The 121,896-nt window shown below is 43.6% G+C and overlaps 1 protein-coding gene across 3 annotated transcripts; it reads right to left on the bottom strand.

The window, feature by feature from the left end:
- Window positions 1-5,586: 5,586 nt before the first annotated feature.
- On the bottom strand, window positions 5,587-79,241 carry VIT (vitrin; the record flags this gene model as incomplete). Of its 3 annotated transcripts, XM_084235846.1 has the most annotated exons (13): window positions 79,034-79,241; window positions 73,128-73,193; window positions 61,393-61,549; window positions 55,514-55,647; window positions 51,291-51,380; window positions 45,493-45,681; window positions 39,565-39,621; window positions 30,638-30,748; window positions 25,645-25,792; window positions 11,633-11,736; window positions 8,190-8,416; window positions 6,443-6,956; window positions 5,587-5,765 (listed from the first exon to the last, which is right to left on the bottom strand). In XM_084235846.1, the coding sequence occupies exons 1-13, from the start codon at window positions 79,131-79,133 to the stop codon at window positions 5,587-5,589; spliced, it is 2,076 nt and encodes a 691-aa protein (XP_084091972.1). In that variant the 5' UTR covers window positions 79,134-79,241. The 3 variants fall into 3 exon arrangements, with proteins under 3 accessions (XP_084091972.1, XP_084091974.1, XP_084091973.1); XM_084235848.1 differs by lacking the exon at window positions 39,565-39,621 and having other exon boundaries at window positions 30,638-30,753; window positions 45,489-45,658; window positions 51,262-51,380; XM_084235847.1 differs by lacking the exon at window positions 39,565-39,621 and having other exon boundaries at window positions 30,638-30,759; window positions 45,489-45,681.
- Between the last annotated feature and the right edge of the window lie 42,655 nt (window positions 79,242-121,896).

Below are 121,896 nucleotides of genomic sequence, written 5' to 3'. Positions count from 1 at the left end.
GCGTCCCAGGCCTGGCCCTGCCTCTCTCCCCAGCTCCACTTCCTGACAGCCCTGGCCCATGGTTATTCTCCCTGTGCTTCGTGCCTCCTTACTTTTGCTCTTGTCATTCCCTCTACTAGGATGCTTTTGCTATCATTTTTCTTCTGGTTAAAATAGACACTCCCCAGAAAATCTAGCCCAAGAGGCCTTCCCACGCTTGCCTGTCACCTATCACACTCATCAGAGGATATGTGGTTATTCATGTGTCTCCCTCACCAGCCCGAAGTTCCTCAGGCAGGGACCAGCTTTCACTCATCTTTGTACCCCAGTGCTTAACACAACACCTAGCAAAAGACTAACAATAAAATAAGCTAGCAATAATAGGTGCTTAAATCATATTTGCTGAATGAAACTCTGGAAGGTAAACAGAAAAAGGAGTTTTCATTTCTACAGAGCAATGAGAGCAGAAGGTGAAGAATAAAGTTACCCTGTGGGTAGATGCCTGAAGAAGATTCTGGTTCTAGAAAAACTGACTGTCACATAATGTAATGAACCTTAGAAAGGCATCCAAAAGAGTAGTGCAATCTGGAAGAAATTTGACGCTCTGTTTCTCTTGCCATCATATCCTATTTCTCTCTTTTGTCTCCCCTCCTTCCCGCGCCTTCGTATTAGGGATTGGCACTGTCAAATTGACCTAGATTCGAAGTTCTCATCCCCTTTAGTCCTTGTCCTTGATGTGCATTCCCCCCTCGGGAAAAGGGACTAAGGAGGACCCTGAAAAACAGGTGGGTCATGATTGTGTATCCAGAGAGCTTGTCCATGTGAGTAGGTCAGGGAGGGCTCCAAAGAGGAAATGACATTCGGATGGAGGCTGGAAGGATGAATAGGAGTTTAACAAGAGGATGGACAGCCCAGGAACTGTGGACTCTAGATTAAAATCATCCATTCTAAGTGAGGGCAGAGAGAGTCAGCAGCAGTGAAAGGGCGAAGTGCAGTTTTCATTGGACATTTAACAGACTCTTCACTTTACACACTTAATAGATCCTCAGAGTATACTTTGCAGAATTATATGTGTATTTTAAATTGTCAAGCTTACTAGAGAACCCCCGATGCAGCCCTTTGATCATCTCATGTGCTACTATTATAAGAAGCAGAGGTTAAGTACACAGACCCTGGGGTCCGATTGCCTGGGTTTAATAGGCATCGCCATGCCCTGATTGCATGATCTGTAAAATGAGAACACGAATAATACTTCTCTTAGAAAATCATAGAGATAAGTGAGTTGATGCATGTGAAGCAGCAAATACTGTTAGATGCTATTACCTTTTCATTTCTCAAGAGGTTGTTTGCAAGCTGCTGTCATGCTCGGTACGCATAATCCCATGATAGTAATTATACCATTTTAACTGTTCATTTGTGTGTGGTTTCCCGTAAGACTGTGAATTCCTTAAAGGCATTAGCTGAATAAATGCCTCTTCCCAAAATAAATGAATTCATGCTTTCAAGCATATTTCCTACTCACTACATTAATATATTGGTAACATAGAGGGCGAACTTTTCTTAGGTTGTAACTTGAAAATAACATTATTATTTAGAAAGGCCATGGATAGAGATATGTTGTCTTCCTTATAAAAGTCATGCCAGGGCCTCCCCGGTGGCGCAGTAGTTGAGCGCTGGGCTGCGAAGCTGCCCGCAGCCTCTGCAGCGCCTGTTCGATCCCCGGCCGCTCCCCGGCCACCAGAGGAGGGTCCCACATGGCGCGCAGACCTCTCCTGCCGCCCGCTGCTCCCCTCAGCAGTGTCCTTCGGTCCTTCTGCCTGTTCTGCTCCCCGCTCTGGCTCTGGTGAATTCTCTCACCCTCCCGTGCTTCTGACTGTACCCAGTGCTTGTAGAAATAAATAAAAATAAATCTTCAATAAATAAATAAATAAATAAATAAATAAAAGTCATTTCTAAGTAAAAAAATAAAATAAAATAAAATAAAAAATAAAAGTCATGCCAGCCTCCTAAGATGGCTGGGAAACTTACTTCATAAATGATTGGTTCTGCTCAAAAGGGTTTAAAGAGTCCAGAGAAAAAAAGAAATATTTGAATTTTGTCAGCTCTGCTGGAAATTTTTAGCAGAGTCTTGATACAAAACTTTAGCAAAGAAACTCTTTCAAGGGTTCTACCTCCTGAGAGATGGGAAAATTAAGTAGAGTTTAGACACATGTTTATTCAGAAGAGCTGATCTGATGCTCCTTGTCTGCTTGTTTTGGTTGGAAGAAAAAGGACATGGAAGACCTTTCTGCTGAGACTGTGGAATGAGAGAGAATGGCTTTTGGATGTAGGTGCTGGAGTTTGCGGGACCCAGAGAGCTCTGCAAAGGCTGGAGTGGAGTCCCCCTCCTTCCATCTGTAGCCGCAGGTATGCATGTGGGGGGGGGGAGCTCTGTTCCTTTGTATCTGCACAAATGTCTTCTGGCCTGACTTTGCATTTGGCAGGTTTGACATGGTCTGTCTCTAAGCCTCCATTTCCAGTGTGAAGATTTTAGCTCTACCTGGTGGCGTTGGGCACAAGTTAAGTTAAACAAAGTTGCATTTATATCCATGTCTCCCATGTTCCCCTCATCACCAGGACACTTTTCTCCAAACTGTTCTGGACAAATCCTGGTCTAACCCAGTCCCACATGGGGAGTTCCTCTCTGTTGTCATGACCTCCCAAGAGCCCCCACTTGCCTCAAACCCAGTTGTCTTGTGCAACCTCCTGAGTGGAGGCTGTCTGTGCTCTGTCACCCATGTATTCACACCTGGAATGGGGAGAGGTCTACTCTTCCCTCGTCGACTTTCCAAACCTTCCTCCTTCCTCCAACAAGCCCCCAGCCTTGGCCCTCCAACCCTGTCCCTGCTATCTTCTCACCCCAGTTACCTTCCCTCACCCGAACATACCAGAACAAGCTCACCGTTTCTCCCGCCATCGTGACTCCTGACACCAGCTCTGGCGACTTGAGCAGCCACAGACAATTCTGATGAGCTGGAGTACCTGCACCACCTCGATTCTGATGATCTTTTCTTTTCTTTTTTTTTTTTTTCTTTTTTCTTTTTTTTTTAAATAATAAATTTTATTTTTATATTCCCCATACAATTGCAACCCCCCCCATTCTGACCCCAATCCCTCCCCTCCCGCTCCCCACCCCCCAAAAAGTGTCTCTGGTTCATAGTTTTTTGTTGATTTTGATTTTCACTTTCTTATAGTTATTCATTTTCCTGGTCCCTTATTTAAGTTTTCTAGATTCCTGCTATGAGTGAGACCATCCGGTATTTTTCTTTTTCTTTCTGGCTTATTTCGCTGAGCATGATCCCTTCCAGCGCCATCCACTTTGCTGCAAATTGCATGTGTTTATCTTTTTTGAAGGCTGAGTAATATTTCCTGGTGTATATGTACCACATCTTCTTGATCCAGTCATCTGATGATCTTTTTTCCCACAAGGTCTGCACTCAAATATTTATTGACTACACGTAAATAAGGGAACAGTTCAAAGAAGTTCCATTCATCTTCAAAACTGTAATACCTATAACTAAGATAAACATAGAGTTTGTTTCCCAAACTGGGACAAATTTGTGAATGAAAGAGAGCACCAAAGTATTTAAATTATACTGTCTTTAGGAATATTTACTGACTGATGACAAATTTGTTTTTAAGACCCCATACTATAGTTACATGCAAAAACTGTTTTCCAAAATAACTTTTTCTTCAAAAAAATTAAAATAACTTGTATGTGCACATTGATTATAACATTGGAAGGAAAAAAAAACCTTCATGTCAATTATCCTCACATTCAAAAACAGAATTTTTAGCTGAGGCACTAACAGTGCATCACTGATAATTTTATGTGGCACTTCCTTTTTAAGATGATTTTTGTATTTTTTAAAAAAAGATTTATTTATTTAGGCATACAAGGACTGGGGTATAGGCCAGAGGTGCAGGGGATGGGGTGAGAGGATTCACCAGAGACAGGGTGGGGAGCAGAACAGGTAGATCTACTGAAATACACTGCTGAGGGGAGCAGCGGGCAAGACAGAAGTCTGCTGTGCCATGTGAGTCAGCTCCCTAGCCGGGAATAGAACTCATGCTGCAGTGGCCGGCAGTAGCTTGATAGCACTGTATTTAGTCCCTGTGCCACCAGGGAGGCCCCAGACGATTTATGTATTTTGAGGATTTTGAACAAATAGTTTCGCAAGTGGCTTCAAAGTAAAATTTATGGTTAATAAATTTGAAATTGCTGACACCTTTAATTGATTCTTCTCCTTAGGCCTCAATATTTCTAATAGCAATACACTCTCCAGGTACTGAGCATAATAAATTCAGTGTAAATTCTGTAAAATGAATGATATAATCAATTCAAATTTTGTTACCAAGTTAAGTGCAATTCAAATATTTTATGTGAATATTTCGTCCCAAGTATTGACAAGGTACCCTCTTTTTGCTTCCATTCAGAGTAGCATTCTTCAACACGCATTTTTTACAAAACAATTTAAAGAAGTCATCTCTATGATTCTTTTTTACCTTTCCCCACTTCACATGTATTTCACATCCTAATAGATGAGTCCTTATTGGCAGAAGTGGAGTTCCACCAAATCCCATCGTGGTTTACTTTAAAGCAAATACTAATAATGAGTTAACAAATGAAGAATCCAGGACAAATGCTAAACTAGATGTTACTCAGGCGTAACTGGGGACTCTCCCTGGAAGCAGCTCTAATGGGGACCCCGCAGAGGCAGCCCAGTTGTTCTCAATCCTGGCAGCGAAGCAGTATGACCTGCAGGCTCCATTCCCAGCGACTCTGATGTTACTGGCAGGGAGCGGGACCTGGAAACCAGCATTTTAATCTCCCAAGGATTTTGCTATGCGGCTTGGACTGAAAGTGTCTGCACCAGCCTAACTCAGTACTTTACATAAGATGCAGGCCCCCAAGGCCATGCCAACCTCTCTGAAATCTCTGTTGCAGGTGCAAGGGGTTCAGATAACAGTGAAAAGAGAGCAAATCTGGAGCTGCTGTGGCTGCTTTGCTTTCTCAGCGCCCCTGTGGGTGGTGTGTGGGCACCTCAGAGCAGAGGCAGGTGCACAGCAGGTGCTGGGGGATGGAGCAGAGCAGAGGGTGGCCTTGCCACAAACCCTGTCCTTGACCCAGCCCCAGGGCTGCACGCGGTCCTTTTTAACCTCTCACTCAGCAACTCCTACATTATCACGACAAAAGTACATGTTGAGGATTATAGAATTTTAATGAGAAGTAAAAAAAAAATCTTAAAAACCTCAGAAAAGCCCTCATCAAGCCTGTGATAAGTGCTGCCCCCTATCAGAACATTTGTTTTGAAAATAATTCTCAAACTGTAAAACCATAGCACCCTCCAAATGAATGTATCATTTTGGTGCATTTTACAAAAGTATGGGCATTTTCTACTCCACATTTTGAAGTACACAGAACCCCACTGGCAAAAAGTCATAACAATGCATCTGCTTTCCATGCCCGCATGCTTTGCTGCCCTGGGTGGCCCTGTGAAGCACTGCAGAGGGGTCCCGGAGCTGGCCGGGAAGGCAGCCCTTGCCGGTGCTTTGCTTGCTCTGAATTCAGTTCTGAGGCTGGGAATTGTACTCTGTACAAATGTTCCGGAGGATCTGGGGGACAGATTTGTGGAGGTTGTCAAACTCGTCCACGAAGAAGGAGTGGTCCCTGGCAGGGTGGGTGGCGATGACTTCCAGCTCGTCCGGTGCAGCCCAGGCCACACCGATGGCGTAGGTGATGACTCCTGCGGGGACAAAGGTGAGAGGAACAGATGTCCCCAGGAACGGGCCCTGCCAATGTATCTGGCCCTCCTGTTGCTGGATTACATTATTGTTGGCCTTTTGGAAGGGTCCTTGTTCTTTAAAGCTGCCAGAATATAGTTACAGATATAGGCCCTGATAGTTACAGATCCTATCCATGCAACCAGGACACGAGAGCCCACTGCCCTGTTCATTTCTGCTCCTTAAAGAGTCCTGTGGTGTTTAACTACACCCCTAATACACTGTCTATAGTTTTTTTTTTAATTTATTTTATTTATTTATGCATACAAGAGCTAGGGTATAGGCCAGAGGTGTGGGGGGGTGAGAGGACTCATCAGGGACAGAGTGGGGAGCAGAACAGGCAGATCTACTGCAATACACTGCTGAGGGGAGCAGCGGGCGAGACAGGAGAGGTCTGCTGCACCATGTAGTTCACCTCCCTGGCCAGCTGGGGATTGAACTTGTGCTGCAGTGGCTGCCAATAACTTAATAGTGCTGAGACTCAACCCCTTGCGCCACCAGGGAGGCCCCTCTCCCTACAGTTTTGAACCTTTTATTAAGTGATAGACAAAACCAAATGCATAAAAAGATTCTCCCTTCCTTGGACCCATCAAACCACAATGAGAGGCTCACCCCACACTGGCCAGAGAGACCCGCTTACCCTTGTTGTGGGCAGCCATGGCTGGGATTCGCACATTGTCATAAGACCTCCCGTCGGTGATGAGGATCATTAACTTCCTCTTGTTGGGCTTGGACTTCTTGAAGAGCTGTTCCAGGGCATAGTTGATGGCTGCCCCCGTGCTGGTGCCCCCACTCCAGTACCCCACCCTCTTGATGGCGTTGAGGATGTCGGCCTTGGTGCTATACTCGTCGAACCCAAACTCCAGCCGCTGCTCATAGGTGTACTGCACGGCCCCGATCCGCGTGTCTGTCTCCGAAATCTCAAATTCTTTGCTGAGGTTGGCCACGAACTGGAGAACGGTGCGGAAGTTGCCCGTCCCCACGCTGCTGGAGCCGTCGATGACAAAGCCGATGTCGGCGGAGTTGAAGCAGGTCTTGCTGCAGGCCAGTCGGTCAGTATCACACACCCGCTTCACCAGGGGCTGCAGGGTCTTGTGGAGGCTGAACCAGCTCGGCACGTTGAGCGAGTAGAAGCTGTTTGTTCTGCACACAGCCTGGAAGACAGAGGAGAGGGACACTCGCCACGTCAGGGGTCAAGTCTTCCAGCCTGTCTCCAGGGGAGGTAACGAAACAAGCGGACCCTTGTTTTCTGGACTAGTCCTCCTGACTCCCTTTCCCATCTCTGGTCACCCCTTCACAGTCAAGGGGCAAAGACCCCCACCAGTGAGCTCTGGCCTCACCCCCAGTCTCTGCGTTAGTGGAGACCCGCTGGTTAGGCAAATCCACAGCCAGAGGTGAATCTCTGTTTTCAGTTTCTGTTTCTGGCTCTCTGCACTCAGTTCACTGCACTGGCAGCCACCACGAGATCGTCGTTGGCCACCAACACGTCAGAGGATGAAAGCCAGCTGTTGCTCTGATTGGGAAAACAAGACAATGACTCAAGAAATGAGAAGTGAGTCAAGAAATCTTTCCAGAGCCGCCTTGTGCCCAGAGAGACGGGGTCCCTTGAATGAGTCAGGGAATGTACTAGAAACTTTTGCAGGGAGTCACTTAATAAACCCCCACTGTAAACCCTCATGGTGAAACTATGACCCCCCTTGTCAGGAAGGAATAAACTGAGGCCAGCAGCAAAGGGACACCCCTGAGTCCTGGAACACTTGCCTTTAAAACCCAAACTCTGTCCTCCAGAAAACCCTGCCTCCAGGCAAGTGAATATTTATTTATTTGCACCCACACTTGTTCCAGAAGAAGTTCAAGGCAGTGGCAAGTAAACACTGAGCAACCTGGCTGGTGTGGTCCTGGAAGGGAGCGGGCCAGAATGCCCCGTGCGTGCCCTGCTTGCCTCTGCTTCTGTGGGGCCCACAGGGCTGGAAGATTCTTCACAGGCATGAGGTGGCCTTCACTGTGAAACCCAAACTAAACTGGGGCGATCCGCGAAGGAGACAGACAAAGTGAATCATGTGTGTCGGTGTGAGCCCGTGCGCTGAGCTGCCTGATGCGAGTCTCGTGGGGCTCTGCATGGACCCAGGAGAGCCGCCAGATGGGACCTTAGGGACCCTGCTCTCCATCTCCTCCCAGGGCAGTGATGCTGGCCCTCGCACCTGTGGGGGTTGCTTTGAGAAGGTAATTCCAGGTTCCAGCCTCACTAGTCCCTTGTTGGAGGCCCTTCTGCCTAGAGGTGAGCTAACACCCATTTGAAGGAAGGAGAAAACCAGTGGGATGGCTGGGCCAGCTTTGCAAAGTGCAGGAAATCCTTCTGTTGGGTGTGTCTCCGGGCAGTTCCATACCTTGTTGGAAAAGTTGGGCTCCATCACGAACTGCTTCTCACTTTCCACAGCACCTTCAACGGTGATGAAGAAAATGTTGATTCCTGACTCTCTGGCGAGCTGGGACGCCTCCTCCACCTTGTCTGTGGGCCAGCCGTCCACCACGACCACGGCCACGTTGGGAGCACTGCCTCTATTTCCGTTGGCCTTGGAGAAGAAGCTCTTGGTCACAAAGTTAATGGCCCGGCCTGGAAGAAAAGAAAACTCATGCTTGGAGTGATCGTACTTATCATAAACACAGGAACAGATCACAGACGCACAGTCCAAAACCACACTCAACCCTCCCTCCCTGCCTTCCTTCTACTACATTGACTGTTTCAGGTGTGCAGTTCACGGGTGTTAAGTACATCCACAATGCTGGACAACCATCACCATTTTCCATTTCCCTCTCGAGTTTCATTTTAAGCCTCTACTGTCTAATTCTCTCAGTAAAAAATAGCTTTAGGGATCAGCAAGGGAGAAAGACTCTTGGGAACAAAAAAGCCCCTTCTTGCCAGTCACTGGAACCGCACCCAGCCCCTAAGCCAGCCCCTCCTGTGTCTGGGAGCCTAGGCTGGGAGGGGTTGGCTTTGAGAGACAGAGACTCTTTCTGGCCTCCCGGGGGAGCACATTGCTCTGGGAGCGCTTGTGCATGAAGCACATCTTCTGGGCTCAGTGATGTCTGTGCTGAGCTTCCCGGCTCCGGTCTAGCTGGCCAGGATAGCACTGCATCATTAACTGAGGGACTGTGCTCAGCCCTGGCCGTGCCACCTACTGGTTGTGTGGCCTAGGGCAGGACACTTGATGTCTCTGGGCCTAGATTTCCATCACCACAATCTGCTTTTGCTGCGTGTAATAGTGATGAGACGTCATGAAGACATTCCACTTGCCCATATACATACCTCGCACATTCTAAGACCACAGGAAATTTTCAGTTAAGCAGGGAGACCCACTGTCCCAGTTTTCTAGAACTTTCTCAGTTTTGCCACTGAAAGTGCCCATATTCTCCTGGGCAAACTGGGATGGTTGGCAAGTCAGGACTGAGTCAGGATAGATGCATATGGTAAGGCCAGGCTCTCATCTGGGTCTGCGGCCCCTGGTGGCACTGGGAATGTGTATACACAGATGCTCTTCAATTGTGCATAGTATTTTGTATGTTAAGGCATATATTTGGGTAGGAGGGCCGTAGTGCTTAAGAGATTCTCAAAGGGATCCCTCACTTAAGTAAGTTAAGAACCACTCTTTTAAAACTTTAGGACTAATGTTGTTACACTCAGTGCTTTTCTGGTTTCTGCCAGCATCCTGGCTCCTCTGGAAAGCATAACCATTCTTGCCAAATAAAAGGCCAGTTGGTTAAATAAACAGGTGCTGGGAAAGTGTCTTGGAGAACCCACATGAGCAGACTACATAGAACACTGTCGCTTAGGGAAAACCTTGCCTGATGAGAACTGCTTTCATAGCTAAGGGAAAATTTCCCTCAAGGGCTAAAGCATCCAGTATGCCCAGGAGAATATGGGCACTTTCACTGGCAAAACTTAGAAAGTTCCAGAACACTGAGACAATGGGTCCCTCCGCTTGACTGAAAATTTCCTGTGGCCTTAGAATGTGTGAAATATTAATGTCAGGGGACTGCAGGCATCAATAGAAGATCCTCTTAATCTCACACTGCCTTAAATTTGGAGGATGTGGTCAGGTAGTGCTCAACTCCCATTCCATCCACCTTCAGTAAGCCTTGAAAATAAGGGGCTGTAAATGTGAAAATGACTTCGTTGAGACTCCTTTGAGCTAAAGCTCTGGCTTTGTTTTAGTTTCATGAACTGATGTGCTCACATGAGATTTAGAGAGGAAAGTGAGGCAGAGATTGGACTTGTGTTTCTGCTCTTTCTGCGGACAGTGGGGTATCTGACTTCTCTGGGGCAGGGTTAGCATGGGTGGCTGTGTTTGGTCACTAGCGTGGCATTGAGGTGGTGGGGTGCAGACCATCAGTAGATTTAGAGGGGGTAGACAAGGTGTGGTTCTGGAGCTCACAGCTGTAGCAGAAGCTTCCTGATGGTGGCGGTGTCCTGGCTGAAGCAGATGCCCGAAGAGGCTGTGGCGGCAGAATTCAGAAGGTCGTGTCCTGGCCTTGGAAGAGGCAAAGCCGTGTCCTGGTCTTGGAAGAGGCAAGAACCTTGCAGAGCCTAGGAGTCCTGGCTCTCTAGGAAGCTTTAGAAGTTGCCACTGAGAGCTCATCCTAGAGTTCATCTCCTTAGCTCTTCCAATAATTCTCAAAACCATTTACTGCTCTGACATAAATCCCTTTCTGCTTGAAACAGGTGGATCGGATTCTGTTCTCTGAACCCAAACCCTAATCAACGCAGGGCAGAGTTAGAATATGTCATACTAAGACAACTCTCTAATCCCATGAAGTAAATAATGTGTCTTCTGAAGTTTTACTTCATGAGATATTATTGGAATTTCATTTATCTAAGTTTTAAAGTGAAAACAAATCAGAATTCAGCTCTATCATGCTTGTCTCTGAGATAATATTGATCTGGGATCCTGGATAGCAGTGACTTCGCCAGTATTTATGTAGCTTGTTCCAAGATCCAAGGTTCTGTATTGCTAATATACTGGTCTACAGAGATGTACACTGTGGTGAGGAAGGAAGTAATGAATCAAATTTGCTGTCACTGCAAAAATGCTTTCTCAAAGATGGTTCTAGTGCTGGTGTGGGATCCATGCAAAGTAACTGTACCTCACTTTTCTATCTCCTTGGACATTGATGATCGGAGCAGTTTCCCAGGGAAGAGGACAGTCACCCCTCCCATTGCCTCCAGAGCCAGACCACCATTTACAAATGAATGCACTGTCCCGGGCTCACTGGTAGCCTCTGGGTTAGTGCAAAACTGTTTACTAATGTTGGGCACTGCCAGGTGAACTGATGAAATGGAGTTTCTGGACCTGACTGGCTGAGGACTAGACCATGGACTTCTGGTGACTGCCCCCTCCTGCCCCTCCCCTCCCTGCGGCCAAAGCACAGACATCATAGCAGACTCAGCTAGAAACAAGGAAACTGTACAGTTAATACTATTTAACAGCAGCGGATTAGAACAAGATTTTCAAGATTTTGTGGTTTCCTGAATGGGACAGGTTACAAAACTTAACATTGAGGAGTGGCCCTCTACACCAATCAGGAAACAGTCATAACGGCTGGTCCTGAGGAAGTGGCCACGGCCAGCTCTAGGCAGGCTGAACCTCTGTAGCGTGTGTGAAGATTTTTGGCCCCTGAATCCATGATAACACTTAAAGAAGATATAGATGTTAGGAGTCACTTTTTGATGGACTGTTACTATTTTTTCTTCCCACATAGACTATTAGAAGACAACCTTGCATGAAGAGAACCACAGCAGCAAGCTGGCATCTTCTGCACCTGGATCACATACCTATGTTCGAAAGCCCTCCTTTGTGGGTAATTTTCTCTATGGCTGTCTTCAGATTTTGGGAATTCATGTGGGTCCTGAGGTTAAACTGGGTAGCAGGATTGTCTCTGAAGAGTCAGAATAGGAAAATAAAAATTAGCTGGAAATTGTTCAGCTTTGGAGGCAAGCAGAAAGCAGTCGATTCTTTTATATACGCAGAATAGAAGCGGGTGTTTGAGAACTCAAGGAGTGGATTTTAGTTTTGATGGTACCATTTCCTTACTGTGTGACCTCAAGAACTCATGAAACTTCTCTGGGCTTTAGTTCCTTATCTAGATAAAAACGAAGATCATAACATCCATATAGCTAAAGAGCAGGACTGTGGTCAAGTGGGATTTGTAACTGCAAGGATGTCCCAGACCTCTCCACACCCTCCTCCTCAGGAAGAAAACCCCAGCTGCAGGCGCCCCCTGGGGTAACCCTAGTGTTATAGAGCAGCCCCTATACCAGGTGCCTGACTGTGGGTGCTCACCCGCGCGCTTAAAAGGACTTATCAATGCTCTACTGCAGGCACACGCGAAGGTTAATAAAAGGTTTATTTACAAGGGAAGGGGAAATGAGGAAATGTACAGCTCTGGGAGAAAAGTGGGAGACAAAGTTTTAAACGCGTCCTACCCGATCCGCCAATCAGGAATCCCAAATGGCACTCTGAGAGCTGCCGCGAGCCAGGAGCTGTGAAGCCGGGAGGCCAGCGACAGCGAGCCAGCCCAAGGCCCACATGTTTGGTTTTTATACCCACCTGGCTGCTTAACTCCACCCTCAGGTCCCAGCCACCTTTTCATTGGTGGTGATGGGATTTGTCTTTTTTAATGTCTTGATGGCTTTAGTCTGGAGTAGAAGTGGAGTCCACAAAACCTGTATGGGATTAGCTCAGGACATTATTTTCCCCTAACCCTAGCACTGCTGCTTCATGGGGGTGTCAAGGAAAGGACATCCCTTCACCTTTTTCATTTTGCGGCTCCTGTGACTGGGAGAAAATATTCAAATCTCACCCAGAGGGCCTCCCCGGTGGCGCAGTGGTTGAGCGCTGGGTTGCGAAGCTGCCCGCGGCCTCTGCGGCGCCGGTTCGATCCCCGGCTGCTCCCCGGCCACCGGAGGAGGGTCCCACATGGCGCGCAGAGCTCTCCTGCCGCCCGCTGCTCCCCTCAGCAGTGTACTTCGGTCCTTCTGCCTGCTCTGCTCCCCGCTCTGGCTCCGGTGAATTCTCTCACCCTCCCGCGCTTCTGACTATACCCAGTGCTTGTATAAACAAAACAAACAAACAAACCAGCAAACAAATAAATAAAGCATGCCTCTATAAAAATAAAAAAAAAAATGCTCCAAATCTCACCCAGAAGGTCAATATCTTCTATATCAAAGGCTAAAAAGATCAGCTGGAAAGAAGCTGGAGTGAATTGAGTGGAGGAAGTCTGAGAATCCTTCTCTAGCGGTGGCTCCCTGGGAAAGTTGTGTGAACAGTTGGGAAGCTGCTGAGCAGAGAATATGGAAAACGTCTGTGAGCAGGTGGAAGGTGAGCTGGGAGGGACACGGGCTCTGTGGGGTAAAACGTGAGCCCACACACAGGAGGTGGGGATGCATAGCAAAGTCATACCTCGTGCAGCACTGACAGCCCTGGTGGGCGGGGTGACCTCCGGGCACCCTGGGCCAAGATCCATCAGGGCCTGTGCCTGGTTCAGTGCTTTGCTGCCACCGCTTGAAATTCTTAATAATTATTGAAAATGGAGCCCTGCAAATGATGTAGCTGGTCGTGGCTGCAAGTTACTGCCTTTAAGGAGAGGGAGGAGACTTCTAAAAGCAATTTTTTCACAAAATCAAGGAGTAGGGGCCTCCCTAGTGGTGCAAGGGGTTAAGTCTCAGTACTGTGAAGCTATCCACAGCCACTGCAACACGAATTCGATCCCGGGCTAGGGAGCTGACCCACAGGGTGCAGCAGACCTCTCCTGTCTGGCCCGCTGCTCCCCTCAGAGCAGGACTGTGGGGAGCAGTCAGTCTGCTCCCTACTCTGTCTCTGGTGAAACCTCTAACCTGAACCCCACCCACCACCTCTGGCCTACACCCCAGCTCTTCATGCATAAATAAACAAATCTTTAAAAAAAAACAACAACAAGGAGTAGATGCAGGAAGAAACAGTTTCTGGCAGTTGCAGGGAATTTCAAGGGACCTTAGGCAGATTCTTAGTGAGTCCTTTGGAGCCTGTCACAGAGCCGGGAGCTCAGGGTCTGAGAGGAGACATTCTCTGCCTCCTTCTCCCCCACTTACCCTTTTACGACCTTCCTGGGTCTCTCAGGGTGAGAATTTACAAACTGGCAGGAAGCTTGCCCCTAGGCCCTCCGTCTGATTAGTGAAGGAGACTGGCACCTTCTGGTTCTTAAACAAAAGCAAAGCGGAGGGCCCAGAAGGCCCGGAAGGTGTGCTTATGTAAATGAGGAGTGATGCGGAACTGGGATGACAGATTACTTTCAGGGAATAGGAAATAAAGAAAAGTTTCAAACAAGCTCTACCCAGGAAGGCCAGGGGACAAGCCCCACCCAGTGAACTGCTACTAGGCGAAAACCAAGTTCTGGTTTAAGATGAAGCAAAAACAGTCAACCAACAAAGCAAACTGCAGAATGGAGAAATGTGGGTGTTTCAGCTGAGCTCCACCTCACTTTCACCCCACAGAGCCAAGACCCCTGATCTGAGGCTGTAGAAACACCCACCACAGCCCTGGGAGGAGGGGGGTGCAGTGAAGAGCTCCACCACGCCCAAGGTCATGGCCCTCTTTCCTTGTCTCAAGGGCACCTGGATTTTCATTCTCACAGATCAGCTTTTGCAAATACTACGCCTGCTTCTTAGTCATCCAGGCTCAAAACCTGGACTCTATATTTATTTCCTCAGTCCTAGAATTCATCAGACCTGTCAGTCAATTCCCATAAATTCTTCCACTTGATTTTATTTTCTCTTTCTTCCTCCAAGTTCAGGCACCTTACTTCATGCTGGTTCTATTGTGAGAGTTTCTACCTTGATCTCTGCAATGTCAGCTGCATGCATATCTGCTAGAGAATTCTTCCTTTTGTTCAGCTCTGACTATAAATTTCTTCTGTTCAAAAATCGTCACAGGCACCCATTGTTAAACTTCATATTTTTGGCTTTCAAAACCATCTATAATTTAATTCTAACCTATTGTGTTCTCCCTCTCCTTCCTGGTCGCCCCTCCTCCCCCCACCTAGTGTCAGAATGAGGGGCTATTTTCTGTTTTTCTAGCTTTGTTTCATAACCCATCTTTCCCTCTGCTGGAAAATCCGAATTGTCCCCACCTGCTCCAGCTACCTCTGTCCCTTAGCCCTGGTTCCACTGACACACTGTGTGCCTGACTCAGCCTTCTCTGATGCACAGCTCCTCTCGCCATATGTGGCTTCCGCAGGCACTCAGCTGACACCATTGAGGAAACAAGTATCTCTACATTTTTCTTCTGTGAATCTCAGACGCTGCTGTTCCCCAGGTGCGACCTCCATCATGCACCCCTTCTCAGTTCATGCACTTCCTGGGAGATCTCATCAACTACAGCAATTTGGGGTCAGCAACATTTCATGTGTCAATATGCTCCCTGGAGCCCCAGATAGACATAAAACGACTTCCATACATTTCCATCTGGGATGTGCTCTGTGGTACCTGGGGGTGCTCTGCAGGCACCCCGGGTTTGATATTGCTCCAGGCAGTAATTTATCTTCCAAACCTGTTCCACTCAACCACAAACATCCCTCTGTCTTCCCTCTTCTCTTTAAAATTAATTTTCTTACATCATTTTGATTTCTCCACTCATGTATAGTCCCCATAATTCTGCCACCACCAGAGCACCCGTGACTGTCACCATAGTCCCTTGTGCTCTTCCCTCCATTTTGATCCCTCTCCTCCCGCTCTCCTGCCAGAGGCCTCAGATCTATGGTTTGTCTGATCTTTTTTTTTTTTCAACATCACTTATATTCAGGGAAATGCAAATCAAAACCACAGTGAGATACCACCTCACATGGGGAGAATGGCCCATGTTAAAAAACTGCCTTCCCTCTTCTGACTCACAGAGTCACCCTTGCAGAAGCCTTCTTTTTGTTAGGGGGAAAAGGATGTCCTAAAGCTAATTCCATACAGGCTTTGTGGACTCCACCCCCACCCCAGGCCAAAGCCAAAGACACTGGGAACTCCAAATCCCATCACCACCAAAGGGAAGGTGGCTGGGACCTGAGGGTGGGGTTAAGCAGCCAGGTTTGGCATAAAACCAGACACGTGGGCTTTGGAGGGGTCCCCCATTTTGGCTCTCCGCCAGCTCGCAGCATCTGGCCAGCTCTGAGAGTGCCTTTGGGTTTCCAGGTCGGCGGATCGGGTAGGACGCATTAAAGACTTTATTTCCCTATTTTCTCCCTGAGTTGTACATTTTCCTTATTTCCTTTTCCCTTGTAAATAAACCTTTTATTAACCTTTTGTGTGTGCCTGTAGTGGAGTATTAATAAGTCCCTTGTAAGCGCGCGGGTGAGGACCCACAGCCAGGAACCCGTTCAATATCGGGGCTGCTCTATAACATTTTGACATCTTCATCACATCCACGTCCTGCTAGACCTACCTCTTAAACATCTCTGGCCTCTCTTCCATCCTTTCCATCCTCAAATTTGGACTTTCAGTTTCTCTCTCCTGATCTATTGCTAAAACGATGATTAGTAGTGAAACCACAGAGCTCATCCACTAAGTGACTTAGACAGATAATCCAACCAGTCAGAGGAATTTTACATCCGTATCCTGCAAATGGCACAGTGCTGAGCACATGGCCGACTCTTAATAACTCCTTGCTAATTGTAATGTAATTAAGCCCTAGGAGGCAATGATAAGTAGACTGTGACTGCTCTTGATGCCAGAGCACATGGGATGTGTCCTATATTAATGGAAAAATATATTATTGAGCAAATGAATATAATAAAGATTCCTACAGAACTTGCAGCCCAGGTGCAATGAACACTCCACTAAACAGGATTTGACTGGTGGCCCAGCCTGGTGCCTTTTCAGAGATTAAGACTATTTAAAAAATCCGAACAGCAGGAATTTAGAAAACCTAAGTAAGGGACGAAGAAAAGGACTAATAATAATAATGTAAAAATCAAAATCAACAAGTAACTATAAACCAGAGACACTACAGGGGGGGAGAAGGGAGTAGGATCAAAACAAGGGTGGTGGGAATTGTATGGGGACTATAACCAAGATGAAAATGCATACATTGCGCAAAAATGATGTAAAAATATAGAAAATAAAATAAAAAAATCTGTTGCCTAGAAGAGTACTAGTAGACTATAAGTAATCCAGTAAATAATTCTCATGGAATTACTATAAAAAAAAGTAAAAGTAAAAATAGAAACACGAAAACTCACAGAATATATGTGCCCACATTATTATATAAATTGATAAAATTATTCTGTTTTGATCACAATTTGGATAATTGATTAATAATGGCAATTATTCAAAAGAAAAATGTCTAAGTGGTTGTTTTTTTAATTGAAGTATTAATTATATAATAAAGTATTTCTGAATGCAAAAAAAAAAAAGTCCAAACAGGTAAGTCACTCTATCTTTACATAAGTAACCTTCTCTGTTTGTAATTTTATTACAAGATTTCATTATAGGGAAACAGGAAACACATTTTTTTTCTTAGCAATATCAAAGATTTCCTTTGAAAATAAGAAAAGGAAATACAGAGCTTTAAAATAAAAATCATTTGGAAGCTGAATTTGCGCATAGAAAGGAATAATTTGTGCAATAGGGAATGACTGCCCTGTAAGTGTTTCAGAAGAAAGAGCACGGGTCAGAAATGGACACAGGTGATTCCTAGGGAGGCTGGAGGCTTGGGGGGAGGGCGTGGGGTGGATGGCCCGCGCCTTCAGTTCCCTGATGACAAGACTCACCTGAAGCCCTTGTTAAATTCTATCAGTCTCCTCCTGGAAGAAACTCCACTCTAGATCTGGGCTGTGTGTGGGACTTGGCTAAATAAGGGATTCAGGTGATTCTTATTCTCAGGAATGCTTGGGAGGTGTTGGGTTCTAGAAGACTTCAAAGGCCCTTTCAGCCCCAGAGTCTTTCTTTGCTTTACCTCACAATACTTTCGGTCACATGCAGCGAGTCTCTGAAATGAATTTTTTTTTTTTTTTTTTTTTTTTTATTTATTTGTTTGCTGGTTTGTTTGTTTGTTTTGTTTATACATGCACTGGGTACAGTCAGAAGCCTGGGAGGGTGAGAGAATTCACCAGAGCCAGAGCGGGGAGCAGAGCAGGCAGAAGGACCGAAGTACACTGCTGAGGGGAGCAGCGGGCGGCAGGAGAGGTCTGCGCGCCATGTGGGACCCTCCTCCGGTGGCCAGGGAGCAGCCGGGGATCGAACCCGCGCCGCAGAGGCCGCGGGCAGCTTCGCAACCCAGCGCTCAACCGCTGCGCCAACGGGGAGGCCCTGAAATGAATTTTTATGCCAGTGGAGCCATACTAACTAATCTAATCTTCCCTACAACAAGAACCTTTTAAACTATTCCAACAAGGTATCAACTTAAGGCTACGATAAAACAATTTGACTTTATTTAGTCTTTTAATTATTTTCCCCAGCATCCCAAGTCCTTTAATAACAAGACAGGATGCAGGGTTAGTTTTCTGTAGCTGCAATTGTCTGGTTGACCTGTGGGAGCTCCACTTTCCAGAGCTTAAAGACACATGGTGTGGGGGCAGGAATGGACACAGTGCAGGTTTTCTGATCCCATGCAGACCGGGTAAAGGAGGAGTCAGAGTCCTCAGTGGTTTTTGCAGGTTTTTATTGGGATTCAGCGGGTACGTGGCAGGCAGGGGTGCTGGGGGCTGGGGGGGGGGGGGCTGGCAGTTCTCCCAGCCCCCAGCAAATCTTCACTCTATCTGGGCTCTCTGGCATTCTCTGCTTCTTTCTATGGCTCTGCTTCTCTCTCAGCTTCTCTTTCGGCTTCTGCTGCGGCTTTCTCGGCTTTTGGCGTCCCTGTGATGCCGCCCTTAAAAGCACAGTCTTAGCGCAGGTGTACCCAGTTCAGGTGCCCGCCATCAGGCATGCACCCAGGATCACAGGGTTCCCTCATCCTGATGGCGGGAGGGCAGAAAAGCCTGATACCTTTTACCTTACCCTACACATGGGCATGGGTGGCAGAGTGGGGGAGGGCTGCTGAAATGCCTGTGCCCCCTGTCAGTCAGATGGGAGAGCAGATTTGGGCCACAGCCCCCGGGGGGCCAGCTATTCGAAGGGGAGGGTCTTGCCCCCACTGCCTTGAGGAGCTGCCTGCCCTCAAGGCACACACCTTCAGTTCCGGCTCCTCCCAGCCACGCACATTATCTGTTAGTCTTAACAGCCAGGGCTGTTTTGCCTTCCCGACCAAAGAGCTTCATCTTCGGGATCATCGGTGAGAGACAGAAGTAGCCTTTTGGTTCCATTCATCATCAAACTTCTCAGCATTACGTGGTTGAAGGTGGAGTTGGTTCACCTGGCCAGAAACCTGCTCAGCTTGACCAACAGCCTCAGGTAAAAGTCCTGGCTTTTGGGCTCCTTGCCTGGAACCTTTCTTCTAGCCTTGTGGCAGATGTCAACACCCAGGATGGTGCATCCGGCTCAGCCAGGTTCAAAAAGAGAGAACCTTTTAATTTTCTTAATGACTATAATGGGATGATTTGTGGACATAGTCGCCGAGATGAGCCGTGCCTGTAACCCCCACGTTCTAGGTGACTCCATCCCCGGTTGCTGAGGACACATGGCAGCTACAGGTTTGGTGGCGACTCATCCCTTGAGAGCATTGCCTGTCTGAGAATGAAAAGGCCTCTGCCCCTAGTCCCCCTGAGGGCCCAGCAGCTAATGGCCAACCTGCTGTCCTGAGTCAACTTATTGAAGGACTTTGTGCAAAGAACTCCTTTAGAAAGGACAGATTTCTCATATTTCCTAGGATCAGAGACCAGGCATCAGGCCCTTAAAATAAAATTACCCTTTTTAGATCATGCTTTATAATTATTATCAATAATTTATTGGTTTTATAATTAACATCAATAATTCTGCCCATAAGCCAAAAAGTAGCAAGTTAAGCTGCATGCCTCTCCCTGCCGGGATGGACCAGCAGCCTGCCGATCCTGTTGCTCTCAGGCACCAGGGCTTCCCCGGTCACTGGGCTGCATAAGAGCAGGTCCCCCTTCCCCAGGCTCTCCAAACTCAGACATGCGTCGGCGCACCTGGCATCTTGTTTATAATGTGGATTCTGATTCTGTAGTGGGGTCTGAGGTTCTGATTTCTAGCCACCTCCCAGATGATACTGTGGATCATGCTTTGAGTAGCAATGTTTTAGAGGATGCTCCAAGAATTGGAAAAAAAAAAAATGGCAGAGGGACTGCCAGAGATGAGAGGAGGAAGGAGAGTAAATAAGAAGTCTGGAGAAGTGAAGAGAAAGGCTGAGAAATGACAGGGGTTGGCGGGGAGATGGGACTGGAGGACACAAGATTCACCAAAGGACCGCACAGGCCATGGGAATATCAGTGCCTTCACTCTCTGCTTGCACAGAAGAGTCACCGAGGAGCTCTAAACATTACTGATGCCCGGGTCCCACACTCAGATTCTGGTTTAATTGGTCTGAGGTTTGATCTGGGCACTGGGAGTTTCAGAAGTTCCCCAGGTGTTTCCAATATATCTAGGGTGACAATGTGCTTCTCTGGCAGAATAATCTAGGGAGCTAGCGAGTGTGGTTTCAGAGAGAGCCCAGGATAAACCCAGTCAAAGTGTGATGGGAGTTTAAAGGGAATCACTGAGTAGAAACTGCGGAAGTCAAGTGTAGACCCAGTTTTATCTGCACTTCTTGGGGGAAATCATGGTAGGACATAGTAAAAGCCTCAGGTTCTTGTGCAAACTGTATTCACGGCTCCTCAGCCTTGAGACTGTGTCCCTAAAGACTGGTGCAGGCACTCAGTGGCTTGTCTCCCAGAGAGGACAAGTGGCACAGTGGGGTCTTTGCAAGTGCCAGTAGGACCTGGAGAGGCCTCCTGGGCAGCTGAGTGCAGCTGTTCTGGGGTCCTGTGGCTCCTGTGAAGGCAATACCCACTGAGGGGTGAAAAGTGCGTGGGCAGGAGTGGAGACTCTATGTCTCTGAAGGTCTTGCCACTCTACCTGGGAAGCCCTGCTGTCCCATCCCATCTCGGGGAGTTGGTGATTCTCAACCCTGACTACAGATTGGAATTACAGAATAAGGCACCAAATTCCTGGAATCTGCCAGGTTCTGGTCTAATAGTTCTGGGGTGAGGCCCGGGCATTAGCATTTTTCAAAGCTTTCCTGGTAACACCAGTGTGAAGTCAGGTCCCTGCAGCCCCTTCAGAGTCCTCTGGTGCTGCGATTCACATCGCCTGGGCTCCATCTGGGTCTGTCTTGTGCCCCAGTCCCCCCTCACTTTGCTAAGACTCAAGAGGATGTGACAGAGTGAAGAGAGTCATTGCTGAAAGGTTAATGGAATGAAGGGGTAGGAGCCTTGGCATGTGCAGGGGTGAGGGACCATGGGCAAGATGACCACAGCGGATGAGGACCCTCTCCCTGCCTGGACCAGAAGCAGGAACAGCCCGTGCAAGGAGCAGAAGCCAAGAGCCTAAGAAGGTGGTCTCGGTCTGCTGACGGGACAATGAAACAAACGGACAAGGCAAGAGACATAGCAATGAGGGGGAGGCAGGGAATGACCACAGAATTGTCAGACCTGTGATGTAAACCCGCTTCACCTGGCTCCCAGGACTGGTTTTGTTTCTTACACCCAACAGATTTGTTTAAGTTACTTGGGAATCAGGATGCAGAATGAGCTCCGCATCTTGTAAACAAGACAACTTTCATACTTCTCGTGCTTTTATTTCCTATTTGCTTTTTATTGTGAGTGGTCTTTAAATTCTAAAATTGAAAGTCTAAATTCTGATGCATTTCTCTTAAGGAAAATGAAGGTAAAGGAAGGGACCTTCAGGGGAGCGGGCTGGACCAGCGGCAGTTGTGATGGAGATGGAGGCCCGAGAGGAGGCGCCCTCTGGCATCCTCCAGTGTGGGGGTGCTGCTTCCCGACCTCAGCCTTGCTTCCCAGTGCTGTCTCACCAGGGTGGTTATTCCCTTTAGTGCTCATTTTCTCATGCACATGGGAGGAGGCGTCCAGGTGCTTTCTAGGGCCCAGGTGGCTGTGATTCCAGATCGTTCCCTGTGCTCCCAAAGTGAGCCTCAGACTGTGGGGAGAACCGGAAACCACTCAGGGAATCAGGTTCCTAAATGGCCCTCTGGCTTTCCCTTTGCAGACACAGCTCCCTCGGCCTCCTTACTCTCTCCTGTCCCACTTGCTCCCTCTTCTTTAATCCATATGCACTGACGCCACTTGGTAAAGGCAGGATTAAAGCAGCCACCCAACCAAGGAAGCCAGGCGACTGGAATCAAAAGCAATTTCAGCTTGGGACATGGATTTCCCCTTCGGCCTCATCACACATTCCTAATGCCGTGCTCCAATTGACTTGCTTCCTGCAGCAGTGGCTGTATCACCTCAGTCAACCCAATGATTTCATTATTGATCATCCCAGCTAATCAGAACCCGAGGCTGGAAGGACGGGAGAGGTGGCTCATCTGGTCTGTTAGCCCAACCTTCATTTATTGGATATCTTTGCAGCACGAAACGAGCCACTGAATTACAGGACATCAGGGCTGGCAGAGCTCTAATAAATCATCCGGCCCGCTTCTCACCCTTTCTAGATGGCAGCATTTACACGGAGAGGTTAAGTGACTTGCTTAAGGTCACACAGCAAAGCTAAAGCCTGAACTCAAGGTATTCTGTCACCAGTTCATTGTGCTTTCTACTCCACCCTGTGCCCAGCGAGGGTGAGGATGATGGATTAGCTTGCACGAGCACACGGTACAGGGAAACAGACACACATTTCCCTTACGTGCTCCAAATTAGTGAGGATCCTGAGTGGAAAAAAAGACGAAAAGCAAAGGCATTTTCAGAAAGTGAAATTGGAAGTCATGGAGGTGAATCCCTTACTGCAAAAGGTGATCACATGAGGAAAATGTGTGGGAAGTGATTTTCGAAGGGGACGGAGTCTTTATTGGATTTTTTTCCTTCCTTGCTACATTTTTGTTATCCACATACTCATCAGCACACAGCTCTATACTCCTGCCGTTTTTCTTTTTTTCTGACATATTAATCACCCTGTGTTCAAATTATATTATAAAGCTTGGTATACACAGCTTTTAAAGCAGCTATTTTTTAGAGCTTTTTTTTTTAAAAGATTTATTTATTTATGCATACAAGAGCTGGCGTACAGACCAGAGATATGCGGGGGCAGAGGGTGGGGTGACAGGATTCACCAGAGACAGAGCAGGGAGCAGAACAGGCAGATTGACTGAAATACACTGCTGAGGGGAGCAGCAGGTGCTGCAGGAGAGGTCTGCTGCACCATCTGGGTTGCTCCCTGGTGGGCCAGGTTCGAACTTGTGCTGCAGAAGCTGAGGATTGCTTCCTAGTGTGGTGCTTAACCCGTTATGCCACCAGGGAGGCCCTAAAGCAGCTATTTTTAATGCAAGATGACATACCAAGCTTTGAACTCCCCAATAAAATGGACAGGGGACATCTGGCACTAGAAAGCTTATATATCCTCTGTGGATGGGGCCTGTTATCTATCTGCAATCTTTAAAAAGTAACAGTGGAATGAAGACAGGTTGGCATTTTGAAAACAAGGAAGCAATTGCCAAAATAAATTATTTTCCTATTTTAAGTTAAAATCCTTCGATCATTTGACACTGGGGGCTGGCACCAGCAGCAACTGTTTGTTTTCATATATTGGACTCTGACTACATAGAAGAGGCAGTTAACTCATCTGCTGATTTTCCTTTATGGGAATAGTTGTCCTAAATGTGTTATGGAATTTAATGCTAAAAATAAAAATGTTGTATGTTCTTATGAACATAAAGCATTTTTGATTATTTCTTTTGACAGCTCAAAAATATCCTAGTGTCTTCGATATGCAACTTCAGTTAAAATGCTGCTCCAGGAGGTCTTGGGAAATGTTCGAAGGATCTAGAGAACTCGCTGGATGTTGGCAGGTATGAACGTTTTTACTTTCCAGGAGGGGCAATAAGCTTTGACTGTGGCTTCTGAGAGAGAAGCACCCAGGTCTGTGTTGTTGCTCCATTTCCAGGGCTAAGCTGCAGAGCTGCACTGCAGGAAGAGTCATGTATCTGAAGGTCCTTTGTGGAAAGAGAGAAAATTATCCTGCCCTGTATGGCTTTTGGTCAAAATTCCACCTATTTTTCAAGATTTGTGCTTGCTTGCTTCTTTGATAGCTGTCAGTAGGGAGAAACCTATTCATAATTGCAATAAGATTGATTTATTTAACCAAATAAAAGAAGATACAGATTGGATGTCAACATGAGCCCTTAATTTCTACCTTTAGTAAAATAATGAAACAGTCTGGGACAGCACCTGGGAGTGCAGCTGACTGATGCCTTCCACTCCCACTATCTCCATTGACTGATGACCTTTTTTAGTACCTGTGCAGAGGCCTAAGGTAATCCAGAGGAAAGAGAAAGTTCAGCCTAAACCACTGCATTCTCCAGGTGTCTTCCCCATAGAAGAATAGGAGGGAGCACAGGATGCTCCTCTAACAAATGCTCATTAAGATGTCAGAGGTAAAAGGGACCTGCCTTTTTTAATATTTTTATTTATTTTTATACAAGAGCTTGGGTACAGGCCAGAGGCGCAGGAGGGTGAGAGGATTCACCAGAGACAGAGCGGGGAGCAGAACAGGCAGACTGATGAAATACACTGCTGAGGGGAGCAGCAAGCGTGACAGGAGAGGTCTGCTGTGCCATGTGGGAATCTCCCTGGCCGGCAGGGAATCGAACTGCGCTGCAGAGGCTGAGGACAGCTTCACAGCGTTACGTTCAACCCACTGTGCCACCAGGGAGGCCTAAAGGGATGTGCCTTTTAAAAAAAAATTTTAAATCATGATGACATTCTCCCCCCTCCCCAATATTATTTTCATTGAAGTAACACTGGTTTATAATATACAGATTAAAAATTTACATAATTATAAATCAACATATATATACTACATTAGATTCATCACTAAAATTCTAATTCCATCCTTAACCATACAATTTATTCTTTTCACCTGATAAGTCCTCCCTAATCTTCTCCCTTCTGATACTACTAATTTGGGATTATAGTTTATCAAAATTTCAATGACATTCTTCACAGCAATAGAACAAAAAAAATCTAGGTTTTAATTGCAATTATAAAAGAACAAGAGCAACCAAAACAATCCTGAGAAGAAAAAAAAGAACAAAAATGGAGGTACCACACTCCTGACTTCAAGCTATATTACAAAGTGTCAGTACTCAAAACTGTGTGGTATTGGACTAAAACACACATCAATGAGATAGAATTGAGGTCCCAGAAATAAGCCCACACATATATGAACAATTAATTTATGACTAAGGAGCTAAGAACATACAATGGAATAAGGAAAGTCTTCAATTAATGATGCTGGGAAAACTGGACAGCCACATGCAAAAGGATGAAACTAGACCGTTGTCTAACACCTTACACAAAAATTAACCTACCTTCTTGATCTACAAATGAGGAAGCCAACAAGGAGCAAGGTGAAGGCCTGACCCAAGGTCACATAGCTCATAGTGACTAAGTTTAGACTTGAATCCAGCTCTCCTAATCACTAAATATTTTCTTTACAAATCATGAATGTAAATGCCATTTACTTGCAAGATTTTATTAACCTTTCTTTCCTTCTGGAAGGCTCAGATTTCTTCAATGGCATCTGGACTGCTTCAGTTTCTTTCATTTATATTGGTAATAAAAAAAAGAATGCCCTTGTGCTCTAAGATACATTAGTTTTATTTGTGGTGCAAAACTAAGAGTGTGACATCACTTGGTTTCTGGATTCAGGACAGCACTTACCCATACTGAACCACACCCATCAGTGGGCCTGCAGGGCCGATGTCCAGAGCTTGGGCAACATCTACCAGAAACTGCTTCTGGATTCGGAACCGACGTTTGCCAATGCTTGAGCTCCCATCAATTAAAAATGACAGGTCAACTTTACAGTCTGAGAAATGGAAAAGAACTCTGTTATTCTGGTTATCTCTCCTTGTATTCACCTAAGAGCCCCCTGAGATACCAATGAAAAGAAAGTAAGAGGAAGTAGCAAGATGCAGGGTATATTCACTTATTTATATCCATAATGGATTTTCATTGGGCACTGAGGTCCTGAGCACCTGAGCAATTACTTACCTCCAGAGCTATTTTATTACTCCTGTATCAGCCACAACTGTGGGCTTCAGAGGCAGTGACCTCCCGGTCTGTTTGGGAAAGCCCTCAGATCATAGAAGTGCAGACTTCAGATGGGGGAATCCACTAAGATCAAATCTTAAGAATTTGGGGTCTTTTACTCTCATCATAACTATTTAGACTTATGTATTGGTTCTTTGTACATATGTGAAAGAATTGGAAAAGCCTGTGCTGTGGGGAGGACATAATTGTGGAATGAGAAATTGATATCAATCTTCTTCGCTTCCCTGTTGAGGCAACCAAAGAAATGGTCCACTTATCTCTACAGGATATAAAGGTTTGTTTGAAGCTATCTGAGATTTTCCCCTTTCTTTTACTTATGGGCAAAATCTAGGACTATCTAGTTGTTCTGATTAGGATCTCTGGAGCTGTAACTATAGGAAAGTTATGATGGATTTGGGGGAATAGGATGGTATGGCAAGTTATTACCAACCTTTCAAATGTTATTGGTAATTGGTGGAAAGCCACATAGGCTAATAGAAGTTAATACTCTTTGCTCTAGACTGAAATTAATATCATCTCAATGTGATAAAACTGATTATTCAATGCTGATCAGAAGTTCTTATTGGAAGGTATATACTCCTTTGATGAATCAAAAATGAGGAATGAATTATTGAACAACTGCAAGGACAAAAATATTTCAAAACACAGTTGCATGAAAAAAAAAAAAGAGAGAGACAGTAAAGTTAGGAATTTCTGGAGCACCCAGAGAAGATGAGGGTCAGTGGCTGCCCTTGGTGGGTGGGGTACAACTGCCCAGACAAGCCTGGATTGCTCTAAACTGCCATGATTGCCCCAGAGATGGCTGGCTGGCATCTGTTCTCCACATTGCCTGCTGTGTTGCCTCCGCATGACTAGAATATTAGAATATTTCAATTGTCAGGAGAAGCTCTGTAGGCAGGAAGGGATTTGCTTTTAGGTGAAAGCAAGAAATAGACATGAGTTGGCACAGTTTTAAGCTGGAGAATTATTAAAGGCTGATAATGCAGAACTGGAAGATTAAGGAGAAAAGTCAGCTTTAAGTATGTGTTTTATGATCTTGTAGCAGGGCATGGCTCTGGGAACCAGAGTAGAAGTAGGTGAGGACAGGGCCTTCCCTGGACTGGGCTGTCTGTTCCATTTGGAATTAGGGTACTGGTTTGTGCTTTGGCTCATTAGTGGGTCTTGCAAGCAATTATCTCTGGTCTGGTTAGACATTCAGTGCTTGCCAACTCTCCCTGCTCAGTTGGTTTCCCTCTTATTTGCTGCCCCCAAACTGCCTATGTCCGAGGATGATCCTTGAGATGAAGATTGGAAGGCACAAGTAAAATCAAGTGTGGTTTAGAGATGCCACTAAAAGCTGGAATAAATCAAGAGAGATGCAGAATTTTCCTATGTCTTGTCATGTTGCGCGCCAAACAGGGCCAACTTCTTTCCTAGGTCTGGGCTTGCAATATGTATTGTTGACAGCAGGTGGCAGTAGTGTTCTTTAGGGCTTGCGGCCCACAGGTATCTACATATTTGCTAGAAATGCCGACTCCCAGGCTTCACCCACACCTGTAGTATCAGATCCACCTTTCACAAGATCTTCAGGTGACTCCTGTGCACACTGAAGTTTGAGAAACCATTCCTGAAGAGGGCTTTTCCTTCTAGATGACAGTAGATTCATTCAATATAATATGACTTTTAGATTAATTGGGGGGAAAATAACTCTTCATTGGAATAACGGCCAAAGAAGATTTTCTTTATGAATGAATAAAGTACATGGCTTTTGTAGCCTCACTTTTGGCTCTTTATAGACTTTGTTTTTCTCATTTCTTCTATCTCAAACTGGATTGATGTGTTACTTTCATAGTTAGGTTTTTTTTTTTTTTAAGATTGATTGATTGATTGATTGATTGATTGATTTATACAAGCACTGGGTACAGTCAGAAGCACGGGAGGGTGAGAGAATTCACCAGAGCCAGAGCAGGGAGCAGAGCAGGCAGAAGGACCGAATTACACTGCTGAGGGGAGCAGCGAGCAGCAGGAGAGGTCTGTGCGCCATGTGGGACCCTCCTCTGGTGGCCGGGGAACAGCTGGGGATCGAACCAGCACTGCAGAGGCCGCGGGCAGCTTCGCAACCCGGTGCTCAACCACTGCACCACCGGGGAGGCCCCATAGTTAGGTTTTAAGAGGGTAAGATGTTTCTCTATTTGCTTAGTTGTTTTCACTCAGCCTGATGGCTGATATCTGGGCCATTTTTGCTCTTGCTTTACCCCAGAATGTTTTTTTTTTTTTTAATAAATTTTATTTTTATATTCCCCATACAATTGCAATCCCCTTATTTTGACCCCAATCCCTCCCCTCCCCACCCCCTACCCCCCATAGAGTGTCTCTTGTTCATAGTTGTTTGTTGATTTTGATATTTTCTTTCTTATAGTTATTCTTTTTCCTGGTCCCTTATTTAGGTTTTCTAGATTCCTGCTATGAGTGAGACCATCCGGTATTTTCCTTTTTCTTTCTGGCTTATTTCGCTGAGCATGATCCCTTCTAGCACCATCCATGTTGCTGCAAATTGCATGTGTTTATCTTTTTTGATTGCTGAGTAATATTCCATGGTGTATATGTACCACATCTTCTTGATCCAGTCATCTATTTTTGGGCATTTGGGTTGTTTCCAAAGCTTAGCTATTGTAAATAGTGCTGCTATAAACATAGGGTGCAGGTGCTCTTTGGAATTGATGTTTCTGTGTCCATTGGGTAAATACCTAGGAGTGGAATTGCTGGGTCATATGGAAGCTCTATGTTTAGTAGGTCCAGAAATCTCCACACAGCTCTCCATAGTGGTTGGACCAGTTTGCACTCCCACCAGCAGTGCAGGAGAGTTCCTTTTTCTCCACAACCTCGCCAACATTTGTTGTTGCTAGTTTTTTTTTTTTTTAAGATTTATTTATGCATGCAAGAGCTGGGGTACAGGCCAGAGATGCGGGGGGTGAGAGGATCCACCAGAGACAGAGTGGGAAGCAGAACAGGCAGACTGACTGAAATACACAGCTGAGGGGAGCAGCAGACAAGGCAGGAGAGGTCTGCCTCGCCATGTGGGTTTCTCCCCGGCCGGCTGGGGATTGAACTCGTGCTGCAGAGGCTGCGGATTGCTTCACAATGCAGTGCTTAACCCCTTGCGCCACCAGGGAGGCCCTCCCTAGAATGTTTTAATGACAATGGTTCTGGCTCAAGACATGTGCTCAGTGAGATCTAGTGACTTTCATTTGAGATGAAAACATCAATATTGAAGAATAGAACTGGGTAATGAAATGTTCAGCATGAGCGACTTATGTTCACAGAGAATGGAAGTTGGAGGATGAGGAAGAAAAGGTGCGATATAGTGTCTACTGTACCATTTTACCACTTTTCATAATTGTTTTGGTTTTCTTCAACATGGTACAGTTTTATAGAGTAATGCTTTGTTTTGTCCAGGATCCAAGAGTAACTGGACATATATCACAGTTGCTTATGCAGTGTCAACAAATAAAGATGCCTGGGAATCACTCCAGGCTGTGCTTTCATGTGTTAATATACAAAAGCATCACTTGATTCTGTGGGGCAGGGGTGAGATTCTGTGGGGCAGGGGTGAGAGTCTGTGGGGCAGGGGTGAGATTCTGCATTTCTAACACACTCTCAGATAATGCTGAGATAATGCTGATGTCGCTGGACCTCATAATGCACTTTGAGTAGCAAGATCCAGGGAGGGCCATGCAGTGGATATGAGGCAGGAACTGCCAACTTTAATAAAAAAGAATCTCTTCAGATGACCCTCACATACTGGGTTGAGACTCACAGCCGGTGGTGACTGACGTAGAGGGATGTTGGCTTGTAGCACACAACTCCCTCCTGGTTATTCTCTATTTCTTTGGTCCTCCTTTCTGGTATCCTCAGGGGATTTCCCCTCTACCTCGGAGGGTTGAAGCTCTTCAAGTATATGTCCTCTGTTTCTTCTTATTCTGTCCTGCTCTGTAGGTCACATTTCCTGGTAGCTTTGGTTTCCAACCATACCTCATCATCTTCTGATTCTAAATTTTCAGCTGGCTGCTTCTTCTGAATGTTCATACTCTGGATAATCAACTCTCCAGTAGTGTTTTACAGAATATGATAGACATAAACACTCTCCCTGTCCCAACCTGCTCCATCACCATTTATCCAACTGTTCAAGTCATCTTTTAAGTACTTCCTCCCACACACCTGTGCCACCAACTTTCCAGATTCTTCCTTTTCTATCTCTTGAACCATTTTTCTCCATTTCTATGTCCAACTCTGAGCTCAATTTATCATCCTCTCTACCGGCTCACTGTCCCTGCCGGCCAACTTGTCTCTTTTCATCCACCTTCTCTCCCCATTACATCCCATTCTTCACCCTGTTGCCATAGTGATGTTTTAAAAATCAGATCCTCTCCCCCTCATGAACAAAGACAGTTTAAATCCTTCAAAAGCTTCCCCTTTCCCTTAGACAAAGTGACAGTAGAGAGGAGATAAATAGATTCCGGGTAGAAGAGAGGCGGATTTGGGTAGGAGTGAGTGGGTAGAGAGGAGAGAGAGCAGATCAGATGTCAAAGTCTCCAGGGATTCTAGTTGTCAATTAACTTACTTGGGTCTCCCTGGGATACTGGCTCCAAAGACTCTGTGCTTAATTCTTCTTTTGGAACAAATCCTGGAAAGAGCAGTAAAACTTTTGGTGACTTAGAAGAACAGGAAGCATCTGGCCTTACCCTAGGGATGGGAACATAATGGATCTTCACACCTAGTTCAGGGGACTTGGCTTACTGTTAACTCGCCTCTTCTCCACACCACCCCCATATGAAGAAAATAAGAATAAATTAATATTTACTGATAGCTTAGTAAAGGCACAGACTCTGCTGGGGATCCAGGGAGATTTGAAGTCAAAAGAGCTGGGTTCTGTCCACTACTGTCTGTTAATTTATTCCACCTGTGCCTTATTTTCCTAATCTGGAAGTATTAAGCATTTTGCAGGGTAAATTATCCCTCTGTAAAATTGGGAAAGTCTTGAGGTCAGGGCATGTGTCTAGATCCTCATAAAAATCCTCACTATGCCCAGCGCAGGCAGGTTCTCAGTCCGTGGTGATGGAGTCTATGAACAAAGACCAACGAGACCAGGGACAATGTAATGGGAGCTGCCTGTAGACCCCAGAAGAAGAGATAGGCACAGTAGCCACAAGACTGTTTAGGAACACAGCCCCTCGCCTCTGGCAGTCTGGGACTAGAGGCAACGATGCAAAGAGTTTTGTTTTTTTGAGAGGTTGTATGCGTGTGCACTGCCTCGTTACACCCGTTCTACATGGAAGCTGAATTCACAAACACATCATTAAAGGAAATAAAGGTAACAAATAAAAAATCCTTTTACATTTGATAAGGCCAGTGAGCATCAAAGGCAGAGCTACACTGGCAGCACTGGAAGTGAATCTCAGGCCTGCAGAAGGCCTAAAAGTGGGCTCCCCACATTTAGGAGGGTGCCCCCAGCCCAGCGCTCTTGGCTGCCGTGAGCTTTCTCCTGGTTCATTCGTTTTTCCAATTTGCAAAACACATGATTTCATCTTCCCACTAAAGGCCAGCTTGCTCATCCCACTTCCTCACATCGTTTAGAAGATTCACTTTGGGTGTTGGAGGGCATTTCACAGCCAGAGAACTCGGGAGGGGAAGGAATTCCAGGCCAGAGGTCTCTCAACCACCAGTAAAATCTGTCCTCAGGCCAAGAACCAAAAACCGCCTTTGTTGTTGGAGTTTCAAAGACTTAATGCAGTAAACAGACACCAAGACTCATCATGTGCTGGGAAGACCCTAACACCACTTTGCAGAAGGAAGGGGAGTAGAAGGAAGTCAAAAGTCTGGTGCCACATGGGATAAGAGTCTGAGCCCATTTTTGGAGCTGGGGTATCTCACTCTAGGCTCTCTGTTTCTCTCCCCCTCCCTTCCTTCTCGTTACCCAGTGTTGTCCTATACTGCCCTGCGGAAGTTTCATTGTTCCCTTTGCCTGGTCACCAGGCCCTAAAGTCTGAGGTGACTGGTTAGAAAGGCCTTGGTGCCACCAGCTAGGTTGTTAGGCGCTGCTGGTTCTGCCAACCTGTTACTGCAATCTAGTTACTGCAGGAGCTCAATCTAGTTACTGCAGGAGCTCAGGCTTTACAATCTCCCACATCTAAAAAGATTCCATCCAGGTTTCCACAAGCCCAGCTCCCCTGATTTTCAAAATTAAAAAGAAACAAATTTGTTACTTAAACGAAACCCAGTGAACCACCAGAAAGTTTTCCCAGTCCTGGCTGAGTTTCAGTAAAGGAGCTCGGACCAGATTGGGAAGTAGAAAACCTGAAATTAGTGCAATTTTCTCATTTAAAGAACATAAATGAAAATGCAAAAAGAGGGCCTCCCTGTTGGTGCAAGGGGTTAAGCATCGCACTCTGAAGCAATCTGCAGCCTCTGCAGCATGAGTTCGATCCCCAGCCGGCCAGGGAGCAACCCACATGGTGCAGCAGACCTCTCCTGTCTTACCCGCTGCTCCCCTCAGCAGTGTATTTCAGTCAGTCTGCCTGTGCTGTTCCCCACTCTGTCTCTGGTGAATCCGCTCACCCTCCACATCTCTGGCCTGTACCCCAGCTCTTGTATGCATAAATAAATAAACCTTTAAAAAATGCAAAAACATCTTTGCCCCTTTCTCTCTTTCACTATGTACCCAAGAACCATGGAATAGTTGGAATCCTGGGATTCAAAGAGACCCCAAATCTCATTCAATCCAAACCAATCCCCCTGCATACTTCTCAGCATCCTGAGCAAGTGAAGACCTTGCTGGGTTGGTGCTTGAATACCTCCAGGTATAGGGAACTCACTACATAACCAACAAGAGTAGTGCATTCTTCTGGGACCACTGAGACTGTGAGAACAAATTCATTGTATTGATCTGAAATCTCCCTCCATCCATCTGTCCACCTGTCCATCTGTCTATCCATCTGTCTGTCCATCCATCCATCCCTCCCTCCCTCCATCCACACTTAATAAGCACCCACTAAATTTCCAATATCTTTCTAGGTACATTTATCTCACCCATCAGTTTGCCTTGTCTTCCTTAAAATACCACAGAACACATTTGGCCCCTTGCGGGTGCAGGCAGTGCTCTTACCTTCTGAGGCTCCGCTTTTTACTACATGCTTTAAGCAGAATCAAACAAAGTGGCACCTAGTACTCTACATGCAGCAAATGTTTAGTGCCCTCCACTGGCTCAGGTAAGAGCAGAAGGGGTAATCAGGAAGGGGAGACTCTTGCCCCGTAGTCCCTGACCTCTTTTGGGGAATCATGTGGGCTGGGCCTCACAGGCAGCACCAACCTGTTGGGAGGCCTCAGAAGGATGCCAGAATGGCTCTTCTCCTGCCTGCATTCTTCTCCTTCCTGCCCCAGCACACAAGGATGAGAGTTAAGGGTATAATCAACTAGATCATTTCTTTAAAAGCCATCATCTCTGCAGCATGCTGGAATGAATAGTGCAGTCCAAAGAAATTATTATTTTTTTCACATGATTAAAATGCCAGGTGATTTTAAAAGGCAGTCTGTGCTCTTGTCCACTCTGATTTAATGCTGAGATCTGAGCTCCATTCGGCTCAGCCATGAACCAGGTGTGTGACCTTGAACACGTCAAGCACCCTCTGTGAACCTTAATTCTTTGTGAATAATATTAGGAGATTGGGTGAGAGTTGCTCCAAGTTGAAAACATTTATGCTTTGTGTGCTTAAACATTCTGCGCCGTTCGCCTTATTACTCTGTCGCCACCTCCTGGTAAAAATATGCACTTTGCCCTGTCCCTAAAAAATGTGCCCTGGTGACATTTCTATTTTTGCCCAAGACCTTCACCCTTGAATGTTACAAAGAATTAGAGCGCTAGACTCTCCATTCCCTTCGCAGGAGGTAAGAGTTCCTTAACACCGGGGCTTTCCACGTCTCTTACTTGCATCCTGGAAGCCTGTCCTCCTACTTTTCATTTTGTTTGGGACAAGTTTGAACCAAATCACTTTCATCCAAAAGCCCAGGACTGAAAAATATTTGGACAGCTGAGACTTGGTGTTTTTTTGGATTGGTAATAAAGTACACTTGTGAGAACACTTGTACTCCGGTGTTGAGGATTACAGCGTAGTGTGTGGAAAAAAGAAGTCAGGGAACCTGTCCTGGGTTTACCAAACACAAGCAGGGAGCGTGGGGGGCTCACCTACTTTCTGTGATCCTCAGTTTTCTCCTGTGTAAAGCTGAGCTATGAGGACTTGACCCGCTAACCTGACAAGGAGGTAAATGTGTATGGAGTCACTTTGGAGAGTGACAGGGGGATTTTTTAAAAAATTAAATGTCAGTTATTTACATGTCTATATAACTTTAGGGTTACATTTAAAAAAAAAAGATTTATTTATTTATGCATACAAGAGCTGGGGTACAGGCCAGAGGTGTGGGGGGTGAGATTCACCAGAGACAGAGTGGGGAGCAGAACAGGTGGACTGACTGAAATACACTGCTAAGGGGAGCAGTAGGCGAGTCAGGAGAGGTCTGCTGCACCCTGTGGGTAGCTCCCTGGCCAGCTGGGGGCTCAAACTCTTGCTGCAGAGGCTGCGGACACCTTCATAGGTTGTGTCTTAACCCCTTGCGCCACCAGGGAGGCCCTAGGGTTACTTTTTTGCCCCTGATATGCACATGCTTGACTCACCCTCCAGCAAACTTCCTGGGCCGATGCTCTGTCCCCATTCTTCATCTATCCCCTGCTCCCTCCTCTGTCCCTGCTGGTAACCAGTAAATTTTCACTTAAGTCTAAGATTTGCTTTTTCTGTAGTTTTCCAGTATTTGGTTTTTGGCTATTTGTATTTCTCAGGTGACACTATCCCACATCTGTCTTTCACCTTCTGATTTATTTCCTATTAACACCTTAGCATAAGCACATCAAGGTTCGTGCATTTTGTCCCAAAAGGAACTATTTCATTTTTTTTAAATAGCTGAGTAGTATTTCATTGAGTATATATTCCACAGTTTCTTTAAGTTGGATCCATCATTTGGCAAATGTGGACAGTGGTGCTGTGAACATAGGAGTACAAAAGTACTCCTATGTATTAGAGTTCTTGTATTCTTTGGGTAAATACCTACCAGAGGTACTACTGGATCACCTGGGATTTCCTCTTTTTTTTTCCTTAGGAAATCTCCATACTGTTTTCTTTCCCTTTTTTTTTTTTTTTTTTTGCATAAAAGAACTGGGGTGTAGGCCATAGGTGTGGGGTGGGGGTGAGAGGATTCACCAGAGATATAATGGGGAGCAGGAACAGACAGATATACTGAAATATACTGCTGAGGGGAACAGCAGGTGAGACAGGAGAGGCCTGCTGTGCTATGTGGGTAGCTCCCTGGCCAGGGATCGAACTCAGGCTGTAGTAGTGACAGTGCTAAGGCTTAACCCCTAGGCCACGAGGGAGGCCCTCTCCATTCCGTTTTCCATAGAGGCTCTTGCATTCCCACCTCTTGCATTCCCACCAGCAGCAGAAGAGAGATTTCTTTTGTCCATATCCCTGCCAACATTTGTTGTTTCCAGTGTTTTTAAAAAATACATCTAGGCCATTCTCATAGGGGTGAGGTGGTATTTCATTGTGGTTTTGATCTGCATCCCTTTATAATAAATGACATTGAACAGCGTTTCATGTGTCTGTAGACCATCTGGATATCTTCTTTAGAAAAAGTCTATTTAGGTCTTTTGTCCATTTTTGATTGGGTCGTCTGTTTATTTTATTTTATTTACTTTTATTTATTTTTTAATATTTACTTTTTTATTTTTTACATCATTTTTCATTTTTAAATAATATTTGCTTCCCCCCACCCCCTCAGGTGTCGTCCCTATAGCGTTTCCTTCCCCAAGGCACCCGTGCACCATCACCTCAGTCCCCTGTGCTCCTCCCTCCCTCTGATCCCTCTCTCTCCTCCTCCCTGGCTGTTGTTGGATTTTAAAATCCCTGTTGTTGGATTTTATAAGTCCTTTACATATGTTGGAAATTAGCCCCTTGTCAGATGTGTGATGCGCAATCTTCTTGCAGCCTATGGGTTGCCTTTTTGTTTTTGTGACGGTTTCTTTTGCAGTACAAAAACTTTCAATTTGATGTCGCCCCACTAGTTCGTTTTTGCTTTTCTTTCCCTTGCCCTTCAAGTTGCATCCCCAAATATCTGAGGTTGATATCCACGGGTGTATCGCCTATGATTTCTTTTAAGTACTTTATGGTTTCGGGTCTCTCATAGCCAAGTCTTTAATGCATGTAGTTTAATGTATGTAGTTAATCATGGATCTAGTTTCGTTTTCTTGCATGTGGCCATCCAGGGCCATTTGTTAGGAGGCTTTCCTTTATTGTATGGTTGTGGCTCATATGTCAAAGATTGACTGTCCATATTTGTGTGGGCGTAGTAATCTATGGGCTTTCTATTCTATTCCATTGGTCTGTATTTCTGTTTTTTCCATTACCAACCTTTTTTTTTTTAATTTTTAAAAAAGATTTATTTATTTATTTATACAAGCACTGGGTACAGTCAGAAGCACGGGAGGGTGAGAGAATTCACCAGAGCCAGAGCGGGGAACAGAACAGGCAGACTGATGAAATACATTACTGAGGGGAGTAGTGGGCGAGGCAGGAGAGGTCTACGCACCATGTGGGACCCTCGCGCCAGTGGCGGGGGATCGAACCAGTGCTGCAGAGGCTGCAGGCAGCTTTGTAGCCCAGCACTCAACTGCTGCGCCTCCAGGGGAGGCCCACCAAGCTGTTTTTGATTCCTCTGTAGTATAGTTTGAAGTCAGGAGTGTGATACCTCTGTATCTCTTCTTTTCTTTCAGCATTGCTTTAACTACTCAGGGCCTTTTGTGGCTCCATACAAAATTTTGTAACCGTTCAATTTCCTTGAAAAAGTCATGGGATATTGACAGGTATTGCATGCATGAGATGATTTAGTTAATATGGCATTTTAATGCTGTTTCTTCTTGCAATACATGAACACGGGATGTCTTTCCATTTCTTTGTGTCTCTGTGTTTGTGTACTTGCTTGATTCTTTCCAAGGGAGTGGCCAAATCTTTCTCACTAGTTCTTCTCTCTGCTATTGGGCTCTCCACCAAGCTCCACAAGGTTCTGTCTGAAGATTCCTTGTTCTCTAAGCTCAAGGAGGGGGATGATCAATTTCCTGGTCAGTTTGGGCCTTCGACCTTGCAGTAACAGGAGCCAGATCCAGGCCCAAGCACATGACTACACTCCCTGTCTGCAAAATTTTTGGTCAAATCCGCTGTGCTCTGCACACCCGCCCTGGCTGTGGATGACCTATCCCCAGCCTGTTTGCCACCTGGGTTGTCTGTTTTCCTGGCCAAGCTCCCATGTACCCCTTCTCTCTCTTCCTCTGTAGCAAACCACCAAAATTAGTGAAAGTCCTCCCTGGGAAAGTCCTGGGCCTCCCTCAGGGGATGTGCGCTCTTCCTTTGAACAAATACTATTTTTTGATAGCAGTTCTTAGGGGAGAAGGTGATCCCCAAACCTCTCCATTCCTCCATGATGTGGATCAGGGAATTATTTTTGTAATAATCTTTTCTTGATCATGTATCTACAAGATAATGTCAGTGATAAGAGAAGTATTGATTCTGAAAGATCTCAAGGTAAACATTTAGAAACCACTGACCAAGCATTGATAAGCACTAAGGCCTGATAACCTGTGCATAAGGTACAACTATGACCCCATTTCACAGGTGCAGAAACTGATGCTGAGACCTTGCTGAGTTGGGCTTGAAGCCCAGGTGCAAGTCTGCCCTTAACTACCATCTGTTTATCACCCATGGGGAGTCATTGTTACTTCAGCATCTCAGAGAACTCGGTTAAGCCACTGAGGAGTTGAGCTTGGCACTGTCCTGTAACTCACACTAACTCGAGCCCCAAACCTCCCTGCCCTGAGACTTGGTGGTGACCCCTTCACTGGCTGCAGCGCCTTCTGCCTCCTGCTCATCTGGATGTCACCAGCTCAGGGCCCCAGCAGGAGCTACATGTGGTCCTCAGGACTCCAGTGCTTTATGAGGTGGAGGCACAGGGGGAAAAAGAGAACATAGGAGCCACTTTCATATGTTTAAAAGATTCTCACACTCAAGAGACCCTCAAAGAGTTTCAGCCTCTTCGTAACATTAAAAATGATGGAAGACTCCAAAGACTTTTTCTTTGGGGGGGCTATATCTGCTGATTTCTATCATAGTAGAAATTAAAATGGTGTGTTCTCTTATTTGAAACAGAATGGTAACTATCAATTTATTCTACTCTTTATTCATTTTAAAATAACAATAAATCTATGACAGACATGTGCTACCTGGCAGGCTCCTGGAAGGCTGCTCCTGAAGAGCGCTGCCTCTGGCTACCTGAAGGGTTTACACAGGGTCAGCGGATTTACCTGCAACCAACAAACCTGCTCCCTTCTCTTCCTTTTGCCCTGATGGAGCACCTCTATTTCTGATTTTCCTTGGGAGTCAGCCAAGCTCTCTGTGGTTGCCTGTACTATGGGGGTCAGCAGAAGAGGCAAAAATCCTGCCAAGGGGACAAGGGGAGGGACAGGGCCTTGGGGCCCTCGTCCTGCTCACAGATCTGATTATTAAGCTCTTTGTCTAGGACAACAGTGGGTACTTTGGCAAAGGTGCAACTGTGAAGTTCATGGACGATGCTAGGCCTGTCCAGGGACCCCTCCACGAGTCCTGCTCTGCTCCAGTATCAAAGCAAAACAGAAACTACAACCTCTAGGAAAGGCCTGAACTCACCTCCTCCCAAGGGCCAGAGGCGATGCTAGAACTCCTCGCCTGCACAGAGAATTGTGTCCTTCAAGACCTTTTATCAATTCTTGGACTAGACCCTGAGTAGTGTTTGTGGACAGCATTTAACCCTCCTCGGTTTTTCTTTCTAATCTCTGCAAGTCTCAACAGCATCTCAAAAGCAAAAACTTGCCTCATTGCACTACAAGTTCCAGTTCTGGGGGAAAACTTTTCCGGATGCATACAGAAGTAATTAAAGGGGAGTCAAGGAGTATCTTAATTTAGAGGAGAATTCCTGGAGGAGAGAGAAGGTATTTCTATCCCCTTTATCACTGAAGTATCTGAGTGAAAATTGGCTCTGCCCTTTCCTGGGAAATGATAAAAAAAATTCCTCTTTTTCTTTTACCCTAGATTCTCAAGCAGAAACCCCAGAGAATATTCATTTTCAGGTTTATAAAAGCCTCATTACTTAATACTTAGGAATTTCTAGCACAATCTCCATAAAATTGTCTCAAAGGACTGGTAGTGGGTAAAGGCTTTGCTTAGTTAATGGGCTCTATAATCTTTCTTACTAGTTTCCTTACCAATTGGGACTTTGAGCAGTTTCTTGTGTTGACAAAACTGGTTTAGTGTTCTCTGTCCAAATCTCAATCAAATGGCAAGGATTTGGAATGACAGACCCCATGTAAACAAGTTTAACTTTCATCAGCAGCTAACAAAGGTGAGTTCAGTTTCTTACCTGGACTGGGGTGCGGCTTGTTCTGGCGGCTTGTGTAGGTGATGGTGGGCCAGGGATCTGTAACAACATTTGACCGGTCAGAGCATGCATTTTAATCTAACTGTCCTCATTCTTTCCATGTTCTAACCTAACAAGACATTACCAAGGCCAGAACCAAGGTAAAGCTTTGTCCCGGGGCGGTCTGAACCTGCCTAGGAAGGGCATTGAAATGGGGAAAGAAAAAAAAAAAAGGATTTAACTCAAATCACCAGCTGAAAATTCCAGGAAATAACCCTTGTATTTCACAATTGTCAAAGTAAGTGTCTTTTACTAAAGTGCCATATTTCTTTGCATGCCATTATTCTTACAATAATTCTCCTTAGCTGTGCCACTCCTGAGGAGGTTAAAGTAATCCTTCAATAGAAATGTCACTTAACATTTAGCAATTTGCTTCAACTGCGTTAACATGGCATTGATGCAAATAGCATTAGCTTTCAGTCACTTTTGAAGATACACAATGGGTTACCTTAATTACTCTATGAGGGAATCAAATACACTACAGCATCCATTAGGTATTGGTCAATGTCTCTGAAGCAAAGTTTTGAAAGGGAGGAGGGAGTTGGGAGAATCTGTAAAGAGAGAAGCAGAATTCCTTTTTGGGAAAAGAAGGCCATGGGAAAAGCAGCTAAGAAAAAAAGAAACAATTTCCATGGAGGGAAGAGGGAAGAGGTATGGAAAATATCAGTTTCTCTTACAACCACATCTCTCCACAATCAACTTTCACTCCCTTTGTCTTTGTTCCAATCATTTGAGCACAAAAATCAAAGAGCTTTCCCTCTCCTTATAGCACACACACTCTCACTGTTAAAATATATACTATAGATAACAAGAAATCATCCACGGTCCCTGTGTCCTGCAGATACTGGCATACGATTTTGGTAGGTAGTGTTGTTTTCCTTTTCTTTCTTTCTTTTTTTTTAAGATTTATTTATTTATGCATTCATGAACTGGGGTACAGGCCAGAGATGCGGGAGTGGGGGGTGAGAGGATTCACCAGAGACAGAGTGGGGAACAGAACAGGCAGACTGACTGAAATACACTGCTGAGGGGAGCAGCGGGTGAGACAGGAGGTCTGCTGCGCTATGTGGGTTTCTCCCTGGTTGGCTGGGGATTGAACTCGTGCTGCAGAGGCTGCGTTTTTGCTTCATAGTGCAGTGCTTCACCCCTTGCGCCACCAGGGAGGCCCTGTTTTCCTTTTTTATGTACATATTCTCACACACAACACACAATTACAAAGAAGAGATTTCTACCCATGCTTCTTTGCTACAACAACCTGCTACAGGCCATTCTCTTGTCAGAAAATTCACATATTCATCAAAATTTTAATAGCTGCTGTATAGTAACTTCTTGATCCATTCTTATGACAGACAATTACATTGTCCCTATTTATTTTTCTACTATGAACAACATCTACGCCCAGTCTTCTTTCTGCTCTCAAGACATATTTCTCTAAGTGTAAATTCTGGGTACTTTTTTCACACTCTTGTCAAAACTGTGTATCATCAATTTCCAATGTGAATTGGTGAAAAATGACATTGTGTTGGCTAGTTTGCATTTATTTGATTCCTGGTGAGGGTGAACATCTTTTGTTATATTTATTGACCCTTTATAGTTCTTCTACTATGGCTTGCTTGGCGTGACCTTCATCCATTTTTCTTTTAGTTGTTACTATAAAAAAAGCTATGGATTTCTGTATATTAACTTTGTAAGCTGCCACTCTGCTGTATTCATCATTGTTTCTAGTAACTTTTGAATGGAGTCTTTGGGATCTATATAGATCATATTGTCTGTTAACAGTGAATCATTTCACTTCTGTTTTGTCTTGGTGTTCCTTTATTTCCTGTTTTTGTCTGATAGCTTTGGCCAAAATACTAAATTAAACAGAAGTGGTGACAATGGGCATCATTGTTCTTCATTCTGTTTGGGCATCTTTGTCTTTTTCTTACTCTCTATAAGACTGAATTTTAAGAAATACTCTCCAGACACTTTAAGGAAAATAAACTTTCAGAGATGAGCTATATATTGGTGAGAGGGGAAACTGCATATGGAGGGGATGGTCGGTTAGAGACTGGTCTTCCTCCTGTCCCAAGTTTCCCCCCTTAACTCTGCTTTCAGCTCTGGGGTCAGAGGTGAAGAGTAGAGACACCTGAGTCCAGCCATCACCAGCCTTGCCGCTAGGCGGCACTCTGCTCCCCTCCTTGGTCTGTGCTTTCTAGTGGACACATTTAATCTGCTAAATCAGCTGAGACAACCATGGCAAGTCTTGAAATGACCCTGGCCAGGAAAATAATGCTGGGCAAAGCCACTCCACCTTTTTTAAGCCTGTGGTAGATTCAGCTGGTTTTGCAACTGGGCCTGGATTTTTCCAGATTTTCGAGGACTCTTTCCTCAGCATTATCTATGGATCTGGTCCTCCAGGCTACCCTCTCTGGCCCTGGAAGGGAACCCTGTGCCCTGGCTCCTGTGAGTGCCATTGTAATCAGATCTTGGTCCCCCGTGAGAAGTCTCTAGTGCTCCCACTCTTGACTGGCTCTTGCTTATGCCCCGCCTGGGCTAGTTCCCCTCTGTCTTCTTAGGTTTGCACACTCATAGGTCAGTTAAGGGGCCATGATTTGGCCGTGGTGTCTAGCACTGTCTTCCTCCGCCACTCTTCATGGGCTGGGAGAGCCCCTGTCTTTCCCTGCTATGAAGTTGCTGCTCTCTACCTGATGCCTTCCAGGTTCCCTCCAGTATGAGAGGCAGCTCTTTACCTTATTGTAGAGCAAGAAGGACTCATGGACCTCAGATACAGGTCACCCCTGTTCCAGCTGCACACTTCTCAGGTACCTTAAGCTGAAGTGACCTGCTGCAGGGGTCTTGGTGGGATGTGTTCACTGAGGTTAGCCCCCAAATCCTAGAGCAGTACCTAGTGCAGAAGAGGCACTTGAGCCAATATTTATTGAATAGATAAATAAATCAGATTTTGCTTGAAGGCAAAAAAGTGTAATAAATTCAATAACAGCAACCCACTTGCCTATTAGAGTAGGAGACCACTCTCTTATATTTGGCAAAATATTTGCCACTCATCCCAGGAAATAAAGGTGTCATCTGTATACTACATATTATTTAATACAGTAGGACTAAGCTGTCAAGTAAATACTTATGGGTGTGTAAGATTCCTAGGACTGGGGTAGGGGGTATAGGAGACATGATGAGTGACTGTTAATGGGTATGGGGTTTCTTTTTGGGTGATGAAAATGTTCTAGAATTGATTGTGGTAATAGTTGCACACCTCAATGAATAAACCAGAAACCATTGGATTGTGCACTTTAAATGGGTAAGTTGTACATTATGAGAAAAGACTCTCAATAAAGTTGTTATTAAAAGAAGACATGGACATTCAAACATCAGTTTTCACTCAGACAGAGAATCCTTTGGGTAGGCAATACAAGTTTTCAAAGTCCTGCCTCTCTTCCTTCCTCCCCCTCTTGGCTCCTCTCTAGCTGTGGCAGGGCAGGCTGCATGGAGGGCTACTCTGGGGGTCTGTCCAGTGTTCTGTGGGTCAGCTTAGACGGGGTGCTGGACTTGGATGAAGAAAGTGCGCTGAGGGGCTTAGAGGCTGCTGTCCAACACCTTTGTCCCCAGGCCAGGAATAATGAAGCTTTGCCAGGTTGGAAGCCACTACTTGCTTGAGGTTTTCCACAAACACAGGCCCAACTTGTAACAGGATTTCCAAGCTTCCAGGTAGCCCAACAAATGTGCCACATGTTTAATTATATGTGTTATGTAAAAACTGAAGCGCTGTCAGGAGACATCAGGAGCAAGCACCATACTCAACTGCTCAGAAATCCCTGAAAGAATCAAGGGCTCTAACGCCTGACAAGAAGGAGGAGGAAACCATTGCCGTGGGCCCCCGGTGCCCGGTCTACTTTCTGATTTTCTCCTGCTGTCAGCTGGTGTGTGCCCGGTCCCTATCACTCTCAGTTAAACAAAGGTAGGGTGGTCATGGTGGTGGGGATTAGCTAATGTACTTCACAAATTATTTTAATGGCACTGGGGACTCTATCTCCTATCTCCTTCCATGAGTTCATGATTGACCAGAATAATCATAGTCCCTATGTCATAAAGCTGCAGAGAAGATTAAACCCAATAATGCGTGCAGTGGGCCTGCATGGGGAAGGTATGGATCGTGAGCATCCTGTTATCATTTTTTTTAAGATTTTATTTTATTTTTATACAAGAACCGGGGTACAGGCCAGATGTGCGGGCGGGTGAGAGGATTCACCAGAGACAGAGTGGGGAACAGAACAGGCAGACTGACGAAATACACTGCTGAGGGGAGCAGTGGGCAAACAGGAGAGGTCTGCTGTGCCATGTGGGATTCTTGCTGGCTGGCCAGGATCGAACCTGTGCTGCAGAGGCTGCAGACAGCTTCACAGTATGGTGCTCAACTGCCTGCGCCACCAGGGAGGCCCAATCATTTATTGTTAACCATAGCCGGAGTTGGTTGTGTCTAAGACCTCTGTCTTGCCACACCACCCCATCAAGCTGCATCAGGCCCCTGTAGGGGTGATGCTTCATGAGCACTGCTGGGAGTGGGGGGGAGGGGGTTGTTTCTGGCAGAGGTGCCTCCTGCAAAGGGGAGTCACAGGAGGGTCCGGCTATGGGGTTTGCCTCTGGTCTCTATTACTCCCCAGCACTGGGGCCTGGCCAGTTTCCTCATCATCCTTGTTTTCCTCGTCAGGACAGTGGGTACATTCTACTTTGTTGTTCTGAGGATTCTGGGGCTAATATTTGTAAGTGTTTAGCACATTGGAAGTGCCCATTTGTTAAACAAAAGGTGGGCTCTGCTACGGAGGGGGAGGGCAGTACTGTGCAGTCATGTTTAGAAGGTGGAGGTGAGGCTGAAGAGAACAGGTTCTGGGCATTTTCTCTCAGAAGGAAAAAGTGACACAAGGTGGAAAATATTTAAGAAGAAACCTGTTGAGACAATCGTGCAATTCAGTGGTGGAATTTTCCATCCCCTTGTCAGAAGACTTTTAGAAATGAGATAGACACTACAGATGGCGTACACGCGGCCTATGTGGAAACTGGAGACTGGGTTATCGTATGAATCTTAAGGTTGTGTTTGATGTAATACCAAGATCAGTTGTATGACCTGGACTTTGGTAAAACCTAAAACATGAATCAAGACAGGGAGACAAGTGCTAAGACAAAAGCAATCCAAAGGAGAATACAAATTTTTTTGCTATCTGGCTTCTCCTAAAGGGGTCTTTTGGTTTGTTTGCTTCAAGTATTTGGAAACCTCCAGGGGAATACAGGTCGTCACTTCAAACAAAACCAAATCCAGTGGTATTTACAATAGAAACCTACTGTACTATTATTCTGGTCAATCATGAACTCATGGAAGGAGAGAGGAGATAGAGTCCCCAGTGCCATTAAAATAATTTGTGAGGTACATTAGCTAATCCCCCCCACCATGACCACCCTACCCTTGTTTAACTGAGAGTGATAGGGTCACGGGCACACACCGGCTGACAGCAGAGAGAATCAGAAAGTCCCCTCCTCTTTGCTTTTGGAGAAATGGAACTATTGCATTGGGAAAGTTTCATTTGATATCCTGCCTTCCAATTATGAGACCAGAAGGCCTATTTTTGAATCTAGATTAAACTCCTTCTACGCAGTTTACTTCGCTCTTAGCTCTTAGTCCAGTCCTGAATTATTATTGGGCTCCAGTTTACCCCTTGATTCTGGGAGGAGAAACCACAGATGCCTCCACAGATCTCAGATGCCCCAGGCTCATCCAGCCCAGAAGAGGGTGAGGGTACCACACAGACCCTTTGACTGTTCTTACTCTGAAAACCCAGTCTCCCACGTTTCTAGCACATGCAACACCGCCTGCCTACTGACCTGGCTCCCGGCTCCTTTGGCCCACGGGCTGTGGTCTGGGGCTGCTGGTGGTCAAGCCTGCAGAGGCGGGTGGTCTTGGCAAGGTGGTGCTGGTGGCCTCAGCTGCCATGGTTCCTGGTACCTGTGTCAGGGTGGCAGTCTGTGCAGTTGCCCCTGGACTTGATTTCTGATAGGCCTTTGTGGTCTCATCTACAAGAAAATGAAATATCACTGGTGCTTACAAAATAGCCAGTATGCTCTTCAGGACCAATACAATAAATGTTTATTGAACATTAACTGTGCAAAGACCTGTGCTAGCCACTCTGGAGGGTGAGACCCACCTGCTCTAAAGAAATATACAATCTGGATGGTGCAATAAGGCAGTACACAAACTCAAGGTTAAATAATAATACAATGTTTAAGTGACAACTCAAAACAATAGCAACAAAGATTAATGTGCCAGACACCATGGACCTTTTTTGTTTGTTTCAATTAGCTTTAGCTTGGAGATAGAAGGTATTTTGGGGGCTTTCATTTTGACTTGCTAGATGTGTTCTAGTTTAGGTTGTTTCAGGACTAGTCAACTAATTCCTCTGGGCCTTAGTTTCCTCACCTGTCAAATGAGCAAGGGAACTACCTAGATGGTGAGGCCATCAGATTCTATTTCTAAGGGTCCTCTGCATCACGTGTGATGGCTAGACAGCTCCCCAATAATGAAGGCGTCTCAGTTTGCTGGGCCCTGGGAATATCTCTGGAGGTGAGGACAGAGAGACACATGCCCACCCAGTGGTCATTGCTGGTTCTCTTGAGAACTGTGGGTCCACGCCAGTTGGAGACATGAAGTGGCCACAAAGTGGACATCACACTGGCCCTGGGAGGGAACAGTGGCTAGTTGTATGGCCTGCCAGACCCCATGTGGGGGAGGGTGTCAGGGTAGGGTGAGGGCACCCCAGGTGCCGCTATCCCTGTGCATCTGTAATAGTCTCCTGGGGCTGCTATGACAAATGACCACAAGTCTGATGGGCTTAAAACAACAGGGATTTATTCTCTTACACTTCTGGATGCCAAAAGATCAAAATCAGTATCACTGATCACTGGGTGACTTGCTGGGGAAACTGTCAGAACCAGGGCCCGGGGCCCTCCCTGCAGACAGATGAGGGGCAGGGGTGCCCACCCATTGCCCAGGCACTGGCAGCAGGTCACTTCCCTGACCCCATCATCAAGTGTGGGAACTGCTGCACTGACCCGGGAGAGCAGGTCAGCGAACAGCCCCTGGAACTGGCTGGAGCTTGGTCATTCCGTGTGCGTGGCAGGCCTTAGCCCGTCAGGGCAGGAGGGAAATGCCTCATTTACTCTGTTTCTAGCTTGCAGTTGGTGGCCTTTAAATCTGCCTGTAGACGGTGCCAGACAAATTGCTAAAGAGCTGGCAGGGGCCTCGGTGGTTCAGCCAGTCTTCACGCCATCCTTGGACAAAACTGAACCTTCGTGATTTATGACATTTCCATTACTTGAAAGGAACTGAGCTTTCATGACAAGTCCTAGGGAAGTCTCTAATTTCTCTAAAGTACTCTTCTGTCTCACCCTCTGGTAAACGCTACCAGGCATTAATGTCTCTTTAGGGAGATACAGACCCCCATCCTACCTACTTTAAAAAGCAAAAAACCATTTATATATTGTGAAATAGAATATGATTATTAATTTGGAGAAAATATATAAATGACCATACATTTTACTGCAAATGATTAATTAAACTGCAATTAAACTAAAATATGAAACTTTTACTTGCAAATCAAAGGAAAAAACATTTCTGTCACTTTAACTTTATAGACATTGAAAATATGAATGATCTTCTTGCTGACACTGGTGGCTAACTCTGAGGCTTCTGAAATGCCCCCTCTCCTCTGCTTTTGCTCATATTGATTTGCCACAGAGCAGATTAAATATCCTGAGGGCGGCCATTTGTGTTACTTGCATGGAACACAGATGCTTTTGAGTTTGTCATAAATTCAGCCAATAGAGCCGTCTCTCTGGTCTTTCATGAGCTATTGCTTCTGCCTGCTCTCATTTACAGATTAAAACTTTAAGGGGAGACAGAGAAAATATTCCTTTGCCTAGCTGCTCCCAAATCCTTACTGAACACAGTGTCCTTGATATGACCCAAAGTCTATAGGGGACCACGAATTCTTCACAGGACAGGCATTTTTTGGAGCCATTTGAAATAGATCAGGAAAATAATTTCTTTATATAATCTCAGATACAGGGAAGTTTGATCTCTTTTCAAGGGAAAACTTACCAAAACTCCCCTTAGGCTCTTAACATAGTGCTCTTTGGACAAGGTTAGGAACAGTTCTAGACAAGCCCCTTCTCAACAGCTGCAGGAGGTGCTCGGTGCTCCCTCCACCTGGCTCATCACTAGGATCACCGTGGAGGTGTTGACATGCAGATTCCAGCCCCTACACATGAGATTCTGATGCACTGGCTCTGGGGTGACCCTTGGAACTTTGAGGTGAGAACCATAGTCCGGTCAGGCTGAACTCCTGGCCCCAGCCCTCAGCAGTCTGGCCACTAAAGCTTTCTGCATCTGGTTTCCTTTGTTGCGAAATGGGGTGGACAGATCTATTTGGCCAGGTGGTTGTCATGGAGGTTGTGTCTGTAAGGGACCCACACAGGGCTTGGCACATGGTAGGCATTTGATGAGTGACAGTAGGTGACTCTAGTCACCATCAGATGCTTCCCCTTTCCCAGTGAAAAGCAGTGCTTTCAGTAGGTGTCAAATTTCCTCCATGTAACAAGGTGACTTGGAGCAGATACTGAAGCCAGTGTAGCAGCAATGCCTACAGTCAGGGCGATGGGGGGAGATTTGACTTTTTCCACCATTAATTCATTATATGCTTTAGAGTTATAGATGAGGGCAGGAAATCTATTCCTGGAGTGTCCATAGAGGCCTGGACATGGCCTCTTTTAAATAAGCATTTCTGTTCATCACAGTCCTGGAAGTTGGTCCAAGTATTCCTACTTTTAAGAAAAGGAATAGACTTTCCAAAAGGCCAAGAAACATTACTAAGCTCAAACGGACAATAGATAGCAGAGCCAGAATTTAGGCCCACATTAATTTGATTCCAAATTCCATGCCATTTTGCACAGGAAGCAAAGTGGAAGGCTACCATCCAAAACTTCAAGATTCCTGATTGTGGGTCCCAACAGGGCTGGCCCGAAGTATCTAGAGCTCTGAAAGAAGCAGTATTATTCTCAAGAGAGGAAGAAGGGCTGACTTGGTGGGTACTGGCAGTAAGGGCAGGGGTGTCTTGGGATGTCAAACTCATCACAATAAATGTTGGCTTGATTTCTTCTGGGAGAGGATGGAGCAAATGGTCTAAGGGACCATGGGTGGGTTTTCCTGACACTCAGCAGCCTCCAACCAGGATTTATGTTTCTTTCTCTTGCTGTAGGGACAACGAGGTGCCTCCACATTTTTTGGTGAACTACAGAGCAACACTTTACATGTTTTTATTTAGCTCAGAATAGCTTGAGGAGGTAGCTAAATAACAGTTGCCTGTTGGTGGTTGCTAACTGCCTGGAGGGACAGAATTTAAATCTCAGGAATGTCTGTCCTCAGCAGGAACTGCACCAGCAAATCAAGATGCTTTCTATTTTTTGAGTGAGATAATTTCCCATGGAAGAAGGTTGTTCTGCCTTTGGGGGTCATCCTAGCCTGATTTACCTGTTAACTTGCATTCCTGGAGAGATTAGGAAGCATTTTATCGGGGCATGCTGGGACACTAGAAACTGCTGGTCCTCATCTCCATCTCTTCTGCTTCCTCCAACTTCTAAAAGAATATTATCATTTGAGAAAGAGTAATAATGAAGGGGCTACCCTTCTATGGTTCTCACTGGGAATTTTTATTTGCATTGGTAAAAGCTTACTCCATGGGGGGATTATAACTTTGAAAGAGAAGTTCCTCTCTCTTGAAACTGGGCAAGTTTAGCTCAGAATCTGGTACATGGAAGGTGCTCAATATATGTTTGTTGAATGAATGAATGAATGAATGAATAGGCACGTGAATGACTAAACAGTTTTTTAGACTCTGACACTATGGATGATCTTGTAATAACAGAAGGCTGCTAGTGCTACCCAGTGATGGTATCACCAAAGATTGATATTTGTAATAAATGATGCTTGTATCACCTGATATTTAAACTACAGTATTTGCAAAAATTAAATTTATGTGTCAACAAAAATGTCAAAAAGGTGCCCTGGCTCCCTGGCAGCTCCCTGAGGTCAGAGAGTCAGGAATACGGAACAAGTGCTAGCTGGGGGTGGTTATAGAAAGTGGGGTCACAGTGCTTGGGGTAGACAGAGAATTTTAGAATTGACCTCTACCGTGGAGGACTTAGAAACCAAATAGATTTCCTTTCCTCCAACTTCAGCTGCTTTGAGGGCAAACAGGGTCTGAGCAGGGCAGGGATTAGAAAGGTGTCCTCGGGAGAGATACTGCACCTTCACAAGGGTCAGCTTCCTTACCTGAAAATGGGAATGGCAAGTACTCAGCCTTGGAGCTAGTCCAGGTGTCTGACCCAGAGAAGACACTTCCTATTTGATAGCTATGATCACAGGAGATTGTGGGGGGCCCTGCCTGTTGTCTGGGTTCTGGCTGAGCCCAATGCCAGAGTCAGAGGCCCCCAAGTACCTCTGCTGTAAATGAGGAGAGGAGTCACTGAGTTTCCACAGGTGGGCCATTGCATAGAACTTTCCCAATCACATATTGGACTAATTAAGAAGTCATTAAAGATCTATTGGAGCAATAACTGGGAGAAAAAATGAGAAACTTTTCCTATTTGTATGTCAAGGCTCTCAAATCAGGACACTTTACATTCACTGTATTAACATCAGAAAGGATAGATAATGGTGTAGAGAGGGGAGGCTAGAGCCAGACTGAGTTTGAGTCTCAGGTCTGCTACTTGCTAGCTGTGTGGCAAAGGGCAAGTCACTAAACTTCTCTGTGCTGCATCTTCCTCAAACTGTAAAGTAGAGCTAATAATATACATCGTGGTACTGGGGTGATTAAATACAATAGTCAGGTAGAGCTTTTAGAACAATACCTAGAATACAGCAATGATAACTTCTATAAATGCTAACTTATACTGCTCTTCTTAAACTATGTTCATTTTAGATGCATGACCAAGTCAGCTATTCCATCAAGTGTCTGGAAGCATTGCAAAATCCCATTATAAAGCAATTTTCAGCTTGTCTTTCTATGTCTAAAGACAATAATGCATAGTTCTTACTTTAAAACAGATAAAGGCATAGTTTTTCCTGGCTTGAGGTCTACCTGTACTCCTTTTGAAGACTGTATGAAGCTGGGCTGGCACAATCTCACAGGCAGTGTATTTTTGGCATAGGCTATTGAGATTAGTCACTTGCTGTTGCCACATAAACCACATCATCCTCTTTGCTTCCCTTTATTTCACACCTAAGTAGAGACAGCCTTTCCCCTTCAACTTTCAGGGCACATTTCCAGACAGAATGTCAGGTCAGCTTCTAAAGTAATAATATAACAGAAATTCAAGACACCAGTAATTGTGAATAAAAATGATAGAAACACAGAGACAGTCTTAGAATTGTGAAAACAAAAACTAAAGGCCTACTCTTCAGCCCCAGCCGTCTGATTCCACTGATAGCTGTGCCCTCATTTCTGGCATCTGTTAAAATATTACCGGGCTCAGTGGAGCCTGTCCGGTTAAGATGTTAATTTCAGCTCTGTCTCCTAAAACAGAATATTGCATATTTACAAACTCAGAAGCTTTTGATGAAATCACACATGAACACTTGCCTGCTTTGGCAGCTGTACTCTTAGATGATGAATATGTAAGAACCGATGGATAGGTTGCACCCTTTTGGGATTTACCTTCTGCAAGAAAAGAAAAAAAAAAAGATTTCTTGAGAGTTCTAGAGTTTTTAGATGGTTATGCACTGATTAGTAGATTTCCTTCACCCAATTTATTTTTCTTGAGTTTAAGAAGATCAGTCTTCCTGCATGCGGAATTGTTGATTGCAGTGAGAAAGTGAAATGGCATTTTGTTTTTCTGTATAGTCTAAGTTTTATTAATATTAGAAAGGAAGCAATAAAATTTCCATGACTTGGAGTTAACATTAGCAACCCTGATTTTGCCCATGAAGATGTGAGGTGTAAGCTAAGGTTTCAGAGAAGTGGCTTTGAATGTTTAATTAGGTCAGTAGATGAATGTCAAACACTGCTGTGTGCTCCTTGTGGATGCTGGAGAGGCTTGTCACAGGCAGGGCAGGCAAGGTGGCCACCTCCCACCTTCCAGACCCTGCAGGGAAGGGACGCCTGAAATGCCACATAGGAGTAGGAACTTTGCTCTGCAATGGGAAGGGATGTGCCACTGAAATATAGAAGTCCCCTGGGGTACTCTAGGAACAATGCTTGGAACAGTGTCTAGCATGTAGGAGATGCTCAAAAGTATTTGGTAAAGGAACGTCGTTATACTTGGGTAGCTGTTAGTATTCAAAAACCCTTCAGAAATCTCACCTGCTATCCAATATTTACATCTAATCATGAAAGCATTTAAACTCTCAACCTAGGGAATCTTTTCATAGGGATGTGGCTTATGGAATGGAAAGCCCACAGCAAAATTTAGTGCATGGTTTTGCCAAAGATCCTGTTGGCACAGGAACTGTAGAGTCATGAATTAGAGTAACAGGATCTCAGGAGGGGCCAGAAGTAGGAGTGGGGACAATGTAGGTTTCTATTTCTACTTTGATGTTAGTTAACTACCTTACTGTATAAGATTCATTGTTTTTCTTTTTTCTTTTTAAAGCTTTATTTATTTGTACAAGAACTGGGGTACAGTCAAAGGCACAGGAAGGTGAGAGAATTCACAAGAGACAGCAGGGAACAGAACAGGCAGACTGACTGAAGACACTGCTGAGGGGAGCAGTGGGCGAGACAGGAGAGGTCTGCCGCGCCATGTGGGTTTCTCCCTGGCCAGCTGGGATTTGAACCCATGCTGTAGAGGCTGCAGACAGCTTCACAGCATGGCACTCAATCTTCTATGCCACTGGGGAGGCCCTAAGATTCATTGTTTTTCATTCAGAAAATGGGCCTAGTGGTATCTGATGGCCTAGGGGTTGTCTCAGCGCTATCACCACCGTGGCCTGAGTTTGATCCCTATCCAGGGAGCAGCAGATCTCTCCTGTCTCACTCACTACTCCCCTCAACAGTATATTTCAGTAGATCCACCTGTTCTTCTCCCCTTTTGTCTCTGGGGAATCCTCTCAGCCCCTGCACCTCTAGCCTATACCCCAGTTCTTCTATGCGTAAATAAATAAATAAATCTTAAAAAAAGATGATATGATCTCCTTTAAAAAATACAGATAATGATATGGACCAATTTACTACACAAAGTTGTAGGATCTAAGGGGGGAAAAGTTAAAATGTTTGGCATAGAGGAGCAAAAATGTTGTATTACTACAAATGCCACTCAAAGTGGGCATGAGGCAAAATGTTTGGGGTTACTCAAATTGCTTCATCTAGAAAGAGACATTGGCAGCTCCAGGTCTTCTGCCCTTGTCCAGGCCTGCTCCAAATAGTGGCCGAGGCATCAGAATGCCACAGACCTCTCCCCACTTCCTAGTCTCACATCTAAAATCCTCCTGTTCTTTTTGTTTCTATTCAAAATGAAAAGGAGCATGAGCTCAGTTTCCTGAAATGTGAATCAATGAACAAGCAGGCAGAATTAGGAGGTCTCCCCCTGACCTTTCTGATCCAGGCTGTAGGAAGATTGAGCTAATAAAAATGCACATCCCCCTTGGTACCCCCTCCAGCTTGCCCAAGTGAATTAATTAAAAAAGCACAGTGACTTATGGAAATTAGAAGTAAAAGAACCCGAGGAAAGGTCACAAAGACAGCGCTCTGAGCCTTCAGGGAGGATTTGGCCATGCTCTCTGGAAAAGTGCTGGCTTCTGGCTTCTGAAGAGTGGGGTGTGTACCTGGGTGGCCAGTCAGGGGATGGGCTCGTGGGGCAGTGTGCTCTCCTAGCTCCTCCATCTGAGGGAGACGCCTCACCAGTGCAGAGACATGGCTGTTTATGGTTGTTGGCAAAAAGTGTTCCCAGGTGGAATAAAGGGACATAGAAGTTGAGATTTTTGGGAAATCATCTCAACAGATTGATTTTCATTAAAAAAAAAATCATCTCTCCTCTCATGGACTTAATTTTTCTTTTAAACCTCTGTTGGGAGTCTTGGATTATAGGCTAAGTACTTTAGATTGAAACACTCTTGGTAGACACCTAAGTGGAGGTTGTATTTCTCTCCATGCTGGACAAATGTGTATCCTAAACATCAGGATTTTTCATATGGTCCTTATTCTGGATTCTTCGTTACAAGGCAAGCCTCTCAGTCCTGTGGTTAGGGACCTCCCTCTATCTGGCCTGGAAATTGGTCTAATTTGAACCCTAAGTGTATGGAACTTTTCAAGAAGACGAAGCAGGGATGGCTCAAGTTGGGAAGGTCCCTAAAACATCTGTATTCTTACTATCAAGAATCAAGGGATGGGGCCTCCCCTGGTGGCACAGTGGTTGAGCGCTGGGCTGTGAAGCTGCCCACGGCCTCTGCAGCACTGGTTTGATCCCCAGCTGCCGGCGAGGGTCCCACATGGCGCGCAGACCTCTCCTGCTGCACTCGCTGCTCCCCTCAGCAGTGTACTTTGTCAGTCTGCCTGTTCTGTTCCCTGCTCTGGCTCTGGTGAATTCTCTCACCCTCATGTGCTTCTGACTGTACCCAGTGCTTTTATAAATAAATAACTAGATCTTTAAAAAAAAAATTAAGGGATGATAGTAGGATTGGGGCCTACAAGTGCCAAAACACTACCCAGGTTGGAGGCCTCCTGTTATGAGACTTTTCTCTCTTCCTTGCCATTCTTGGTCTTCCAGAGGTGCTGCCTTCTTAGGAGAGTTGCATGGCTCCTGATCCTAATGGGATGTCAGGAAAGTTTACTAGAATCTAGCTTAAAATCCTATGGAGCTTCCTTGCCCTGCTCCCCGCTCTGGCTCTGGTGAATTCTCTCACCCTCCCGCGCTTCTGACTGTACCCAGTGCATGTGTAAACAGAACAAACAAACAAAACAAATAAAGAAAGAAATAAACATGCCTCTATAAAAAAAAAAAAATCCTATGGAGCTTCTTTAGGTAAAATGGAAGATTTGAGGTCTGGAGCAGGGTAAGTATAAGGTGAGGAGGGAACTTTGTGTAATGTTCAGTACACTGAGCACATGTTCAAAGCTTGAAGGGCTCCCGCTAGTCAAATTTGGAAAATCTGACCACTAAAAAGGGTAATGATGAGAATAGATTATAATAGACAGTGTTTTTAAAATTGATCTAAAATTGAAAAAGCTGTGGAGAGGGGAAAGGAATACTTTCCTTTAAGAATACTAGAAGCAATGGAAGAATTGGAACAATTATAATCTGGCAATTACTAATTCAGTTCTTTCTACAGAAATATTAATGGATGTTAAAGTCTTTGGCTGAATAAGTTTCACACTGTTTTGCAGATTGCTTATTGATTACAGGAATCTTTATTATGGAGAGAGATTGCAAAGTATCTAATGTTTTGATGCTAATCGAATTTAACATAACCAATAATTGGTGATATTGACATTTGTGCCTCCTGAGAAGACCAATATGATATGACATGATGATAAGCTATGATTCTACCTACATAGCGTTCTCGCTACAATACTTAGCCTGGATTCAATCATGAGGACGCTGCAGTGTTTAAAATGAGCAATTGGAACCATTTAATATTTCCAGACTTTGTAGCAATTTTTCACTGTAATTATCATTCATTGTTTCATGATCCTATTTATCAAAAGAATGAATGCTTCCGATTTTTATGAAATAAGTTGGGCCATAAAATAAAACTAACAGCACATTGAAAAGAGCACATTTCATCCAAGGAGGTCACTTAACACAAACACCCCAGGAACAATAGTGTTCCCACCCCCAACCCCGAGGGTGGGCGTACCCGAGACAACGAAAGATTCTCTCCACCGTGGCAGGGACAACGACTGGACTCCATTGGAATAACTGCCTTTGTAGCCAGACTGTCCAGCAACTTTCTGAACAAGTATTTTTCCTCCAGAATTACTGAGCACACCACTACAAAGAGAGGAAAAATAATTTTTGAAGGAAAAAACATGTTTGATGTCATCAGAAGATTACATTACCAGCCCGCATCTTTATTTAGAGATAGGAGAGCAAGGAGGTTAAGAAGAGGTTTACCTTGATCTTAATCTCAACCCCCCAACCCCCCAAAATGGCACCTCTATGGCATTGCCAGGTACCTGATTTCCCAGGAAGACTGTCCTTTTTTTATTTTTAATTTAAATTAAATTCAATTAATTTTTTTCTCCAAACTTATTTCCTTGCATCATCGTTCATTTTGTACAGTAATTGGCTTCTCCCCTCAGGTGTAGTCCCTGAAGCTCTCCCACCACCAGAGGCCCTTGTGTGCTTCCCTCCCCGGTTTTGACCCCTCCCTCTCTCTTCCTGTTCTTCTCTTATTACTGACCAGATTGTTCATTCTGTCAGAGAGTCCAGAGTTTTCTCTTTACCTCCATGCTTCCAATTTCTTTTCCTTGGTTTTCTCATTCCCATTAGTTCTTTTAGGTAAAACCTCTTTCCTGGGCCTCCCCGGTGGCGCAGCGGTTGAGCGCTGGGTTGCGAAGCTGCCCACAGCCTCTGCAGCACCGGTTCAATCCCCGGCTGCTCCCCGGCCACCAGAGGAGGGTCCCACATGGCGCGCAGACCTCTCCTGCCGCCCGCTGCTCCCCTCAGCAGTGTACTTCGGTCCTTCTGCCTGCTCTGCTCCCCGCTCTGGCTCTGGTGAATTTTCTCACCCTCCCGCGCTTCTGACTGTACCCAGTGCTTGTATAAATAAACAAATAAAAATAAAATCTTTGAAAAAAAAAATAAAACCTCTTTCCTGACAATTCCTAATTGGGTTTGTAACCTCACGGGATGACTCCAGTTATTTCAAAAGGTGATATGGAATTTGGAAAAGGAAATCATACCTTTTATTGGGGCAAGAGAAGGAAGCTATGCAACTAAATTAATTATAAAGAATTCCCCCAAACTGGAAATAGTTTCTTTAATTTCTAGGAATCAAATCATGATGAGACAGTAACTCACATAGCCACTTCTTTCCTTCTATGTACTAGAGACAAGGGCTCCATTCTACCCTACACATCACTTTCACATTGTCATTTTCTTTACCCCAGAGCCCTAAAAATGGCTCCTTTGGGTAGCTGTGATTTACGATACAGGGGAGCTAAAAAAGTGCTTAGACTTATTCCGATCAACACCTTTCCTTCCCTGTAGGAATGAGAGTTGCTGTTTCCTGGCCCCCACCTTCATGGCCAGTCAACATCTTTCAACACTTGACTTTCCAATGACCCACAAGGCCAGAAATTGATAATAATACATGACATGTAAAGCACTTAATTGCTTTAAAATCATTCCCACATACAGAATCTCATTGGATCCTCCAAGCTCGGCTGAGATGTAGAGTGGAGGGAAAACTGCTATTCCCATTTCATAGAATCAGGCTTAGACAGGTTGAGTGACATTGTTGTAGAGCAACTCCGATACAAAACGGGGTGCCTGACTGTGGGTCCTCACCCGCGCGCTTAAAAGGACTTATCAATGCTCTACTGCAGGCACACGCGAAGGTTAATAAAGGTTTATTTACAAGGGAAGGGGAAATGAGGAAATGTACAGCTCTGGGAGAAAAGTGGGAGACAAAGTTTTAAATGAGTCCTACCCGATCCGCCGATCAGGAATCCCAAAATGGCGCTCTGAGAGCTGGCCGCCAGCCAGGAGCCGTGAAGCCAGGAGGCGAGCGATAGCGAGCCCCCCAAGGCCCACGTGTTTGGTTTTTATACCCAACCTGGCTGCCCAACTCCATCCTCAGGTCCCAGCCACCCTCCCTTGGTGGTGATGGGATTTGTCTTTCCCAGTGTCTTGATGGCTTTAGTCTGGAGTGGGAGTGGGGTCCACAAAGCCTGTATGGGATTAGCTCAGGACATCATTTCTCCCTAACAACATCAGATTTTGTAACTAATAAATTGAAAGGCAGGAAGGTGAGCCCAGGAATCTTGGGTTTGTCCCACTTGGGCACAGATGCCACTAGGTTTCAAAACACAGGTACCTTATAACATTGGTTCCTCATTACTCGCTCATGTCTTTGTGTGCCTACCTTCTCTTCTTTCAGAACCTCTCCTAATGGGGTTACCTCACTTCCAGCTGCAGCTCTCAGCTCCCCTGACAGAGATTTCCACCCACACATTTCTTTTCCTATTGCTTTGTCCCTCTGGAGAGCCCAGAGTCCTTCTACTTCTGCCAGACTAGGCTTTGCTCCGTCCCTAATGCTTCCTTTTCCACAGAGATTCTGAACAGCCTACAACGCCCCTTTCTACCCCTTCTAATGTCTTAGCATCTTATCTCACGACAGGGACTGATTTTAATTGATCTTTTGATTTCCTAAAATTTTTTTGAGTTAATTTTGTCTCCCAACTAGACTGGAAATGCTCATTATGGAAAAGGACACTAATTTATGCTTCTGTATTGGAAGGTCTGTCACTGGTGTCAAAGCACAACTTATTCTGATTTTCAAAAGCCATTTGTTACTCTCAGGATTGCATAAGTTCATTTCACAGTGGGAGTGTGAAATCAGCCATGGTGTGAGTATTTACACCACAGGAATTGGCAAGCCATTTCCCTCCACCCCACCCCCCATTTGTAGAGTTGGTTGTTAAACACGAACATACTACTGGTATAGGCTGAGAATTCTAATTACTAAAAAAAATTAATCCTGTGGTGCCTTTATTTATAATTAATGGGGAGAATAGAAATCACTCTTACCATTTTCTTTTCCCTCAGAAATTGTTCTGCCTTGGATTTGTATTCCATTGTATTGAGGAAACATTGTGTGCACATACCTGCTCCTTTGTGAGAGTCAAGCACTGGCAGCTGCTACCCCAGTCAAGGGAAGGGGACCTCTGCTGAGCTCTGTCAGGCTCCTTAGGGGGAACAGGAGGACCAGGGGGGTCTCAAGCTGGACTGGACTGCTTATTTCACTACTGAGAGATTTGTAAGACTGGAAACCCAGACTTTGGGGAAGCTCCGGATGCAGAAATGTTGAAAATATCTTATGAGATTTTCCTGTTGGAGACAAGGGTGAAGCCTCACCCTTGTAGGTGGCTATGGCTGGAGGACCTGGATATTTCTAGACATTTCTAGAGGAGGATAGATCCTGGGAGGTGCGTGGTCTATAAACTACAGGAGGTGACAGTAGTTCATGGAGGTGGATATACAGGAGACTTGACCACCATAGGAGATTCCGAAGGTGGGGCAGAGCCTGAAATAGGCTGTGACTCATTTTTTTTTTAAGATTTATTTTTATTTATTTATGCACACAAGAGCTGGGGTGTAGGCCAGAGGTGGGGGGTGGTGAAAGGATTCACCAGAGACAGAGTGGGGAACAGAACAGGCGGATCTACTAAAATACACTGGTGAGGGGAGCAGCGGGCGAGACAGGAGAGGTCTGCTGCGCCATGTGGGTCAGCTCCCTGGCCAGGGATCGAACTCGTGCTGCAGTGGCTGAGCTAGCTTCATAATGCTGAGACTTAATTCCTTGCACTACCAGGGAGGCCCTTGTGTCTTCACTTATTTGACAATGCGGGTTCAGAGCTACAAATAATTTGGAGAATATGTAAATGTGATCTCATTTTTATCTTCACTCAAGGTTAGGAACTTGATATATATTTCTTAAAGAGCAAAACCAGCTCAATTTCTGTGCTTTCTCCTATGCCCTAGATGAAGCTGGATGTGGCCGTGAGGTTCACCTCCTTCCTAGTCCTGGCACCAGGGTACTGGGATTAGCTAAACTCAGCTTCTTGGCCATAGAGAAGGGACTGCTCACTGCAAGGCCAGGTTTGGACTGGCAGCTATTCTACTGGTGGGCATCTGCTCAAAAATCAGTGTGAAGCATACTCCGCAGGGAGAAGACCCCTCACAGAGAAATCGCCCCTTTTGCCCAGTGCTTGGTTCCATTTTAAATACAGTAGTTAGTTCAGGACATGCCAGAGTCAAAATATGATGCCTCAAATCTCAAATATGTTCATGATCCCTTTGGTTTGAGAGAATCAAGGGATTCACTCATAAAAAATAACATCTAAGCATGATATAGTGTATGAATATTAAATCTTTTAAGCTAAATATGAATTTCTAAGCCAAAGCGTGGTCTCTCTGGCTTCCCAGGTCTGACTGTGGAGGACTCTGGCGGTGACAGGCGGTCCCTCGAGCACTTTCTATTCATGTCTCTGTATTAAATCCTGCCTCCTGAAAACAGACTGTTTGTGAAAAATGAAACTGATAGTATCCATTTTCCCTTAAGACCTCTATTCATCCTCCCCATGGATAATACTTTTTTCCTAATAGAGTTTCCCACTAGATCAGTCACTGGGCCAGGAAGCTACACTGGCACTCAGAAACTCAAGTAGCAAATCTGTTTTTTTTGAAACATTTAAGCTCTTCTCTGTCCCTCTTTCTCCATTTATATTCTTTGCAGCAAGTTCCTACACTCCAATCCACACTGGGATTGCTCTCCTTGCCCTTCTGACTTTCTCCCAGAGCTCTGTCTGTTCTTCTTATAGCCTTCCCCAGCGCTAACTGCTCCAAAGCATACACCACCCCCCACTCCTCGCTTTGTACCCTAAGCAGAGCTGGACCTTTCCTATCCCCTCTCCCCCCACCAGTTCTTAAGTAAAAGTGTCACCTGGGCTGTGGGCTGGAAGTCAGGGACACAAATTCTGATCCTGGACAAGCATGGAAGGAGCCATTTAATTAACTTCCTATGCCTCAGTTTTTCGTCTAACAAATGGGTATGCTAACAGCAGCCTCATAGGGTTAAGATGATGCTAGAAGGAGAGAATCATAGTGTGAGGATATAGGATTACTGTCATTATGTTGACATCTATGGGGAGTCAAAATTTGGTTCTCTACCTCATAGGAAAGGCAAGAGAGAGCCAGCAGGCCCAACAATCTCAGATCACGACAGAAAAAACACGAGTAGCCTTAAAACCTGTCAGCTTCTGTTGCAGATGCCAGTGTCTACATAGACACAGACTGGAAAATGCTGATGGTGTTAGTGTATTGTAGAGGCATGCACATATATGTGTGATTCATGAATATGTGTATTCATGTATGTGAGCATGAATATGCATGTTCAGGAACAAGCAGAAGGTGTGCATGTGTGTGCAAGCACAAGCTACATGGAACCATGCATGCACATGAGCAAGCAATTTTGTGGGACATGCACACGTGTATTTGTGCACGTGGGTGTAGATTTGTGTATGTCCTTTTTGCATGAAGTTAACTTCTGGGTGAAAGCAAAATATTTTTATTTCGTGGTACAGACTTAAAAAACAGCATTTTTCTCCTGTCCTCTTTCCCGACTCCCAAATCAGCTGACCAAGCAGTACCACCTGTCTTCCTCCTTGTTTTTCCTGTTGGCATTTGTTTCCAGACCATCAGCTTAGCTGTGAGATTTCTTCTGCAAACTTTTGTACCTTCCTTAATCTTATTATTTCCTTGCTTCATAATACAGTAAGAACAAAAGGCTTTATATCACCAGGAACTTTGGTTTCCGTCATGAACATGAAAGAGTAGAACTCTCTAGAGAAGTCAGAACACATAGGGTTGCATAATCCCATGGGGTAGGGTGGCTGGATGAAATACAGGGTGCTCAGTTAAATTTGTACATTTTTGCTTGCTCAATGAGGGGAAACTTGTACCAGGCTCCCCATGCGCGCCCTACTTGCTAGTGATTAAGTAGCTACCCACCTATGGATCGCGGCGCCACACACACTGGAATAGGATGCGTAGATATTAGTGCCGTAAACGTGGTATTTGGGGTCTTGGCATCCCGCTGGACATTTCACAACAAACTCGGGATTGATGATCTTTCCAGCTTTGACATCACAACTGATCTGAGGCACAGCTGGGAATGCAAAAAGAGGTGAAAATTTTACCTTGTGCTAGCAGCTTATATATGAGATGACTCTAAGTCTTAGCTGTTCATTTACTTGATCTCTAAAAGCCAGCATCTGGGCTGATGCTGGGCCTCTCCACAAAATGAAAACAAAGATGTGATTGGGATGTTCCTCAGACCAAAAGAACGACAATGACCATCCATTGCATTTAACCTGCAGAGAGCAAAAATAAGAGACTTATTCTAGGCTTGTTTGGACAATCAATTAATGGAAGAAGTAAGATCTGGGAAAAGACTTCCTCCAGTGGCCAGAAACGCTGCCTTGAGTCCATGGGGGAGAGTGTTGGCTTTTCAGAAGCCCCGGGTTAGCCCAGAAAAAGACAACCTTAGAGGAGGAGAAGATGTTCCAGGAAGGCACATGCAGGAGCATGGGCCTTGGGGTCAGGACAAGGTGGGCAGGCTCGGGAGCCTGTAGGGACCCCGGGGGTAGGCAGAACTGGATCAGGTCAGGTGAGGGAGGTTTGAGAGCTTATGTTCTGTGAAGGACGTGGAATTCGATGGAACATTTTTGGACAAGCTGCATAGATCAGTTCAAGAGTATCTTCCTGTCCTAGATCCAGTCTCAAGAGGCAAGGATTTTTATCCCAGTCACATGAACACATGGTAGAGAACTGGGAACTCCCCTGCTGAGCTCATTCACTCTCTCCTCCCACCTCTTCAGCATTGTTACTCCATGGTGAGACAGGCCCCAGCCAGGAGGCAAGTCTCTGGAGCTGAAAGCATGCCTGGCAATGAGCTGAAGTAGGTGTTCTCATCACTCTACCTAGAAGGGGGTGGTGTGATTAATCTGCCTGGAAAATTTCCCTCAAAAACTCTCGAAAGAAAAGGTCTTGTGATGACACTGTAATGGTGCCCTTTGGGCTGGGAAGGTACTCCCTGCTGGAACCCGTCCTTTAGAAGGGAGGTGGAAACATGAACACGGTTTGAAGAGTAAGCACCTCAGGAGGGTCTAGAGACTAGCATATCTCTAGTGAGCAATGGTTGGCAGAAATGGGTTGTTTGGCTCTAAGCGGTAAGAATACAGCGCAGGGGATGGTTGTCTTTCTGAATAAGGCTGTTGTCTGCTAGGACACCAGAAAGCTGAGCTGTAACTGAACAGAAGACTTTCTATGAGAGGCAAATGTTGCCTAGAAGAACTTTCTAGCAATTGAAGTTGCCTTAGAAGTGATAGGCTGCCTCCTGAGCCTCAAAGGGCCTGGAAGTGTGCAGCAGAAACTGAACCGATGCCAAGGAGAGTTTTACAGGGGGTGGGAGGTAGAAGTCAAGCCCCGCCCAGTGCTGGGAGTCTGTGATTACACACAGATTCAGGATCCAGGCCAGGCCACCCACCCGCTAACTGGGTTACTGAGCTGTGTTAATGGCTTCCAGCTGTAGCCAAGCGCACACTTTTTATTTTTTAACTATTCCATACCTGAATGGAGCAGAGTTGCATTTCATTCAGACTGGAGAGAGAACTGAAGTTAGAACTCCTGCTCTTTTTTTAAACACCCCTCCCAGGCCATCTCTGCCATTCAGGCTGGGCCAGCAAGGAAGTCCTTCTCCTGGGAATCCAGGGGCTGAGTTTGATCACAGGCTAAAACAATTTGTGGTCTACATTAAGAAGTGGAACACTGTGCTGAAAACAGTTTTGTGGTTTCTTCCTCCCCACTGCAGATTCCCTCCCTGCCAAAGTTATTTTCTTTTTATCTTTCATTCTTTCAAACCCTGATACCCAAGCCTCTTCTTACTATTTTGAGTCTCAGAGTATTTTTTTTTTAAAGGCAATTTTGGCGCTGAAGATGCCAGTGTAGCCTCCCCTTAAATTAGTTAATTGTTTGATCCCTGGGTGTAACTGAATGTGTTCAGCTTTTCTCTTGCCACAAATCACTTCCCATCCCAAAGGCTTCTCATCCCTTAGATATACAGAAAATGAAAGCATTCCTTCTTAGTTCTTAGTTATTTCAAATAGGAGGTGACAGCTCTATAAACCGGGATTCAATTTGAATGTAAATTTGGCACCCTAAGATTTTGGATCTCCTGGCAGACCAACCCAAATGGATTTTCCATCAAAGAATTAACATTAAAAGATAAGGAGAAAAAAGTTACATGGGAAAATTTTTAAGATTTATCTTCATTTACGCACACAAGAACTGGGGTATAGGCCAGAGGTGCAGGGGGGGTGAGAGGATCCACCAGAGACAGAGTGGGGAACAGAACAGGCAGATGTACTGAAATACACTGCTGAGGGGAGCAGTGGGTGAGACTGGAGAGGTCTGTTGTGCCATGCAGGTCTCCTCCCTAGCTGGAGAATTGAACTCATGCTGCGGTGGTTAGCAATAGCTTGATAGTGCTGAGACTTTAATTCCTGAGCCACCAGAGAAGCCTTACATGGTAATATATATATTTTTTTTAATAGAGGCATGTTTTATTTATTTATTTGTTTGTTTGTTTATACATGCACTGGGTATAGTCAGAAGCGCAGGAGGGTGAGAGAATCCACCAGAACCAGAGCGGGGAGCAGAGCAGGCAGAAGGACCAAAGTACACTGCTGAGGGGAGCAGTGGGCGGCAGGAGAGGTCTGCGCGCCATGTGGGACCCTCCTCTGGTGGCCGGGGAGCAGCCGGGGATCGAACTGGCGCCGCAGAGGCCGCAGGCAGCCTCACAACCCAGCACTCAACCGCTGCGCCACCGGGGAGGCCCCCTACATGGTAATATTTTACTTTCTGATAATTAGTTCTCCTCATCCTTCCTTGAAGGGGCATTTTTCTTGTTTGCTTGTTTGTTTGGTCTTGTTTTTAGAAGGTCTGAGAAGTATCTTCAGTAATATCTGCTTTATGCTCATCCAACTGGATTAGCAAAATTGCTAGATTTTTCCAGCAATTTCTAGCAACTCTTACCATGCACGGGAAAGTGAAATCAAAGAAATGCATATGCATTTTGGGAAGACAGGATGCAATGGTAAAGTGTGGGGAAAGGTCAAATATTTGTTAAATTTGTATAAAAAATTAAAATGGAAAGAGTGAGTTATTGAACAATTTCAGAGTAAATGTGCCAAATCACTGGAAAGTATAAGTGCTAAATCCAGGCAGGAGGAAGCAGCCATTTGCATCCCGCTGGCAGCTCTTCCTTGAGAATGTGGAAACCTAGTTTATTTCTTTCCAATATTCTCCCAGTTATTTGGGAAGTCATCTTTTTCTTGCAACCATCCAAGAATCTCCAAATGAAATGATTTATCTTTGCATTTCCTTTGGATTCATTTTTTAAAAGATTTATTTCTTTATGCATACAAGAACTGGGGTAGAGGCCAGAGGTGTAGGGGTGAGAGGATTCACCAGAGACAGTGGGGAACAGAACAGACAGATTAACTGAAATACACTGCTGAGGGGAGCAGTGGGCAAGTCAGGAGAGGTCTGCTGTCCCACAGATATTTATCAGATGCCTAAGCAGAGAGTTGGGAGGAGGTTTGCATCTCCACTATTAACCTCAGGCGAGAACTTATTTAGAAGTCCTAAAATGGTTTGTTCCTAGTAACACTTGGAGAAAGCAAGAAGAGAGACTCTTCCATTCATTCCATTGTGGACAGTTGTTGATGGCAAAAGGAAACCTTGGCTAAAGCCACAGAGATCTGGGAGAGCCCAGATCTACTTCAGTGGGACCTTGGCAGAGAAATCTGCACTTGGCCCTGCTCTGCTTCTTCCTTGTGTGATTCCTTAAGTCACTATCACTTTCATGACTGAGGCCTCATTAGAGCATCTCAAATCTGCCAAGGATTCCTTCCCAGAGGCCCTCGCACCAGCCACAGAGAAAAGAGAACCATTTGTAACCCAGATGGTTAGAACTGTGGCACGACTTCTGTTGCTGACCACTGGGGTCATATGTCAGTTATATGGATCTCAGAGGGGTCCTGGGAAAAATTAGCATAGTATGGGCCATTGCTTTCATGCAACATTGGAATTTTAAAGTTAGAAGAGCAAATGTTCTGCCCCGGATTGGGTCTCCTGCCTGGTCTAGTAATAGAGTGATTATTGGATGATGTTACATGCAATAAATTGATATGCAGCAGGTCAAATCAAACTATATACTCTACTTCCTGTGTTGCCATTCATCTTTTCAATGATCTCAGACAAGTCACATGCTTCTGGAAAATAAATTTCCTAATCAATTAGAGAAGCATTGTAAGCTTGCCTCCTGGCTGTAAATGAGGAAGAATTGTTATAGCATAAAAGCACCTATGCATAAATAGTTTTGATATTTATAATATTCAACTAGAGTAAAACCCTATTTTAGAGAGAATTATTCAAGAAAGAGTAGTTTAAAGAAAGAAAAATGACATCTGACACCTGAAAAATGACATCTGATCAGTTCCTATTGATTTTTCCTTTGCAAGTGACCTCTTTTGCAAAACAATCTTTTGTTTCTTTAAATGGTCTTTAATCACATTGCATCTTTAGTTAAAAACCATCAATAGCTTTTTGCTGCCTTGAGGAAAAATTCGCAAAACCCCAAAGTCTTTCCACAGTCCTTTCCATGGAACTTCTGGACTTGCCAGTGCTGTGCCTGGTAGTATAATTTTTAACTTTTCCACTGTAATTTTCCTTGCATTGTTTTCCTATTATTTCTGAGAATTGCCATGGTAGGGTTTATTCAACTAAAACTCTGAATACAGAGAAAGTCTGCTTGCCTTCTCAGCAGTACATAAGGAGGAGGGGTAGAAACCTAATCTTTTTTCATGGATGAGAAAGGGCACACAAACCAATGTGTGTGGAGGACACACTTGTGTTAGCACCAGGTGTCTATGAAGCAGGTGAGCCACAGGGATGGCTGACAAGTTGGCATAGCTAACAACATGTAAACCTACCCAGGAAGCCATGTGCATGTTACACCAAAATCCCACAACCACTGTATCTCTCTCCATCAGTGTCCAACACAGCAAATAACCAAGTCCTAGAACAAGGACCTCTTCATCCCATCATCCCTGAGGCACCTCATGGAATTATCCATCCTTTCAAGGTTGATTGCAAAACTCTTTCCACACCTTGTACACTATGAAGGTTAACTTATTGGAGAGAACGAAGTGAATTAAAGGTCATACATTTCACCCCATGTTAAGAGTATTTCAACAGACTCCAATGTAATGGAAATATTTCAGAATGTATCTTCACAGCTTGTGGAAAAATCTTGCTGTTATTTATCTTGCTGATTGTTGTCTTCATCATCTAGATGTCCTGCTCAGAAAACTCTCACCAGTCCTTACCCTCCAAATGGTGGTGAAGAACAAAGCTTCTCAGTCTGTCTTGTTCTTTACCCCCTTCAGCTGCATCCTATGATGCCTTGACATTCAGACCAACCTCACTACTCACGGTTCCCTGATCTCATGCTGCACTTGCGCCTGTGTTGCTTGGACCTTGTGCACCTAGAAAGTCCTTGCACCTACCTCTGTCTGTAAATTTCTACTAATTTTTCATATCCTACCTTGAATGCTTTTTAGGGGAAACCAGTATGAGTCCTATTGTAGACTCATTATTCTTATGTAGCATCTGTCACATTTTGCTCTATGTATAGTGATTTTGGGGGGGGGGGGGCTGCTGTTGCTGTTCATTTGTCCATCCATCCGGTGACTACCTCATGAACACTAATGATGGCTTCAGGGTGCTTTTGGTCTAGCTGGGGAGACAGACTATAAAGTTCGTATAAAACATGTGGTAAGTACACGGTAAAGGAGATGTAGCTCTCACTAGAGCCATCTGAGCTAGTTTTGCGTGTATGTCGGCAATGTCAGGTAGGTCCACGAAGGCCATCCTGTGTGAACATTTATTTGCTATGAGCTTGAAGGCTCACGGAAGGCAGATGTTGCCGGGTGCACGGCCAGAGACCTGTTGCTTGGCACTAAGGTCATGGCTCGCCCTGTGTGGTGCTGTCTCTTCTGACTTTGGATTAAGGTCATTGCTTCAGAGGCTCTTCAGAGGCTCTTCTGGGGCTTGCTTACCTGTAGAAAAACTATTGTGATTTTACAACTTAAAAACTTTTGAAACCTATCTCTTTTGCAACAAGACAACTTATCTCTCTTAAACTTAAGACAAAGTTTAAGACACTTTGCCAGGCATGGGTCATTCCCTGGAGCATGCAATTTATGTGGAAACATAGGACAGGAGGCTGAGAGCCCCATGAGTTGAAGAACAGGCTTTTTAAAAATGTGTTAATGTAAACAAACATAAAATTCATCCTTAAAATTCGTAAGGTATCATGACTGTCTTGGGAGAAGAGTGCTGTGGCTACACACAAATCTTCCCATCATTTGTAGCCTTTGCTAATCAAGACAAACATGCAGCCCCATTTTGGTAATTTGTTAGAAGCTGTTTGACTAGGTTCATGCTGATTGAATCTACCACTGAAGTGCCTCTGGGTAAGTCAGAATGATGACTCCAAAACATATCAGGAGAACAAGGGTCATCTCTAAAAGTGAATCAGATAACATTCATTTCATGCAGTAGGGCAAGTTTACCTTGGACTTAGAATGCTGCAAGTTAATTTATTAACATATTAACATATATTCATTCTCTTGGATCTTTCTAAGATTTTTGTTCCTAACTTCTGGAGCTCAGGATGGCAGGAGAGAGGGCTGGGTAGCCTGAAGACAACTCTCCCTCAGGGTCAGGGGTTTGGTCTCCTCCAATCCCCCTTGTTTGTGGGCACTGGACTTGGTGACCCAAAGAGTGATAGAGAGGAAATGATCTTCCAAGACTGGGAATGTGGGAGTGGAATGGGTGTGGATTCCAGTAAGGATATGCCCCTGTTCCTAGCAATTGCTGTAGAGGAGTATCACATCTGAGCAGAACCTGGCATTGTGCCCCTTGGGGTGAAATCCTAGGTATGAGATTTCCTCACCTTTGCTAAGATACCATCAACCAAGAGAAAATGGAGAAGTCCAACTTCTAAGGCTAACAAGGGCAGGACAGTGAGCAGAGCAGGCAAACTCCCTGAACATTCTAGATTGCACCAGCCTTCCAGGGTCTGGGCAGGCAGGGAGCAAATTCCTCTAATGATGGCATTTGAATTTCCCAACTTTTTGGCAACTGGCAGTTTGCAGTTACTTGATGGGTTGTGATAAGCCAAATATGGGGGGGGGGTAAATTGTACCCACTACAACTGTGTACAGGAAAGCAAATGATGGTCATTATGAGTGGAATGAGTAGAGCCAAATGGACTTGTCCCACTTCTTTCTGTCATCCTTTCTTCCTCCTTGGTAAGCCCCCATGCTGGATTATTTTCGACATATACTAACTTTTTGGGGGAGGGGGATCCCAAAGGAGTTAAACAATGTCTGTGAGGGCCACTAGGGCCTATGGACAGACCAAAGAGATGGAAAGAAGGAAAAGGAGATGAGAGGAAAAAGAAAAGAAAGAATGTAACAGGAGAGAATATGACAGTTCCCTAAAGCAACAGGACCCCCGTGTGTGCACAGACTAGATCCTCCAATATGCCACATGGTCTCAGGCCAAGCCAAAGGAAGTTCATGCTGTTTTTCCTTTTCCTGTTTTCTCTCTGTCTTTACACTTTCCCTATATTCAGTCAGCCCTTGATCCTCTAACACCTTCATGTGTCTCCAGATGACACATACTTCATTTATTAGTCTTGCCTCGTTTGGGAAGAGGCCACTAAGAAAGCCTCTGGTATTGAACTTTACACAGAGTTTCAAATTTGGCTCTGCCAACTCCTGTCAACATGTCTTGGGCACTAGTTCTTCCAGAGTCAGGAGCAGTGCCACATGCATAGCCAGGGTCAGTAAACTGTCCACTGGTCAGTCACCTCCTCATAGTGGTTTTGTGTTCAGTGCCCTGGGTGGTAGACGTTGAGTCTTGGCCAGAAGGAAGGTTAGCGGCCATGGAAGAGAGGCTTCAGTTCAGACTTGCACCTGTGCGTCGTCTGGTATCTTTCTAGTCATTAGATCTCAGGTTTTACCAGGCCTCCAAATCACCATGGGAAATGTGTTGAACACAGATTGCCAGACCCTACGCATAGATTTCATGATTCCGTGGGCCTGGGGTGGGTAGGGCAAACGGTCTCTGCAATGCAAACGCTCGGGAACACGCTTTGAGGACCCCTGATCTAGTCCAGTGTCATATCGGGTCAAAGTGATTTTGAAGACCTGTTTTTATGGTTTCACTTTTCTGCTGAAAACTTTTCAGTGTAATTTGATATATTTTCTATAATCAGATATATTTTAAGGTGTTAACTGACAGCAAAACAGTTAAGCTTTCTTTGGACATCCTCTTCTGTTAAAGGGTCTCCCTGAAAATATAAGAGGCCAGTAAAAAGCCAATCTTCTGATTTTACAATGCAAGATCTCTAGCCTTCTGACCCTTGGTTCCATAAACTCAGCTCCAGGAGCACAGAATTCTCCAGGTATGCAAGAGATTGTCACGAGGAACATGCATTTATCTCTTCATGAGATAAGAAAAGTAGTCATTGTTGTTTTCCACTTTATAAATTTCTGTGCAATTCTGTCCAGACTTGCTACTGAATCCTACCTTTACATGTATGTAAATCCATAATGTTTACTCACTAACAAATAGTCTGTGCTCTCCCCTCCCTTCATATATCCATATGAAGTGGTTTTGCTGGCTGGATTGTTTTATTTCCCTAACACTACAGAATTACTTTTCTCCGGGACCCACCCTGACAGCTTGGCTGATGCAACTGTCTTCTCTCTCCCAGGAATTTGGGATCAGGACTGAGAGACACGGTCTGTAGAGAAAGAGGGAGACAATGAGGCAGAATCACAGAGAAAAGCAGAGGTGCCGATCCTTGGGGTCTTTCCTTTGCAGTTCAGCTGCTCTTCCTGGCCCAAGAGCTACCCCGTGTCTGGCCTAAGTCCCCTTCTTCATTTCAGCAAATCAACCTTGCATTTCTGCTAATTGCAACCAAAATAATCTAAACTGAGATACTCCCCTCTGCCCTTATGATGAGGACCAGATTCCTGGAGAGGAAAATACAGCTCCCCATCAACTGGCGCCAGCTTCCTCCCATCTCTCATCTCAACACACTACCTGCTACTCTGTATTTCAGCCATATGAAACTACCTTTAACTCTTTCTGCTCTTCAGGCCTTGGGCATGATGCTATGTCCTACCTGAGTATATATACCTTTTCCCTTTGTTCGGCCAGTCCCTGTTTGGCCTTCAGAGATCAGCATTGGTGTCACTTCCCCAGATACATAGCTTCTCCATATACTTTGGGGCACCGTGAACTCTTCCATCCTAGCTTCTACATAAGTGATCATGATTGCCTTATGATTTCCAAGATTGTGAACTCTGTGAGGAGAGAGACTGAGACTTGATTGTGGCTGTATCTTGGTATGTAAGATAATACCCACTAAATACTTGTCAGATGAATGAATGATGTGCCTCAGTTACATCACTCACCTACCGCAGCAGCAGACTGCAATGCTGAATATAAAAAAAAAAGAAAATTGCTATGGACTATGATTTAGAAAAACCCTGAGGTCAAGAATCCGATATTACCATGTTCTGGGAATATCCTATTACCTTCATTGTATATCCCTCTCCCCTTACTTAATAATTGTGCCAGAGTTTCTAATTAGAGGAAAGTCTCATGCATTTATTGATTCAAATGTGCTGCATCACTAGGGAGATTTGAGAATAAGAATAGAATTCAGCATATCAGAAATTCAATCCATTTGAGATCTCTCAAAGAGGTTTGCCCTTGGGTTGTTTAGCATAGTCTTTCATAATCACTGGAAACTGTTGTCATGGAAATCATGGAACCTTTCATGATTTTTGTGTATGAGTTAATGAAGATACTGGAAACAGCCCAGAGGAATTCATACTTGGGTGTGCGTTTGTCTCCACATTAACCCAATGATTGTTTTGAACACACATCTGCCCCTTGGCAGATTCTCTTGGCTCTTGGTCCTGACAAGAATAAATAAACAACTGATTTCTATTTAGTATTTCAGCCTAGTAGGCTATGGATGGCTGCCCTTTAGTTTCATTTCAACAGGAAATCCCACATGGAGGGTTTAAAGGAGCAGAAGAAACAAAGAGTGGGATATGAAGCAAATCTTTATCTTTCATCCCAAATTACTAATTTTTCTATTCCAAGGCACCTAATTGAATGCCTATGAGGAAGTTTCAGTTGGGAGACCACAGAGCATTCACTATATTTAAGACTTTTCCTTTATGGTCCTTTATAAATAAGTACTTTGTTGTTAATTATAATTAATAGTATCTCATAAATGAGATCTTATTTCAAAGGTCCCGCAAGTCTGTAAATTTAGATCCAGATATCTCAGTATGCTAACAGCATTTAAGTGAGATTTCTCATCTATGTCCTGTCTGCCAGTTATTTTCCAATATCCATTTTCCCTGCTTTCATAGTAACAGAGCTCATTAGCTTTAGCTAGGCATGTAGCTGCTTGATATCAAGACATTTTGCATTCTCCCTTACTCTGCTGATCAATGGCATTTAAATAGAAGTGGAATATTTGACTTTTTGGATTTATCTCTATATGTTCTTTTCCTCCCTTCCTACTGACGGGGATGTGGAAATGATGGGTGGAGCTGGGGCAGCCATTTTGGATAATGAATTTGGAGCCACTTAAGAAAAGCAGAATGACAAGACAGAAGGACCCTGGTTCCCTGAAAATTGTGAAACCTTCATAAAAATCTGGTCTAACTATGTTTACAGGAGAGGGAAAGAACATCAGTCTTGTTTAAACAACAGTTGCTTTGGATTTTCTGTCATTTAATCTTTTTTCTTTAAAGATTTATTTATTTATTTATATAAGCACTGGGGTACAGTCAGAAGCACGGGAGGGTGAGAGAATTCACCAGAGCCAGAGAGGAGAGCAGAACAGGCAGACTGACGAGGTACACTGCTGAGGGGAGCAGTGGGCAGCAGGAGAGGTCTGCACGCCATGTTGGACCTTCACCTGGCAGCTGGGCATTGAACCGGGGCACTGCAGAGGCTGCGGGCAGCTTTGCAACCCAGTGCTCAACCGCTGTGCCACCAGGCAGGCCCTGTCATTTAATCTTAACTGATAAACTACCTGAAGTCAAAACTTACTTTTTTTCTTTACACTGACTGAGTGTGAAACCTCCTGAGCTTTTTTTGGTGAAATTTACCTTCTGATCCCAGGTTATGCTAGGAGACTGGCAGTCATTGCATTAGCCACACTGAATTTTCTGATATGGGGAGTTGAGACAGCATTTCAACGGTAGAAAAATACCTACTTACCATCTTAACCAAAGAAACATAGCGTTGCCTGGTTTTCATATATGCATTATGAAATTTTCTAACATCTTTTACCTTATAACCAGGACTCCTGTATCAAAGACTTTTTGAAATGAGATAAATGATAAATATGACTCATGACTATTTAGTCTAAGTGCAAAGTAGTTAAGACCAAAACACACACACAAAAACCAAAAACCAAAAACCCAACACCTTCCAAAATATCTGAAACAAGTCTTCCACCTGGGAGACACGAGCCTTCTAGGAGAGGGGATCGAAATTGCAATTTTACTTACTGAACTTCGGCCTTTTACTCTTCTTTGTCATTTCCTTGTTTGAATGTACTCCAGTCACCAGCAAAACTGCATGAAGAAAATTTAAAAAATCTAATCAACATTATTTCACTAAATTCTTTTGAGCCTTATATTTCAAGCACACATTAACATATTCTCATCTGTGGAACTCATTTCCTCTAATATTAAGTTTGGGGAAATACTAGGTCCTTGTGTGGTTTCCTTAGTGTCTACTTTCAGGGCCTTTCCAAATCACTTTTTGGATCCCCGTCCTCTGTTTCACACTTCTCAAATGTCATCTCACCAACCCTGACATCTCTATTTTCCAAGGAAGGAATGTAGACCTGGGAAAACCCACTGAATTGCTTGGTCCCAGGAATAAATGACAGGTAGCCTGAGACGCATGCCCTCCTCCTGCTCGTCCCTCTGTGTCACACTAAATATCCAGTAGCCAATTTCTGATGACCAGGGAAATGCAGGTGTGTCTGTGTGTATGAGTGTGCACATGTGTGTGCATCTGAGTGTGACAGAGCGAGGGTTGAAAGGAAGAGATACAGAAAAATCTCAGAGAGGGGTGTCTGGGGAAGAAAGACAAGGAGAAAGGAACCTGGGAAGAAGAGAGACTTGTCACGAGGTGTGAGGGGTGACCCGAGGGTCTGCTCTAGCAGCACGTGGTTCTGCTCATTGAGGAGGCCAGCTGCAGCCAATGGCGCCTCCTTCTCAGAAACAGGAGCAGAACTTCCAACAGCATTTGGTTATTGCAAGTACACCAACAGGGGGCAGAAAGGAGCTCTATTCTTTTTAATTTAAAGTCACATTACTGTTTGAATCTTGTGTTTTTAAAAACACTGGTTGAAGTGATAAATGTTCCTAGTAGAAAACACAAAAGTACAAGAAATTTGAATGAACACAAAAGAATATTTTCAGTCTTTTTCTATATGATACATATATTCATATAGATGCTTTTACTCAAATATTTGGTGTTCTCATACTGCTTATAACGTTTGTTTCATAATTTATTTCTACATAATCATATATGCAAACATTTTTCCTTGTTATTAAATGTTCCTCATAATAATTTTAACTGTAAAGTATTGCACTGTACAGATATATTATAATTTAGCTAATTCCCAATTGAATACAAATAGCTTCATCTTTGTATCGATCCATCATTTTCTTAAAATACATTTCCAAATAGAATTTTTGTCAGAAAGATATGCCCACTTAAAATATATATCCTTTATGTATATAAATACATATTATATATAAAATATATTAAAATATCACAAAAATTTTCCATGGCTTTTTTTTTTTTATTAGCAATGTCTGATAAAGCTCACATCTCTGCAACTACACTAATTCTACTTTAGACAGAAAAGCAGTTTTTGTTTCAAATATCTTGTCAATTCTTTATCCTTCCTCTCTAGGATATTTTCCACCAACAAATGGTGACACACTTTGGTTTATCTTTATCTTAGTCACTTTTCTAAGAAACCCCCTTTCTGGATGTGAACATGAGACCATGAGACAATGAAACAACTAGAATAGACATTTTGCTCCCCAGTTTATGTGTTCGTTAATTAACAGAACAAAGTGCTTCATTTAGTCATTAATGGATTTAGGAATTCTTGAATAAACAACTGTCTTTGAAGGAAAAAGTGGCAATGTTGTTACGTGTTAAGAAAACTTCAAACTATGATTAGCTAATCTGTGCCAACAATGCAGCTATTGAATGATCTTCAGTTTTGACTATTAGCATTAGTTGAGTCCTGGATCATTGATACCATGTCCTGCAAGAAAAGAAACATAAAAGAAAAGCGAAAGTGAGGACAGGACCATAAGTCTAGCCAGGTAGATGAGGCAGACTGATTTTAGGTGTTATTTACTTCTGGGGTTTGAGTGGGTGCAACTGTCCCGGAGGTCTAATTTCTATAGCAATCTGTGTCATAAACTTTGTGCAAAGACCACATCTTTATATTAGAGACAAAAATAAATAACTAGAATTCTAGAATACTTTGAAAAATCAAGTACAACATAAATATATAGAAAAAATTACCTTATGTAGAGGGGGAAGTTAAATAATAATAAATTGGGTATCAATTCTTATGGAAACTAAATACTGTTCTTGGCCTGTGTTCTGTGGCAAGTGGTTTGTAAGTCTTAGTACCATTAGGATTATAAATATTTCGGTAAGACCACCCCATCACTCACATTTGCTCACTCAAGACCCTCCAGGTGGAAAACACACAGAGCTGGGCTCAGTTTTACAGCAGTGGTTAATAAAGTCATCATCTTTAATGGATACAGAGGCTCTCCCTGTCTTAGATGCTTGTTAATTAAAGCTCCCCAGAAACCACTCCCAAAGAGAAGGGCTGTCAATAAGCCTTCACGTGTGCTCATACCCAGGAGCAGGCCCTCATTCCTCAACAGCAAGACCTCTCTTACTGTATTGGAAATGGTGAATTGCTCCTGGAGCTTGAGCGAGACAGAAAATCAGACTTGTGTGCTTTTCCTTAGGAAGTCAGGCAGATCCCCGAGATGGAGGATTGATGCTCACTTCAAAATAAAAAATACAAAATACATCAAAGTACACAGCTCTCCTGCCCACCTGCAACTCTGCAGGTGTCTCTTTTTCCCTCCTTTTCCTAATAAACCTGTCCTTCTAAAAATGTAAAAACAAAACAAACAAACAAAGCGAAATATAGATCTGAAAGTCAGTCTCTTCTGTGGGAATAGTTAGGTATCTGGCTACTGCGGCCACTGGGTCTAGAAGCTTTGAGGAATTGTCTACAACCCAAAGTTCCAAGGCAATCACAATTTACCAACTCTGTAGCAACGCACTCAACCAAAAAAAAAAAATTCAATCTTCAAGTTTTGGAAGGCATCTATGCTCACCGCTTTACCACTAACACACACTCAAGATTTGTAGTTGAAAAGTTCTTACTTTTCACTAGGAGTGGTTGAAATTTTCAAACAAATCAAGTGCTTAAGTGACAAAGTTTCCTCCAGTTTCTCTCCAGTACATTTAAGAGAAGTGAAGCATAAAGGTTTTAAAATCCAATAAATAAAAAAATTATAAGCATAGAAGATACAAATGAATAAACTTGAAACAATGTTCAACCTTATTAAAAAAATGCAAGCTAAAACAGTGATGTAAATGTACAGTGATGTAAAAAATAAAAAAATTAAAAAAACGCAAGCTTAAACAAAATGATGGGGTATTTTTCCATGTCATGTCTGTAAATATTGAACACAAGAGTATACTTTATCTTGGCATGAATATGGGGTTAGGGCATTCCAGTATATTATTGGGAGAGTCTAGTTAGGTGGAGTCATTCTGGAAAGTCATTTGATAATATATATCAATAGTCTGAAAAATACTAGTAACCTTTGTCCAGAAAACATACCCTTAAGAATACATCCCTAGTTATAATTAGAAATATAGGCAAAAATTTATGTAAAAAATGTTACATTATAGCATTATGTCTAAAGGCAATCTGGAAATAATGAAATCTTGAAAGTGTCCCCAAAATGGGGAATCTTACTCATTTATTACAAATGATGTACACAAGGTGACCTGAGAAGTACTCAGTTTTAACCTTAAAAATGATTTTGAGGGGCCTCTCTGGTGGCGCAAGGGGTTAAGCACCACACTATGAAGCAATCCGCAGCCTCTGCAACACGAGTTTGATCCCCGGCTGGCCAGGGAGCAACCCACATGGCACAGTAGACCTCTCCTGTCTCTCCCGCTGCTCCCCTCAGCAGTGTATTTCAGCCAGTCTGCCTGTTCTGTTCCCTGCTCTGTCTCTGGTGAATCCTCTCATCCCCCCATCTCTGGCCTGTACCCCAGCTTTATGTATGCATAAATAAATAAATCTTTAAAAAAAGAATGATTTTGATAAAATTAGAACATATGCAGAGAAAAATAACTGAAATAAATACACCAAAATATTAATAATAGTAGGGTTATAATTCCTATCCTATATTTTCTGTATAGTTTCCATCTATAATATATTCCTTATATATATTATATAGAATAGGTTTCATTGACAACTGGAAAAAGATATCATAACTATTTTTAAATTTTGTCCTATTGTAACCCTATGGACTAACAATAATGAAACGTGCTTTCTTACATCATTGACATGGTGATTATGTGCTTGTGTTCCTGTCTTCCTATCAGGAATGAATTAAAATTATAGTCCAGTTACTTTCAAGAAAAGACATAGTCTAGACCACCTAATCAGTTGCCAAATCAGTAAATACTTACGGACACTTAGAGAGGTATAGGTTTGGGGCAGGGAGGCTGCCACCAACTTAATACGAGTGGGAAGGGCCAGAGCAGAACGGCCATTTGGTGAGCCTTTAAAAGGGAGCAAGCAGGTGGGCTCGCTCACATTGTTGTGGGAGCTGCTGTGGATGGTAGCTGGCTGGGTGGATGGGGGTTCTTAGCCCTCAAGGGTGGGGGAGACATAACCTCAGCATAGCCTGTGCCCTGATGACTCTCATAGCTGCATCTCTACTTTGTATCATCAGTCTTATCAGTTGGTAACTGACTTTAGAATTTGCCCTTATTTGGAAATAAGGTCATTGCAGGTATCATTAAGTTAGGACATAGCCATACTGGAGTAGGTTCAGCCCTAAGCAAATATGATTAGTGTCATTATAAAAAGGGGGATGGAGCAAACATGCTTGCAGGAAGAACACCCTGTGGCAATAAAGGAAGAGATTGGGGTGATGCCAGGAATGCCGAAGACTGCCAGCAAATCACTAGGAGTTAGGAGAGAGGCGTGGAACAGCCCTCTGAGGGAACTGACACTATTGACACTTTGATTTTGGATTCCTAGTCTCAAAATTGTGAGAGAATAAAATCTGTTGTTCTAAACCACCAGTTTGTGGTGTTTTGTTACAATAACTCTAGTAAACAAATACAGCTGAGGGTCTTCCCACCCTCCCCTGGCAAAAGTTTCAGAGTGACCCCATGGTCATAACTGATGAGGCCACGGCACAATGTGGTCAAGATTAACAAATGTAGATACTCAGTGGACTCTACTACTCAGCAATTAATATAGATGAAACAGTGCCTTTGAGACAAAGTGGATGGATCTTGAGATTATGTTAGTGAAATAAGAGAGTGAAAGAGAGATACTGGATGGTTTCACTTATTTGTGCAATATAAATACCAAAGAGCACACACTGGCAAAGCACAGCAAGAACACGCAGACTCTATGACGTATGGATTGTTTATCTGAGGGATGAGAGGGGAGAGGACCGAGGGGGAGAGGTCATTGACACAGGAGGTTTGGTGGAGGGAGAGTGAAGCATATACATATATGGAGGTGTGAAATGTACCCCAATGTTACATAGATATGTAAATGACTGGTAACTTGATAATTATAAACATTAACATGTGACTACCCTTGGGTTTTAGTGCTAAACCCATCATCACTTTTCCCTGTTCTAACAGACATACTACTTCCTGGGGGCTTATCCAAAATTGTGTTTTGGTGTTCATGCACAAGGCCAAGTCAGTGACACTTGAAGAAATTTTTTGAAAAATGAAGAAATAAGAAGATTCCTAAATTCAGAATGTGTTAATATGCCCTATCTAAAATATTTTCTAGTTGCTGAAGAATACACAATATAAAAACATGTATAAACATGTATATGTGAAATACAGTCACATGTGTAATATGTATATTTGCTTCATATGAATATGTATACACATATATTCTAAATTTGATCTATACTTAGTCTTACTTAGACTTCTTTCCAAAATGTTTATCATGAAAAAGATGCCCTGTACTCTTTATATACTCTATCTTGGTTTAAATCTTTTCTTGGCAAAATTCTTTGGACCTTAGGAGAATGTTAAAAGTGTATCCAGATACTCATATAAAAGTACTTACCAAGGAACATTTCAATAACAGATGCCTTCATAGTGAGGACAACAATCCCCATAAATTTCAAAATGGCACCCTGGAGAGGAAGAAACAATAACATCATCATAGTTCAGCCAAGAGTTCTGAATTGTGCATGGCGTGTGGGGAGGGGTTGCTTCATTTTGCATCACTCTCTGGAGTCTTCTGACTCCAAGCTGAGCTTTCTCTAAGCAGTTCATGGAGATGGCAGCAGCCAGCTGAGCAGGGACCCGGAGGCTCTTCTCAGTAAGAAGCTCATTCTAACTCTAGCCTCCTTCTGAGGCTGGTCCTAGAACTAAAGGAGAAATAACTCCACAATTTCAAGGATATATTCAGTCAGTCTTCAAATTAGGACAAAAGCTACACTTATGGTTTCTAGAAACATCTTTAGATCACAATTTCATTTATCATTCAGTCAGTCAATATTTAACTATTATATGGCTATGCTTTGCTAGGAAGGAGGTGGTAAAAATTGAATTAAAACACATACTGCACTTAAAAGAGTTATAGTTTAACAGAAGTGTGAAAACATACAGAGACACTAATGATGAACACAAAATAGGTGGATCTTGAGGAGATTATGTAAAGTGAAAGACAGACGCTGGATGGATTCACGTATTTGTGGAATATAAATAGCCGAAGAGCACATAGTAGCAAAGCACAGCAAAAACAATTGTTAGACTCTGTAAAGAACGTACTGTTTACCAGAGGAACTGGGGGAAGGGAGGAGGTCCCACAAAGAAGTATAACGAAAATTTATAGAGCAGTGGTTGTCAAACGTTGCTGAGTATTAGTATCATCGGAAGTTTTTAATTGTTTTGAAAGGCCCTGATGCTTAGGCTATGTCTCAGACCAATTGAGTCAGACAATCTTGGGGGTGGGGTCTAGGTGTGAAGTTTTAAAAAATCTCCTAGGTTATTCCAATGTGCAAGTAAGTTTGAGAACCAACAATTTAGAGCAAGACTTCCTAAATCTAAATGTACTGAGGATTAAAATTGTAAACGTAAGGAAAAATTTTCTGGAGAATCCCACCCCTGGTCTGGTGGGCAAAGGAGAAACCATCTCCATGGGCTGCATCTTGCATCAGGACTTGCTGCCCCGTGTGATTTCAGAGTTTGATTGGGCATCTTTCCCCTACTTCTCTCTCTAGGCTTCTTGAACTGTCCATGGATGGCCAAACCGGCATTGTTTTGGTTCCCTGACTGGGAAATAAATGAGCCTTCTGGAAACAGATCTTGTTAAAATGCAGGTTCTAATCCAGTAGATCTGAGGCAGTACCAGGGATTCCCAAGAAACCAGGGAGTGAGAGGCAGCCCTGTGGAGCTGGCAGCGCTGGGCACACTTGGGAAGAGTCTGACTGTTCAGAAATAAGGGAGAAGGAGTTCCTGCTGTGGAAATAGTGTCAGCACAGGCTCAGAGACCGGAAAACATATAGATATGAAGATGGTGCTGATCTATACGGGATTTCCTGCCTCCCATTAAGGCCATGAGAGCTATAAAAAAAAAAAAAAGATGAAATCCTACCATTTGCAACAACATGGGTGGAGCTGGAGGGTATTATGCTCAGTGAAATAAGTCAGAGGGAGAAAGACAAACACCATATGTAGTGTAGAAAGAAAACAAACAAGATGAACTAAATACAACCAAAATAAACTTTCATAATCTAGGACCAACTCGTGGTTACCAGAAGGGAAGGCAAAGGGCGGCTGTGGGTAAATTGGGCAAAGGTACAAGTGTATGGTAAAGGAGAGAATTGGACTTTTCGTAGTGAACTGAATGCAATACATATATCTTGATTTTTTGATGATGCGCACCTGAAACTTATATAATATACAATGCATGTTGCTGAAAATTTTTTGTTTTATTTATTTATTTTAAAGATTTATTTATACATACAAGAGCTGGGGTACAGGCCAGAGATACACCGGAGGGTGAGAGGATTCACCAGAGACAGAGTGGGGAACAGAACAGGCAGATTGACTGAAATACACTGCTGAGGGGAGCAGCGGGCGAGTCAGGAGAGGTCTGCTACGCCATGTGGTTTGCTCCCTGCCTGGCCAGGGATTGAACTCGTGTTGAAGAGACTGTGGACCGCCCCCCAGTGTAGTGCTTAACCCCTTGTACCACCAGGGAGACCCTAATTTGTGTTTTAAAACAGACTTTCCAGCACTGCAAAACCCCCACAAGCCTATGGGGAAACTCTCATGGTGTAGACATATGACCATTAATTGAACATATATGGTGTGCTCTGCGTTGTCTTGAATACTCAGTCAGCCAAGGGGGTAGAATTTATGATGCCTTTTGAACAGATGAACAAACTAAAGCTTAGAAGATGAAATGTCACACTCCTGGTGACCAGGGGGTAGAGAATTAGAATGGAGGTGGGAGTAGATGGGAAGATTCTGCCCTGGGCAAGGCAGTAAGGGAGAACCCTGTAAAGAATTTAGAGTTCTGCTTTTTATTATGCTTGTAAACTATAATTCTAAACAATGCCAGTGATAAGCCTCCTCCCCCAGGGCACTCACTCTACATTTCCTCCTCCATGCCTCTGTGGTGTGGCCTAAAACTGGCCATCGGAACCCTCCACTCTTCTATCCCAGGAAGGGGTATCCTGGCAAACATGCTCCCTGAAAGAAAAGTCCTGCTTTGGAGTGTTTGTTGATTTCTGTGGTATTAATTCCTCCTACCATGGCTGATTTTGAAGTCACTAAAGTGATCAACACAATCTGGTAATAGCTAGGTCCTGTGCGAGCTTTAGCTAATATTTAGCTACAGGGCTATGCAGTTTATTAACAAAAAGCAATTATTAGTTTATGATTGAGGTAGTAATACAAGTATCTGATGAATGAAATAAAACTGTTTATAACACAAAAGGTTTTATGACCAACAAATAAGGCAGAGAAAGTAATCCCAAACAGAGCTGATCACTTAAAGAATTTCCAGAAGCAATTGTAATGTGTTAAGTTTCCTAATTAAGGTAGCTGACCACTGGTGAAATAGTAGGCAAATAATGGTTTTTAGTCTTGTTGATTTTGATTTTCACTTTCTTATAGTTATTCATTTTCCTGGTCCCTTATTTAAGTTTTCTAGATTCCTGCTATGAGTGAGACCATCCGGTATTTTTCTTTTTCTTTTTGGCTTATTTCGCTGAGCATGATCCCTTCCAGCGCCATCCATGTTGCTGCAAATTGCATGTGTTTATCTTTTTTGAATGCTGAGTAATATTCCATGGTATATATGTACCACATCTTCTTGATCCAGTCATCTATTTTTGGGCATTTGGGCTGTTTCCAAAGCTTAGCTATTGTAAATAGTGCGGCTATAAACATAGGGGTGCAGGTGTTCTTTGGGATTGATGTTTCTGTGTCCTTTGGGTAAATACCTAGGAGTGGAATTGCTGGATCCTATGGAAGCTCTATGTTTAGTAGGTCCAGAAATCTCCACACAGCTCTCCATAGTGGTTGGACCAGTTTGCATTCCCTGGTTTTTAGTTTTATAACAGAAATAAAGTAATCATACAGTCTATTTGGCAATTCGATGCTTAAATAACTGAGTCTTACTTTGGATATGGTGTGATAATGAGTACTTGTTTTTCTTTTGTCTTTTATTAATTTGAGACTCTTAAGAACAACTTACATATTTCAGGTGTGAATAGGTACTTTTCCTGTGGGGTAAATGCAATATGTCAAGTTGCCCTTTTGGACCTACCCAACCAGCCCCACCAATTGGCTATCACCAATTCAGCTTGCAAATTTCATCTGTGAGTCATCCTTGATAGTCCTCTTCTCATTATATCCCACACCTTATCCACCAGCCAAGCCTGTTAACTCCAAATACATCATATATCCAGAATATAATCTCCTCTCATTATCCTCACCATCACCGCCTTGTACAGACAATGCCCTCTTTCACCTGGTTTATTGCAGTTGGTCTCCCCTAACTAGTCTGTCTCCTTCCCCTCTGTTTAATCAGCAGTTACTGCCCAAATAATCAGTTCATACTATTCCTCTGTTCAAAACTGCTCCTCACTCTACCCAGAAAAAAAAGCCAATAGCTATACAATTGATTCAAACCCTGTTTGACCTGGCCCCTTTATTCACCCCCACCTCATTTCCCACTATCTCCCTGTAGGGTAAAGAAAATATCAGGCTTTTCTGCCCTCCCGCCATCAGGATAGATTATGGATCCTTGAGGTCCTGAATGTATGCCTGATGGCGGGCACCTGGAATAGGGTGTGGGCCTAGGTAGATGGGATTCAGCTGAGCTAAGACTGTGCTTTTTAAGAGCGGCGTCACGGGGACGCCAGAAGCTGAGAAAGCAGCAGTAGAAGCCGAAGCCGAAGCCGAAGCCGAAAGAGAAGCCGAGAAGCAGCAGAAAGAACTCCAGAGAGCTCAGATAGAGTGAAGACTTGCTGGGGGCTGGAAGGCCTGCCAGCCTCCCAGCCCCCCAGCCAGCACCCCTGCCTGCCATATGCCTGGTGAACCCCAATAAAAAACCTGCAAAACCACTGAGGACTCTGACTCCTCCTTTACCCAGTCTGCATGGGATCAGAAAACCTGCACTGTGGTCATTCCTGCCTTTACATTCCCCTTGCTCACTAAGCTCAGGCATACTATCTTCCTGGCTGTTCTAGAACATACCTCTTGCCTCACGATCTCTGCAGTTCAACTGTTTCCTCTATCTTGACACCCTGCCCTCAAATAAGAACATGATTTGCTCTCTTGTTTCTTTCAAGTCTTTCATTAAATGTTATCTTCTCTTGAGACATTTCTTAACCACCAACTTAAAATGCCAATCTCTTTGTCACTCACCACAACTAACTGGGGTACCCCAGACTTCTGCTACTCTATTTTCCCATGTCACCTCTGGTATACTCTATAATAGTTTTCCTATCTTGTTTGTGTTTTCCACTAGAATGCAAGCTTTGTGTGGACAGGGTTTTTATTTGATCTTCTATGTGCTCAATAAATATATGGTGAATCAAGAAATGAAGAAAGACTCTCCCACGGGACTGAAAAAGGGAAACAAAGGGCAGACAATCATGCAAAGATGCTAAAAACTTCAAAATTGCACATTTTCAATGGTGTATTTTATGGTATGTATCTCGGTAGGACATGATGGACCTGACCTTTCCATGCTGAGATGGATGGATACAAAACAACAGGATTCCAGGAAACCCTCTAAGCCCAGAGGAGCTATCACTCAGGTGCTGACTCATCAGTAATGGAACCCGACCAGAATCAGAATCACTCTGGTTTCTTGGAATCAAAATATTTTGCAGCTAATTTCTTACCACTTCAATTTCTCTCTTTGCTCAGTCCATTTATTTATACACTTAAAATGTAAATGTACCTTTTGAAATATGTGCAAAAGAGTTTTAAACCTCTCTCAATCCTTCTAGAGGCTGGGGATGAGCTCTGTTCAGCAGTGTCTGCAGGTGGTCAATGTCATTGAGCTGTGGGGTGCAAGGTAATGGAGGAGCATAATTACTTGTGCTCACCAGGGTTTTCACATAAAAGGAACAATGGGAATTTCCAAAGGGGTATGTTACTGATTCATAAAATAATGGGCTGTGCTGAGATATGTAATATAAAGGGTCCTGAATATAAAGTTCTGATGAGATGAAGAAAGCCTCATTGTAAAATAAAAATGCACATTAATAAAAGTTGCCAACCAATTTAATTAGCTCTCTTGTTGCCTGGAGTTAGAATCAGGAAGTTGGTAATAATAATATCACATTATATTTATATGGGCTTCACAGTTTTTTCCTCCAATTTTTGTGGTAAAATATACCCACATAAAATTTACTATCTTAATCATTTTTTAAGTGTACAGTTGAATGGCACTACATGTACTTGTAATATGGTATCATCACCACCATCTCTCCAGAACTTCTTTTGTCTTGTAAAACTGAAACTGCATGCCCATTAAATAAAACTCCTCATTCTCTCCTTCCCTCCAGCCCCTGACAACTCCCGTTCTGCTTTCTGTTTCTATAGTTTGACTACTCTAAGCACATCATTTAAGTGGAATCATGCAATCTTTACCCTCCTGTGATTGACTAATTTCAAAGAGCTTAATGTTCTGAAATTTCATCCATATTGTAGGAAATGGCAGAATTTCTTTCCTTAATAAGACTAAGTAACATTCTACTATATCTACATACCATATTTTGCTTATCCTCTGATTTGCTGGTGGACACATAATTGGCTTCCACAACATGGAAGCAAAAGTTTCTCTGTGAGACAGCTTTCAATTCTTTTGTGTGTATACCCAGAAATAGAGTTTCTGGATCAGATGGCAATTCTACTTTTAATTTTTTCAGGAACCTCCACACTGCTTGGCAGATGACGGAACCTAGTTGCTCCGCATCCTTGTCAACACTTGCTATTTTCTGTAATGGATAGCAGTCAGCCTAATGGGTGTGAGGTGACAGCTCATTGCAGTTTTGACTTGCATTTTTCTAATTAATGACATTGGACATCTTTTCATGTATTTGTTGGCCATTTGTATATCTTCTTTAGAGAAATGTCAGTTCAAGTCCTTGGCCCACTTTTTAAATAGGCTTTTATTTTTATTTTTTTAAGATTGTTTGTTTGTTTGTTTGTTTGTTTATACAAGCACTGGGTACAGTCAGAAGCGCGGGAGGGTGAGAGAATTCACCAGAGCCAGAGCGGGGAGCAGAGCAGGCAGAAGGACCAAAGTACACTGCTGAGGGGAGCAGCGGGCGGCAGGAGAGGTCTGCGCACCATGCGGGACCCTCCTCCAGTGGCCGGGGAGCAGCTGGGGATTGAACCGGTGCTGCAGAGGCTGTGGGCAGCTTTGCAACCCAGCGCTCAACCACTGCGCCACCAGGGAGGCCCTAATTAGACTTCTTTGTTGTTGAATTTTAGGAGGTTTTTTTTTTTAAAATATATTCTGGATGTTAATCTCATATAAGATATATGATTTGTAAATATTTTCTCCCATCGTATGGGTTGCCTTTTACTCTGTTGATAGTGTCCTTTAATACACAAAATTTAAAAATTTTCATGATTTCCAAATTGTCTATTTTTTCTTTTGTTATCTATACATAGAGAGCCAAAGTCATAATCAAGAAACCATTGCCTAATTCTGTATTTTTTTTTAAGAATTTTAAAGTTTTAGGTCTTACATTTGTGTCTTTGATCCATTTAAGTTAATTTTTGCATAGGTGTTAGGTAAACATCTAGTTTTGTTCTTTAGTATGTGGATGTACTTTTCCCAGCACCATTTGTTGGAAATATTGTCTTTTTCCCATTAAATGGTATTGGTACCCTTGTTAAAAATCATTTGCCCATATATATGGAGATTTATTTCCAGACTTTTTATTTTGTTTCATGGGTGTATGGAATACACTGTTTCTATGCCAGTGGCAGACTATTATTAACTTGGTAGTAAATTTGGAGATCAGGGACTGTGAGTCCTGCCATTCCGTTTTCTCTCAAAATTGTTTTGGCTCTTCTGGGTCTCTTGAGATTTTGAACGGGCTTTTCTATTTCTGCAAAAACTGTCATTGGGATTTTGATAGGTATTGCATTCAATCTTTAAACTGCTTTGGCTAATACTGATATTGTAACAATATTGACTTCCAATTCACAAGCATGGAACATGTTTCTGTTTATGCCCTCTTTCTTTCAGCAGAGTTTTCATTATACCAGCCTTTTACCTCCTTGGTTAATTTAATCCCTAAATATTTTATTCTTTGTGATGCTATTGTAAGTGGAATCACTCTTCCAATTTCCTTTATAGACTGGAATCGAATGCATAGAAATGCAACTGATCTTTGTGTGTTGACTTTATACCTTGCTACTTGCTAAATTTATTTATTTGTTCTAATGTTTTCTGTATATGTGTGGAATATTTAGGATTTTGTAATATAAGACCATATCACCTGTAAAGAGAAACACTGTTATATATATATATATATATATATTTTTTTTTTTAGTGTGGTTGCCTTCTCTCTCTTTCTCTCTCTCTCCCCCCAGCCCTAATTCTTTTGGTTAGAACTTGCAGTACTATGTTAAAGAGACGTGGACAAAGCAGGTGGGCATTCTTGCCTCCTTACTGATCTTAGAGGAAAACCTTCCAGTCTTTCACCATTAAGTGTAATTGTGCTGTGGGTTTTTCACATGACTCTTATTATGTTGAGATAGTCCCTTGCATTCCTAGTTTAGTTTGTTTTGTTTTGTTTTTTGTCATGAAAGGGATTTTGTCAAATGCTTTTTCAGCATCGATTGAGATGTTCGTGTGTGTGTGTGTGTGTGTGTGTGTGTGTGTGTGTGTTTGCAATGAGCAAAGCTCAGCCCTATCAGGGGCTTCTGGACCCTCCCGTACAGGAGCAAGGCCGTCTACAGACAGTGATGGTCCCTCAGCGGCTGCTGCAGCAGAGGAAGGGCAGCTTGCAGAGGAGCCTTGCTCCCCAGCCTTGCTGGGGCCCCTCAGGCTGCCAGGGCAGGTGAGAGGTCTGCAATTTGAGTAAACTTAGGGCTGTTTGAGCCTTTGTGGTTCCGAAGTAAGACTGTGCTGCTTAGGACTCCTCTGTTTTCCCTCTCTGGGCCTGTTTCACAGAGCCCTCTTATTTTTGCAGTTAATGTTAAAAACCTATCTCTTAGCAAAATGGGGCTGCTAACCCAGCTGGTCCAGAGTCCTTGCGCCCACGTGCAACCTGGGCGAAAACCACAGGTGCGCCCTTTTGCCAATTAGCCCCTGGCGCAAGAAATGCACCCAGGAGGCCCTGTGCGAGGCGAGGGCTGCCTCCCTTGCCTTCTTGGCCCCACTCGGGCTCGGCCACCTGAGGGACAACCGGGGTGCTCCGGGGCGGTGAGGAATGCCAGGACGACTCACTCACGCCACAGGGGCACAGGATGCAGCCAGGCGTCCCTGCCCCCTGCACCTGAGTCAGGACAAACCATCCCCTACTCTCACCTCCCCTTCTGTGAAGGGGAGAGCAGGAGAGGAGGGTCAGGTTGGATTCTGGACCCCACACACCTGCCAGAGAGCCCCGAGGAGAGGCCAGACGCCAGGCAGAGCCGAGGAGCCGCCCGTGGTGATGGTGAATGTCCATCTTCAAGCAGCTTGGGCCGCGCCTCGGGGAGCCGTGTGACCGCGTCAGCAGGTATCCCTCCTTCATTCTATCACGGCGCTGCGTTACATGAATTGATTTGGGTATGTTCAAGCATCCTTGCGTTCCAGCAATAAATCCCCATTTGGTCATGGTATATAATTCTTTTGAGATGCCGCTGAATTCTGTTTGCTAGTGTTTTGTTGAGGATTTTTGCATCAATGTTCATAAGGGATGTTGGTCTGTGGTTTTCCTTGGTAGTTTCTATCAACCTGTTTGTCTTTGGATGTAAAGGGAATCTGTTACAGGGTTTGGTTGGATTGTGATTTCTCATTCTTTCTGCCTGTCTTTTGATTGGAGAGTTTAATCCATTTACATCTAGTTAATGATAAAGGGTGTCTGTCATTTTGCTATTGACTTTCCCTATGCCTTATCAGGGTTTTTTTTGCCTTATTTTTTTGCATGACTGTGTTTAGTTGATTTTTTTTTTTTTGGTGAATCACCTAAACTCCTTCCTCATTTGTGTATATTCTACAGCTGTTGTGGTCACTGTGGGGATTGTGTAACACTCTATGCCAGTTTAACTTCAATAACATGCAAAATTCTGTTCCTTTAATATTCCGATTCCTTTCAGGTACTGATGTTCCAAAGTTGCCTATTTATCCAATAAGTATCCTCCAAACCATTCTTTGAAATGCATTAGTCTCTTACAGCGTGTAGAAAATAAAATGTCTTAAAAAAATGGTAGCTTTCAAACTTGCTGGCCTCTTAAATCACGTAGAAAACAAAACGTAGAGTTATAAATGGTCACTAAAATAATGCTAACTTTATAATTGCCCATGAGATCTTCATTTCTTTATGTGGCTCCAAGTTGCTGACAAGGCCCTTTCCTCTCCTTATGGGACATCCCTGAGCATTTCTTTGCAGGGCAGGGCTAATGATTACAAACTCTCTCAGTTGTTGTTTATCTAGGAATGTGTTCTTTTCCCCCTAATTTTTTTTTTTTAAAGATTTATTTATTTATTTATACAAGCACTGGGTACAGTCAGAAGTGCGGGAGGGTGAGAGAATTCACCAGAGCCAGAGCCGGGAGCAGAACAGGCAGAAGGACCGAAGTACACTGCTGAGGGGAGCAGTGGGCCGCAGGAGAGGCCTGCGTGCCATGTGGGACCCTCCTCTAGTGGCCGGGGAGCAGCCGGGGATCGATCCGGCGCTGCAGAGGCTGCGGGCAGCTTCGCAACCCAGCGCTCAACCGCTGCGCCACCAGGGAGGCCCGTCCCCCTCATTTTTGAAGGACTGTTTTGCCAGACACACGGTTTCTGGTTGACCGGTTTTTCTTTAGCACGTTGCATCTGTTGGCCTTCTGCCTTCTTGTCTGCAAAGTCTGTGATAGGAAATTTGTTGATAATCCTGTTGAGGCTTCCTTACATGTGATGAGTCACTTTGCCTTGCTGCCCTCAGTACTGTCTTAGTCTTTTGAAAGTCTAACGATACTGAGTCTTAGTATGGGTCTCGTCGACGCCATCTGACTTGGAGTTCATGGTAGTTGTTAAATGTTTATATTCGTGTATTCCTTTAAATTTGGGAAGTTTTGAGAAATTTCTTCAGTATTTTCTCTGTGCCTTTTTCTTTTTCTTCTCCTGGGATTCCTAAATGTGTATTGGTTTGTTGCTGGTGTCCCACAGAGGTCTTAGACTCTTCACTTTCCTTCAATCATTTTTTTTCTGTTGCTCAGACTTGATATTGCCCCATCTTCAAGGTTCACTCTTCTGCTTTCAAGGTAGATCCTTCTGCCTTCTCATGTCTGCCTTAGAATCCTTGAGTGATTTTTTTTTTTTTTTCCATTTCACTTATAGTGCTTTTCAGCTTCAAAATTTCTTTTTGGTATCTTTTTGGGCTTTATATTTTCATTTTGTTCATAAATATCTTTTAAATCTTTCTCCACATTTTCATTTAGTTATTTGAGCATCTCTAAGGCAGCAGTTTTAAAATCTTTGTCTAGTAAATATGGCATGAGGTCTTTTTTAGTGAAGATTTCTATTGATGCTTTTTCTTGAAATGGTCAATATTTTCCTGTTTCTTTAGGTACTTCAGGACTTTTTTGTTGAAATGAGAACCTAATAACATAATTTTGGAAGTCAGATTCTCTCCCCTTCCTAGGGCTTGCAGTTTTTTGGTTTTTCTTTTGTTTTGACCTTTGAAACTTATGCCAAGGATTAGCTGAGGTGTAAACTTAATGTCTTCTCAGGTTTCTTCTGAGGTTGTCCATTTCCCTGGGCATTCATAGTAACACTGTAATTCCCCCCATATATGCAATTACTTTTGATTTTTCTAGTTTTTAATATCTGTCTTGCAACAGGGTGGAAGGGAAATAAGAGGGGTAATGGCGCTGGCTCTTTAAACCCTCTGGAAGTCGCTTCAGACAGAAAGGGAAGGGCTTGTAACAGTAGAGGGAATTGCAACCACAATACCCGCTTGCTCCTCTGAGAGCAGAAGCAGCAGTCAGCGCTCAGTGCCCTGGGGTGGGCGGCTCATATTCTGAGGACAGGATCCTTTGTCCACTGTGCCTCCCATACACGTATCTAAGCGGTGCCTGGACATGTGCACAGCTGTCTGTCATGGGGCTGATGAGTAGCTACAATTGTATTAAGAACTGAAATGAATCTTCCAAGACTTCACCTGGAAGTTGAAAACCTTCACTACCTTCCAGAACTTCACAATGGCTACCTCATACAGGTTCTACCAATGCACTAGCAGTCAAGGTAAGACAGATTTCTGGTGCTTCCTACTTGACCATCTTCCCAGAATCCTCTCCTATTCAATTTTAAAAATGAAATTTCACACACATTCCTAGAATGTGAGCTCCATTTGCCTATCTGGGTCATTATTGAGTACTTAGAGCCTGGAATAGTTCTTGGTATTGGGTGCAATGATAACTGTGTTGAGAAAATAAATACAAACTGTCTTTCACACTGAAACTGCTTGAGGCAGAGTCATAATTCCCATTTTTAAGGTAAAGAAATTGAGTTCTGGAATGGGTAAGTGACTTGTTAAAGGTCACTTACCACAGGCCTCGCCCAGGTTTGATGTCACCTGCTTCTGTACCCCTTTCTCTATACGGTTAATACATGAATAATGTGGGGTTTAGGGGTGTCAACCCTGACACAGTAGGAAATCATGTTTAATTTTTGACTGCCCAAAAGCTTATCTAAGTCTGCTGTTGATTAGAAGCCCCACCAATAACATAAAGTTGATTAACACATACTTTGTACGTTACGTGTATTATATACTATATTCTTGCAATAAGGTAAGCTGGAGAAAGGAAAATGTTAAGAAAATCATAAGGAAGATAAAGTATATTTATTACTATTTATTGAAGAAAATCTGCATGTAAGTGGATTCACAGTTCAAATCCATGTTGGTTAAGAGATAACTGTACTCTCATATGAATAAGGGACACTGGTGAGATACTATTATCCGCTCTACCATTGAATTTAGTGATTAATTAGCATCAACCAGGTGGAGGTCATAGAATTTAAGACATGATATTGGGAAGATTTAATACATACAATGTTGACATCCAAAGAGAAGCTGCAATCCTTGCTCCAGATCACCCAGCACTCCAGGTGGAAAGGATCAGTCTCCTAAGGCTAAGGTTCAGTTGTACCTTCACCTGCTCAGAATTCTCATTCATAGTCCACTCATTCTCTGCAGTAGCTTGGCTCATGATCTTGTTATTGTTCTACCTGGAAGACCTTATCACCCTTCATCTGTCTCTCACAAGTTTCTATCTTTCAGGGTTTACCTCAGGGGCCACCTCGGGCCATCTCTTCTATGTTAATCTTCCTGAACCCCTAAAGTCAAAACTTGTTTTCATTCATACATCCATTTCACCATTCAAAAAAAGTTTGGGTGTGTGCTCTGTGCTAGGCCGAGAGAAACTAGATGTGGAAGCTATATTAAATCTAATCTTCACAGCAACCTGATAAGGTGGGGACTATTTCTCACTTTTAGAGCTAACAAACAAGAAAGACTCAGAGATTAGCTACTTTGCAGAAGGTCAAAGATTGGGAAGGAGAAGAGTGAATTCAAACCAGTCATCAGAGTCTAGAGGCCCTGCATTTGAATTTCGCCACTTTCCCTACCTCTTTATAATGAAGCAAGTGCTTTTGCTTCATCTATGTTCCGAATTAATTGGTCTGAGAGAGTGTTGGAAGTGCCTTGAAGCTCCCCATGTGATTTCACCATGCTGTTAGAACAAGAACCTCTGCTGAAGAGGATGCTGTGATACAAAGACGGTGGATGGTCCAGAAGGTCGGGGCACTAGGGATTGGAAGAGGCTTGAATTAGTTTAACAGGAAGGTTGGAAAACAATTAATGGAGAGGAATGGACAGGGCATGGGGACAGCTACTGGGACCTGCTCAGCCAGGCTGGGAGAGCAATTAAACTGTTGAGAGGAAAGAAGGAGCCACCTTGGCTGGGAATGTCATGCCTAAAGAATGTGGAATTGATCCTTCAGGCAATAGGGAGACATGGAAGACTTAAAAAATTATTTTTGCATTCATCATTTTTAATAAGTGCCCTGGAGGTTTACTTGAACCACTCGGAGAAAATCTGCCCTAGTAAAGGTATAGGATTTATGTAATGGCAGTGTTTGTCTGATACAGTGCTACATGGGGGAGCACCTAACAGTACTCTTTGTCCACGAGGTAGAAAAATCTAGGTCCATCTGGAAACATTTAATAGTTATGAGAGGCTTGTGCTGTGTTTCCAAAATGCCAAAACTCCCTTGAGGACAGACATCTCTGATGGGGAGAGGCCACATCTGCAGCCTTGCTCTCCACCTCTGCCTGATGTCAGGCCTCAGCCGCTTGTTGGGGGATCTGGGCTGGTAGAGGGAGGAAACAAGAAGGCTAGCGCTGGAAGGGGACTTTGTAATGGGGAGGTGGCCTCAATCTGCAGATAAACCTTTGTACAGATCATGTTCCTCTGGGCTGGGCCAAAAATACTACATTTCCTGTTGCCATGACACCAGTGGTCACTATTCTACCCCCCCCCCCCCAATATGCTCTGGAGGAGAGCGAATGAGCCAGAGAGAACAGTAGTTTTCTTTCTTTCTCATTTTTTTCTCTTTCCAATTTCTTCATTTCCTCCTTTTAGCTTAAATGCCAACAGAAAAGTGCAAATTACACAGGCAAGGAAGCAAGGGGATAGGTCAGCTTTTGCCTTCTCTAGCAATGCTGCTGGAAGAGGTACCCTGAGCAGGCTGTGTGGACTGGACACTGCTGGGCTGCCCGAGCAGAGCACTGCTCCCCAGTTTGGTCAAGAGACTAAACACAGTACTCAGAGGGAGCTGCTCTCTCCAGCTCCTGGGTGGGTCCCGCTTCTGAGTGTCAGCTGACAGTGGTTATATATATACAAGTTGACCCTTGAATATGAACAATGTGGGTCCTTTTATGCCTGGCTTTGCCTATGAATGGGCGACGTGAACTTAGCACTGATGAGTGCAGTACAGTCCTGTCAGTGTATTTTCTTTCTTTGTGATTTTTTTAAAGGATTTATTTATGCATACAAGAACTGGGGTATAAGCCAGAGGTGTGGGGGGTGAGAGGATTCACCAGAGAGAGTGGGGAGCAAAACAGGCGGATCTACTAAGATACACTGCAGAGGGGAACAGCAGGAGAGACAGGAAAGGTCTGCTGCACCATGTGGGTTAGCTCCCTGGCCAACTGGGGATTGAACTCGTGCTGCAGTGGCTGGTGATAGCTTGATAGCTCTGTCTTTAACCATGCACCACCAGGGAGACCCCCTCTTTGATTTTTGTAATTTTTTTTCCTCTGGTTTACTGTATTGTAAGAATATATTATATCATACATACACAATATGTGTTAACAGACTGTTTATGTTCTCCGAAGGCTCCAGGGCAACAGGCTAAATTAAGTTGTTGGGAAGGCAAAAGCTATATGCAGATTTTAGACTGAGTGGGGTTGGCACCCAATCCTGGCATTGTTCAAGGGTCAACTGCATGCATGAGCATGCACACAATATACTACATATGTATGTGTGAGTATATATAATTGCATGTATATATAATTGTATATATGTGTGTATATGTGAATCTGTATCTAATTATATACTTTCCCCTCTCCCTTTGTGGATATTGCCTTGGTACCTCCAGGCTTAAATGCATCAGTTCTCAGCACAGAACCCTCTCTAGGAGAGACTGACTAGTTGAAGGGTGGTTGTGTCCTGAGTTGTATAAGACACACAAAAAACTTTCCATCTTAGGTTTTTGGGAAAGAGGGGCCTCTCAGAAATGAACAAGGTCTGCTGGCAGCCATCTTAAGACCATGCGACAAGTCAGTCTGAGGAAAAAGTCAACCCAAAATGGAAGAGGGCCGCCAAGGGAATCCAGAGAAATGGAGCTGTAGTCTGATTGTCTTGTGCCCAGAGGCTGCATATACCTCTGGACAACATCTTTTGTGAGATAATAAATTTTCCTTTCAGTTGGATTTGCCACTGAAATATTATTTCTGACTGTTCCTAACTCTCAGTGCCCACCCATGCAGTCAATTTAACTAGGAAGACTGTAATAAATAGGTTTATTCCAGAGTTTGTAGAATGCTTCCTCAACAGTTTCCCCACCTGAACCCGTCTAACTTCTTTGTGGAGATAGAATAGACATTATTCTTCTAAATCTGGAGCAGTGAAGTGACTGGCTTAAGGTCACACAATGCAGATCGTCTCCATTTTCATCTTGTTCTCCTCTTACTACATCAAACTCCTCACAAATTATTGTAAATTCCAGATATACCATGAGTTATTATAAAATAAAAATCCCACCCTTTGTTTTATAGTACTTTTCACTTTTTAAAGCCTGGTACATCTGTAACTTTTATCACACAAGACCCCTAACATGGACTTCTCAAATGTTAGTCAAATGCAGATGACACTTGTTGAAATTAAGCTACTCAGCTGGTCAGAAGCCTTTGGTCTCACAGAAAAGCTAATTTAGACCAATCAAGACCTGCCTAGGGATTTTGGAATTGGACTCTGAAAGTCTTAAGCTGGGTGAGCCAAACTGAAAGTCATGTGGCACTCCAAGTGAGATGCAAAAGTTGAGGGCAGGGCCTCCCTAGTGGCGCAGGGGTTAAGACACAAGCCAAGAAGAAATCCGCAGCCATTGCAGCATGAGTTTGATTCCCGGCTGGCCAGGGAGAAACCCACATGGTGGGATAGAACTCTCCTGTCTTGCCTGCTGCTCCCCTCAGCAGTGTACTCAGTCAATCTGCCTGTTCTGTTCCCTACTCTGTCTCTGGTGAATCCTCACCCCCTGCATCTCTGGCCTGTACCCCAATTCTTGTATAAAAATAAATCTTTAAAAAAAAAAACAAAGTTGAGGGCAAAAAGAGATGAAGAAGACAGGGAGGGGGATGCCTTCGTTTCTGGCCACCTCCCAGGACCATTTCTAGTCTGATGGCTATCCCACTGGACTCATCTCCTGTGCACAACAGAGATGTTTTGGAGACAGTTTTGAGTTGTTTCTGTTCCTTGGACTGAAATCCTTTTCCTGTTGGTTGTTCAGTTACATCCTGTTTCCCTGAAATAATTAGCAGTAAATTGAAAACCCTTAAAATGAAAAAGGCATGTGTACTTGTCTTTTGGTTGAGAGCAGAACTCTCTAGAAATGTCATATTCTGCTCTAGAGCCAGTTTCTGGGAAGAAGCATGGCAAAGAATCCTTGCTGTGGCGGTCACTGAGAAGGCAGAAAGCAGCCTGAGCACCTGGGAAGCTCTCACAGGAAAAAGTGGGAGTGGGAGACCTTGACTATGCTGTTAGACTGTAGTTATAGAGTTTCTGACTTCCATGACCTTGGTTCACACCCAGGGGTGATTCTGTCCCCCAGCAGCATTTGGTGAGTGAGGACATGTTTAGTTGTCATTACTTGGGGCAGGGGGTGCTACTGACATTATGAGAGGAGATGCCAGGGGTGCTGCCAGACTTCCTGAAACTCACAGGCTGGTCCCCACAATAAGCCCAATATGCCAACTGTGTCAGGTTTGAGAATTTATGGGAATTTTTATTTCCCTAATGTGTTTATACGACAATTACACTTACTGACGTTTTAATCTGGGAACTTTCATCAATATATTATAGGTATGTTTTTGGAAAACTCAGGTGTGAACTACTCAGGATTACTTTTCTGGGGTCACTTTTTTTTTTCCTCTTAGGGTTAGTTCTGATCACCACATATGGTCAAATAGGCAAATCTGAAAGCAGCGATATGCACTCCTAGGCAACTGCATGGGTCAAAGAGCTCATCCCTTTGTCCAATGGTTGATCAATGCTGCTGCCGTGAGGCTCTTGACCCATGTGGCCTGTTTCTGCATGTCTGAAAACCAGGAAGGGAAAGCCTTTTTTTGGGGTGTGTGTTGCAGACCATCATTTTGTACCTCATTAAGAACCTGACATATGGTAATGCTTACCACATCCACAAAGGCTTCGACCAATAGTGATTTCTAGTGAGACTGCAAACAGTAATTATGTTTCTGAAGTGGTAGTTTAGATCTTATATTGCCAGTGGGAAAAAATACTAGCTTGCAGGCATGCCCCCAAATGAGCTCTAAAGAACTCCTTCCAAGAGTTATTTATCCTCTGTAATGGAGGGGGCCACAAAGAGCAGGAAATCTAGGGGAAGGGGTGAAGATGTGAGTAAAAGATGGGGTGTGGCGTGACTGCTCCTCTTCGTTACTCTGGAAACCTTAAGCAGTTCAAAAGACTCTCAGGGAGCTTTGCAAGAAGAGTTTCTCTCCTCAGAACATCTTTCCCTAATGTATCTGACATTATGAATTAGCCCTGCTTCCTCCCAGTGAGCTCTCTCTCTTGGGCTTTGAGATTTGTGGTTGCCAAGGGCCTGTCCACTCTGAATCTGGAGCTGGGTATTTGGTTCAGTCCGACTGTGGTCCCCAGAGCTTCCGCTGGTCTGAACACTCTGTGCTTTTTGGTCTGCCTTCAATCCTGAGTTACAGAAAAACATTTTTGGGGCTGGTATAGCCTTCCAGCTGAGGGAGGAAGGACATGAGGGTGTGTCTCCAAGACCCATAGTATCTTCCTGTCTGCCTCTTGGTAAACAATGGGTTCATCTCAGATGACAGGGTTCCAGTGCTCCCGAGGTGCCAAGAGGCAGGCTTGGGGTGATGGGATCAGAGCGCATTCTTGAATCCCAGCAACCAGAGGCTTGGGGAAATTGAGGGTGTGGAGAAGGGCAGTGACTGTGGCTAAGCTACTGAGGCCTGTGGAGGGTCAAGTCCTGGATTTGGCGGGGAGCAGCAGTCATTTAGAAACAGGAGATTCAGACCTCCAAAGGGAGTCACACAGTCTCAAGCTTCAGAGACCCTGCCCAGACCATTCTCAGATCTGACGGAGCCTTCCAGGCCTCTGTCATGTCCCACCTGTCTAATGGCTGGGAATCAAACTCATGGGTCCCTTTGTCCCTCTTCATGGAAAGTTCTAGAAGTTTAGAGTCCACTCCAGTAGTAGTTACTATCATTTATTGAATGCTAATCTTGTGCTTCAGTCTGCACATATGTGACTTTATTCAGTTACCATGGTGATCTTGTCAGGTAAATAGTGTTAGGCCTTTTTTTTTTTTTTTTTCTTCAGAAATGGAAATTCAGGCTTGGAGAAATTTCATAATCTGTCTGAGGTTATAAAGTGAATATGTAACAGGACCAAAATTAAATCCCAGGCCTCAAACATTTAACTTCACTATCACTCCATTTTCCCACACAACAGAATTGTATTCACCTTCTTTTTTCTTCACACATCTATCCTAGGCTTTTTGAAGTGCTCTGTTGACAATAGTTAAGACCCACACTATAAAATACATATACGGTGTAACAAAATTTTCTTAGTTGTAAGATCGATATTTTTTTCAAGAGTCATATTTGGGCTGAACTCGGCTTTTTCTTTCTCCTGAATGTTATTTAGGGTGAAGTGAGGCACCAGGCATATTTTTAAGTTTAACCAGGCATAACACACCCATCTAAATAAACATTGAGTGTATTGTAATTGACCATGTAAAGGGAGGTTAAAATGGGATGATCCTTTCCGTGTTCTCGGAGCTCCTGTCATGACTGCCTACTATGCATGGGACTATGGAGGCCACCTGTGGCCCTTCTCTGGGGGGATGGAGGAGGGGAAATGCCAACAACTTTTCATCGTAATTTCTGTGCTCCAATGTCAAAACCTCACGCATGGTCTGGAGGGACAGTCAGCCCAGTATCCTGGCTCATGATGGCTTTCCTTGGAAGCCCAGCTTTGGTACCGAGTAACCCCTTTAGAATAGTAGAGTAGTTGTGCCCCTTGGGCAGTGGGCTGGGGTCTGATCATGACTAAGGCATCTACAGGACAGGGGGTAGCTGTGGCAAAGGAAACAGCCATTCTGGGTGTGCTTAGATCTTGGCCATATGGAGTGCATGGAGGGCCAAGGAGCCTACAGCAGGAAGGGACTGGAGATAACACACCAGTTGTCAGTACTGAGGGAAAGATCGTGACTGCTGCTGTGACAGATTCATAGGTAATAGCATCCGGGGAACTGCAGAGACTGTCGACCTCTGAATAATCTATGGACATGTCCCTATGGGAACAAGAAGCCACTGTAGATGCCTGCCAGCCCAGGGAAACGGGGCGCCAGCTTATAAGCACAGCAGCTATTAAAGCCTTACTGTTGCCTTTCCCATCTGCACCCATTTCAACTCTGGACAAGAGGAGACCACCATAAGCAACTTCAGGGACGAAAGGTGAAGAGCAGGGTAGAGAAAGCGAGTAATCACATCTTTTCCCATTGCAGAAAGCAAGCCTAGAGGTGGGGGACCAAACCTTCCACTGTGGATGCCATGTTTAAGTTTGTAAACATTGTGTAAGTGTCACATATGTATGAACTGTACTGAAATTGTCTGGGGGTGTAACATGAACACAGTTGTATTAAAAACTTTGACCATGGCCTGAAACATTAAGGGACCTACTCAGATTTCATCTAGGGCAGATGCAACCGCTGCACCACAGATAGCGTGGGAGTGGGCAGTGGTGGGATGTTTGGGGGAAACTGCTTGTCCAAGGTGCACCCTTAAATTCACTTCTTTTTCCTCACCCAGCCTGCTCAGACACCCTGGTCCCCCAAGCATGGTCCTGCGGCAGTGGGTCCTACACCAGGAATATTCCCCCCTCCCCACTTTCAGGCATCCACACAGCTGGCTCCTTTCACCCACTGTTTAAATGTCCCCTTATTAGACATTCTTCTAACCATGCGACATGTCACACTCACGTCACTGTCTGCTTAGCCTCCTTCTCCCATCCCATACACACCACCGCCAGGCCTGTCTGTGTATTTATTTTGCCTGCCCAGATGGCAGTTCTGGGGGGAATGGAGACTCTTTTGTTCACTTGCACTCCCAAGCACATAGAATTATGGACACATGGCAGTGACCCAGTAACTACTTGTTATTGCTGCTGTTGAATATTCTCTGGCTGCCTGGATTCCTTTCATGTTTTGGAGTATAGATGCAAGCGGTATGGGTTCTAAAAGCCAAGCCAGTCCGGGCAAGTTGACTTGCACCTTTACAACCAAAGCATGTTTTCTCTGTCTGGGACACAAAGGAACCCGCAGGAAGGAATTCACTTAGATTGAGATGCCAGTGACCTGATCCCTTGGAAACTATACATTGGGTTCTCTTGAAGGAATAGATCTTTTCTCTTTTCGACTCTGAGAAAGAATGCAGAAATAGTTTCTTCTCACTATTGTCTAAAGGGTGATTTTTATGAATTTTTACCACATGTCCATGTAAAACTTTAGCCTCTCTCTAAGTAAGGGAAAGAATTTGAGAAATTTTTACTAGAGCCTTTGTCAAAGTAGAGCCTTTTATCAGGGAAAGCGATTTTCTGAAATCGCCCGAGTCACGGGGAAGTCAGTCTTTCTGTGAGTTGCTGCTAGCTGAGCGCTGCAGTGAGGATAAAAGCACGCCTTCTGGGGACTAGCTACTCAAAGAATTTGATAATGATGTCTGCATCTTGGCCTTCCCCTAAGAGTCAGGTCTTCCCAACACAGCTGAAAAGTGATTCTTTTTATTTTATTTTATTTTATTTATTTATTTTTTAATATTTATTTTTTTTGTAAGAGGCATGTATTTTTATTTGTTTGTTTGTTTGTTTGTTTTATTTATACAAGCACTGGGTACAGTCAGAAGCGCGGGAGGGTGAGAGAATTCACCAGAGCCAGAGCGGGGAGCAGAGCAGGCAGAAGGACCGAAGGACACTGCTGAGGGGAGCAGCGGGCGGCAGGAGAGGTCTGCGCGCCATGTGGGACCCTCCTCTGGTGGCCGGGGAGCAGCCGGGGATCGAACCGGGGCTGCAGAGGCAGCGGGCAGCTTCGCAACCCAGCGCTCAACCGCTGCGCCACCGGGGAGGCGCTATTTTATTTTATTTTTTAAAATAAATTTTATTTTTATATTCCCCATACAATTGCAACCCCCTTATTTTGACCCCAATCCCTCCCCTCCCCACCCCCCACCCCTCATAGTGTTTCTGGTTCATAGTTTTTTGTTGATTTTGATTTTCAGTTTCTTATAGTTATTCATTTTCCTGGTCCCTTATTTAAGTTTTCTAGATTCCTGTGAAAAGTGATTCTTAAATAAGTGGATTATCTGCAAATGACCAATAGACACTCCCTCCCTCCCCAGCAGCCTTCTCCTGCCTCCATCGCCCCCCCCTATCTACTAACGAGGTGTCTAGGCTAACAAGGAATACTCTTCTCAGGCATTGAGTTGATTTAAAAACTATTTTCAGGGGTGGCAAAAAATAAATTTGGCACAGTGACAGGAAAGCCAGGACTGGCTGGAATTGTTGCCTGATAGGTTAAGCGTGTGAGCTCAGGGATGGGACTGCTTGGGCTTCGTCACTTACTAGCTGTGTGATGTCACACAACTTCAATTCTCAGTGCCTCAGTTTTCTCACCTGTATAATGCGGATAGTAATAGCTCCCCTACTGTTGTTGCAGTTAGGATTAACTCAATTAATGAAGGAAGAGGACTTAGGATAGTGCCGGCTCCCAACAACAGCTCTGGAGGTGTTAGTAACATCCTCAGCATTCTTATCATCCTCTTGCAAAATGTGGCTCTTCTAGACTCGAGGACATAGAGGTCAAGCAGCCAGTTGACGCTCTCATTTAGTGCTGTGCCTGGGTCAGCCTGGTCTTGACTTTTGGATTTCGTGGTGAAAGGAACATGTGCGTCTGTGACTGCCATTGAGCTAAATTCTTTTAGGGCCCCAGAAGGGTGGCAGTGGCGTAGCTTTGTTCCTGTACTCTCTGCTCATTTGTCAGGACAGCTGGAACAATCAAATGACTGAGGAATGACAACTAGCATTTAAAAACAGTTGATAAAAGCATCTAGTGGAGTAAGATGAAGCAGAAATGGGCCTCATTTTTTTTTTTTTTAAATTATAAAACCAGAGTAAAATACAAATACCAACATATTCTCTGAGCTGAATCTCAACTGAACTAGCATCTCCTTCATCCCAAGACCTGGGCTTGTAGATGTGATGCAGGCAAGAATTTTGGCATCCATTATCTCGTTCACCTTTCTCCCTCAGGATATCAGGCCTGGAATGTGGCAATGGATTTGAGCAGAGTCACATCTACCAGGATGGGGGTGGGGAGGGGCAGGGAGGGCATCTGCCTTCTGCAGGTTGCCACATGATGTACAGCTTTTATAGGTCTCAGCTCAGAGCATCCTGGGCCTGCTTTGTGAGCCTCTCATGCAGCCCCAAGCATTTCCCACAGGCAATCTCCAAGGATTTCTTTAAGGTTTGTAGTCTGTTGGCGCAGAAACGTTTGCTAGTTGATTAAAAACAAATTCCAAATCCAGTATCCACAACTGTTTATTTTATGCATGAGGTAACCCTAGGAAATCCAGTAAACAAAACTGAAAGTCTCAGCTCCACTGGGAGTGTGGGGCTCGGGAACCTCACTGTGCTGGGTCCTTCACTTCCTGCTGGATGACCAGGGCTCACCTAGATGCACCCTGAGGACTGACACTTGTTTGTGCATTTTTCTAAAATTACAGTTTTATTCTTCAGCTTCCAATTTTCCATTTGGTTCTTTTTAAGGTTTTTCTCTTTGTTAAATTTCTCATGGTTTTCCTGATTTGGTTCAAGGGTTTATCTGTGTTCTCTCGTTGCTCTGAACATTTTTTTTTTTTTTTAAAGACTTATCTATTTATGCATACAAGATCTGGGGTGTAGGCCAGAGGTGCAGGGAGGTGAGAGGACTCACCAGAGACAGTAGGGAGCAGAACAGGGGGATCTACTGAAATACACTGCTGAGGGGGGAGCAGTGGGTGAAACAGGAGAGGTCTGCTGCGCCATGTGGGTCAGCTCCTTGGCTGGGCATCGGCCTTGTGCTGCAATGGCTGGAGATAGCTTCAAAGTGCTAACACTTAATCCTTTGCACCACCAGGGAGGCCCAGTTCTCTGAACATCTTTACAACAATATTTTGATTTTTTTTAAAGATTTATGTATACAAAAGCTGGGGTACAGGCCAGAGATGCAGGAGGTGAGAGATTCACCAGAGACAGAGTGGGGAGCGTAACAGGCAGACTGACTGAAATACACTGATGAGGGGAGCAGCGGGTGAGACAGAAGAGGTCTGCTGCACCATGCGGGTTGTTTCCTGGCTGGCCGGGGTTTGAACTCATGCTGCAGAGGCTGCGGATTGCTTCACAGTGAGGTACTTAACCCCTTGCGCCACCAGGGAGGCCCAATATTTTGAAGTCTTGGTCAGGCGTTCTGTGTCTCCCCCCTGCTCTTGCGGTTTGCTGTGTCCCTGTGGTGCTGTTACAGTCCCCTGATTCTTTGTGATCACTGAAAACTTGTATAGATTTCTGTGCCTTTGAGGAAGCAGTCAGCTCTTTCAGACTGTATGGATGGACTTCGGTAGGGAAAGACCTTAATCAGCAGGCAGGGGAGTGCTGGGATCTCAGGTCTGGTGATGAGGGCACCCGGTGTGGGTGGCTTATAGCTCTTCCAGGTGCAGGGAGGTGTGATATCTTGACAACTCCAGGAATGTATGGTCCCTGGCAAGGATGATGGGAGATCCACAGTGTCTGCCAGGGCTGTCGGGAGGCACAGTGGCAACTCCAGGTCCAGTGACTAGAGATCAGGACAGGCAACTGGGATGGCTATAGCCAGTAGTGTCCTCACAAGTACTTGGCTGCGGGTACAGCTACAGTGCCTGGATAGCAGCAGGGCCAGGGCCCACCGTGAGCACACTCACAGAGGCTATCAGCGTGATCTCCTGTGCCCGCAGGAGGGCTGCAGGCTCTGCATGGCAGTGGAGGCTGCTGACAGGAGCTGCACTGGCAGGTGCAGATGCACAGCTGGAGCAAGCAGCAACCTTGAGCCCAGGGATGCCAGCCTGAAGTTGGGGCTGGATCCAGGCTGACAAGGGGCTACAGAGGCCTGGCTGTTGGCATTCACTTCTGGAACTGAATTCACATTTTAATAACCAGTGCAATTAAACTGTTTAATGTTAATTAAATTTGCCCTGTTCTGTTGCGCTTTCTTGCCCCATTCTCTGTACTGACAGAAGTTGCTCTTTACCACTTACCCAAGGACCTTTCATGCTTTAAAAACTAGTGGTTCCCTTTGAGCATTCTCTCTCACCCTGTGGTATCCAGGAGACCAGGAATTTTTGCAAATCAGAGGGAGAAACATTTTTAGACAGCAAGAGGGGGACCTTTGGCGTTTCTCAAGTTGCAGACATCCCAGAAGTGACCTCCCTTGCATGTCATTTAGTGTTTGGTGAGCTCAGCTGTCAAGAGCTTGTAATATATTAATATCACATAGTTGTATTTATATATATAGTATATATAAATAGTATAGATATAGATACTATACTATAGTATAGATAGTATATTAATATCTATCATTCTCTCACAAATTATTTGCTACTACTTCCAAAGAATTAATGCATAAAACTGAAGAGGATCACACATTTGTTTCACAGCAGATCTGATTTCTTCACTTTACTCACATATCAAAGAACATGTTTGTTGACATTTAGGTGCCAAGGCTGTGCCAAGCACTGATTGAAACTTGTTACCACAATCCTTAGTGGGAGGCATGAATGACAGACCCCTTAACAGAAGAGGAGAATGAGACCCAGAAAGTTTATGTAACTTGCCCAAATTAACATGTTTAAGAAGTGGCAGACCTAAAATAGATGACTGGATGAAGAAGATGTGGTACATATACACCATGGAATATTACTCAGCATTCAAAAAAGATAAACACATGCCATTTGCGGCAACATGGATGGCGCTGGAAGGGATCATGCTCAGTGAAATAAGCCAGAAAGAAAAAAAAAATACCGGATGGTCTCACTCATAGCAGGAATCTAGAAAACTTAAATAAGGGACCAGGAAAAGAATAACTATAAGAAAGAAAATATCAAAATCAACAAACAACTATGAACAAGAGACACTCTATGGGGGGTGGGGGATGGGGAGGGGAGGGATTGGGGTCAAAATAAGGGGATTGCAATTGTATGGGGAATATAAAAATAAAAAAAAAATAAAAAAAGCACTTCCTGAACAAAACAGCCCAAAGAGAGAGTACACACATATACACAAACTTTTGAAAGTAGAAAAATCAGTGAAAGTTTGAAAATAAATCAGATATGAAGAATTGTAAACTGGTTACATAAACTCAGAGGTCCATAAATAGAGTGGATACTGTATTGCTATTAATAATTCTCAACTGTAGAATATCCTGCTGTATGAAAAATCAGTCACAAATTAAATATAAGAGAGTAAAACACATAATAGCATGTTTAATGGCTAAAAAATTTACATTAAAGAAACCTAAAAAAAAAAAAAAAGTGGCAGAGCCCTCTGCCTGAGAAACTCTATATGGTCCATAGCACAGGAAGGGCATTTGGCCTTGGCAACGAGTGGAAGGCCTTAGCTTATATATTTGACATGATCTCCACATGAAGTTATAGTCAGTCACAGAAATACAACAGAAAACAAATAAATCCATCATCCAACTGGAACTATACTGTCCACAGTATACCATGGAGACACACAAACAGTTTGATGCTTCATTTTGTAATATATAGTCTTAACATAGGAGAGGTTCCAGTGGAACCATAGGATTAGGAGGAAAGCTTAGATGCTATCTTGTCCAACTTCATTTTATATGTAAAGAAATGGAGGCACAGAGAGGTTAAATAACCTCCCCATGGTCACCCAGCTAGAATGCTCTTCTACTGACAGACCAGTGTCCTCTGTCCTGAACCACGATAGACACCTGGCCCATGCCTCCAAGCAGGTGCAGGGAGAGGGGATGTTGCAAATGTGGATAAATATAATGGGAACATTTGGGAGGCCAAGAAACATTTATTTTAAGGCCAATGACTCCAGTGTTTTTTGTTTTTTAGTATTTGGGGGAGGAGATCATATTCCCAGACTTCTCAAGTTTCAAAACCCTTTGCAGCTGAAAATCAATTTTTAACCTCATGACCACCCTGGGAGGGGGTGTGTGTGCAGGTCTTGCTTTTTCTGCTTTTCAGGTGGGAAACAAAAGCCAAGAAGTGTTATTCACCTTTCCCAAGGTAACACAGCCAGGTAGTGGCAGGGCTGTCACTATAATTTAGGACTCCTGGCCCGACACGTTGCACTGAACTCCGCTGCTTTCCTGTCTACAGTTTGTCTTACCAGAATTACAGATGAGTGCAGCACAAGCATTTTTGTTCTCTGATGCTATTCATAAACCATTCTCAAACGCTGTGTATTTTCTCTGAAAGAACCTATTCTTCATGTGATCAGTAACTTGACAAGAAAGATAATTAGATCTCCTAAATGATACCCATAAAGTACATGTTATTTCAGGATAGACATAAAGCACTTGCAGTGCTGCTGAGATGTTTCCTTTCAGTGGAGAAGTGTAAGACATATTTAAATGAAGCTTAGTCTGGGAAACCAGCATATTGTAATTAAAAATGCAGCCCCTGTAGATTTGCAATTCTTTGTCTAAATCCCTTTTATAAAAGAGGGTATTTTAATTCAATAAATAAAAGGCAGGCACTTTCAGCTTTCCTACTGTATGTAGCTCTCACTTGCAGCTAACAAACACTACAGAGAAAATACACAACCAGCGTTTGATCTTGCCTTGCTGCAGGGTGTTTTCATCTTTCAAGAGACCCAGGGAAAAACAACCTCAGAACTTTACCACCAAAACTTTCAAATTTATTGCAACACAAAGTAATGGCAAACTACTATTTTTTTTACACTTACATTTTTGAATAACCACTGTGGCCAAAAAAGCCTAGCTTTATTTTCACAATGAACCCAAAGAAAATCTTAAATTCCTCTCTTGATTTGGTGATGGCAGAGGTGCCATGGGTTATTCAGAGCAAACCCTCCAGTCTAATTATTTAATCTTATCCTTTCTGTCTAACCTGTGCTTAAGGCATTTATTTCATGTTTATACTGGTTTGACACAAATCATTCTGAAAAGAGATTGCATATCCTGTTTCCCTGCGCAAAGTCGTGCTACAATAGAATTAACAATGCCAGCCCTGCTTGGGCTTATCAGTAAAAGAAGCAGTCAGCCTAAGAAAACACTTCCAGTGTAAACAAGATACAGAATGGCACATCTGGCCACATTCCACTGGGATCTTTCTGAATAGAGAGAAGTATGGATCCACCTTAAACAGTTCCTTTCGCAATTTTAGCATCAACATGCCTATTTCTCATACCGCTTTCCACAAACTGTTATAATTTGTCACTTCGATATTCTATGTAGGAAGAAAGGTATAAAAAAGGACAAGCTAATAGAGAAAGTATTTTAAAAGTCTACACAAATATCATATATGACTAAATGTCAAACTAACAATTACATTAGTTTAGATACAGCAAAAACTTGCCTTATTTTAGCATTATTTATATTTGAGATGCATAATATTAGTTGTTTACAAGGTGATCGATGAACACACACTCCATGGTCAATTCACTTGAGACTGAAATTTGGACAGACTCATAGTGAAGGTATGTATTGTAACTTCTTAGTGACAAACACATTTTAATATTTTGCTAATAAGGAGCAGAAATATACTGTCTAGTTAGGTTAGTAATTCATCAGACATACCTTGTTTGAAGAAAGCAATTTTTTTCAAAAATTTTCCACCACACAGAATGGATATCCTTTTTTTCCTTAAGTTTTTCTGCGCACAAATCCCATCCAAGTTATTCTAAAGAAGAAACAAGAAGAGATCCAGGCACCTTTTCTCTTCTCAGTGGAGCTAATCAAACATCTCAGCACTTTGAAAAGCACATTTGACATCACCCACCCTGCTTCTCACACTGCTTTTAGTTTTAGTTCTGAATTAGGCGGTCCTCTTTCAAATTTCCACTCCCACTTGCTTTTTGGGGGGGTAAGAATTTCTAAATATCCTTTTCTAGCCCAAAGCCCACACTTGCAGTAAGTAAATTAGAATTCCTACAATTAGAAATTCTACACAGTAGAAGAGAAGCACTTTGATAGTATGGGAAATGAAAAAAGTATACTTTACATGGCATTTAAACTAGGCAGTGAGAAAATTTCTGTATTCTTTTCCAAATGCTACCGAAACAGCTGAATTAAGCTGCCTAAAGAAAGAAAACTGCAAACACTGCTGAACTCTACCAGACTCACTTTTGGAAAAGTATTTTGGAAAATACTTACTTCTCCTACATGCAGATACTGGTTTTTGTTTAGCTCTCTTCGGTCCTTTCTGCATGCTGGCAAGCTTACTGAAGGGACTGTGGTGTGTATACTTCTAGCGGGAGGACACAAGTCCTAACAGTGGGAAACAAACCCTGACTCCTGTTTAAAGCAGCGAGTGAAGGATGGCACACGTCGTAAGTGAAATCTGTTGATTTTAGTCATTTACATGAGTCATCAGTGAAATGGAAGGGATTCACATCTGAAACATGCATTAGCATATCACTGCATTTCATTTTATTTCATTTTTAATAACATTTTATTGATTCAATATTGGTTTACAATATTATATAATTCCAGGAGTCCAGCTTCACACTTAGCCACTGCACCTCACCCACCATCAAAGTCCTGGCACCATCCCCTGATCACATTGCCCCCTCTACCCATTCCTCCCACCTCTTCCCCTTCCCCTCTGGTAACCACCATATTTTTCTCAGAGTCCAAGTTATTTTTGTTGGCATATCGCAGCGGTTTGAAAACAGACCATAAAAATTACGTCTGGCACTTGCTGAGATTCACACATGTATCAGTGGGACATGGCATCTTCTCTCTGCCTGCAGGAGGGAGGCAGAGCCTGTCCTCCGCCTGCTGGGGAGACCGGGGAGCAGAAGCTTTGCAAGCAGCTCTTCCCTCGTCTGCTGGCCCTGGAATTGCTCCTCATTGAAGGTTATGTTGGAAAGTTATTGAACTTTCTTTCCTTCACTCCATCGTGGTTTCTCAGTCCTATTTCTTCCTGCACAGAATCCTGAGCATAGGTCCATGGTAGACTGGACAGTGTGGCTGTGAGGACGATGGCCTGTCCCGCCGTCTGAGTGAGGGACTATTAATCTTTAGATAAAGTGGCAGTCCAAGCAGAATTAGTAACAGCATGAAAATTACTAATTATCATGCTGTCATTTATTAGATCTTTTCTAGAGCGGTCAGAAGACTTCTACCCATGTCATCTAGTCTAGTACTCAGAAAAATCTGGAAGGGTAAGTATTATTTGTTCTGAGGTTCAAAGATGTTACCCAGCCAGAAAGGCAAAGATTGGGATTCACATTCAAGGCTGTCTGACCCCAAGCAGTGGTGCTAAATTAAGACCTAGAGTTTCTGTTCTTCTCTAGTTTTTCTTTTTTAGAGGGAACAAGGCAGAATCAAAGGTAAATGTATTGAAAAGTGTCTGAAGAGACTAGAGTGAAATGCAAAGTGAGAAACGATGCTCATGGTGACGAAAGGTTTGGAGCCAGTGATGGCTGCAAAACATCATAAATGTTATCAGTGCCAGTGAATTAATGAACATATAAGGGGTAAAATGGCATTTGTTTTATGTTTATTTACCACAATAAAACATTTTTTAAAAATTCCCTTTTTCAAAAAAAGCAATGAAACATCACTTTATTTTCATCAGATGAAAAATTACAAAGCTGAAGATGCCCACAACAGTCATCTGGTGGCTCCGACGGGCTGGTGGAACAGAGAAGGTGGTCCTTCTTGAGAGCCATCTAGAAGCATTTAGTCACATGACATGTGTGTCCTGGGGTGGAGCAAATGCTTTGTGGGGTGTACTGTTTAGTGAGCTTCTTGCACGGGGCCATGAGAAATTCATCCCTGGAGAATTAGTTATTTATGGGAGATGCTATAGAATATTCTGCAGCAGCTGGAAGCAAGGCTCTGGATGTGGGGTTTGAACATTGGCACCCAGGCCAGATGGCTTAAATTTGATTATTGAATTTAGCACCTGGTATTTGGCAAGTAACCTAACCTCTGTTTTTAGTTTCTTCATCTGTAAAATGGGAAAAATAATTCATAAGAGTCTTGGAACCTTACTTCATGAAGTCAGGACTATATATGTCTATTTGTTAAAGTAAAAATACACTGACACTGCTGCATTCATTTTCTGTTTTTGTGCAACAAACTACCACATGTTTATCACTTCACAGTTCTGTAGGTTAGGGGTCCAGGTGTGGGGTGTCTGTCTTCTCTGCTCAGCGTCTGTCAAGGCCGAAATCAGTGTTGGCTGAACGGGGCTCTTCCTGGAAGCTCTGGAGGATAAATCCACCTTCAGGCTCATTCTGGTTGTGGGCTGACCTCAGATCTTGGCAGTTGGAGGACAGAATCCCCATTTTCTACTGGCAGCCGGAGCGGGGGCTACTCTCTGCTCTGCAAATCCTTGCTCTCCTCATCACGTGGCTGGCCCTCTTGATGCCTCTGTGGTGAGTGGGATCCTTCTCGTAGTTGGGGGTCCCTGACTTCTGCCATACATCAGAGCAAACTGCTTTTAGGGCAACACATTCACACCTTATCTCTCCTTAAATTGAATAGTGTCCCCCTAAAATTCATATCCACCTGAAAGCATTGAATGTGACTTGCAGATGTAACCAAAGTAAAATCATTGTGGATTAGGGTAGCCCCTAATCCTGCTTCTTGCGTCCTTATAAGAAGAGGCAGAGACACCAGAGAGGATAACATGTGAAGACAGAGACCCCTTGGGGTACCTCTCCACTAGCCAAGGAACGGTAAGGACTGCCAGCAACCACTGGAAACAAGAACAAGTTGGGGTTCTTTACTAGAGCCGGTGGAAGGAGCCAGGCCCGGCAGACACCTTCACTCTGGATTTCTTGTCTCTAGACCTATGAGAATAAATTACTGCCGTGTTAAGCCATCCACACTTACTTGTGTCATCTCATCCTGTGTCATGAATATTTTACGGAATATTGCATCTCAAACTTCCTCTCCACCCTGGACTTTTCCTATGTATTTTTCTATTCATCCTCTTGATTTTGGTGTCAAATAGATATTTCAAACATAGCTCAAAGTATCTCAACCTGAACTCTTGATCTTTCTCCCTAACCTACCTTCTCCTTCCACTTTTCCATCCAAGTAAGAGGCACTCCTGTCCTGCCAGGGGCTCACACTAAAGCCACAGCTGTCTTTGACTATTCCTTTCTTCTCACAATGTGCACCCAGTCACCTGGATCCAGCAGTCATCACCCTGGACAGGGTCACCTGGCAGCGCTGTCCCCCCGCCCCTGGTCTCCTAATTCATGACAACAGGTGTCCCTCTTGGTGTCACTTTTTTTTTTATCAGCCTCTCTGCTTACTGCATCCCCGATGAGCTGTTCTCAATTAAGGCAGCCAGATGGTGCTTCTCCTTTGCTTGGAACTTTCCAGGGAATCCCCCTGTCAGAAGAAAAGCAAAGTCCTTGCAAAAGCCACTTGTTCCCCTGACCTGTTTCTGCCGCCTCTGGCTCCTGCTCTGCTTCTTACTCCAGCCTCATGGGGCTCCTTGCTGCTCCCTGAGCACCCCTGACCCGGGTTGTTTCAGGTCCTCAGTACTTGCTGTTCCCGAGGGCTTCTCCGATGTCTCGTGGCTACGTGCTCACTTTAAGTCATTGCTCAAATGTCACATCCTGAGTGCGGTCTTGCTTCACTACCCTGTTTAAAGTGGCACCCGTACTCCCCAACCCAGCAGTTCCTCTCCCTCTTTGTTGCTCTACCTGCTCCCCATGGTACTTAATGCCCTTTAATAATATTGACTATTTAATTTTTCACTGTGTATTCCCGCACAAGAATGTGGGTTCCAGAAAGGCAGGATTTGCATCCGTTTGAGTCACTGACATACTCTGAGACTTTAAAATGGGTACAGAGGGCCTCCCCTGGTGGCGCAGCGGTTTAGTGCTGGGCTGCGAGGCTGCCCGCAGCCTCTGCAGCGCCGGTTTGTTCCCTGGCAGCCGGTGAGGGGCCCACAAAAATAAATAAATACATAAAAAATTAAAAAAAATATTGGGTGCAAAAATGTTCTCCCAGTCGGTGGGGTTTCTCTTTGTTTTTGTTATTGTCTCTTTTGCTGTGCAGAAGCTCTTTAATTTGATGTAGTCCCAGCTGTTTATCTTTGCCTTCACTATCACTGCTTTGGGTGATGTGTCTGTAAAGATGTCTTTGATGTGCAAATCACGTAGTGTTTCGCCTATATTTCCTTCTATATATTTTATGGTTTCAGGTCTTATGTCTAGTTCTTTAATCCATTTTGAGTTGATTTTTGTGTATGGTGTGAGGTAGTGGTCAAGCTTCATTCTTTTGCATGTAGCGACCCAGTTTTCCCAGCACCATTTATTGAACAAACTTTCTTTGCTCCAATGCATAGTCTTTGCTCCTTTGTCAAAGATTAGTTGACCATAAATCTGTGGGTTTATTTCTGGATTTTCTATTCGATTCCATTGGTCTGTATGTCTGTTTTTGTTCCAATACCATGCAGTTTTGATGATTATGGCTTTGTAGTATAGTTTGAAGTCTGGGAGTGTGATGCCTCCATTCCCTTCTTTTTTTTTTTCAGGAGAGCTTTGGCTATTCGGGTTTTTTTGTGATTCCATATGAATTTCATCAATAATTGTTCTATTTCTTTGAAGAATGACACCCAACACTAATGATAAAGGACTGATCACAAAAATCTGCAAAGAGCTGATGAGACTCAACAACAACAAAGAAAATAATCCAGTCAAAAAATGGGCAGAAGAGCTAAAAAGAAACTTCTCTGAAGAGGAAATGCAAATGGCCAACAGGCATATGAAAAAATGTTCAACATCACTTGCCATCAGGGAAATGCAAATCAAAACTACCATGAGATACCATCTTACACCAGTGAGAATGGCACATATTAAAAAAAACTAGCAACAACAAATGTTGGCGAGGGTGTGGAGAAAAAGGAACTCTTCTGCACTGTTGGTGGGAGTGCAAACTGGTCCAACCACTGTGGAAAGCTGTGTGGAGATTTCTGGACCTACTAAACATAGAGCTTCCATATGATCCAGTAATTCCACTCCTAGGTATTTACCCAAAGGACACAGAAACATCAATTCCAAAGAACACCTGCACCCCTATGTTTATAGCAGCACTGTTTACAATAGCTAAGCTTTGGAAACAACCCAAATGCCCAAAAATAGATGACTGGATCAAGAAGATGTGGTACATATATACCATGGAATATTACTCAGCATTCAAAAAAGATAAACACATGCAATTTGCAGCAACATGGATGGTGCTGGAAGGGATCATGCTCAGCGAAATAAGCCAAAAAGAAAAAGAAAAATACCGGATGGTCTCACTCATAGCAGGAATCTAGAAAACTTAAATAAGGGACCAGGAAAATGAATATAAGAAAGTGAAAATCAAAATCAACAAAAAACTATGAACCAGAGACACTTTTAGGGGGGCGGGGGCGGGAGGGGAGGGATTGGGGTCAGAATGGGGGGGCTGCAATTGTATGGGGAATATAACAATAAAATTTATTAAAAAAAAAAAAGAAAGTCTAGGGAAAAAAAAATAAAAACCAAATAATATTTAAAAAAAATTAAAAAAAATAAAGTGGGTACAGAATAGGCACAAAATAAGTATTAACTAAATGATTATAAAACATTAAGATGGTTGCCTGAGCAAAAAGACAGTAGATCTTAAATGTTTTCAAAAAGAAAAAAAAAAGTAACTATGATAGATGGTAACCAGACTTGTGATCATTTCTCACTATATACAAATGTGATATATCAAAATATCAAATCATTGTGTGGTACACCTGCAACTAATACAATGTTATATACGTACCAGACTGTATAAATTGAAAAAAAGTGAGCACATAAATGGTTGCCTGTGGGTAAAGGGAATGGGGGTAGAGAATTGGGCTAAAAAGAAATAAAAACACCAAAGCAGCTATCCTGGAGCCTTGTGTGGGGCAGGAGGATGCCTGGGAATTGACTCCCCTCCACACCTAAGGCAGCCCCCCCCCCCCCACCTCCAAAGCAGTCAAATTGGAAGCCACAGGGAAATCTTTTGACTTCTTTAATAAAAACAAGATCACAGCTTCCTGGTAAGTGGCCTTGAACTTGTTACTTGGCATGAACAGAACCTCCGGATGATTATTATTATTATTTTTAATTTATTTATTTACTTTTTTTTATTTATTTATACAAGCACTGGGTACAGTCAGAAGCGCGGGAGGGTGAGAGAATTCACCAGAGCCAGAGCAGGGAGCAGAGCAGGCAGAAGGACCAAAGTACACTGCTGAAGGGAGCAGCGGGCGGCAGGAGAGGTCTGCGCGCCATGTGGGACCTTCCTCTGGTGGCCGGGGAGCAGCCGGGGATCGAACTGGTGCTGCAGAGGCTGCGGGCAGCTTCGCAACCCAGTGATCAACCGCTGCGCCACAGGGAAGGCCCACCTCCAGATTATTTTTTGATGAGAACAGAAACCGCAATGCTCAGTTCTTCCTACATTACTGCTTGAGGTTCTGTTTTGTTTATGTATCACACAGGGTGCTTGAAGTCATCAGTTCTTGTCTAAATCTGTTTGTCACTATTTAAACTTAGCGTCTTAGTCACATACCATATCCAGTGCAAAACTCAAATCTCCTTCAGAACATTCTCCATTCAAAGTTTTTATTATTGTCATGAACACTGAGCTTGAAGGCTCTTTAAAATATCCCTCATTGTTTTTTCTTTTTCTTTTTTTTTAACTGCAGAGACAATGCAGGGAAATCAATGCACTCTTCAAATCACAAATCTATTCTTTTATGTGACTTAACAATGCAGGATGGCAATTTAAAAATCTTAAGTAATGAAGTCTCCTTTTCAGACACTCTTGGTGCTTTTACCATGTGCAGGTATAAGACACAAGCGTTGGATTTTCTAACACCAGCTCAATGAGATGTCTAAGACTACCTCATGTTTGATGGTACATTTTTCAGAGAAATATGATTTGCTTTGAATTCCTCCACAGCAGCTTTGAGGCTCTTTTCTCTCTCCACTTTGATAGAAACTTACTGCAACAGTCAGCTGATATTTCAGTGTCCTGGACTCGGTGGGATAATACTGCTAGTACACAGGTTTTGTGTAGTGTCACTGGGAATGGAAAATTTACTAACATAACTAGCTTTTGTTAAACTTACCTTATCGCTGTCCATCAGAAGCAGAGAGCTTATTCAAGAAATGCATATCTTTTCTTTTTTAAATTCTGAACATTTTTTTTTTGATCACCTTTGTATATTTTTTACATCATTTTTTCATTTTTGCACAATGGATACATTTTCGTCTTGGTTATAGTCCCCATACAATTCCCACCCCCCTTGTTTTAATCCTACTCCCTCCTTCCCCCGCCTGTAGTATGTCTCTAGTTTATAGTTGCTTGTTGATTTTGATTTTTACTTTATTATAATTAGGTTTTTTTCCTGGTCCCTTATTTAGGTTTTCTAAATTCCTGCTATGAGTGAGACCGGTATTTTTCTCTTTCCTTCTGGCTTATTTCACTGAGCATGATCCCTTCCAGTTCCATCCATGTTGCTGCAAATTGCATGAGTTTATCTTTTTTGATTGCTGAGTAATATTCCATTGTGTATATGTACCACATCTTCTTGATCCAGTCATCTCTTTTTGGGCATTTGGGTTGTTTCTATAGCTTAGCTATTATAAATAGTGCTGCTATAAACATTGGGGTGCAGGTGCCCATTTGAATGAATGATTCTGTGTCCTTTGGGTAAATACCTAGGAGTGGAATTGCTGGATCATATGGAAGCTCTATCTTCAGTAGGTTGAGGAATCTCCACACAGCTCTCCATAGTGGTTGGACCAGTTTGCACTCCCACCAGCAGTGCAGAAATGCATATCTTTTCAAACAATGGAAGGAATCAAATTGGTAGTTGGATAACTTTCAAACAGAGATTTGGAGGTGGTCAAAAGAGATTTTGCAAAACAAAATGTAAAAGAGACTCTACAATTAGAAGGATGAGTTCTAAGAATGCGTGTGGGATGGAGTTGGTGTATCTTGGTTTGAGTGTGATGAGCTTCTCAACCTTGCATACATGCCGTATTCTTAGCCTTAGTGGAGACACTTGCTTTTATGATTTCATTGTAGTGTGGCAAGTAGGTAGGAAAGGACAGAGCAGCGAATTGGCAGTGGTTAATAGGGCAGCGCCGACTCTGTGGCTTGAGACCTGGGCTTAGCCACAGAGGGAAGAATTATGCAGTTACCCCATTTATTAATGTAAACTGGGATACAGTTGTATTCAATGTTTGCTGACCTCCTAGCCTTTCCAGGCCACGCACTCTAACAAACCTTTGTCCTCATTTGAGGGGTTTTGTTGTGGGTTCTTTGTGTTGATTTGCCTCATTCCATACCTGACCTTTGTGGTAGGCTGTGGTCATTCAGAACTATGTGCTCAGTGTTTCTTGAGTTGAGTGTTGAGTCCTCAGCTGCTTCACTCAAGGGGAGAGGTTGGTAATCCACGGGACAAGCTAAAGTTGAGTTTTAGAGGGGTTCCTTGTCGGGATATTTGAGCTTTGTGTTGGTCCCCCTTCCCTCACTTTTCCTATCCCACCCTCTGTTTCTGCACATCATCTGTTTTTCACTTAGAAAAACAAGTGACTGTTACAGAGGTTCTACATTTTGCGGTGACTGTTATAGAGGCTCTGCATTTTGGTAAGGAGTACTTCTAAACAAAACAAAGAATCGCAAAGATCAGAGGGAAGATTGATTTGAGATTAGGTGGGAGTCATTGATTATGATGCAGAATGTAACCTGCAGTGTGAGGAAGATAGTGAACCCCTAAAATTCCTCAGGCTATTACAGAGAAAACAACCAGATGTTAGAAAGTCTCCTCCCAAATGCTTCCCTGAAACAAATGAGCTGGAACCATTGTATCAAGTATTGGACAACACCCACAGTATTCTAGGCCAAATTGACAAAAAAACAAAAGCAGATAAATCACTGTGATTACAGTAGTATAAAAGAGATCCAAAGACCTAAAGGATGAAATTGGGAATTGAGGCCTATAACATAGATCCTCGCACTACAGAGAGCTGCTGATCTGGCAGATGAGCAAAATACAAAAGTACCTTATTCAAAACAAGGGCTCAGAATATTTGGCAGGAGATTATAGGCCTTATATCTCCCTTCTATGCCAAGTAAGCCTATGGAGTCTAAAATAAAGGGTTGGTTCACTGAACAGTGGTCAGCTGGGGCTCTGCTGATCTAAGCTGTGCGGGGCTGTGCAGCTCTGCTTCTCCCTGGAGGCCTGTGGGTTGGCTGGAAACCTCTGTTTGACATCTGTTTGTTTTGATGCCCATGCCACAGAGTAACAGGTCTTCTCACAGCAGCGGCATCGTCAGAAGCAGGCAGTAGGAAACAGGCGAGGTTTCTTTAACGCCTAGTCTTAGAATGGCAGTGTCAATTCTGGACGGTTCCATTGGCCAAATCAAATTTCATGACCAAGTCCAAAGTCCAGGGGCAGGAAACTAGACTCTGCACTGAAAGAGATTATGGCCATGATGCGAATGGAGAAAGGAGTGGAAAAATTGGGGCCAATACTTAATACTTTAATGTAGTCATTAACACCAATCTTTTCCTTCCAACTTTTCTTTGTCCTTTGTTTCAGTTGTGTGTCTGATAAATAACATTCAACTGGACTTAAATACTGCTTTGTTAGTCTTTGCATTTTATTGGATAAGTTAAATATATTTATTCTAAGTTGTGATGGAGTTGGTTTTATTTATGTACCATATTTGTATTTCCTCCGTTTATTTTCTTTTTCTGCATTTTATTAGATTAATGAACTTTCTATGTTCCATTTTTTCCCCACTCCCACTATTGTTTGGAATCCAGTTTGTATTTCTAAACCTCTAGTATTTACTCTTAAAATTTTAATCTACACACTCAGCTTTAACTTAAGTATGAAGTTTATTTACTACATTGTTCTCTTAAAACTGACAAGAATCTTAAGTCACTTTAATTATGTCCCCCACATCTAGTCAATTTGTTAATGATTATAATGCTACCTTTTAAAAATATGAAATTAGATTGTTGTTATTTCAAAAAGATTTTATACTGAATGCACTGGCATATTTTATCAGTATCCATGTTTGCCTTTTTGTCTTTTCTTCTCATGCTTCTGTCTGAATTCAGATTTCTTTTTCCTGATAAAAATATTCAACAAAATAAGAATTGATAGACACTGTAACCTAATAAAATCTATCTGTGTAGTCCAAAAATCCATCATCTCACTTAATGGAGACCCTCTAGAAGCATTTCCACGAAGACTAGGTATTCAGCAAGGATACTCATTACTATCCAGCTTTGTATTAGAGTTGTTAACCAATGCAATTCAACAAGATAAGATTTTTTTTTTATTTTTTTTTTTATAGAGGCATGTTTTTATTTATTTATTTGTTTGTTTTTGTTTATACATGCACGGGGTACAATCAGAAGTGCGGGAGGGTGAGAGAATTCACCAGAGCCAGAGCAGGGAGCAGAGCAGGCAGAAGGACCGAAGTACACTGCTGAGGGGAGCAGCAGGCGGCAGGAGGGGTCCACGCGCCATGTGGGACCCTCCTCTGGTGGCTGGGGAGCAGCCGGGAATCGAACTGGCGCTGCAGAGGCCGCGGGCAGCTTCGCAACCCAGCGCTCAACCGCTGCGCCACCGGGGAGGCCCAACAAGATAAGATTTTTAAGTAAAAGGAATTATAGAACACTGTCTCAATTACCAGCATCAAAATTGATTAGATATGTGTGGATGTGTGTACATACACATGTTAGCTTTTCTTGCTGAGGATGCCCGGAAACCGTGAAACCATGCTATCAATGAGCATATGTGGACCATGAGTTTGGTTTTTCAAATATCATAATTCAATAAACAGAACCAAATATCCTTAGAAAGTAACTATTTCTGGACTTGTGAAAATACAAGGTGATATTCCTGGAACCAGAAAGTGAGAGAATGCTCAAAAAGTGGCAGTAACTTGTCAAAGGATGCAGGAATCAACTTGAAGTAGCTTAATAGCCAAATCTGGGGCAATTTGAACAGCAAACCAAATAATGATAATGAATTAAAGTACAATAAAAAGAAATAAGTGAGGGTTGGAAGAGCTTGTTTTTACAAAAGAATTCCAACTAAGTACAGGGAGAAGGCTAGAATCAGAAATAACATTCAGACAATACCACAGTGGTGAGTAGAAAAATGATGAGAAACACAATTATGTGGTCTCAGAGTATCTTTCCAGAAGATATTTATAAATAGGGGAAAACAATATCTTTAAAGTAGAGAAACCTGGAGGACACCCCTTACCCTAGTGATCAGTCTCTGCATCAGTAAGTAAACAAGCTGACATCCTGAGCCTCTTGGTATAATGGGCTGTGGGGAGCACCAGAGCTCTTGGGCGGTGTTCTTGCCAATGTGCATAACTGACTAATTGTGGTGAAACCACAGACAAACTCAAATAGAGGAAAAAATGAATTGACCAGTACTTTTCAAGCGATTTTGAAAGACAAAAGGTTTTGAAAGACAAAACTGAGGAACTATTTAAAGGAGTTTAAGGAGTTTAAAGGAGACTAAGGAAATATAATTTAATGTAGCATGTGATTTTAGGTTTTTCTTGGGCCAGAGAAAAGATGTTAATGGGAATATTGGTAAACTTTAAATGAAGTCTGATGACTAAGTAACGGTGTATCCATGTTAATCTTCTGATGTTGATAACAGTAGTTATGAGAAATGTTCATATTTGGGGAAGCTAGGTGAGGAGTATGCAGAAATTCTTTGTACTATATAAGATTTTTGTGAATCTAAAATATAAAAACATAAACCTAAAATAAGGAAAACTGTTGGTGCTGAGTGGAAAACTATACTAGAAACAGGAAACGAGTTATAGTAGAAATAACAGATTTCTGTAGGACAGCAATATTCACCTCTTTTGGAACTTCAGTGTCACACCAATCACTTGAACACTTAGGTTCTTCATTTGTAAAATGAGACAAATAATTTGCTTGAGCATTTTGAGCATCAAATTAGGTAAAGATACTAAAAAAAAACCCTATAATCTATACAGTGCTGCCCAGTTATAATATGGCCTTGTTCTGGATAAGGTCAGAGTGTTTAGGTATCAGGTCCTCAATCTTTATAGCTCCTGTGGAGAAATACATAGTTAATTTTAAGGCTTGCCCATGGCATCCAACTGTGCTGACTTTAATTGATGTTAATCTGTGTGAATGAGAAGCAAGTGGAAACTAGGAACAATACAAGGAGATGTACCCAGAGATAAATCCTATTGCTCCACAGGCACAAAGGCCCCCCAGTGCCTTTTAAATAACACAGAAAAGATCTGGATTCTCTTTAGAGAAGGGATCCCGAGAATTCCTTCACAAAGCCCAGCTCCCACAGATCAACATGTTTTTCATAATGTTTTCGACTCGATGTGGAAAAAGATGATAGATTAGCTCTTGGAGAAGCATGAGTGGTCCACAACGTTGGACAGAGTGGATCTACGAGTTCAGTCAGCAGTACAATGAAAAGAACTTCTGTTTGGAAGGGCAAAATCTGAGATGGGAAGGGGATGAAATTGCATAAAAGCCTTGGGGGAAAAAAATCACACAGGAGAAATGATCAATAGGCTTCACAGCATTTACATTAAAACTATAGCATGGTTCAAAGAAATTCTGACTAGATATAAAAATGAGTATTGCTCAGCAGTCAAAAAAGATAAACTCACACCATTCGCAACAGCATGGATGGAGCTGGAAAGGATTATGCTCCGTGAAATAAGTCAGAAGGAAAAAAAATATTGGATGGTTTGACTTATAAGAGGAATATAGGGGAACTGAACAAGGGGTTGTGGGGAAAAACGTGCAGGCAACTATAGAGCTGAGACAGATTGTGGGAGAGAGGGAGGAAGAGGAGAAAACAAGAGAAGGGACAAGTATGAGACTATGGTGACGGTTCATGGTGGGAATTTTATGGGATAACCCCTTGAGGGGTGAAATCAAACATTGTACATAAATGAACAACCATGTAGAAAATAAATAATACTAAATAAAATGTGGAAAAAATGAGTATTGAAAAATCTTAAAAAGAAACCCCAAACATAAGCGAGTGGAGAAGGTAGATCTAGCTGAGACAAGTGGGAAAAGGTCTAGTTGGGTGAGCTTGTTTGCCCTTTTCCAAATGCAAGATTCAATGTGGACCGGAAAATCACGCTTGTCAGCACATGGAGGTTTTGCTTAAATTTTTTTCATTTTATATATTTTTTTTACATCATTTTTCATTTTTGCACAATGGATGCATTTTCGTCTTGTTTATGGTCCCTGTACAATTCCCATCCCCCTTGTTTTCAGCCTACTCCCTCCTTGTGTTAACATTCATTGACAATGTTCTTTGCCCTTCAGAGGTATAGGATCTCCCCCTTCAGGTGCTGCTACTGCATCGCACCCACCACCAAAGGACCCACAGCTCACCCCCACAGCCCTGTGCTCTCTTGCCCAAAGGGAGGTTTTCTGTGACCTGAGTTGTCTGTCACCTTGCTCTTAGGCTGCAGAAGCTGAGTTAATTTTGCTAGGAAGAGAAATGTTTTGCTTTCAGATGTTTTGTGATGTATTAATGTATAAAATGATTAATTAGCATAAAGATTAATTACAAAGCACTCCAAGTAAATGATTGCTAATTATGATGAAAGCTGAACATAACCACTTGATTAGCAGAACTGGGAATGTGAACAGGGCACAGCAGAGAGCATATGAGCTTCCCACCCAGGTGACAGGTGAGCTGAGGCAGGTGCACGGTGTCTCGTGAAAGCAAGATGCTTTGGGGTCAGGTTCCAGATAGTGAGTCAGTCATGGGGCACTGGGGTCTCTCAGAGTCTGGACTGGGCACCCTCACCCACCACATTTCCTGATTTAGCAAATTGTGTTTAGAGAGGGTCCCAAGTATTTCAAAACACTGAGCGAGTGACTGGACTCGGCAGATATTAGTGTATAATATATTTACCTCCTTTTTTTCTGACAGCATTGCACCCTCCTGAATGCACCTCTTTTTTTTGTCCCTTAAACATGACCTTCCTTAGTGGTCTGCCTCCCACTTGTTCTCGCCACCAATGTGTCCTCCTTAGTTTGTGACAGTCACGTCCATATCTTGTAAGTGCAAAGCAGATGCTGGATTCTTTCAAATC

The sequence above is a fragment of the Talpa europaea genome (genome assembly GCF_964194135.1).
Source record: "Talpa europaea genome assembly, chromosome: 6".
NCBI lineage: Eukaryota > Metazoa > Chordata > Mammalia > Eulipotyphla > Talpidae > Talpa > Talpa europaea.
This window is presented reverse-complemented; position numbering and strand designations above follow the sequence as displayed.